The 122,943-nt window shown below is 43.1% G+C and overlaps 6 protein-coding genes, 1 long non-coding RNA gene and 1 pseudogene across 17 annotated transcripts; 4 read left to right on the top strand and 4 right to left on the bottom strand.

Annotated features, from left to right (window-relative positions):
• The first annotated feature begins 17,398 nt into the window (after positions 1–17,398).
• On the top strand, positions 17,399–21,583 carry LOC130526785 (equilibrative nucleoside transporter 1-like; annotated as a pseudogene).
• A 7,615-nt stretch (positions 21,584–29,198) lies between these two features.
• Positions 29,199–43,660, bottom strand: LOC130527522 (reticulon-3-like). Of its 3 annotated transcripts, none has more exons than XM_057036151.1 (10): positions 43,524–43,660; positions 42,251–42,354; positions 41,186–41,336; positions 40,953–41,009; positions 40,716–40,854; positions 30,358–30,427; positions 30,234–30,280; positions 29,903–29,961; positions 29,778–29,800; positions 29,199–29,334 (listed from the first exon to the last, which is right to left on the bottom strand). In XM_057036151.1, the coding sequence occupies exons 2-10, from the start codon at positions 42,321–42,323 to the stop codon at positions 29,243–29,245; spliced, it is 711 nt and encodes a 236-aa protein (XP_056892131.1). In that variant the 5' UTR covers positions 42,324–42,354; positions 43,524–43,660; the 3' UTR covers positions 29,199–29,242. The 3 variants fall into 3 exon arrangements, with proteins under 3 accessions (XP_056892131.1, XP_056892130.1, XP_056892132.1); XM_057036150.1 differs by having other exon boundaries at positions 42,641–43,552; XM_057036152.1 differs by lacking the exon at positions 29,778–29,800 and having other exon boundaries at positions 42,641–43,552.
• On the top strand, positions 42,706–44,227 carry gemin6 (gem (nuclear organelle) associated protein 6). The gene is made up of 2 exons (XM_057036167.1): positions 42,706–42,892; positions 43,548–44,227. The coding sequence occupies exons 1-2, from the start codon at positions 42,765–42,767 to the stop codon at positions 43,936–43,938; spliced, it is 519 nt and encodes a 172-aa protein (XP_056892147.1). The 5' UTR covers positions 42,706–42,764; the 3' UTR covers positions 43,939–44,227.
• A 283-nt stretch (positions 44,228–44,510) lies between these two features.
• On the bottom strand, positions 44,511–78,076 carry LOC130527393 (son of sevenless homolog 1-like). Of its 4 annotated transcripts, XR_008951023.1 has the most exons (23): positions 77,443–78,075; positions 73,037–73,162; positions 71,434–71,565; positions 71,192–71,356; positions 70,710–70,919; positions 70,477–70,620; positions 70,159–70,269; positions 66,892–66,990; positions 64,441–64,568; positions 62,431–63,092; positions 60,533–60,614; positions 60,106–60,222; positions 59,921–60,024; positions 59,625–59,847; positions 58,921–59,040; positions 58,679–58,841; positions 51,153–51,270; positions 50,902–51,074; positions 50,710–50,826; positions 50,490–50,624; positions 50,351–50,422; positions 45,390–45,511; positions 45,043–45,308 (listed from the first exon to the last, which is right to left on the bottom strand). XR_008951023.1 is itself a non-coding variant. In XM_057035828.1 (22 exons), exons 1-22 carry the CDS (start codon positions 77,527–77,529, stop codon positions 44,868–44,870), a joined length of 3,918 nt encoding a protein of 1,305 aa, XP_056891808.1. In that variant the 5' UTR covers positions 77,530–78,074; the 3' UTR covers positions 44,511–44,867. The 4 variants fall into 4 exon arrangements, 3 of the variants coding, with proteins under 3 accessions (XP_056891808.1, XP_056891809.1, XP_056891810.1); XM_057035828.1 differs by having other exon boundaries at positions 44,511–45,308; positions 50,351–50,624; positions 77,443–78,074; XM_057035830.1 differs by lacking the exons at positions 45,043–45,308; positions 45,390–45,511 and adding an exon at positions 49,689–50,102 and having other exon boundaries at positions 77,443–78,076.
• A 7,751-nt stretch (positions 78,077–85,827) lies between these two features.
• On the top strand, positions 85,828–88,725 carry LOC130527495 (uncharacterized; the record flags this gene model as incomplete). Its single annotated transcript, XM_057036090.1, has 1 exon — positions 85,828–88,725. A coding segment is annotated over exon 1 (1,119 nt), but the record flags the coding sequence as incomplete, so codon positions are not given.
• Positions 88,726–91,925: 3,200 nt separating this feature from the next.
• On the bottom strand, positions 91,926–99,074 carry LOC130527573 (uncharacterized). Its single transcript, XR_008951074.1, has 2 exons — positions 97,333–99,074; positions 91,926–96,695 (listed from the first exon to the last, which is right to left on the bottom strand). It is a non-coding gene; the product is annotated as an uncharacterized LOC130527573 (long non-coding RNA).
• An 810-nt stretch (positions 99,075–99,884) lies between these two features.
• Positions 99,885–113,330, top strand: rcor3 (REST corepressor 3). 4 transcript variants are annotated; one of them, XM_057035984.1, is made up of 13 exons: positions 99,886–100,256; positions 100,365–100,421; positions 103,083–103,160; positions 103,231–103,283; positions 103,510–103,671; positions 104,254–104,378; positions 105,918–105,996; positions 106,148–106,363; positions 106,481–106,558; positions 107,200–107,257; positions 107,476–107,720; positions 112,017–112,164; positions 112,456–113,330. In XM_057035984.1, the coding sequence occupies exons 1-12, from the start codon at positions 100,133–100,135 to the stop codon at positions 112,140–112,142; spliced, it is 1,401 nt and encodes a 466-aa protein (XP_056891964.1). In that variant the 5' UTR covers positions 99,886–100,132; the 3' UTR covers positions 112,143–112,164; positions 112,456–113,330. The 4 variants fall into 4 exon arrangements, with proteins under 4 accessions (XP_056891965.1, XP_056891963.1, XP_056891964.1 ...); XM_057035985.1 differs by lacking the exons at positions 112,017–112,164; positions 112,456–113,330 and adding an exon at positions 107,914–108,129 and having other exon boundaries at positions 99,885–100,256; XM_057035982.1 differs by lacking the exons at positions 112,017–112,164; positions 112,456–113,330 and adding an exon at positions 107,986–109,015 and having other exon boundaries at positions 99,891–100,256.
• A 524-nt stretch (positions 113,331–113,854) lies between these two features.
• pex6 (peroxisomal biogenesis factor 6) lies at positions 113,855–120,019 on the bottom strand. 3 transcript variants are annotated; one of them, XR_008951028.1, is made up of 18 exons: positions 119,490–120,019; positions 118,053–118,601; positions 117,815–117,981; positions 117,632–117,715; positions 117,312–117,423; positions 116,968–117,101; positions 116,791–116,896; positions 116,511–116,713; positions 116,257–116,443; positions 115,950–116,026; positions 115,740–115,854; positions 115,460–115,665; positions 115,321–115,372; positions 115,003–115,111; positions 114,816–114,932; positions 114,554–114,631; positions 114,333–114,469; positions 113,855–114,255 (listed from the first exon to the last, which is right to left on the bottom strand). XR_008951028.1 is itself a non-coding variant. In XM_057035879.1 (18 exons), the coding sequence occupies exons 1-18, from the start codon at positions 119,997–119,999 to the stop codon at positions 114,107–114,109; spliced, it is 3,105 nt and encodes a 1,034-aa protein (XP_056891859.1). In that variant the 5' UTR covers positions 120,000–120,018; the 3' UTR covers positions 113,855–114,106. The 3 variants fall into 3 exon arrangements, 1 of the variants encoding a protein (XP_056891859.1); XR_008951029.1 differs by having other exon boundaries at positions 116,791–116,893; XM_057035879.1 differs by having other exon boundaries at positions 114,330–114,469; positions 115,003–115,122; positions 115,322–115,372; positions 119,490–120,018.
• Between the last annotated feature and the right edge of the window lie 2,924 nt (positions 120,020–122,943).

The following is a 122,943-nucleotide window of genomic DNA, read 5'->3' as shown; positions in this document are numbered from 1 at the left end:
ATCATTTTTGGTCAGAAGACACATTTATTTCAATACAGAGGTGAATGCAACATAATCATGTGAAAACGTATGCTGCAGTCATATTATGACTTTTTTGACGTTTTCTCGTGGAGAAAACATCATTTTTGGTCAGAAGACACATTTATTTCAATACAGAGGTGAATGCAACATAATCATCTGAAAACTCATGCTGCAGTCATATTATGACTTTTTTGACGTTTTCTCGTGGAGAAAACATCATTTTTGGTCAGAGAAAACACATTTATTTCAAAACAGAGGTGAATGCAACATAATCATGTGAAAACGTATGCTGCAGTCACATTATGACTTTTTTGACGTTTTCTCGTGGAAGAAAATCATTTTTGGTCATGAGAGACATTTATTTCAAAACAGAGGTGAATGCAACATGATCATGTGAAAAGGTATGCTGCAGTCACATTATGACTTTTTTGACGTTTTCTCGTGGAGAAAACATCACTTTTGGTCAGGATACACGTTTTTAGCAAAACAGAGGTGAATGTAACATGATCATCTCAAAACTCATGCTGCGGTCACATTATGACGTTTTTGACGTCTGCTCGTGGGGAACCATCACTTTTGGTCAGGAGATACATTTATTTCAAAACAGAGGTGAATGCAACATGATCATCTTAAAACTTATGCTGCAGTCACATTATGACGTTTTTGACGTCTTCTCGTGGGGAAACCATCACTTTTGGTCAGGAGACACATTTTTCTCAAAACAGAGGTGAATGCAACATGATCATCTGAAAACTCAGGTGAATGCAACATGATCATCTGAAAACTTATGCTTCAGTCACATTATGACTTTTTTAACATTTGCTCGTGGAGGAAACATCACTTTTGTCAGGAGACACATTTATTTCAAAACAGAGGTGAATGACACATGATCATCTGAAAACTCATGCTGCGGTCACATTATGATGTTTTTGACGTTTTCTCGTGGGGAAACCAACTTTTGTCAGGAGATACAAGTTTCTCAAAACAGAGGTAAATGCAACATGATCACCTGAAAACTCATGCTGCGGTCACATTATGACGTTTCTGACGTTTTCTCGTGGGGAAACCATCACTTTTGGTCAGGAGATACATTTATTTCAAAACAGAGGTGAATGCAATATGATCATCTGAAAACTCATGCTGCGCTCACATTATGACGTTTTTGACGTGTTCTCGAGGGGAAACCATCACTTTTGGGAAGGAGATACATTTTTTTCAAAACAGAGGTGAATGCAACATGATCATCTGAAAACTCATGCTGCTCTCACATTATGACGTTTTTGACGTCTGCTCGTGGGGAAACCATCACTTTTGGTCAGGAGCTACATTTTTTTCAAAACAGAGGTGAATGCAACATGATCATCTGAAAACTCATGCTGCGCTCACATTATGACGTTTTTGACGTGTTCTCGAGGGGAAACCATCACTTTTGGTCAGGAGACACATTTTTTTCAAAACAGAGGTGAATGCAACATGATCATCTGAAAACTCATGCTGCGGTCACATTATGACGTTTCTGATATTTTCTCGTGGGGAAACCATCACTTTTGGTCAGGAGATACAAATTTCTCAAAACAGAGGTAAATGCAACATGATCATCTGAAAACTCATGCTGCGCTCACATTATGACTGTTTTGACGTCTGCTCGGGGGGAACCATCACTTTTGGTCAGGAGATACATTTATTTCAAAACAGAGGTGAATGCAACATGATCATCTGAAAACTCATGCTGCGCTCACATTATGACGTTTTTGACGTCTGCTCCGTGGGGAACCATCACTTTTGGTCAGGAGATACATTTATTTCAAAACAGAGGTGAATGCAACATGATCATCTGAAAACTCATGCTGCGCTCACATTATGACGTTTTGACGTTTCTCGTGGAGTGGGAAACCATCACTTTTGGTCAGGAGATACATTTTTTTCAAAACAGAGGTGAATGCAACATGATCATCTGAAAACTCATGCTGCGCTCACATTATGACGTTTTTGACGTCTGCTCGTGGGGAAACCATCACTTGGTCAGGAGATACATTTATTTCAAAACAGAGGTGAATGCAACATGATCATCTGAAAACTCATGCTGCGCTCACATTATGACGTTTTTGACGTTTCTCGTGGGGAAACCATCACTTTTGGTCAGGAGATACATTTATTTCAAAACAGAGGTAAAACAGAGGTGAATGCAACGTGATCATCTGAAAACTCATGCTGCGCTCACATTATGACGTTTTTGACGTTGCTCGTGGGGAAACCATCACTTTTGGTCAGGAGATACATTTATTTCAAAACAGAGGTGAATGCAACATGATCATCTGAAAACTCATGCTGCGGTCACATTATGACGTTTTTGACGTTTCTCGTGGGGAAACCATCACTTTTGGTCAGGAGATACATTTTTTTCAAAACAGAGGTGAATGCAACATGATCATCTGAAAACTCATGCTGCGCTCACATTATGACGTTTCTGACGTTTTCGTGGGGAAACCAGCACTTTTGGTCAGGAGATACAAGTTTCTCAAAACAGAGGTAAATTCAACATGATCACCTGAAAACTCATGCTGCGGTCACATTATGACGTTTTTGACGTTTTCTCGTGGGGAAACCATTACTTTTGGTCAGGAGATACATTTATTTCAAAACAGAGGTGAATGCAACATGATCATCTGAAAACTCATGCTGCGCTCACATTATGACGTTTTTGACGTTTTCTCGTGGGGAAACCATCACTTTTGGGAAGGAGATACATTTATTCAAAACAGAGGTGAATGCAACATGATCATCTGAAAACTCATGCTGCGCTCACATTATGACGTTTTGACGTTTTCTCATGGGGAAACCATCACTTTTGGGAAGGAGATACATTTATTTCAAAACAGAGGTGAATGCAACATGATCATCTGAAAACTCATGCTGCTCTCACATTATGACGTTTTTGACGTCTGCTCGTGGGGAAACCATCAATTTGGTCAGGAGCTACATTTTTTTCAAAACAGAGGTGAATGCAACATGATCATCTGAAAACTCATGCTGCGCTCACATTATGACGTTTTTGACGTGTTCTCGAGGGGAAACCATCACTTTTGGGAAGGAGACACATTTTTTTCAAAACAAGGTGAATGCAACATGATCACCTGAAAACTCATGCTGCGGTCACATTATGACGTTTCTGACAATTCTCGTCGTGGGGAAACCATCACTTTTGGTCAGGAGATACAAGTTTCTCAAAACAGAGGTAAATGCAACATGATCATCTGAAAACTCATGCTGCGCTCACATTATGACGTTTTTGACGTTTCTCGTGGGGAACCCATCACTTTTGGTCAGGAGATACATTTATTTCAAAACAGAGGTGAATGCAACATGATCATCTGAAAACTCATGCTGCGCTCACATTATGACGTTTTTGACGTTTCTCGTGGGGAACCATCACTTTTGGTCAGGAGATACATTTATTTCAAAACAGAGGTGAATGCAACATGATCATCTGAAAACTCATGCTGCGCTCACATTATGACGTTCTGACGTTTTCTCGTGGGGAAACCATCACTTTTGGTCAGGAGATACATTTTTTCAAAACAGAGGTGAATGCAACATGATCATCTGAAAACTCATGCTGCGCTCACACATTATGACGTTTTTGACGTTTCTCGTGGGGAACCCATCACTTTTGGTCAGGAGATACATTTATTTCAAAACAGAGGTGAATGCAACATGATCATCTGAAAACTCATGCTGCGCTCACATTATGACGTTTCTGACGTTTTCTCGTGGGGAAACCATCACTTTTGGTCAGGAGATACATTTATTTCAAAACAGAGGTAAATGAAACATGATCACCTGAAAACTATCTGACGTCACATTATGACGTTTTTGACGTTTTCTCGTGGGGAAACCATCACTTTTGGTCAGGAGATAATTTATTTCAAAACAGAGGTGAATGCAACATGATCACTGAAAAACTCATGCTGCGGTCACATTATGACGTTTTTGACGTTTCTCGTGGGGGGAAACCATCACTTTTGGTCAGGAGATACATTTATTTCAAAACAGAGGTGAATGCAACATGATCATCTGAAAACTCATGCTGCGCTCACATTATGACGTTTTTGACGTTTTCTCGTGGGGAAACCATCACTTTTGGTCAGGAGATACATTATTTCAAAACAGAGGTGAATGCAACATGATCATCTGAAAACTCATGCTGCGCTCACATTATGACGTTTTTGACGTTTTCTCGTGGGGAAACCATCACTTTTGGTCAGGAGATACATTTATTTCAAAACAGAGGTGAATGCAACATGATCATCTGAAAACTCATGCTGCGGTCACATTATGACGTTTTTGACGTTTTCTCGTGGGGAAACCATCACTTTTGGTCAGGAGATACATTTTTTTCAAAACAGAGGTGAATGCAACATGATCATCTGAAAACTCATGCTGCGCTCACATTATGACTTTTCTGACGTTTTCTCGTGGGGAAACCATCACTTTTGGTCAGGAGATACAAGTTTCTCAAAACAGAGGTGAATGCAACATGATCACTGAAAACTCATGCTGCGGTCACATTATGACGTTTTTGACGTTTTCTCGTGGGGAAACCATCACTTTTGGTCAGGAGATACATTTATTTCAAAACAGAGGTGAATGCAACATGATCATCTGAAAACTCATGCTGCGCTCACATTATGACGTTTTTGACGTTTTCTCGTGGGGAAACCATCACTTTTGGTCAGGAGATACATTTATTTCAAAACAGAGGTGAATGCAACATGATCATCTGAAAACTCATGCTGCGCTCACATTATGACGTTTTTGACGTTTCTCGTGGGGAAACCATCACTTTTGGTCAGGAGATACATTTTTTTCAAAACAGAGGTGAATGCAACATGATCATCTGAAAACTCATGCTGCTCTCACATTATGACGTTTTTGACGTTTTCTCGTGGGGAAACCATCACTTTTGGTCAGGAGATACATTTTTGTCAAAACAGAGGTGAATGCAACATGATCATCTGAAAACTCATGCTGCGCTCACATTATGACGTTTTTGACGTTTCTCGTGGAAACCATCACTTTTGGGAGGAGACACATTTTTTTCAAAACAGAGGTGAATGCAACATGATCATCTGAAAACTCATGCTGCGCTCACATTATGACGTTTTTGACGTTTTCTCGTGGGGAAACCATCACTTTTGGTCAGGAGATACATTTTCTCAAAACAGAGGTAAATGCAACATGATCATCTGAAAACTCATGCTGCGCTCACATTATGACGTTTTTGACGTCTGCTCGTGGGGAACCCATCACTTTTGGTCAGGAGATACATTTATTTCAAAACAGAGGTGAATGCAACATGATCATCTGAAAACTCATGCTGCGCTCACATTATGACGTTTTTGACGTCTTCTCGTGGGAAACCATCACTTTTGGTCAGGAGATACATTTATTTCAAAACAGAGGTGAATGCAACATGATCATCTGAAAACTCATGCTGCGCTCACATTATGACGTTTTTGACGTTTTCTCGTGGGGAACCCATGACTTTTGGTCAGGAGATACATTTATTTCAAAACAGAGGTGAATGCAACATGATCATCTGAAAACTCATGCTGCGCTCACATTATGACGTTTTTGACGTTTTCTCGTGGGAAACCATCACTTTTGGTCAGGAGATACATTTATTTCAAAACAGAGGTAATGCAACATGATCAACTCACTCACTGCGCTCAACATTATACATTTGCTGCCTGTTCACATGGTATGACGTTTTCTGTGACGGGTTGCTCATCGTGGGGAAACCATACATTTTGGTCAGGAGATACATTTTTTCAAAACAGAGGGGAAACCAAACATTTGGTCAGGATCATTTTTTAACAAAGAGGTGATGAACATGATCATCATAAAACATGTGCGCTCACATTATGACGTTTTTGACGTCTGCTCGTGGGGAACCCATCACTTTTGGTCAGGAGATACATTTATTTCAAAACAGAGGTGAATGCAACATGATCATCTGAAAACTCATGCTGCGCTCACATTATGACGTTTCTGACGTTTTCTCTTGGGGAAACCATCACTTTTGGTCAGGAGATACATTTTTGTCAAAACAGAGGTGAATGCAACATGATCACCTGAAAACTCATGCTGCGGTCACATTATGACGTTTTTGACGTTTTCTCGTGGGAAACCATCACTTTTGGTCAGGAGATACATTTATTTCAAAACAGAGGTGAATGCAACATGATCATCTGAAAACTCATGCTGCGCTCACATTATGACGTTTTTGACGTTTTCTCGTGGGGAAACCATCACTTTTGGTCAGGAGATACATTTATTTCAAAACAGAGGTGAATGCAACATGATCATCTGAAAACTCATGCTGCGCTCACATTATGACGTTTTTGACGTTTTCTCGTGGGGAAACCATCACTTTTGGTCAGGAGATACATTTATTTCAAAACAGAGGTGAATGCAACATGATCATCTGAAAACTCATGCTGCGCTCACATTATGACGTTTTTGACGTCTGCTCGTGGGGAAACCATCACTTTTGGTCAGGAGATACATTTATTTCAAAACAGAGGTGAATGCAACATGATCATCTGAAAACTCATGCTGCGGTCACATTATGACGTTTTTGACGTTTTCTCGTGGGGAAACCATCACTTTTGGTCAGGAGATACATTTTTTCAAAACAGAGGTGAATGCAACATGATCATCTGAAAACTCATGCTGCGCTCACATTATGACGTTTCTGACGTTTTCTCGTGGGGAAACCATCACTTTTGGTCAGGAGATACAAGTTTCTCAAAACAGAGGTAAATTCAACATGATCACCTGAAAACTCATGCTGCGGTCACATTATGACGTTTTTGACGTTTTCTCGTGGGGAAACCATCACTTTTGGTCAGGAGATACATTTATTTCAAAATAGAGGTGAATGCAACATGATCATCTGAAAACTCATGCTGCGCTCACATTATGACGTTTTTGACGTTTTCTCGTGGGGAAACCATCACTTTTGGTCAGGAGATACATTTATTTCAAAACAGAGGTGAATGCAATATGATCATCTGAAAACTCATGCTGCGCTCACATTATGACGTTTTTGACGTTTTCTCATGGGGAAACCATCACTTTTGGTCAGGAGATACATTTATTTCAAAACAGAGGTGTATGCAACATGATCATCTGAAAACTCATGCTGCGCTCACATTATGACGTTTTTGACGTGTTCTCGAGGGAAACCATCACTTTTGGGAAGGAGACACATTTTTTTCAAAACAAAGGTGAATGCAACATGATCACCTGAAAACTCATGCTGCGGTCACATGATGACGTTTCTGACGTTTTCTCGTGGGGAAACCATCACTTTTGGTCAGGAGACAGGTTTTTATCAAAACAAAGGTGAATGCAACATGATCATCTCAGAACTTATGCTGCAGTCACGTTATGACTTTTTTGACGTTTACTCTTGGAGGAAACATCACTTTTGGTCAGGAGACACATTTATTTCAAAACAGAGGTAAATGACACATGATCATCTGAAAACTCATGCTGCGGTCACATTATGACGTTTATGACGTCTTCTCGTGGGGAAACCATCACTTTTGGTCAGGAGACACATTTTTCTCAAAACAGAGGTGAATGCAACATGATCATCTAAAAACTCATGCTGCGGTCACATTATGACGTTTTTGATGTCTCTCTCGAGGAATAACCATCACTTTTGGTCAGGAGACACATTTTTCTCAAAACAGAGGTGAATGCAACATGATCATCTGAAAAGTCATGCTGCGGTCACATTATGACGTTTTTGACGTCTTCTCGTGGGGAAACCATCACTTTTGGTCAGAAGACACATTTTTCTCAAAACAGAGGTGAATGCAACATGATCATCTGAAAACTCATGCTGCGCTCACATTATGACGTTTTTGACGTTTTCTCGTGGGGAAACCATCACTTTTGATCAGGAGATACATTTATTTCAAAACAGAGGTGAATGCAACGTGATCATCTGAAAACTCATGCTGCGCTCACATTATGACGTTTTTGACGTCTGCTCGTGGGGAAACCATCACTTTTGGTCAGGAGATACATTTATTTCAAAACAGAGGTGAATGCAACATGATCATCTGAAAATTTATGCTGCGGTCACATTATGACGTTTTTGACGTTTTCTCGTGGGGAAACCATCACTTTTGGTCAGGAGATACATTTTTGTCAAAACAGAGGTGAATGCAACATGATCACCTGAAAACTCATGCTGCGCTCACATTATGACGTTTCTGACGTTTTCTCGTGGGGAAACCAGCACTTTTGGTCAGGAGATACAAGTTTCTCAAAACAGAGGTAAATGCAACATGATCATCTGAAAACTCATGCTACGCTCACATTATGACGTTTATGACGTCTTCTCGTGGGGAAACCATCACTTTTGGTCAGGAGACACGTTTTTATCAAAACAGAGGTGAATGCAATATGATCATCTCAAAACTCATGCTGTGGTCACATTATGACGTTTTTGACGTTTGTTCGTGCAGTAAACATCACTTTTGGTCAGGAGACACATTTATTTCAAAACAGAGGTGAATCCAACATGATCATCTGAAAACTCATGCTGCGGTCACATGATGACGTTTCTGACGTTTTCTCGTGGGGAAACCATCACTTTTGGTCAGGAGACAGGTTTTTATCAAAACAAAGGTGAATGCAACATGATCATCTCAGAACTTATGCTGCAGTCACGTTATGACTTTTTTGACGTTTACTCTTGGAGGAAACATCACTTTTGGTCAGGAGACACATTTATTTCAAAACAGAGGTAAATGACACATGATCATCTGAAAACTCATGCTGCGGTCACATTATGACGTTTATGACATCTTCTCGTGGGGAAACCATCACTTTTGGTCAGGACATACATTTTTTTCAAAACAGAGGTAAATGACACATGATCATCTGAAAACTCATGCTGCGGTCACATTATGACGTTTATGACGTCTTCTCGTGGGGAAACCATCACTTTTGGTCAGAAGACACGTTTTTATCAAAACAGAGGTGAATGCAACATGATCATCTCAAAACTCATGCTGTGGTCACATTATGACGTTTTTGACGTTTGCTCGTGGAGTAAACATCACTTTTGGTCAGGAGACACATTTATTTCAAAACAGAGGTGAATCCAACATGATCATCTGAAAACTCAGGTGAATGCAACATGATCATCTGAAAACTCATGCTGCGGTCACATTATGACGTTTTTGACGTATTCTCGTGGGGAAACCATCACTTTTGGACAGGAGACACATTTTTCTCAAAACAGAGGTGAATGCAACATGATCATCTCAAAACTCATGCTTCGGTCACATTATGACTTTTTTGACCTTTGCTCGTGGAGTAAACATCACTTTTGGTCAGGAGATACATTTATTTCAAAACAGAGGTGAATGCAACATGATCATCTTAAAACTTATGCTGCAGTCACATTATGACGTTTATGACGTCTTCTCGTGGGGAAACCATCACTTTTGGTCAGGAGACAAGTTTTTATCAAAACAAAGGTGATTGCAACATGATCATCTCAAAACTCATGCTGCGGTCACATTATGACGTTTTTGACGTCTTCTCGTGGGGAAACCATCACTTTTGGTCAGGAGACACATTTTTCTCAAAACAGAGGTGAATGCAACATGATCATCTGAAAACTCAGGTGAATGCAACATGATCATCTGAAAACTCATGCTGCGGTCACATTATCACGTTTTTGACGTCTTCTCGTGGGGAAACCATCACTTTTGGTCAGGAGACACATTTTTCTCAAAACAGAGGTGAATGCAACGTGATCATCTGAAAACTCATGCTGCGGTCACATTATGACGTTTTTGACGTCTTCTCGTGGGGAAACCATCACTTTTGGTCAGGAGAAACATTTTTTTCAAAACAGAGGTGAATGCAACATGATCATCTGAAAACTCATGCTGCGGTCACATTATGACGTTTTTGACGTCTTCTCGTGGGGAAACCATCACTTTTGGTCAGGAGACACATTTTTCTCAAAACAGAGGTGAATGCAACATGATCATCTGAAAACTTATGCTGCAGTCACATTTTTACTTTTTTGACGTTTGCTCGTTGAGAAAACGTCTGTTGTGAATCTTCTCCTGGAGGTTGCCGAGATGTGTTGATGAGGAAGGAATCTTCGCAGACACCGACTTGGTTATCAAAGATGTTTATTGGAGAGAACAGTCAGGTATCAATCGGACACTGCAGATTGTCCGAGGGAGGTTTCGAGGTCCCGATGGTGAATAACTCCGAGGTGTCTTCATCGTCACCTCCTTCTTATACAGTCGAGTAAACACATTCTTTTCTGATGACCTCACACTATACCGTATGGTCAACCCAATGGTCTGGTGTTCAGTTATGACCAAAAAAGGGAATAGTGAAGATGCTTCATGCTATACATCCTCCTAGTGAGAATCCCCGGGGGCCCACAGGCTCCAGTGTTGTCTTTTAGCAGCTCCTATTACCTAAAGGAAGAAGACACCGGACACACATGTGGAGCATGTCCTAATATGGTGCTTAGGCTAGGTGTTAAACACATTGCGGCCTTACAGACGTAAAGCCTGCATAGAACGGGATACTACACGTCACTTTGGGTCAGGATACACTTTTTTCTCAAAACAATGTTGAATGCAACATGAGCATATGAAAACTTATGCTGCGATCATATTTGGACTTTTTTGACGTTTGCGCTTGGAGAAAACCTCATTCTGGGTGTTGTTGGATTGCAATACCTCTCGTGTGTCACTGCCAATCCGCGTGTTCTTTAAATGAAGACTTCAAGTAAACAAATGTCAATTTCAAAATGTATTTAGCAAACAGAATCAATTCAAGATACAAATATTACAGAGCTCCGGGCCAGTTCATAACCCTAGCAACAACAAAGTCAATTGTCAGGGCATGAAGTCTGACAACCTAACTATCCCTTGGCCCAGTTTATATAGAAAGACATATGTAATTATTGATGCTAATTCAGTCCAATCCAGTCCTTCTTCTTGGGTGACTTCATCTTCTTCTTCCTGCCTCATTTGGTGTTGGTGCAGTCCTTCTCCATTGTCTTCTCAGATGGCCAGGTCAGAGGTCTTATTCCTGTCCAGGAACTTATCAATCACCAGTAAATTATGCTGTCATATTTTACGATGAGGGTCTACCATTTCCTGTCTGCCTGGCTCCAACTGTCTAAGCAGTATTCATGTCAAAGAAGGGTCAACTGACTTGCTTATGTGTATTCCTACTAAAGAGTATATAGTATTCCTAACTTCTAAACTAACTGTAACATATAGTCTAACACATGCTAATAAGATAAAAGATGCTAACAAGATAAAATAATTCTCTTCAGTGTGGATATCCAAGGTAGTTTTCTACCTTGGATAATGATGACCTGGATGATTGAGAATCTACACAGACATTTTTGGTATGCATGCACTTTTTTTCCAAAACAGAAGTGATTGCTTCAGGATCATGTGAAAACTAACGTTGCAATCACATTTGGACTTTGTTGACGTTTGCAAGTGGAGAAAATGTCATTTTGGGTATGGATGCACTTTTTTTAAAAAAAAAACAAAAGTGAATGCAACATGATCATATGAAAAGGACCGAGAGGGCTCATGAGCTTGTGTGCTACGGCCTGGATGAAATTGCCAATGTGCACAAAGTAATCCAACCAGAGAAATTGCAGGAGTTCTTCCCAGAGGTCCAGTTTGACGAATTAAGAAGGCCAGAAGAAGTTGAAAATCTCATTAGTCACAGAGAGGGAAGACTCGTTCCACAAAGGGTGAGAATTGTGGGAGATCTTGTCTTGTGGGAGGGTCCCCTGGGAAAGACGGTGGCTGGAGCTCACCCTGATTTGTGTGAAGAAGTGGATGTGGCGGCACATGAGTCCAAAACACACTTTGCTCACAGCTGCTGTCAAATATGAGGAAATTGTCTGGAATCCAACCACTGAGGCAGCTCAGGTACAACAGAAGGAGGTGAATCAAGCAAAGTTTTCAGCTGTTGGCAACCGTGAGTTCCTTGAGTGGTGGAGGTGGAACAGCATTGAGGCTGCATGTGAGCCAAGGTGTGGAGGATGCCGATGTGGGAACTGCCAACCAGGTGGGAAAGAAATGACTTTGGCAGAGGAGAGGGAGCTTGAGATAATTGAAGAAGGCCTCACTTATGTCAAGGAAGATTCTCACTCAACATCTCCACACTGGGATGCAAAATATCCATGGACTGTAGATCCTGCTTCACTCCCCAACAACAAAGCTGCAATGCAGGCAACATTTTTGAGGACAGAAAGACAGCTGAAGAGAGATCCAGAGTGGCAAGAGGCATATGCAACCCAAATCCATGAAATGGTTGAACGAGGTGCTGCCATAAAACTCACTGGAGAAGAGATGAATAACTGGAAAGGACCAGTGTGGTATGTAAGCCATCTGGTGGCACCTAATCCTCATTCAGTGACGACTCCAGTGAGGATTGTTTGGAACAGCAGCCAAAGGACTTAGCATGAATGATATTCTGCTAAAGGGACCAGATGTTCTCAATCCAATCAGAGCTGTTCTACTGAGGTTCAGAGGAGGTGTCTACGCAGCTTTAGAAGACATCAAGAAAATGTATAACTCAGTATGGTTGGAGGAGCGTGAGATGCATTTGCACAGGTTTCTCTGGAGAGACAATCCAGATGAAAGGATAAGTGAATATGCCATCACAAGAATCAACATTGGAGACAGACCAGCTGGATGCATTGCAAAGTTAGCTATGCGGTTGACAGCAAGACTGCCCATCTTTGCTCACCTGGAGGATGAACGCAGAGTCCTTGAAGAGAACAGTTACGTGGATGACCTCTTTACCTCTCACAATGACCTTAAGAAACTGGACAAAATCACAGAAGGAATTGAAGAAATCCTAAGAGCTGGAGGATTTTCTCTCAAACCATGGGTCCGGTCAGGGGAAAGTGGGAGGAAGGAAATGGAAGCAGGAGTTCTGAAGAAGGGGTAAAGACAAAGTCAGACCCTAATTCTTCCAAATCAAATGAGGGATGGAGACAACAAAGCCCTGGGCATTGGGTACCAAGTAGATGAGGACAAACTCTACATGATGACTTCAATTAATTTTTCCAAAAGGAAACAGAAAATGAGAGTTGGCAAGAATCTTCTCAAAGAGGAGGTGAGACCTGAGACACCTAATCCACTGACTAGGAGGGGACTCCTGAGCCAGATAGCTAGGCTTTATGACCCAATTGGCTTTGTCACACCCGCCAAACAGAAGGGGGCGATCCTTGTCAGAAAAGCATTCCAGGAGGGAGGTGGTGGCAAGCTGACCAGAGAAACCTGGGATAAACCACTGTCAGAAGGTCTCAGAGAAGAAGCCATTCAGTTATTTGAAGAGTATGTCCATCTTGGACAGATCAAATTCCACAGGAGCCTCACACCAGCTGACTGGAAAGGCAAGCCATGGGGGATCACATTCACAGATGGAAGTGACAAAACTTATGGAGCTGTCATTTATTTGAGGTGGGAGACAAGTCGAGGGATTGAAGTCCGGTTCGTGGAATCAAAAGCCAAGCTAAGGCCACTGGATCAAAAGGGAGAAGCCATCAAAGCAGAAATCTGTGGAGCTGTCTTTGCAGCCAGGATCAGGAAATATGTTGAGAAGCGTGGAAGATTGGATATTGAAAGATGGTTCCATCTAGTAGACAGTCAGACAGTCCTGGGGGCCATTCAAAGAGACAGCTATGGTTACCAGACCTTCTTTGCCAACAGAGTGGGTGAAATCCAGGGGTCTGGACCAGCGCAAGACTGGTGGTGGATCCCTGGGGATCTAAACATTGCTGACATCATTACAAGAGGAGGCACTCCTAAAGATTTGAGAGAGGATTCCACATGGCAGACTGGACCAGAGTTTCTGAAGCTGCCAGTGGAGGAGTGGCCTATAAAGTCAGGTGGGGAGGTTGCAGTGCATGCCAGGGAGAATGTTGATAAACTCCAGAGGAAGGCATTCTCAGCAGTGCTGACAAGAGCCAAAGGAAAAATGGGTCAGAGAGACCACCTGCAGGAAAGTCAAAGTGAAATTCAGGAGACTACATCCAATCCATCCCCTCTTCCAGAAAGGAAGCCTGCTGGCTGGGTGAAGAATCTTTTGGATGTGGAAAAATTCAGCAGCTTGTCCAGTCTCATCAAAGTTATCGCCTGGGTGTGGCGAGCTGCCAAGAAGTGGCTGTAGAAGAAGGGTCCGACTAGAGGACAGTCAAAGTGGGAGGCAAGGTCAATCAAAGAAAAGGCCAAGGAAGCTGTGCTGACTCCAGAAGAACGTGAGGATGCACTTAGAGACCTCTTCCTTGCAGCCCAAGAAGGAGCTACATTCCCACACACCACTTTAAGCAGGTTGGCAGTATAGAGAGATGTGGACTCTGGACTCCTGGTCTGTGGAGGCCGTATTCAAATGTTCAATGAAGACAAGACTGCAGTGCCAGATTTACCATATGAAGAATGGTTGTCAACTTTGTTGGCCGAAGAAGCCCACAAAGTTAACCATGAAGGTGTAGCAGGGACCCTTCTCAGGATGAGGAAAAGGGCCTGGGTGATAAAAGGTCGTCGGCTTGCAAAGAAAATGGTGGACAGCTATGTGATCTGCCGGAAAAACAAAGCAAAACAGTGTCAGCAGATCATGAGTGACCTTCCACCAGAGCGATCACGCCCAGCCCGTACCATTCGAATTTACAACCATGGACCTGTTCGGACCTTATGAGGTTAAGGATGAGTTAAAGAAAAGAGTAAAACTTAAACTTGTCTTCTGCTGCATGGCTTCAAGAGCTATACACACTGATGTCAGTGATCAGTCAACAGAGGGATTCCTGCTGGCATACCAGAGGTTCACTTCACTAAGAGGGCACCCCAGAAAACTGTGGTTTGACCCAGGAACGAACTTTGTGGGGGCAAAACCTGTTCTAGAGCAGCAGCATAAATTGCTGGACCAACTGAACAGGCCTCAGCTTGAGGATTTTGCGGAGTGGTCGGGACAGAGTGGTCTTGGAAAATCCACCCTGCAGACTCTCCCCATAGGAATGGAGCAGCAGAGGCAGCTGTCAGAATAGTGAAGCGGGCCTTAAGCAACCTTTGTGGAGTTGGAGTTTTCACATGGGGGGAATTCCAGACGTTTCTCTTCATGGCAGCCAACCTGGCAAATGAAAGACCCATTGATGCTAGAGTTCAAAGCAGGGAAGACTTCGTGGAGTATATCACCCCAAATTCCCTGTTACTAGGAAGGACCAGTCCTACGGCGGATCCAGGAGACTTCCAGTTTGATGGCTATCCATACAAGAGACTCCAAAGTATTCAGAGAGAGGTCAGCAGATTCTGGCAAAAATGGTGCCAACTGGCTGGTCCTAACCTATTTGTAAGAAACAAATGGCACACCAAGGAGCAAAATGTTGCAGTGGGAGATGTGATTTGGCTAGCTGACCAAATTGCCCTGAGAGGTCAATACAAATTGGCCAGAGTGGTCACTGTCAACACCGATGGAAAAGGCATTGTAAGAGATGTAAAAGTGAGAACCTTTCCCAGCTACCCTGTCTCGCTTGCCAAGCCAATCAGAAGAGGGGCCATGAAAACTAGCAGAGATGGAATCAAGAAGCTTTCATCAAAAATTCCTGCAACAATTCTTCATAGGGATGTCAGACGCCTTGTTATCTTACTTCCTGTTGAAGAACAGCAAAAGGCATAGAAGAATGGTGTGACCTCCCGGTTGTAAAAAAAACCAAGAGCTCAAGTGGGAGGTGTTGAGCTAAATCTCAGAAGTTTATCCTGGAGTTCTTCACACCAACTACAAATCCCAGAAGGCATTATTGAGCAGAGCAGGCGGTAATCACAAAGTGGGGACACCTGGAAGCTGCACTGGAGGCAGCACTTAAAAGGGTCTCACTCCACACTAAAAGGTACTCACTCTGGGAAAGAAGAGCACTGAGGAACGAAAGAGAAGACAATTGACAAAGAAGACGATTTCAACACAGGGTTCCTCCCAAAGACGTCACCGGTATGAAAAAAAACTTTGAATTGATGGAGATATTTATGTTTGTTTGAATTGTTTGCTAAATTGTCTCCTTTTGTGTTAAAGGTTTTCAACCTAATCCTAATCCTGCTACTAATGCATTGCCGCAAGCCAAACAATCTTGAAAATAAAATAAAGATTGAGGTGAAATGGAAGAGTTGATCTCGTGTCCTTTGGGGATTTATGGAACCAGGCCATTTTCACGTTGGGCAGGTGCTGAAATAAGGGAGATAACTTGACACTTATATTCCCAATAGACCGCTCCGTTCTCAGAATGCTGGTTTACTTGTTGTCCCCACAGTCTCTAAAGGTAGAATTGGCAGCCAAGCATTTAGCTACCAAGCCCCCCTGCTATGGAACCAGCTGCCTCTATGGGAGGCTGATGCTATCTCTACTTTTAAGATTAGACTTAAAACTCTTATGATCACTAATTCTGTAGTTCTATTTACTATCCTAGACAGACAAACTATAATACTTCAAACATAATACATGATCACCTGACAGGCCTCTGTCACCCCACAGGGTCATGGTTTCCTCTACTCTCCTCTCCAAATAGATCGGGGATGTTACTTGTGTAGTTTTTCCTGCTCCCCCTCCCCTCTGTGTTCATCTACAGGTGTCGCCGCCTTCATAGTTGTATGCTGACCCACTCAACTCGACTCTACCGGCAGTTTATTTTAATTAAAATAATGTATTTCTATGTTCTCTACCTGTCTTTCTACCCAGCCGGACATCAGCAGGAGGGTCCTCCTTTATGAGCCTGGTCCTGCTCAAGGTTTCTTCCTGTTAAAGGGGAGTTTTTCCTTGCCACTGTTGCTTGTTCGGGGTCCAGGCCCTGGGATTCTGTAAAGCGCCTAGAAACAATTTTGATTGTAACAGACACTATATAAATAAAGATTGATCGATTGGCCACCTAGTGGGGGGAGGTGATTTGACTCCACCCACAATCCGACTCCTGCAAACTACTTTGTAGACACATACATAAATTATTCATGCCAATAACTGTAATTACTATAGTATTTTTCAAATATTAGCTTTTGGGGGATTTTAAAAAAAATGAGCAGGCTTAATGGTAGCTGTTTCAGATAAACAAAAATAGAAGCTAGTATGTTTTAAGTAGAAGTGATAGAATGGGACATGTGCCAATGCAAATAAGAACCACCCTGTTGGAGTTCAGCAGTGCAGAATGTATTAGTTGTGCAGCATCCTGAGCTATCTGTTTGTCATGTCTGCAGGTCCATTCTTCACTTCATTACATTAGTTACACTGTTTTTCCTTAAAGATGACAATCAGCATACCACAGGACAAGTAAGTACATTAATCAGATCTGTGTGCCTCTTGCAGGCAAACTTAGACTTCTGATATTCTAAAAGTGGCGAAATAAGACAGAACTTTTTTGTGCTGTTATTTATATCCCTTGTCTTTTATTAGTGCTACTGTGAGTGATTCGATCAGTAAACTGAATGCTTGTTAATAAATAATAATTTTAATGCCTGTTCACTTAAGAAATTACATGTACTGGTGCCTTCATTTGAGCAAATTAGGCCTCATCTTAATGTGTCATTCACATGAAAATATTATGGTTTTAAATGTTAGAGAGTTAACTACACTAAAAAATGTAGTTGCTTGTTTAATTGCTTTGTTGTAGATGGTCAAAAATTGATAGGCAAGAGAGTTAGCAGACCTGCTAACTGGGGCCTCTGTGTTTTCTGAGAATTTGAATTGAAGAAAAATATTTTATCATAAAATTATTTCAGGTACTATGGAGTTTGGCTGATCTTTTTTTATGCTGGGTTTAGGAACACTGCTGCCCTGGAATTTCTTCATGACTGCTATCATGGTTTGATACCTTCTCCATTATTAGACAGCCTTGTCTTCTCAACATGCCTCTAATGTGGAGGACAAACAACAATTCTAAATAAAACTAGTATAAACTCATGGACTCAACTATGCTTTGTTTATAGTACTTCAATAGTCGTCTAAAGGAATCTTCTTTGGGTGATACTTTAGCCAATCAGACACAGGCAGCAGGCGAGCATCGTAGCATTCTGGAGGCAAAGTTCAATAACCTGATGACGTTTTTTGCCATGCTGCCACTACTCTGCACGTGCCTCAACTCTATCCTGCATTCACTGTAAGTACTGCAATCAAACAGTAATGAAGACCTTTTCAATGGAAGTTCAAAGTGTTTGCCTTCAAAGTCTTTGGAGGTTATATGTCCTGGGTTAAAGACTTACGATTGTTGCATCATCTGTTCTTTCCATTTAGATCAACATTTTAACCACATGTGGTCATCACATGGCAGATGTTAAACTGTCTTAAAGGTTGTCGTGTACTTGCAAATTTAAGCTTTGTTTCAACTCCACAATGTCTAAAAGAAAATATGTTTCTATCAACACTAGTACAAGTCAGTTCCCTCTGTGCAGACTTAAACTGAACAAAGCTTAAAAGAAAATAACTTTTTTTTAAGAATGTCTCCATCTGTGGTGCTACCACTGACATTCAGAATTGTGTTTAAAGTTCTGTTTGTTTAAAGAAACCTAAATGATGTGTGTCATCCAAGAGTTGTTTTTTTTTTCTTTTTTTAAAAACCCTGCTGCTCTGTTTCTTTATGGATTTTTTTTCCTTTTCTTGCCCTTCTTTAGGATATCTCAGTGTTTGCGAGTGTTGGGCAGCCTTACTGTCATCATGTTTGTTTTTCATCATCACAGCCATTATTGTCAAAGTTCCTCTAGAACCTCTAACTTTTTTCTGTCTAACCATGGTGAAGATTGTCATCATCAACTGTGCATGTTCTCAGGTTTTCCTAATAGTTTCAAACTATGAAAAAAGGCAGTATTCATTGATTGATTTGACTCCTTTGCAGGACAGCAGTGGTAATTTATTTTGTTTTGGTCTCAACAGCCTTTGGGGCTGTGTTACAGGGAAGTCTATTTGGAATGGCTGGATTGCTACCGGCTTCATATACTACTCTAATCATGAGCGGTCAGGGACTCGCTGGAAGCTTTGCAGCCTTTGCCATGATTTGCGCCATTGCAAGTGTGTCACATCATCATTTAAGTCACAGAAATCATTATCTCAGAAAGAGATGATATAGACAGAACGTTTTAGATACTTTTTATAGTAAAGGTAATTATTTCCGTTAATTTCCTCTCTTCCTATTCTTCTCTCAGGTGGTTCAGATCTTCATGATTCAGCATTTGGTTCATTTATCACAGCATGCACTGTTATTTTTATGTGCATTCTCTTGTATGTTGTTCTACCTAAGCTGGTAAAACAAAGAAACACACACATACTTCTCCCAAATAGTTTGGAATGTTGCATAACATTTCTTTTGTGCTTTGTAGGAATATTTCCAGTTTTATCAAGAGACAAACAGAAAGAAATGACAGATGAACAGAACTTATCTTATGAAGAGAAGTAAAAAAAATTGACAATTGCTGCAAACAGAAACAATATAATTTCTTGTTATTTTTTTCCTTTAAGTATGTAGTTTACTGTGTCTTCTGACATTAATGTATTCCAGACAATAAAAATGAAGCAACAGATCAGACGAAACGGCAAAAAATCTCTGTGGTGAAGATCTTTAAAAAGGTTTGCTTAGAATGCATTTTTCAAATGAATCTTTTCCCAATTTTTTGTCAATTAAAGTGTAATAACTGAGTTACAAAATGTTTATCACTTGGTTTATATTTTGGTATGACCAATAAAACTGTCAATTTTTAATTTTGAATGACTCCACCCTACCTCTCACCATCAGATCTGGCTGTTGGCTCTCTCGGCCTGTTGTACTCTCACCATAACGATTGGCATTTTTCCAGCCATTACTGCTGACACAAAAACGTCACTGACAGACAATGGTTCCTGGGGTGAGTCACACATTTTTATAGTTTTTGTTTTTTTTTACTTTGAAATACCAGTGAGAGCTGAAAGATTACTGCATCTGTAAGAATATACGTATGAAGAAATATTATGCAGATAAATGGCCTCTGACCAATTTGTCCCTGTATGACATTGTCCTCGTATGCACTGATATAGATTATTTTCAGATTCACTCAACCTTCATAACAGGACACAGACAATCTGCAGTTTTAACAAGCTCCTTAAACATAATTTAAGCTTTGAATTGCACCATTGATTTCTGTTTTCCTATTTTATATTATTTGATTTTGATCCAAACAGTCAGATTAGCATGTCTAAATGCATATTTAGCATGTTTAAATTTGTAACCTTTCTGGATTTACACAAATCCCACAGACAAAACAGTTACAAAAAATGGTCAAAAGAAGAATAATATGGATGTATACATACATTTTACAATCAGTCTATGTTCATGTTCTCACATATGATGTTGATTATACGCTTGTGTTTGTGGCTTTATTTCTGCTAATTCACTTCATGGTGACATACCCTGACTATTATCCAAGGTAATTTTGTGTGTCAACTGGACTGTTTTTCTTCTCTTGAAGATGTTTCGCCTTCTGTCCAGACCCTGACTATGTTTATTTCACAGATCAGTACTTTGTCCCAATCAGCTGTTTCCTGCTTTTGAATCTGTGTGATTGGGGAGGCCGAAGTTTAACAGCACTCTGTATGTGGGTAAGCTTAATTCATCCAACAGGAAATTGATTAGTAATTTTTTTTCTCTTTAAATAATTTTATCCAGGTTTGTTCAGGACATGGCACATTGTATGTTTCTTTCATTTTTTTTATCAAAGTGCAAACAAAATATAAAACAAAAGCAAATAAAAATACAATTTATAAGTTTTTGTCAAATGAAAATATGAACACTTTCTCATGTGTAATTACCTGATTCATGTTCCTGGTAGTTGTTAAGAAGCCTACTTAAATAAGACAAACTTATGAATGATTTTCCACAGAAGACAAACATTAAGCGTTAATGTGTCAAAAATATACCGTAGTAGACAGACATCTGTGTTATTAGACCTGTGGTTGTTCTCCTTGAATGTCTTTGTTTAAAGTTTTGTTGTTTTTTTCTTTTTCAGTCTAGAAAAGACAGTCTGTTACTTCCTGGGATGATTGAGTGTCATGTCATTTTCATCCCACTCTTCATGTTGTGTAACGTTCAGCCTCATCTCCATCTGCCTGTCTTATTTTATCATGATGCATTTTTCATCTTGTTCATGACCCTATTTGCCTTCAGTAATGGATATCTGGCCAGTCTCTGCATGTGCTTTGGGCCCAAGTGAGGAAATAAACAAAATTATGCCAACACATTTTTTCATCCTAGCAATTTTAAAATAGACATTTTATATTTGTTTAATTTATTTTGCTCTGTAGGAAAGTTCTTCCACATGAAGCAGAAACAGCTGGAACCATCATGGCTTTCTTTTTGTCATTGGGTTTGGCTTTAGGAGCAGCTCTATTATCAGAGCAATTATTTAAGTGGGAAAACTATTCTGGCTATTTTGGAAAAAACCCAAAGAAACAAAAAAACCTTCTTTGATATTGTTGTGATATATTGTCTGTGATGTAACAGAATGTCAATTCTATGAAATAAATTCTATGAAATGCGATGCTGAGCACAAGCATAATGAAATAAAGATGGAAGAAAACCTGTGTCAATTTTTTTTTTTTTTTAACGTAACGATGTCAGGTAAGCCAACAGTTGTGTTTTAAATGGATCAGATCTTCTGCTCTGTTTGTTTCCATTCTAAGAGTTAAAATAACTCGGATGAATTAGATTTCTGGCATTGTCCACCGCTTGTGGGCTTGTACAAATGAAAAAGTCTCTATGTGATTCTCATATTTAGCATGGGTAGTATTAATGTTAGGGTTAACGTTAGGCTTATTGTTAGGGTAAGGGTTAGGAAAAGGTTTTGGGTTCTGAAATAATTAGGGTTAGGAAAGGGGTGTGGTTAGGGTTAGGAAAAGGGTTACGTTAATGGGTGGGGTTAGGATTGATGCTGGGGATAGGATTGATGCTAGGGTTGATGTTAAGGTTAGGTTTATGATTAATGTTTGGGTTAGGTTTAATATCAGGGTTAATGTTATGTGAGGTTTAGGGTTAATGTTATAATATCAATCAATTAATCAGTTTTTATTTATATAGCATCTTTTACAATCAAAATTGTTTCAAGGCACTTTAAAGAATCCCAGGGCCTAACCCTAGACAAGCAACAGTGGCAAGGAAAAACTCCCCTTTAACAGGAAGAAACCTTGAGCAGGACCAGGCTCATGTAGGGGGACCCTCCTGCTGATGGCTGGCTGGGTAGAGAGAGAGGAGAAGGGGGAGGACAGGTAGAGGAATAGGGAGGAGAGCAGAGGTAGAGGAGAGAATAGGCACACATACTCCACAGAGTACATACAGAAATACATTATATTTAGTAAAGTAGTTTGCCGGTAGGGTCAGGTTGAATGGGTCAGCAGGGCATGGCTTCGGCCAAGACGTTCAACCTGGCTCCATGCACCCCTTAGCAGCCAATACAGAGAGTCAGAGCTGGTTCTTTTTTCAACTTTAAAAAGGGCCCATGCCTTAACAACACTTTGATAAAATGGCGGTAGTGTCAGGGTTTTGGGGTTGTGTCGGTCATTGTGCTGTAGGGGGTGGTGTGGGGCACAATTGGTTACAGCTGGCACTGCTGGCAGGCACACCTGTAGGCAATTTACATTGGGCTGCCTATTTAAGCAGGTTGCGCCTGCCTGTCAGTGCCAGGGTGCCTGTTTGTGTTGTGAGGGTGTTCTGCTGTTCCTGAGTTCTCTGCGGTCCTGGAGGACTGCTGTTCCCGAGTTCTCTGCGGTCCTGGAGGACTGCTGTTCCCGAGTTCTCTGCGGTCCTGGAGGACCGCTTCGGTTCCCGAGTTCTCTGCAGTCCTGGAGGACCGCTTCGGTTCCCGAGTTTCCTGTTGCCCTGGAGGGCCGCTTCGGTTCCCGAGTTTCCTGTTGCCCTGGAGGGCCGCTTCTGTTCCCGAGTTTCCTGTTGCCCTGGAGGGCCGCTTCTGTTCCCGAGTTTCTGGTTGCCCTGGAGGGCCGCTTCTGTTCCCTGTGCTCGGCTGTCCTGGAGGACTGCCCGCGTCTTCCTTGTGTTGCTCCCCTTCCCCCGTAAATAAAACCTTGTGACTATTTTACTACTGTGTCCTGGCCTGCGTTCGGGTCCTGTTCACCCCCCTCCGTGACAGAACACCCTGGCCAGTGTGGACCCGGCGGGTCAGGATGCAGTGGAGCTAAAGACACAACCCCTCCCTTCCCCTTCCCTGACAGTAACCTTCCCCGTCGCCCACTTTGATGGTCCTTGTAGGGCGCCAGGAGGCGCCCGTTGAGGGGGGGGTAATGTCAGGGTTTTGGGGTTGTGTCGGTCATTGTGCTGTAGGGGGTGGTGTGGGGCACAATTGGTTACAGCTGGCACTGCTGGCAGGCACACCTGTAGGCAATTAACATTGGGCTGCCTATTTAAGCAGGTTGCGCCTGCCTGTCAGTGCCAGGGTGTCTGTTTGTGTTGTGAGGGTGTTTGTTCGGGTTCCCTCGTCGTGTGTTGGATCTGCGGTCCTGGAGGACTGCTTCTGTTCAGAGTTCTCTCGGAACAGGTGAACAAGTTAGTGGACATGGGGATCACTGTGGGCAGACAGTTTGTCCAAGTAACCCCGCTGACACAACCGGTGGCAAGGATTACTCTGTCCAACGTGACGCCGTTTATTAGCGACGAGTTTCTTGTGAGGGAGCTGTCGCGGCATGGGAAAATTTTTTCCCCGATTAGAAAGATGCTTTTGGGCTGTAAGTCCCCGCTGCTGAGACATGTAGTGTCTCACCGGAAACAGGTTCACATGATCCTCAATAACAGGGCGGAGGAATTTAATTATCGTTTCATAGTTCGGGTGGATGATTTCGACTTCACCCTTTTTGCGACCTCCTCCACCCTGAAGTGTTTCAACTGCGGCAAGGAAGGTCATCTGGCCAGGGCTTGTCCGAGCCATGCGGTCCCAGATGCCTGGTGGCGGAGCCTACCGCTCCCGGGCCCGTGGCGCCTCCAGCCTCGTGGCCCGTTCCAGCGGCGAGGCGTCAGTGGTTTGGTGCAGAGGGAGGCCCCGCTCTCCCGGACGGAGTGGTGGCAGAGTCGCACGCGGAGGAGAAACGGGCCACAACACCACCCTCAGTGGTGGAGTGGGCCTCCTTTTTTCAAGGAGCTTCACTCCATCATCACTGGAGGTGGAGCATGTGGTGAGGGGACAGTGGGCCCGATTCACCAATATGTTCTTACGAATCTTCTTAGATTCTTTCTTAAGTTGTCCTTAAGAAGTTTTTTAAGAAAACCCTACGTCGGATTCATCAACGCGTTCGTAAGCCCCAGAATTGTTCGCAGCTGTGTTCTTAGATTGATGAATGCCATCTGTTCGTAAGTTGAAAGTGCGTGCCAGGTGTGTCTAATTAACATACGATTAGCATAAGTCACCGCCCACTAATGCCCATAAAAGGAACTGCAGCAGGACCCTGTAGACGGAGCAAAAAGCAGCAAAATGCCCAAAGCGAAATGCCCAAAGCTTGCCTCTCCACGCCTGATTTCTGACGCCGTGTTGAACAATCAAGAAAGGATGGCTAACACGCTTGATAAAATTGCCTCAACCCTGATGACTATAGCCAACACGCTTAAAGAAATCAACGAGAATGTAAAAAAAGAAGAATGTAAAAAAAAAAAACGTAAAAGCTGTGCTCGGATTGTGACAATAATGCATTTTATTCACAAACGGGCAATTAATCGCGCTCGAACGTGAACCGCGTGCCTGCAATCTGGCCCCATCATTGCGTCAGGACGCACATCCTCACGGGGTTGTGGCTCTGTGTCCAAACACATCCAGCGCCCCTTTAAAATGCCGATGGTGCGTTCAGTGGTGGAGCGACTGCGCGCATGCATCTGATTGAATAAAACTCCTGTGGAGTCTGAGGGTTGGTCAGTGGTGTCAACAACCAGGGCATATCCTCGATCCCCTAATAAAATAAATCAAGATAAAATCAAATAAAAAGACAGTTTTGGCATGGTTTCCAATTTGGTTGATTAATGTTAAGTCATTGGCACATTTACATAATTTTAAAATTCTCCGTAAATCACCAAAAATAGGAAATAAACAAATAAATAAATAAATATGACAGAATTATCATTGTAATATTGAATTTTATTGAACTGCACAAGAGAAGAAAACACAACCATGCCAACATGTCGGCATGTTCGTAGGATTTGTTCTTACCTACGAATAAATCCAGGATAAGAAGAAATTGGTGAATGCCACAATCTTCGTCAACTGTTCGTAAGTGGGACTTAAGAACAAATTTGTTCGTAAGAACGCTTCGTGAATCTGGCCCAGTGTTTGCTGGTGAAGGCATGCCTCCAGAACCACTTCTTGGTTTTTATTAATATTTATGCTCCCACCAATGGTACAGAGAGGAAGAGCTTTTTAGAAAAAGTCTGCACTGCTTTAAATGGGGATGGGGGATTCTTAACTGCACAGTCTTTTTTAGACCACGCAGAGCCTCATCCAGCCTCGTGACATTGTCTGAGACAGCTGGCCTATTCTCATGGCCTGGTGGATGCGTGGAGGAGGATGCACGCAGACAGCAGGCAATACACTTGGTCCCACCTAAGTGACGGTAGGATCTCCTCGGCCAGACTTGACCGTTTTTATTGTTTTAGGCATCACTTCAGTGTTTTTAGGCAGTGTAACATCATGCCAGTTGGTTTTACCGATCACTCGTTGGTTTTAGATGAAGTCACTTTAAAGAACATTGGGCCAGATTCACGAAACGTTCTTACGAACAAATTTGTTCTTAAGTCCCACTTACGAACATTTTACGAAGATTGTGGCATTCACCAATTTCTTCTTATCCTGGATTTATGCGTAGGTGAGAACAAATCCTACGAACACTTAGGAGTACTCTTGCGCACATTTCAGTGCCGACATGTTGGCATGGTTGTGTTTTCTTCTCTTGTGCAGTTCAATAAAATTCAATATTACAATGATAATTCTGTCATATTTATTTGTTTATTTCCTATTTTTGGTGATTTACGAAGAATTTTAAAATTACGTAAATGTGCCAATGACTTAACATTAATCAACCAAATTGGAAACCATGCCAAAACTGTCTTTTTATTTGATTTTATCTTGATTTATTTTATTAGGGGATCGAGGATATGCTCTGGTTGTTGACACCACTGACCAACCCTCAGACTCCACAGGAGTTTTATTCAATCAGATGCATGCGCGCAGTCGCTCCACCACTGAACGCACCATCGGCATGTTAAAGGGGCGCTGGATGTGTTTGGACACAGAGCCACAACCCCGTGAGGATGTGCGTCCTGACGCAATGATGGGGCCAGATTGCAGGCACGCGGTTCACGTTCGAGCGCGATTAATTGCCCGTTTGTGAATAAAATGCATTATTGTCACAATCCGAGCACAGCTTTTACACGTTTTTTTTTTTTTTTTTTTAACATTCTTTTTTTTTACATTCTCGTTGATTTCTTTAAGCGTGTTGGCTATAGTCATCAGGGTTGAGGCAATTTTATCAAGCGTGTTAGCCATCCTTTCTTGATTGTTCAACACGGCGTCAGAAATCAGGCGTGGAGAGGCAAGCTTTGGGCTTTTTGCTGCTTTTTGCTCTTTCTACAGGGTCCTGCTGCAGTTCCTTTTATGGGCATTAGTGGGCGGTGACTTATGCTAATCGTATGTTAATTAGACTCACTGGCACGCGCTTTCAACTTACGAACAGATGGCATTCATCAATCTAAGAACACAGCTGCGAACAATTCTGGGGCTTACGAACGCGTTGATGAATCCGACGTAGGGTTTTCTTAAGAAACTTCTTAAGAACAACTTAAGAAAGAATCTAAGAAGATTCTTAAGAACATATTGGTGAATCTGGCCCACTAAGCTTTTTCAAAGAGGTAGGTTTTAAGTCTGATCTTAAAAGTAGAGCTGGAGTCAGCCTCCCGTACCTGTACAGGGAGCTGGTTCCATAGCAGGGGGCCTGGTAGCTAAATGCTCGGCCCCCCATTCTACTCCTAATTTGAGTTAATTTGGCCACAGTGCTGAAAATAAACCTGGGGTTGTTCTTGTTTTCCTCAATTAAAGAAGAAAAATAAGCTGTTCTAGCCTTATGGAGGGCCTTTTTGTAAACTAATAGACAGTCTTTCCAGGCTACATGATAGCTGTCTATTTTACAAGAATTCCACTTCTTTTCTAGTCTGCGCGCTTTCTGCTTGAGGGTCCTGATATGTGAATTATACCAGGGGGCACACCTCTGATTTACTATTTTCTTTTTCAGGGGGGCAACAGAATCAAGCGTGATTCTCAGTGAGGTTGCTGCACCTTCAGCAATAGAGTCAGCCTCAGCAGGGCTAAAATTATAATGATTGATCCCTGGGGAAACACACAGTGGTCCTGAGATGAACGCAGGGATTGCTTCCTTAAACTTAGCTACAGCATTATCTGAAAGACATCTGTTGTAGTAAGACTGTGTTCTGAGGATAGAAGAATCCTTAATCATAAATGTAAAAGTGATCAATGAATGATCTGACAGGAGTGGGATCCAAGGAAACACTGACACATGTTCTACCTCAACACCATAAGTCAGAACTAGATGTAAGGTGTGTTTGAAGCTATGACTTGGTTGGTTTATCTGCTGGAGGAAACCAACTGACTCAAGTAATGAAACGAAGCCATTTCTAAAGCTGTCTACATGGATATTAAAGTCTCCAATGATAATGACTTTGTCCGTTCTAAGGACCAAGTCAGATAAGAAATCAGAGAACAACATCAAGGAACTCTGAATGTGGCCCAGCAGGGAGGCTGATATACAACTACAAACAAAAGTGGCTTTTCTGTCTTCCAGTTCAGATGGGTGATGCCAAGAGTCAGACTTTCAAATGAACTGGAGCCATGTTTTGGCCTAGGATTAATTAATAACTTGGAGTGATAGATTGCTGCCACTCCCCCTCCTCGACCAGTAACACGAGGAATATGATCATTAAGATGGTAGGAGGAGTAGATTCATTTAAGCTAACACACTCCTCCTCCTGAAGCCAGGTCTCAGTAAGACAAAATAAATCAATGTGATGATCCGCTATCAGGTCGTGCACTAACAGGGATTTACCCAAAAGAGATCTAATATTTAACAGTCCACACTTAATTGTGATATTAGTTTCTCCAACTTGTGCTTTGGTATTAATTTTAATAAGATTATGGTGATTTACCGCTCCCCTGCTCTGTGCTTGGTGAACTTTTAACCGTGGAACACAGACTACCTCTATAGTGTTAAATATGTTATTGTTGGTGGATGAGGGTTCAATGGAAGCGGCAGAGAGGTGTGTAAGACTACAACTCTGCATCCTGGTCTGGACCCTGGTTTGTCAGGTCACTTTGGGTCCAATAAAATTAGCCAAGTTACTAGAAATATGAGAGGCACCATCCCGTGTGGGATGGACACCGTCTCTCCTGATCAGACCAGGTTTCCCCCAAAAAGTGCTCCAATTGTCTACAAAGGCCACCTGGTTTTCGGGGCACCACCGTGACAGCCAGCGACAAAGCAACGACATGCGACTAAACATAATAATAACTTTACCAAATTTACGTTTACTTCTCGCTACGCTTCCTGCGAACCATCACCCAGCCGCCTTGGCTAGCCGGTGGCTCGGCTGACGCAACTCCAGCTAACTCCAAGCTGCGGAACCGAGTCTCAAGCTCACTAAGTCTCGCCTCTATAGCCGTAAATAAACTACACTTTCTGCACCTATTCCTTTCACTAAGGGAGGCAGAGGAGCAACTAAACATTTCACGCGCTGAACAGACAAAGACACCGGGTGAAACAGATGGTGAGGCCATGCTAATGCTGATAATCAGCGGGGCCCTGTGTTTGTTTAATATGGGTTATTTCTCACTGTTATCATGTGACTAGAATGTCCCAAGTGTTCAATTTTAAGTAAAGTGAATACAACACATCGTGCACAGTGCAACCAACGAACGATTGAGAAGACAGGAAGTGACAATATAGCATACCGATGAATACATTGTATCTGCTTTTGCTAGACACAACTGATATGAAAATAATAGAAAATAGTATCACCAATAAAAACACAGTTGTTCTGACTGAGAATTTTATTGAAATATTTTAAGCAGATGAATCAGTGAGAAACTGATTGATGAGAAGAAAATGCAGGCAAGTTGTCATTCAGCTTTGACTTTTTTAACGGCTCCAGGTAACCGGTCCTGCAGCCTGAAAACACACATTCCATGAGCTGCATGTAGCTCAACTCATCACCCAAAAGTTCTACAAAAGCTCACCAATGATGAGAATTAGCTGTGCCATAAAAGAAGCTTAATTTCAATATTTAGATTACATTATATAGATACATAGCTCTTTTTCCTTAAATAGCAATATAAGGAAGAGTTTGCGCCCTCAAGAGCTGCTTCCTCAACTGTCCTCTTTGCCCACTTGTGAAAGAAGCCTTTCTGGCTTATATGACAATAAGCATGTATAGCAGGCGTTAGTAACAATGAAATATCATTTACTCCATCTTTTTTGATGTACAACACATTCAAAATTGTGAGAAAATGTCACATCAGGAGTCAGTTAAGCCAACATTTATACTGAAATCCCAGTTTTAGAATTGGTCTTTTGGAACAAACCTTTGAAAACAATAGGTGTGTTCTTCTTACCTTGCTTTACTGACCACCTGTGACTAGATCATCCAAAACATGTAAAGAATGAATGAAAAAGCTCCTAATTAAGAAAAAAAATGACTCAAAACATGTAATGAAATCTTTTTCTCAGGAAAACTCACTGGTATTTTGTTTCCTCCACTCTGGACTTAATTAATGCGATGTATTGGTCAATCTGTGTCTGAAGACAAAAACACAAATGGATTAAGCTACAGTATACTTTCACTACTCATCTACGGCTACGTGGCAACTTGTTTGTGCAATCACAATTTAGACAGTGTGGCGACAAGTGTGTGCAGCTCCCAATAGGTCGGTAAAATCAATATTCTATAGGATATTGACAGAGATGTCAAAAAAGACACACATTCTGCTTACTTTCACCTCAGATATTGACACTCTGTCATAATAATAACGGAAATAACAACAACAACAATAATAATATCACATTAGTACCTTTTTCCTCTGGTAGATTAGTGGAGCAGTGAAGCATAAGATGTCAGCTACAAAAAAAGAGGGTCATTGTTTAATTATTGAAATCTATTTTATATATTATCAACACAAGTCACAAAAGACCCACCAATAATGAGAAGTGTGATACCATTGAAGATGGCTCCAACATATGTCATTACCCACATGACAGCAGTCACCTGTGGACAAAATATTCCAAAAATATACAGGAAAATATTTAACATCAGGAGCAAACCCTAAATTCTCATATTTACATGATCAGGGATCAAGATCACCTCCAGAAGTTACTTAGAAAAGACTAAAAACATAATATATGGTTTAAAATATCATATCACTTTTATAATTTGGGATTAGAGGTTTAAATACAAGACTTTTTTTGAATAAATTTTAAAGCAATTTTAACTTAATTATAACCCAATTAACCCAATTATGAATACATATACATTTTTAAAAGTCTCTTCCTTGCCCCCATGGGCAGTGCCTCCTTCAGACTCGGTTCCTCTACCAGAAGCCTGGGAGTTTGAGGTTTCTGCACAGGATCTTAGCTGTTTCTAGGACTGCACTCTTCCAGACAGAGAACTCTGATGTGGTTCCTGGTATCTGTTGGAGCCATCTACTCAGCTTGGGGGTTACTGCCCCTAGTGTCCCAATCACTACTGGGACCACATTCTCTCTATCTCCTCTTTCAGCCCTTGGTATTTTTCCATCTTCTCATGTTCTTTCTTCCTGTTGTTGCTATCACTTGGGATTGCATCTATCACCATCACTGTCTTCTAGTGTTTACCACCACTATGTCAGGCTGATTTGCCACCACCATCTTGTCTGGTTCTGGAAGTGCCACAACATCTTGGCATGTTTGTTCTATATTTTGGCATGTATACACATATATGTATGTATGTATGTATGTATGTATGTATGTATGTATGTATGTATGTATGTATGTATGTATGTATGTATGTATGTATGTATTTATTTTGTACTCAGAGGCCTAGCTCCATCCTACCTGGAGGAGCTAGTGACACCTTACCAGCCCAATAGACCGCTCCACTCTCAGAATGCTGGTCTACTTGTGGTTCCCAGAGTCTCTAGGAGTAGAATGGGGGGCCGAGCATTTAGCTACCAGGCCCCCTGCTATGGAACCAACTCCCTGTCCAGGTACAGGAGGCTGACTCCATCTCTACTTTTAATATCAGACTTAAAACCTACCTCTTTTATTGTTACCGTATTTTCATGACTATAAGGCACACCTAAAACACTGAGATTTTCTCAAAAATCGACGGTGCACCTTGTAATATGGAGCGCCTTGTGTGTGGACTGAGTTCCAAAATCTGCTGTGCGCCTTGGGTGGGTGCACTACGGTAAACGCTCCGCCAATCGATTAGCGGCACACCTACGCGTAAGGATCCCCTAAAATGGCGTCAGTCAAGCGAGACGTGTATGAATGAGGTTTACTTTAAACTGCAGGCCATCGAATATGCGGCTGAAAATGGCAATCGAGCAATCTTAGTGTTTTCACTTTATGAGGCGGTGGCATCTCTCCATATGCACAAGTACAAATGTTGCGCCGCGGCTGGCAGTGGATTACCAGGAGAGGGTGGCCATCTTCTGCGACTACTGCCGTGACAAGATAACCGCGCCCAGCCACATCACCAACATGGATGAGATCTCTTTGACTTTTAACATCCTTTTGACCCACAAAGTGGAGAAAAAGGGACCAGCACGGTGGCGATACGCACAACGGGGCACAAGAAGTCGTCGTTCACCGTGGTTCTCAGCTGCCACGGAAACGGACAGACCGCTGGATGACGGAAGGCGAACACTCCTTCACAAAGACTATGAGGCAGCGGCGGGCAAGTTATGCCACCATATGTGGGTGCATTGTAGAGGCATGGGCTATGATACTGTCTTCATGTATTGTAAGAGCTTTCACAAAAGCCGGCATCAACGCTGAACCGGAACCGGTCGGTGAGTCTGATTCAGATGATTAAGAAGAGGAATTCGGGATGTTGGACATTGAAATAGTGCAGCTGTTTAATTCAGATACAGAAGATGAAAACGTTGATGGTTTTGTGGAGGAAGAATGAATATTTTGTTCAATAAATGTGTCGAAACTCACTGTTTTACTTCCGTTGTCATTTTTTACTGTATGTTGCAGCATGCGCCTAATAACACGGTGTGCCTTATGTATGTTTTAAATACAGAAATAGCACCTATAACTAAGACTGCGCCTTTTAATACAGTGCGCCTTATGGTAGTTAAAATACGGTACTAATTCTGCAGTTCCAGTTACTATCATAGACAGACAAACTATCATACTTAGCGGGTCGTCTAATCATTAGGTTAACATCTTAGCTATGCTGTTACAGGCCAAGGCTGCCGGGATCCAGAAACATGATCACCTTACAGGCCTCTGTCACCCCACTGGGTCATGGTTTCCTCTCCTCTCCTCTCCTCTCCTCTCCTCTCTCTCCTCTCCTCTCCTCTCCTCTCCTCTCCTCTCCTCTCCTCAAACTCAATTTACCTGGGGGCCGCTGGAGGCAGAGTCTGGGTGAGGCTCGGCCACATTAGGCCCATCACAACCACCTTTTTTTTTTTTTTTACACAAAATAAGATGAAAAAATAAACAAATTAAGAATTAATAAGAAAATAAAGCAATCAGCAATAAATAATAATAATAATAATCCATCCACCCATCTATCCTCTACCACTTATCCGGGGTCGGGTCGCGGGGGCAGCAGCCTAAGAAGAGAAGCCCAGACTTCCCTCTCCCCAGCTACCTCTTCCAGCTCATCCGGAGGGATCCCCAGGCGTTCCCAGGCCAGTCGAGAGACATAGCCTCTCCAACATGTCCTGGGTCTTCCCGGGGGTCTCCTCACCAGGGAGGCGTCCAGGGGGCATCCTAACTAGATGCCCAAGCCACCTCATCTGGCTCCTCTCAACGCAGAGGAGCAGCGGCTCTACTCCGAGCTCCTCCCGGATGGCAGAGCTTCTCACCCTATCTCTAAGAGAGAGCCCAGCCACCCTATGGAGGAAGCTCATTTCGGCCGCTTGTACTCGTGATCTTGTTCTTTTGGTCATTACCCAAAGCTCATGACCATAGGTGAGGGTAGGAACGAAGATCGACCGGTAAATTTCTTCACCACTACGGACCGGTGCAGACTCTGCATTACTGCGGACGCCGCACCGATCCGCCTGTCGACCTCCTGCTCCATTCTTCCCTCACTCGTGAACAAGACCCCGAGGTACTTGAACTCCTCCACTTGGAGCACGAGCTCCTCCTTGACCTGGAGAAGGCACTCCACCTTTTTCCGGTTGAGAACCATGGCCTCGGATTTGGAGGTGCTAATTTTCATCCCAGCCGCTTCACATGCAATGGCAAACCGATCCAGTGATCGTTGGAGGTCACGGGCTGATGGCGCCAACAGGACCACATCATCTGCAAAAAGCAGACCCGATCCTGAGGTCACCAGACCGGACCCCCTCAACACCATGACTGCACCTAGAAATTCTGTCCATAAAAATTATGAACAGAATCGGTGACAAAGGGCAGCCCTGGTGGAGACCAACCCTCACCGGAAACGAGTTCGACTTACTGCCAGCAATGTGGACCAAACTCTGACACCGATCGTACAGGGAGCAGACGGCCCGTATCAGCGGGCCCGACACCCCATACTCTCGGAGGGCCCCCCACAGGACCCCCCGAGGGACACGGTCGAATGGCTTCTCCAAGTCCACAAAACACATGTGGACTGGTTGGGCAAACTCCCATGCACCCTCAAGGACCCTGCTGATGGTGTAGAGCTGGTCCACTGTTCCACGCTCAGGACGAAAACCACATTGCTCCTCCTGAATCCGGGGTTCGACTATCCGGCGGACCCTCCTCTCCAGTACCCCTGAATAGACCTTACCAGGGAGGCTGAGGAGTGTGATCCCCCTATAGTTGGAACACACCCTCCGGTCCCCCTTCTTAAAAAGAGGGACTACTACCCCGGTCTGCCAATCCAGCGGCACTGCCCCCGATGTCCACGCGATGTTGCATAGTCGAGTCAACCACGACAGCCCTACAACATCCAGAGCCTTAAGGAACTCTGGGCGGATCTCATCCACCCCCGGGCCTTGCCACCAAGGAGTTTTTTGACTACCTCTGCAATTTCAGCCCCAGAGATATAGGAGCCTATCCCCAGGTCCCCAGGCCCTGCTTCCTCACTGGAAAGCGTGTTGGTGGGATTGAGGAGGTCCTCGAAGTATTCCTTCCACCGATCCACAAAATCCCAAGTTGAGGTCAGCAGCACACCATCAGCATTATACACAGTGTTGACAGTGCACTGCTTTCCCTTCCTCAGATGCCTGATGGTGGTCCAGAACCTTTTCGAGGCCGTCTGAAAGTCGTTCTCCATGGCCTCACCAAACTCTTCCCATGCCCGGGTCTTTGCCTCGGCAACAGCCGTAGCTGCACTCCGCTTGGCCTGCCGGTACCTATCTGCAGGAGTCCCACAGGCCAGTAAGGCCCGATATGACTCCTTCTTCAGCTTGACGGCATCCCTCACCGCTGGTGTCCACCAGTGGGTTCGGGCATAATAGTAATAATAATACAACAGATATAGAAAAGTGAAGAAACCACATATAGTTCCTGCTGACCAGAGAAATTTAATTACTATTATTCACATTCAAATGTCTGTATTAACAGTTCTTTAACCTCTAACTTTCTGAACAAGAATGGAAGATTGAACATGAACTGTTCTGAACATGGCTTCTCTTGCCTACTTCTTGCTGCTAGAGACCTGACAGCGCTTCCTCTCACATAGCCGAGCCACATTTGGCTTGAGGGATGAAGCAGTTGAGACCCTCAATAGGGCTTGAAGATGCTCATTAGTCAGTCTGGACCTGTACTTGGACTTATTGAAGTTCAAGGTGGAGAAGAGCTTTTCACACAAGTATGTGCTCCCAAAAAGGCACACGGTCCGCTTGAACATCCGAGAAAGCTCAGGGAAGCTGGGGGTCAATTCTCTCAAAAATTGGCCAAGCTTGTCTGCTTTTCCACTAACCTCCCTGAACTTGGCTTTAAGTTCAGAGTTGCACTGAAGGTCAATGAGCTCCATTTGAAGCACAGGAGGGGCATCTTGCACATCAAAGGAGAAGGGGTCTGCAAAAATTTGAAATCTGGCTCTGTGCATCTTGAAGTCTGCAAATCTGTGTTCAAATTCCTCCTGCAGCTTCAAAATGACATCAACATACTTCTGATTCACTGAATGGTGTGCCTGCATCCATGGGTGCCTTGCATGCTGGGAAATGGCAAAGGTTTGCCTGAGAGACCTGGGCTTTCCATAACAACAGTTTTGTGGTGAATGATCTGACGTTATCATAGGCAGCACTGACAAGTTGCCCCTGGCCTTGTAACGTCTTGTTCAGTTGTTCAGAGACTGCTACAGAGAGGCCAAATACCGGTTTAGCAAGGAACTGAGGAGAGCTAAATCTGTGTATTCGGAGAAACTTCAGCAGCAGTTTACTGCTAACGACTCTGCTTCTGTGTGGAGAGGCCTGAGGCAGATTACCGACTACAGGCCTCAGGCTTCAAAGGGTCAGGACGACAAAGCCCTTTGTAAGAGTCTGTCCCTCCACTATGCCCGCTTTGACACCTCGTCAGCCATGCCCAACACCTCCCCTCCCCCCTGTGTCACTGCCCCCATGGACCTCACTCCATCAAAGGCAGTCCCCTCCTCCTCGCCCCCTCCACTCACCATCACTCACCATCATCCCCCCCCCCCCCCATCACTTACCACCAGCCCCCCCCCCCCATTCACCATCAGTGAACAGGATGTGCGCAGGCAGTTCGCCAGGTTGAACCCGCGCAAGGCCCCTGGCCCGGACGGCATGTCTCCTTCCACCCTGAGGCACTGCGCAGAGGAGCTGACTCCTGTCTTTACAGACATCTTCAACTCCTCCCTGGAGTCGTGCCAGGTGCCAACCTGCCTCAAAACTTCAACCATCGTCCCTGTCCCCAAGAAGCCACGGATCACTGGGCTTAACGACTACAGACCTGTGGCGCTCACCTCTGTAGTCATGAAGTCCTTAGAGCGCCTGATCCTGCCACACCTCAAGTCCATCACCACCTCCCTCCTGGATCCACTGCAGTTCGCCTACAGAGCTAACAGATCTGTGGACGACGCGGTCAACCTGGCCCTTCACTCCATCTTGCAGCATCTGGACTCCCCGGGAACCTATGCGAGGATCCTGTTTGTGGACTTCAGCTCTGCGTTCAACACCATCCGCCCCGCTCTGCTACAGGACAAGCTGTCCCAGCTTAGTGTGCCTGACTCCCTCTGCAGGTGGATCACTCACTTCCTGATGGATCGGAGGCAGTATGTGCGGCTGGGGAAGACTGTCTCGGACTCTGTCACCATCAGCACTGGATCACCCCAGGGCTGTGTACTTTCCCCCCTGCTCTTCTCCCTGTACACAAACTGCTGCACCTCAAGCCACCAGTCTGTCAAGCTGATCAAGTTTGCGGATGACACCACCCTCATCGTGCTCATCTCCAATGGCGACGAGACTGCCTACAGGAGGGAGGTGGCTCGACTGGTGTCCTGGTGTGGACACAACAACCTGCAGCTGAACGCTCAGAAAACAGTGGAGATGATTGTGGACTTCAGGAAAGTCACAGCCCCTTTGCCCCCCCTTGCCCTCATGGCAGTGATTAAGCCGTTGCTTAAAAAACCATCACTGGATCCTGATGTCTTAGCAAATTATAGGCCAATATCCAACCTTCCTTTTATCTCTAAAGTTCTAGAGAAGGTGGTGGTGACTCAGTTACTGGAGCACCTGCAGAGGAACAGCCTGTTTGAGATGTTTCAGTCAGGCTTTAGAGCTCACCACAGCACAGAAACAGCACTTCTTAAAGTCACTAATGATCTTCTCATAGCTTCCGATCATGGACTGGTCTCTATGCTGGTTCTTCTGGACCTCAGTGCTGCTTTTGATACAGTTGATCACAGCATCCTGTTACATAGACTGGAACATGTGATTGGGATTAAAGGGACAGCACTAGACTGGTTTAGATCATACTTATCTGATAGATACCAGTTTGCTTATGTCCATGGTGTTCCCTCCTCATACAGTAGGGTTAGCCATGGAGTTCCTCAAGGTTCTGTACTCGGACCAATCCTCTTCACATTGTACATGCTTCCCTTAGGGAACATTATTCAGCCGCATGGGATACATTTTCATTGTTATGCTGATGACACTCAGCTCTATTTATCCATGAAACCCGAGGAGACAGAGAAGTTAGTGAAGCTCCAGACCTGTCTTAAAGACATAAAGTCCTGGATGTCTTCAAATTTCCTCCTCCTTAACCCAGGAAAAACTGAGGTCATGGTGTTTGGTCCTGAACCTCTCTGGGATAGATTAGATCACATGATCACTCTAGATGGTATCTCATTAACATCTAGTCTCTCTGTGAGGAATCTAGGAGTAACTTTTGATCAAAATCTCTCCTTCAAGTCACACATTAAATTAGTCTCTAAAGGTGCCTTTTTTCACTTGAGGAACATCACAAAGATCAGGAAGCTGCTGACGCGGCATGATGCTGAAAAGTTAGTCCATGCATTTGTTACTTCCAGGCTGGACTACTGTAACTCTTTATTATCAGGGTGTCCAAACAACTCTTTAAGAAGCCTCCAGTTGATCCAAAATGCTGCAGCCAGAGTTCTGACAGGTATTGACAAAAGAGATCACATAACTCCTGTACTGGCGTCGCTTCATTGGCTGCCCGTTAAATTTAGAATAATTTTTAAAACCCTTCTTTTGACCTACAAGGTCCTCAGAGGCCTAGCTCCATCTTACCTGGAGGAGCTAGTGATACCTTATCAGCCCAATAGACCGCTCCGCTCTCAGAATGCTGGTCTACTTGCGGTTCCCAGAGTTTCTAGGAGTAGAATGGGGGCCCGAGCATTTAGCTACCAGGGCCCCCTGCTATGGAACCAGCTCCCTGTCAAAACCTACCTCTTTGAAAAAGCTTATTGTTACTAATTCAGTAGTTCCAGTTACTATCATAGACAGACAAACTATCATACTTAGGGGGTCTTCTAATCGTTAGGTCACATCTTAGTTATGCTGTTATTGGCCAAGGCTGCCGGGGTCCGGAAACATGATCACCTGACAGGCCTCTGTCACTCCACTGGGTCATGGTTTACTCTCCTCTCCTCTCCTTTCCTCTCCTCATCAAGCAGACTAGTTCTTGTGTAGTTTTTCTGCTTCTCCCCCCCCCCCCTCTATTTATTTACAGGTATCGCTGCCCTCGGAGCTGCATAATGACCTCCGGCCCCGTTGAAGTGATTGTATATCATATTTTTTGTGTGTGTTTCTGTGCTCTGTGCCTCTCCTCTCCTCCCCTCTCCTCCCCTCTCCTCTCCTCCCCTCTCCTCTCCTCTCCTCTCCTCTCCTCCCCTCCCCTCCCCTCTCCTCTCCTCTCCCCCTCCTTCTCCTTCTCCTTTCCTCTCCTCTCCTCTCCTCTCCCTTCCTCTCCTCTTTCCCCTCCTCCTCCTTCTCCTTCTCCTCTCCTCTACTTCCCCTCCACTCTAATTCTCCTCTCCTCTCCTCTCCTCTCTCCTCTCCTCTCCTCTCCTCTCCTCTCCTCTCCTACCTATCCTATCCTCTACCTGTCCTCCCCCTTCTCCTCTCTCTTTACCCAGCCGGCCATCAGCAGGAGGGTCCCCCTACATGAGCCTGGTCCTGCTCAAGGTTCCTTCCTGTTAAAGGGGAGTTTTTCCTTGCCACTGTTGCTTGTCTGGGGTCAGGCCCTGGGATTCTGGAAAGCGCCTTGAAACAATTTTGATTGTATAAGACGCTATATAAATAAAGATTGATTTAATTTGATTTGATGGACTCCCCCATCAGCATCGTGGACTCCTTCCGCTTCCTGGGCACCACCATCACCCAGGACCTTAAGTGGGAGCCAACCATCAGCTCCCTCATCAAGAAGGCCCAGCAAAGGATGTTCTTCCTACGGCAACTGAGGAAGCTCAAACTGCCTCCCAGGATGTTGGCGCAGTTTTATACGGCCATCATCGAGTCCATCCTCACCTCCTCCATCACCGTGTGGTATGCTGGTGCCACCGTCAGGGACAGACTGAGGCTGCAGCGCGTCGTGCGCGCTGCCGAGAAAGTGATCGGCTGCAGGCTTCCATCCATCCAGGACCTGTATATCTCCAGGACCCGGAGGTGTGCAGGTAGGATCACGGCCGACCCTTCCCACCCTGGTCACGGACTGTTTTCCCCCCTCCCCTCAGGCAGGAGACTACGGTCCATTTGGACCAAAACCTCCCGCTACATGAACAGCTTCTTCCCCTCTGCCATCAGGCTGCTGAACACCAAGTGACTTATCACTTAAGCACCATGTACAGCAGCCATGCGTGCGTGCATGTGTGTGTTCGTGTGATTTTATGTACTTTGCCTTCTACTTTTAATCCTCTATTTCCCTGCTTTTCATTTTTTCTTGCCTTTTTGTCAGATGGTCTTGCATCTTAACCCCAGTGTTCCTCTACTAAAATCTGAATTTAAGTAGTAGATTTTGTAGTAGATTTTGAGTCTATTAAAGTTAGATTTTGTTTTTCATCCAGGGACACTTTTCTATTGTATTTTTGAAGTACTTCAGAGATTTCAGTTTTCTGAAGCTGTTGTTTAGTCTTCTCCATTTGGTTCCAAGCAGAACTTTTGCAAACTATTTATCCTGGGTGATATTATGTTGAACCCATTAAAACTTGCCCGAAGATTTTCATTTCAATGAATTTAATCTCCACGCCTACAATATACAAAACATTGTGACTTTTGTTGGAGCCAATGAAAGCCCCCCCGATTTTCACAGGCTTTAGTTCGGCAAAGCTCCTGCATTAAAATGACCTTTGCACTATTGGGAAAGTGACTGAGCAGGATATATAACATGTGCATTTACTCGTCAGTAACACACTGACCAGGTTTGTTAACATGTAGTACCTTAGAAAGCACTGAATGAAATTATATGTACTATTAAATCTGACAGTGAAAAAATATATAAATAATATAAATAGGAATTTTAGAATCTACTGTATTTTGGTGACCATAAGGCGCACTTAAAAGTCTTAAATTTTCTCCAAAATGGATAGGGCGCCTTATAATGTGGTGTGCCTTAGGTGTGCACCGAGTCCCAAAATCTGTAAATGCTTTTCGGCTTTCGCAAAAGCCATTTCGGATTCATTTGTTCATTTCGGATGCAGAAGATGAGGACTTTGATAGATTTGTGGATGAGGATTGATCAAAAAAAAAATACACATGCATGTTTTAAGCTAGCATATCAGTATGTTTTACCATGCCCGCGCGATATAATCCGGTGCGCCTTATGTATGTGTTAAATACAGAAATAGAACCCGTAACTGAGACTGCGCCTTTTCATACGGTGCACCTTATGGTCGCGAAAATACAGTAGATTAACCTGACCTTCATAGAGTCTACCAGGTCTTCAACCAGCATCAATCTCCTGGTCTGACTGATGAAACAGTTTACATGGACCAAAGACTGACCAGCCAATGACCTTATCCACTCTGAGGACACAGATATGTCTCGGTCCAGGAGAGACCTGTAGGAGGGCCCAAATCGGCATAGAGGAAGAGTTTAAGGGCCAAAGTAGGCATTTAGAAACACTCCTTTTGGTGTGTGTGTGTGTGTGTGTCTTACCTAAATGGATGTCCCTCATCTGATTTCTGCACTGCTTGGATTACTGATTTATAAACTCTAAAAATAGACAAAAGACAACGGTCAGGATGGCATCATACCCATGATGTCACAGCCTGAGATTTAAAGGAGAAAATCACAAATGTGATGCTTAAAAGCTATTTTGTATATTAGGGAACCAATAAATTTATCTGTGTATGTGCTTAAATTCCAAACTTCAAAGTCCATCCCCTCACCTAAAGGTGATAGTGACACAGAGGCATGTCAGTAGCGAGTATGACACCACACTGATGATGGACAGAGTTGCCACAGAAACAAGGACCAGTAGGGACCCACTGAATGCTGCTGCTGTCTTCTTTGGCTCTTTCCAATGAACAAGCTGTAAGACTGTTTGGGGAGTTAGGGTTAGATTTAATCTGGCAAACAGGGACGAGGAATCATGGAAATACACTGAATGCAGGATTTCACTCAAAATTAGTTTAAGAAAAAATGAGTAAATATTTGTGGCTCATCCTGGCTTCACATGGTCAGGAAGAGAAGACTTTAGTGGTGGGCTTTGTTTGGGTAAGGGTGGTCTTTGGATTTCATCAAAAGCAGTAAACTAATAGCAATCACATTTAGTCTGCAAGAAGGAAGGAAGGAAGGAAGGAAGGAAAATGATCTTTGATATGGTTATTGCTGTTCCTGCTTCACCCCCAAATGGAGTTGAGAGGAATCATGTAGGTCAGGTCCATACCAGGAGTTACTATGTGCATGCATTCACTGCATTATCACAAAATTGTCCCAAGTGTGAGTGAAAATAGATCAAAGTATTGGTAATTATCAGATTTAATGGGAGAAACGCATGTGACACGATAATTATAGAGGGTTAAATTGATCCGAACCTTTGTGTAAATTTAATCCTTCAGTAAGATTAAGCTCCCCTAGCCATGAGCTGCTCAGATTAGCAAACAATAGATCTTTGTAGAATCACAACTGTGAGATCTAAATTCAGTCTGACAGGATGCACCTGGTTTTATTGATTAGCAGGATAGCTAATGAACAACAAATACATCAACCATTCAAAAGAGGTTACCATGATAACCATATGTTACAGTTGCCATAATTACTATTACTGAGAAAATGACTATAATTAATCAGTTACTATGACGGGAATTTAGTGTTGACCAGTTGCTCTCTGTGTTTATATTCATTCTGGTGAAGTTCACAACAAACGATGCATCTCGTAAACCAGAGATAGTCATGTCCTTGACAGTAGTCAGCTGTAGAGTGTAGCATCACATGAATAGTCAGGGACTTACCAGCATGTGTAATTTCTCCAAGTGAGGAAGAATAGTTGTTGACTAATGAAGAGCTGCTGGTGGGGTCAGCCATTTCTTCTTGCCCGTTTAGAGTCGACGTCTCTCTGTTAAGACAAACTAAGCTTGAGCCACTAAAGACTGACTGTATGGTGTCGAATTGGGGTGTGGTTTGTCTAAATGAGTGTTACATCATATGAAAGTTTTTGTTTTGAAAACAATTATATATGATTAATTATAATTATTATATATAATTAATTATATAATTAATTATAATTGTATATATATATATATATATATATAATTGTGTGTGTGTGTGTGTGTGTGTGTGTGTGTGTTGTGTGTGTGTGTGTGTGTGTGTGTGTGTGTGTGTGTGTTTAGGGTTTAACTAACATCCTGATATTTGCCAGCAGGGGTGAGCAGCGACCCACAAGTGCTTGTTTAGAAGCGGAACCAAGGTCCACCTCATGTTTCCTACGGAAGACTTGGGAGGCTCCATTGAATCGACACGGTGGTGATGCAGTCTGAATGGCCTCTCCTAGGTCCGTCAATGTGGAGTCGTTATGTTTCTAAACAGGTCATGGTGACAGTTGAAAACAAAGAGCTCCGCGGATGGCTGCAGACCGTAGACCCGGTGTCCGCGAGGTGAAGCGCAACTGTTTTTTGTTTGTTTAATTTTAATGATTAAAAAAGAACTACCTCCTGATTTTGGAGGTAGAGTAGCTCGTTCGGAGGGGGAAGTATGAAAACGAAATTTTGTTTAAGACGAACAGTGGTGGGCTTTGGGGTTACTATACTTTTATTCATTTTAATCAATTCCACAACTGCTACGCCAGACTATTAAAGCTATGTTGCCTAAAATATATGATTTACTCTATAGCTACCTCACAAAATCCAGGTCGCCTTATGTGGTTTTACCGGAAGCTGTTATGTTGGCGGAAGTTTTCACATGCGTTCAACGTATAATGAAGAAATCTGACTGATGCATATGCAACATACATATAAAGCACCTTTTTTAAGTTTTACAGGCATTTTATTAATAAGCGGGATTATATTTTTGATTATTTAGTCAATTTAGTTCCGCCAGTACAATTAGTTCCGCAACTGGTAGGGAGACATTAACGTTAAACCTGTAAAGCGGAGTGATGTCCTCTATATAAGCACTCGTATAATGTTTCTTGTCCAACCAAATGGTTGGACACGTGGTGGGAACCAACTTTTGTGTAAAATATCACTATTGGTTGCTACACTTATGCAGCAATTGTGATTTCCGTACCTGTTTTTGTGCCGCCCCCTTTAGTTTGGTCTTGGTGAACTTCAAGAAGGAAGGTGGTGCAGTGGTGCAAGTTGTGATGGGCCATGCTGTGCGACAGGTGCAGGCACTGAAGGTGGCTGACCAGGAGACTGCAGAACGTATTCAGGCCTGCTTCCTTCCCCCAATGATCCAAAACATGAGCCCAGAAAAGCTGAGGAGGAGCAAAATTCGAATTTGGCTGCTAAAGAACCAGGTTCCTGTGGAAGAGGAGGGAGATAAGCTGAGGGTGGCAGGCGTCCTAACCATTTCATCCCCTTACAAACTTGAAGACTGCTGTAGTTCCAACCAGATAGTCCTGGACCGCATTCAGAAGCTGATCCAGAAACTAGTTTTGGAAGAAACTCATCTGGACTGTGACCCAGGTTTAACCTTGTAAAATGACTTCTATCAAAATCTTCCAGGAGCATTCATTATATCAAAGAGCAATTTCTCTGCTGGCATGTCAGAGGCTAGCATCTACTGATGGAGGTGGATTCAATCGGCCTAGTTATTGTACCCATTTTCTGTTTGAATTCTTGTTTACAATGCAAAATAACCTCAATATTTTTTTCAAATCGTCTCCCCAAGGGTCTGTATTTCAAAGCTATGTTGCGTGAGGCATAACCAATCAGAGTAATAACATCATTATAGTCTACAACCATATCAAATTAAAACTAGAAAAATCACTTTCTGCAGACTTTGAGTGACTTTGTATTGATAAGTAATCAAGTTTGACAATTTCTATGGTAAATCTCTCGAAAGTGCCATCAGACCATGTGGGGTTTTGGGATTGTGAGCTGTGATTTTTAAGTATAGTAAGTCACACGTGAGTTAAACATGTCACTCACCTGAGACCTTAAAGGAAAATGAAATGATCTTATTCATTATCAACACACGCTCTGTCATCTCCAGTAAGGGTTAGTGCCCTCTGTCAACTTACGTAAACAGTGTGGATGTGCATCATTGAGCTCATTGGTACAAATTCGTTTATTCCCTTGTTTACAATCATATATTGTTTACACTACTGGGTACACTCGAACCAGTACAGTACCACTTTGGTTCTAAAGCAGAACCAGCTGGGGCTGATATACCAATACCTCAGATCCAGTTTAGTTTGTGAGGCACTGCAATATTCACAATACTGTTATATCTGAGAAAGAGCTAGCTCACAAATGAATGTGTGCTAAAAAGTTCCACAGTCACTTTGTTTGGTCTCTGATAATCTTTAGTGAACCATTCTTTTTCAGATCAGTTGTAGCATTAGCTTAAATACCTGTGCCACTTCAATATTCAACTTTGAGTTTTAGAAAGAAGTCTTCTGCCCAATCACATTGCAGGGGGTGTGTCCAGTAGAGGGGTGTGGTTTAAAGACTCCCTCTTGTAGGTCTTGGGGGGTAGTTTGGGGACAATGTGCCGAGGGGGAACAGGGGGGCCATCCAAAGGTAGAAGTGGCAAGGGTGGAGAGGGGGGAGGCATTTTCTTTGAATCACAAGGAGTACCCGGGGTGAGGGGAGGTGAAGAGGACACTGTGGAGGAGGTGGTGATGGCAAGGGAGGAGGTGCCAGAGGGGAAAAAGGCTTGAGATAACAGATCACAGTGGGATCGGCCTTGAGGAGGAGGCAGAAGATGCAGAGGAGAGGAGAGAGGCTCACGAGGAGGTAGGGAAGGGGGGCTCTCAGGTGTGGATGATGAATGGTGTGGGAGAAAGAGCTTACAGGTGGGCTGACGAGGAGGGACAGCAGGTGGACTGTCCAAATGTGACATCATCTGAGGGACAGAAACAAGACAACCACAGAAAAAGTCACTCATGCTGAAAATGATTAACCACTGTAAACACATGTCTGTTACCCTTGAGGGAGATGATTCTGATGGAGCAGACTCTGGACGTCTGCGAGGAGGAACAGGAGGGGGAACTGTAATATCATCACAACCACGGCTGAAAGTTACCATGGAGGAGACGGAGGATGACCCTGTTTGAACCACAGACACACAGACTGACATCAATGTCTGCATTAAAACTGAGGTGACTTGCAGGGCTGAATGATCTGCTTTAAAGTGCGCTTCATAAAATTTTTTTTTTGGCATTATTAAGCTTTAATTAGTTTTATTATTTACTGTCTTTCTGTATCTTTAGCATCAGCCTGGCCTCCTAACAATCCCTTGGCTTTACCTTCCTACTGTTCAAAGAGGTGGTATTATGAGAGCGACAGCGAAGGGTTAGTGTTAGGGTAAACACCGTTTCCAGTCAAATTATGTCCAGCAGATGGTGCTAATTGTACTATTGACATCTTTAAAAACACCACCTTAGAGGACCATTTAAAATGTAAATTACCGTATTTTGGCGACCATAAGGCACACTTAAAAGTCTTAAATTTTCTCCAAAATGGACGTTGCGCCTTATAATGCGATGCGCCTTATGTGTGCACTGAGTTCCAAACTCTAAATGGTTTCGGCTTTTGCAAAAGCCATTTTGGATTCATTCGTTCATTTTGGATACAGACGATGAGGACTTTGATGGATTGGTGGATGAGGATTGATCAAAAAATAACGTGAGTACATTGCTAAATACACGTTAGCATACATGTTTTAAGCTAGCGTACCGGTATGTTTTACCATGCCCATGCCGTATAATTCGGTGCGTCACATGTGTGTGTTAAATACAGAAATAACACCTGTAACTGAGACTGCACCTTTTAATACGGTGCACCTTATGGTTGCGAAAATACGGTATGCACATTTTTTTGTGACAATTTACATCTTGCTGCCTATTTAAGCAGGTTGTGCCTGCCTGTCAGTGCCAGGGTGTTTGTTAGTCTTCCGTTGTCGTGTGAAGGGTGTTTGTTCGGGTTCCCTTGTTGTTGGTGGTGAGTTTTGGCTTCCCTCGTCGTGTGTTGGTGTTCTGCGGCTTTGGCGGGCTGCTCCTGTTCCCGAGTTTCCTGTTCCCTGGAGGGTGTGCAATTTACATCTTGCCGCCTATTTAAGCAGGTTGTGCCTGCCTGTCAGTGCCAGGGTGTTTGTTCATCTTCCTTCGTCGTGTAGAGGGTGTTTGTTCGGATTCCCTCATCGCGTGTTGGTGAGTTTTGGCTTCCCTCGTCATGTGTTGGTGTTCTGCGGTTTTGGAGGGCCGCTCCTGTTCCCTGGAGGGCCGCTTCTGTTCCCGAGTTCCTGTTGCCCTGGAGGGCCGCTCCTGTTCCCGAGTTTCCTGTTGCCCTGGAGGGCCGCTCCTGTTCCCGAGTTTCCGGTTTCCTGGAGGGCCGCTTCTGTTCCCGAGTTTCCTGTGCCCTGGAGGGCCGCTTCTGTTCCCGAGTTTCCTGTTGCCCTGGAGGGCTGCGTCTGTTCCCGAGTTTCCTGTGGCCCTGGAGGGCCGCTTCTGTTCCCTGGTGCTTGTCAGTCCTGGAGGGCTGCCCTCGTGTTGTTCCCACCTCCCCCTGTAAATAGAACCTTTAGACCATTTTACCACTGTGTCCTGGCCTGCGTTCTGGATTGTGTCTGTCTTTGTCCAGCAGGGGTTGGTGTGGAACACAATTGGTGGCAGCTGGCACTGCAGGCAGGCACACCTGTAGGCAATTTACATTTTGCCGCCTATTTAAGCAGGTTGTGCCTGTCTGTCAGTGCCAGGGTGTTTGTTAGTCTTCCTTCGTCATGTGGCGGGTGTTTGTTCGGGTTCCCTTGTCGCATGTTGGTGAGTTTTGGCTTCCCTTGTCGTGTGTTGGTGTTCCGCGGTTTTGGAGGGCCGTGCCTGTTCCCGAGTTTCCTGTTCCCTGGAGGGCGTGCAATTTACATCTTGCCGCCTATTTAAGCAGGTTGTGCCTCCCTGTCAGTGCCAGGGTGTTTGTTAGTCTTCCTTCGTCATGTGGCGGGTGTTTGTTCGGGTTCCCTTGTCACATGTTGGTGAGTTTTGGCTTCCCTCGTCGTGTGTTGGTGTTCTGCAGTTTTGGAGGGCCGCGCCTGTTCCCGAGTTTCCTGTTCCCTGCCACTTCTGTTCCCTGGGGCTCGGCAGTCCTGGAGGGCTGCCCTCGTGTTGTCTCCCCCCCCCTGTAAATAAAACCTTTAGACCATTTTCCCACTGTGTCCTGGCCTGCGTTTGGGTTCTGTTATAAACCCCCATTCCATAACAACAGGATGACAAAAAAGCACAAAAAGAACAACAGAGCAGCCACTGAAATGACTGCAGGAATTCAAGACTAGACTTTAAATTCAGATCAGGAAAAAAACCATCATATTCTTGTTTATTCGGAGGGCCTCGGCGAAGCGTAATTTTTGAGCAGAGACAGTTTTGAAACAAAATGAAAAGGCCACACATGTTGACGCAGAGTAATGATTCATTTTGCCAATTTTAACCACTTTAGCTTCGGTCTCTGTATTAATGATTTTGAATTACATTCTCATGTTTTATTAATTTTAAGTGAATGGAGGCATCGACGGCTGTGTTTTTCGAAGTTAAAAAGGGACTGATTTGATTAAATAGGTAAAGGGAAGCTGTCAGGCTGAGAGAGTGAAAGCCCTTTTGACTTATTTCCCTTTACAAATCTGGGATAAAGGATGACATTACATTTTTTGTCTGCTTGGTTTTTTTAATTCCTACTTTTTTTTTAAATCTCTATCTCTTTCGGGGTCACAGGGAGGGTGCTGGAGCCTAACCCAGCTACATATAGGTGACGGCTGGGTACAAGGGGTTTGGTAAATTGCTCAAAGGCTACCTTGAGGGTGTACTGAAGGTGTCCTTGCAGCTCTACCTGCTAGCAGAACACTAATTTATATTTTTAATAAATTCATTTCCAATGTATTTTCTAGACTATGAATTACCTTGTGAACCACATGTATAGCCAAGTTTAGATAAGACAATAGGATATTTGACCAATTCACTATTCTATAAATAATATAATCAGAAAAATCACAGTGTTACTATCTCATTATATTGACTTTATGTACACAGTGTAGCTCTGATTAGGGTTAGAGTTCTCTTTGTAGATGTTTGTCATATTTCTACTTATTCTGAGTTATTTGGAGAGTTTTGTTTTTTTAAATATCAAGACTCCTTTCATATTTGCAAGCAGCATCATGAGTGTGATTAATAATTTTATGTTCAAAAGGGGGTGCTTCAAACCAGTAATAAATGTCCCTAAATGACAACGAAAAGTTTAAACACATGTGGGCTGAGACTCCAGACTGTATTTTCTGGAGCTTTGCCAGTTGGCCCAGACTGCAGACAGTATAGGTACTGTAGGAGTAGAGCTGGATTAGGACACTTACTGTTCATCCTACCTGGTTCCACTCCAACATGCCTGCATGGACCAGGATGCAGAACCGCATTCATGAAGACTTCTCTGCTATGTCTGTGCAGCCACCAACAATTCTATTTCCATTTCAAATTTTCTTTTCTCAACACACGTCGCAAAACCAAGAGCCACAACCCTCTCAAGTAAGAACGAAGACAGCAGGGGTACAGGGCTACTTACTTTAACAGTCCAAACCAGTGTCTCCCAGAACTTTTTTTAAAGTTCAAATATAAAATCATTAAAGGCCTAGCTGCTACTTATCATAGCTCTACTCTCTACTGCTCAACTTCTGTTAAGATGTCCAAAGATGAAACTTCAAGCAGTGTCTGTGTAGATTCTCAATCATCCAGGTCATCATTATCCAGGTTTTCTCTGTCAACTGGACTGTGTTTCTTCTCTTTGAAGACATCTTGCTGGGGACCGAGCTTGAAAATATAGCCCCAAAATGAGAAAACAGCCAAGAAGTGGGGCTATATTTTCAAGCTCGGACCCCAGCGAGTTCAGAACTGAAGAAGAAACACATTCCAGTTGACAGAGAAAACTACCTTGGATAACTTCAAGCAGTCATTTGGTGGTATCTATGCTGTAGCAGCTCCCAAACTGGGATTTTGCTGTAATTTTTCTACTACATTAAAATTCACAACTCAAATCTAACTAGTAGTGTAGTTTACTATTGCCGATTGGGAACTCACATTTCATATCTGATCTTGTTTCTGTCACCATGATTTGTTCCCAATTTAATTTATTTTTCTTTTAAGCTTTACCACTTTATTTTAATCTTTTATTTCCTTTTTAAGCACTTTAGTCACCGAACACAATCGCCTGATCGATCAATCCCATCTCAACATTCAGGTCAGGCTTAGTCGCATTGTGGTGCAGAATATTTTTATTTCATCAGGCATGCACATCACCTACTACACATCTAAGATGGAGCCGGACCATTTCACATCCTTCCTGTCTGAATCAGCATTTAAAACCACTTCCAGGTCTGATAGTTTAACTGTATAAACTTCACAAAAACAATGTGATTTTAATATCAAAAATCAGATTCACTCTGAACAGGGCCATCGAGCAACCAGTGGACCGAGCCAAGTAACATGACCAAGGCACCATAACAACATTCAGAATGATTCCACACAAGTCAGTGTCAAACATTCTTTGAGAGATAACAGGTGAGTGTGATGTCAGCTGTAAAAATGACACTGGTGATGAAGATGCACAGAGAGTTAGGAGAGTCACTCCTAACGTGGACCATGAGGTAAAGAGAAGATAATGGTGCTTGCTGCAGAGTAAAGAGAACACATTTTGAGGAGCAGTAACTGGAGGATGAATAATTGCAGTCATGTTTGTGATAGAGGAGACATGGCATGTCTCCAGGATAACTGCTATGCTAACATACATGATCCTCTCTATGTGCTGCTGTTACATCACAGAGCAACTGAGGAAAAACCACAGGAAACAAAAATTGTCTGGCATTCACTATTCAACTGCACTTCCTGTTGAGTCAGTGTAAAGGTGGACTACACTTACTGGAGTGGAAGGGGCTACTGGGGCCCAGTGGTGAGTCAAACACACTGCACAGGTCTGTGGTGCTGGAGGTGGCTGAAGCAGGGGGTGGAGTCAAAGGGGTGCGGGGTGAGTTGGGAGTTGAGACTGTTGTGCCCTCTACCTCAGTGTCGGGGACACGGCTGTAACTGATCTTCCTTGGCTCATTTTGCAGTGGCGTGGGATGACGCATTGTGCTGGAGCGCACAGAGGTCGGCCGAATCCCTGGAGATTTCAGTGGACAGGAGTATTTCTTTCCCTAGAACATGTGCAGAGAGAGGACTATTTGGGGTGCCATGGGCATTGCCATGAAACTGTCTTTTTGTTACTATGGCAACACTTACAAAACGTGGCAGCGTACGTGCATTCCGAGGTTCAATCTCAAGAGATTTGTTGAACAAATGATCGCTAAAGTCCTTTTCACTCACATCCTCCGTGGGATTGAGGTTCTCGAAGAACTTCTGTTCAAAAACATGAAACATGGTGTCACAGCGACAGCCTGAGTCAGATGGTGTAAAGGAGACGTCATCGCTGACCCTGATGTCAATGTCCACTCTCAGGCAGTAGGGCTGGTTCTGGTACTGCTGGATCTCACCGGTGATCTCAGCCACCTTCCTTCTCTTGCTGAAGTTGATAAGTTGTTTCCCGTGGCGCAGCAAGAAGTCAGGGTTGCCTTCTTCTGTCTTCAAGATGTTGGTCAGGTATATTCCTAATGACACATAAAGTTCAGCTGAGCTCTGAGCAAAATAATAACACATAGTCAGACAAAAAGAGGTAAGCATCACACCAAAGAAAGGGACGCAGGGAGGGTTAATGGAGCGCAGTTTTGCAAGGTACTTCTTGTAGTGGTCTTCACTTAGCTCATGAGCTTCTTCCAGGATCTTCCTCTGACGACTTGTTAGTTGCTACAAATGAATGAAATAAAAGTAAAATTTTAAGATTATTTCTGCAGATTTAGCTTTACTGATAAATTAAGCAATACACAAAGTATCAGACTAGTTACTGACAAATAACTGGGATGACAAAGAGCAGCTGTTATATAAGCAAAGATCTCTTAGTTGTAGTCTTTTACCCCCACATCTCCAGCTCAGGTTCTGTCAGGCCCTGACAGCACAATCAGTAAGCAGCACACCAACAAGATCATAAAGCTGCGTTCTACTTCTGCTACATCATGCACAAATGTTTACCTTTGATAATCAGAGTTACTTCAGATAACTGAAGTCATCATTTTAGGATGCCATGACACTTCCACAAGTGCCAAAAACAATACTGCGATCGCCCAGATAATGAATAAATTATGATTTTGATACACACATCTTCCAACAATGAATTTTCAGATGCGAGTGGCATAGCGGTGCACTGGTTAATACTGCAGCCTTACAGCAAGAAGGTTCCAGGTTCTGGGTGAAGTGTCTGCACTGGTTCTCTCTGGGTTCTCTGGTCTCCCATATACTGTAGTCCCCACATGCATTTGGGATCGAGGTGAATTACGAACTAAAGTTGTCCTCAGGTTTAAGTGTGAATGGTTGTTGGTCTTTTCATGTTGGCCCTGCAATGAGCTGGTGACTACGTGCTTCTCGCTTGTCGGCAGTTTGGATAGGCTCCAGCAAACCCCTGCATCCCCGCAAGGGAAAAGCAGCTTGAAGATGGATGGATTCATTTTAGATGGCTTAGAGCATGTGTTAAACTCAAGGTCCGCGGGCCATATCCAGCCCATAATACAATTATATCCGGGCCACAAGATAATTTTTCATTGATCTATTATTATTGTTATTAATGGCCCAGCGATATGGACCAGTGATAACACACAAACTACATATCCCACAATGCAGCGCAACAGCCGCCTTGCCTAATGAAAGGTTGCGTACCTGGGAACATTCTTGCGTCATTCAAGTCAAGTGTATGTTAATGTTTGCAAACCTATTGTAACGTCAAACCTTGCCCTTAACAATGGCGAAAAGAAAAGTTGATTCTGAAAACGGAGCCTTTCAAAACCGATGGATGGCTGATCATATGTTTATTGACATTGCCGTTAAACCTGTATGTCTTATTTGTGGAGCTAATCCTCTCCTCTCCTACCTATCCTATCTTCTACCTGTCCTCCCCCTTCTCCTCTCTCTTTACCCAGCCGGCCATCAGCAGGAGGGTCCCCCTACATGAGTCTGGTCCTGCTCAAGGTTTCTTCCTGTTAAAGGGGAGTTTTTCCTTGCCACTGTTGCTTGTCTGGGGTCAGGCCCTGGGATTCTGGAAAGCGCCTTGAAACAATTTTGATTATATAAGACGCTATATAAATAAAGATTGATTTGATTTGATTTGAATGTGGCTTAGGAGCTTAACCTAAAAAGGCATTTTGAGAAAAAATATCAAGACAAGCTGAAAAACATGAATGCAGACCAGAAGCTACAGAAAGTAGAAGAGTTAAAGAAGAATCTGTCATCTCAGCAGATGTTTTTCACCAGAGGAAAAACACAAAGTGAAGAGTAGTGGTAGAAGAGTTGGCCAAATCAGGCCGGCCAATTGCCAAGGGAGAGTTTCTCAAGAACTGTATACTAAAGGTGTGTGACGTTTTGTGTCCGGGCCAAAAGCCGGTGTTGGTAAATGTAAGCTTGAGTAGAAATACCATTGCTGATCAAGTTTGTAGATTTTTGTTGGAAGGCAAATGTACTAGGTTTTTGGACCATACTCATATTTTGAATTTGTATGAATTTGACAGGCTAATTTTTGTGGCGAGCAGAAACATTTAAAGATATTTAAAGTTTAAAAAATTGCAAAATGGCGCTGTCCCAGGCGACAGCCAGTAGTAGCAGCTCCCTACACTTAATTGTTCTTTTTTAAATTTTTGTAGTGTTTGCTATATTTGTTTACATTCTTTGCTATTTGGATTTACTTTCTTTCTTTCAATTTACAACTGGAGTATTCAGACACCATGTTCTGGAGGCTCGAATACTTTTTTCTCTGTTTTGCGGTGCTTGGGTTTTTGCGGCCCCCATCAGCTGTGCCGGGAAGCGGACTGGTATTGTTTACATGCGAGACCAGGTGATGGCTCAAAGACCACCATCCTTTGTGGTCGGAGAGAAGCCCCAAATCCCGAAGGAGCTAAGGAGGAAACGACGAGGGAGCAAGGCTGGAGTTAAACAGAGAATAAAGAGCCGACGTTTTATACCCTGCGTCCCCGCGGTCATAACAGGGAATGTCAGGTCCCTGGCAAATAAGATGGATGAGCTGGAGGCGCTCACACGGACACAGCAGGAGTATAGAGAGGCCAGTATCATGCGTTTCACGGAGACATGGCTCCATGGACTGATACCGGACTCTAATGTGACGATCACTGGCTTCAGCAGTGTGTGAGCGGACCGTGACACCACCGCGGCCGGTAAGAAGAAAGGAGGGGGACTTGCCGTGTTCATTAGCAACAGGTGGTGCAACCCGGAGCATATTCACGTCAAGGAGCGCATGTGCAGTCCCGACGTGGAACTTATTGCTATCGGACTCCGTTTATACTATTTGCCACGGGAGTTTTCTAATGTCATCGCCATCACTGTTTATATTCCTCTGACCGGTAAAGCAAACACGGCCTGTGACGTTATTCACTCTGTCACAGCTGACCTGCAGACTAAACATCCCGGAGCCTTTATCCTCATCACAGGTGACTTCAATCATGCCTCACTCTCCTCCACTATCCCTACATTCCATCAATATGTCCAGTGCAGCACGAGAGACAGTAAGACTTTTGATTTACTGTATGCTAATGTCACCAGTGCATACACCTCCACTGCACTCCCTCCACTAGACAAGTCTGACCATAATCTCGTGCTGCTCTCCCCATCATACACACTTGTGGCTAGCAGCAATTGGTCACTGTGAGGACTGTTATGAAATGGTCAGATGGTGCCATGGACTGTCTGCGGGATGCCCTGGAGACCACCAACTGGTCTGCTCTCTGTGAACCACATGGTGAGGACCTAGATCAGGGGTGGGGAACCTTTTTCATATCGAGGGCCATTTCAATTTTTATAAAGTCCTCCGAGGGCCATACTATTATGAACACATACCTAGGGATGCAAAAAAAAGACAAAAAAGTCTATAACCACTGTGTTACTAAGTCTCATGATTGCTGTATTTGAGTTTGAATTATTTATTTAGCACACATGCATATAAAATCACCAAAAAAATAGAATAAAATGACAAACAAGTAAAATATGTTTTCATGATCATACAAAACAATTTTAAAAAAAAATAGGTGCAGAGTTGAGGCAAGAGACCCGTAAGGGCCTGTTCGAGGCCTCTACTCACAAAAACTGCAATACAACAAGATAATCAAGAAAATAAATGAAAAGAAAGAACGATAAAGACAATAATAATAACAACTAGAAAGCACTCGGAGAGCGCAGACCTCCGCCAAGCGCAACAATTCCTGGCATATTGTGATTTCCACCATAAATATTAGTCCCACATATACTTTGACTACATATTTAGATTCCTTGACCATAAAAACATACCGTTAGCCACTGGAATCATAACAATATATGTCTTAGTTCAATAGTTATTCACGAAAAAAAAATCACGCTTTGAAACAATTTTACTTTGTACGGCGCGAGCGCCTCAGCGGCGGCTACGAGGCGCGTTCACGAACTCTCCTTCGGCGTGAGGTTTCAGCTTCGTGGCTATTAATTCACTCACCACAAAACTTGCACGCGTAATATTCTCTCTGTCGGTACATGGTCGTGTGAAAGCTGCTTGTTGAGCCTCCAAACTCCGGCGAAGAGCGTTAATTTCATCCAAACGCATCTGTCCTTTCAACTCGTCGAGTTTAGCGTGTTTCGCTAAGCATTTTTCGTCCGTGTCAATCAGTCCAGCCCACTACGTACATCACATGCTGTGTTCACTGACCCTGACCTTGACTCGGACATAACATAACCGTCTGTTTTATCTCAGAAAACGGGAAAATATTTCCTCTTGTTACGAAAGAAATTTCAGGATACGAAGGGCAAAAATACGCTACTGCTGCTACTCGCAGCTCGCGGAGTTCAGCGAACGGTCCCACTGTATAAGTGCACATATGAAATATAAAAATCTTATTGCGTTGCGGGCCGGTAGAAATGGTCTCGGAGGCCGTATACGGCCCGGAGGCCGGGGGTTCCCCACCCCTGACCTAGATGGACTGACAGACTGTGTTTCTGACTACATCAAGTTCTGCACTGAGAACTCTGTCCCCACCAAGAAGGTACGCTGTTACCCAAACAACAAACCATGGGTGACAAGTGACCTGAAGGCCCTTTTGAACAAGAAGAGGGCCTTCACTGCTGGGGACCAGGCTGAGCTCAGGAGAGTACAGAAGGAACTGAAACACAGTCTGAAGGAGAGCAAGGACACCTATAGGAAGAAGCTGGAGGAGAGACTGGAGAGGAACCAGACCAGGGATGTTTGGAGTGGGTTGAGAACAATCACTGGCTTCCAGAAGAAAGGAATATGCTCAGCTGATGGGAACGTGGACCAAGCTAATGAGTTGAACCAGTTTTTCAACAGGTTTGATTCTAGCTCCCCCTCCCCCAGCTGTCCCAATATTCCTCTGGATAACAATGGGTCCCCTTCACACCTCCCAGAGCCCCTAACACCTCTGCCAACTTCTTCCCCCTCCCCCCTGCTGACACCCTACATAGATACCAACATGTCACCCATCCCCCCGACAGGACTATCCTTCACGTCTAGCCAGGTGAGGAGAGAGCTAGAGAGGCTCAACCAGAGAAAGGCTGCCAAACCGGACAGCATCAGCCGACCCCCTGATGAGCAACACAGGGGCTCCCCAAGGAACTGTGCTCCCCCCCCTTTCTGTTCACCACCTACACAGCTGACTTCCAGTACCACTCTGAGACATGTCACCTCCAGAAGTACTCGGATGACACAGTCATAGTCGGATATGTGGAGAATGGACAAGAGGATGAATACAGGGACCTTGTGGAGAGTTTTGTTAGGTGGAGCATGGAGAACCTTCTGCAGCTCAATGTGACCAAGACGAAGGAGATGGTGGTGGATTTCAGTAAAAGCAAGTCCCCACCCTCCCCAGTCTGCATTAGTGGGAAAGAAGTGGAAATAGTCCCATTTTACAGGTTCCTGGGTGTTCAGCTGGACAATAAACTGGAGTGGTCCACAAACACCGATGCTGTCTACAAGAAGGCCATGAGCAGACTCTATTTCCTCAGGAGACTCAGGTCCTTCAGTGTTTGCAGCAGGATGCTCCACAGGTTCTACCAGTCTGTCATGGCTAGCACCATCTTCTTTGCTGTAGTGTGCTGGGGTGCAGGCATTAAAGCAAAGGATGCCAACAGACTTAACAAACGCATTAAAAAGGCAGGGTCTGTTGTTGGCTGTAAACTTGCAAACTTGGACGAGGTGGTGAGGGACAGGATGGTGCTGAAATTGCGGACAATCATGGACAGTCCCTCCCACCCCCTCCATAACACAGTGGACAAACTGAGAAGCAGCTTCAGCAACAGACTCCTGCAGCCTTGCTGCTCTAAGGAACGGTACCGGAAGTCATTCCTGCCGTCTGCCATCAGACTACTCTATAATTCATCCAAACCTACTCAACAACAATAATTGTCTAATGTTTATGTTGTAATTTTATTTCTATTTTATTCTATATTTATGTATATATGCTTATAATGCTTATAATATGTATATATTATATATATATATATTATAATATATGCTGTATATATGCTTATAACGTTCTAATCTTATTTGTATTTATTTATTCTGATTATATACTTTGTAAATACAAAACCTAGCCTACAGTTATATTAATCCACGTTAGGCTGCTACTACAATTCAATTTCCCTACAGGGATGAATAAAGTACATCTTGAATCTTGTTTAAATGTATTTTTATAAAATTGTCCAAGAGCAAAGAAAACTGAACATTTTTATGTCATTTTTACTTTTGTGGAAAAGCATCTTTTTTTGCAGCATGTTCATAGTTGTAACTTTTATAACTTTGACAAGAAATATATTTATATAGAGCAAAGTGTTATATAAAATGTAAGTTTATTTATTGTGGAAAAATATTCCTGTCTGTTTTTATTCCTATTCATGTTTTTTTTTTTAAATTACTTTTAGTGTGTTCAATAAATGTTTATCCTATTCGGCCCACAACCTAAAGTGTGTTTTGAGTTTGAGCTCCTTTTGCAGTTGGCTTTCTTCAATTCTGACTAGCTTGGTGGGAGTTGAAACCATCATGTTCTCAGCACAACTCATCTGAAATGGAGGACAGAAGACTTCCAAAATGCTGACAGCCAGAGAGGTCTGTGCTGGTTTCTTTTCATTGTCTCACCATAAAAATCCTGAATATACTTCAAAATTCTCTTCCAGACCTACAACGTTCTCAGAGGCCAAACTCCATCATATCTGAAGAAGCTGACAGCACCAGATAATCCCAGTAGACCGTTCTGCTCTCAGAGTGTTATCTTACTGCTGGTTACAGAATTGTTACCAGTAGAATGGGGCTACAGGCCTTTAGCTATCAGGATCCATACTGTAGAACCAGCTCCCTGATCAGGTATAGGATGACGACACCTTCCCTACTTGAAGATGAAAACCTTCCTCGGTGAAAAAGTTTACAGTCGTTAGTTCTGTATTCTGCAGTCGTAATGCTGGCTGAGTCAACGCTCATAGTCTAAAGCTCATAGTCTGAACAGCTAACTTTTAGCATCATCTTAGCTATGCTGTTAAAGGCCAAGACTGCTAGAGATACAGAGATATGATCAGCTGGCAGCTTTCTGTCTCCTCTCCTCATTATTTAACTCCATACCTGCACACTGACCTCTGGACTCCTCAGTTTTATATCAACATCTTTAGGTCAACTTACAACAATAGCATATGTCTAGTATATTTGTGTTTATGCTGTATTACTCTGTTCTTTTTTTGTCATTCTCGCCAAATCTACTAGAATATGTACATAAAATGTAATTTGTTTTATGTACCGGTACATATTTTCTTGTTTGGTATTTTATTAATTATTTTTATCAGAATTTTACTTTTAAACTTCTTTTCCTTACTCTACTGTTCAGCCTCTTGTATCACACTTTGGTCAGTTCAGGTTGGTTCAAAGGGCTTTATAAATAAAGTCTAGGTTAAAATGGTCAGCGTCATTTCAACAGAATCAAATAAACCGTCTGTTCTGTAAACCCAAACCAACAACATCTAAATGATAAAATAACAATAACTTGGACTTGTATTGCACCTTTTCAGAAAAGAAACCCAACTTCACCATCTTTAAAGAGCTACTCAACAGGAGGTTATATTAGTTCGACTTTACCTCAAAGGTATGGTCCAGTCTGTACACTGGGGATGAATTCATGGCGCTGACCACCTCAAGAACGCCATTGAAGTTGTTAAGTTCCTGAAAAAGCTGCAAGATCTCTATGATCCGTGAGACAACGGCTACTCTTTCCTCAAGATTCGCCGTTTCTACAATACACCTAAAGAGAACAGACACACAGAGCACAGGTTAAACGGGTACATGCTCACTGCCTCGCTGCCTCACAGTCTGTTTATTACTTTTCAAACCACAGTGTAAGGTTGGTCGTGTGACGAATCATTCTCAGGAGGTTTGGGGAGTGGAGCTCTTTGTCCTCTTTGGTCCAAACACTGCCAACTAACTCAGATGGCTGCACTGCCCTGCACATAGGTGGGACAGGTAAGACAAAGTTGAGTCATGTCACATAATTTTTCTACATAATTAAAAACTGTTTTGCTGAGGTTCCGGACAACCGGATCAGGCTGCATTTAATGATTCCAGGAGTGACATGAAACAAAACAAGACTCTTTTTGAGGATCCCAAAAATAAAACGCTTGTGATCTGGAATCACCTTTATTCCTCTGTGAAAGAATACCGGTAGATTAGCAACTGGACCTGCAGGTGCTGGATTCAAATACTAACTGAAGTCAGCAACAAACTCAACTCTTATCAGTGTTCTCATTTCTTTGAGATTCCAGAGTTTATGAATGATTAAAAATAAATGTATGACTTGCAATCCTTTCCGCTGGGCTGGATGTAACTACTTCTGTTGCTAAAGAGAGGAGTTCTGTGCCTCAGGTCTTGGAATCTTGGAGCAATCATTGGGATACTGAATGATTCTGTTTTACTCCTTGCAAGCAGAAGGTTATAATTTCATTTAGATCTAAGTCTGTCTGAGGTTCTGCTTTCAAACATTTTTCAGATATACAGCAGATATGTCCTGGGTATAACTGGTAGATCTTACCTGAAGAAATCAGACTCGAGCAGTGTGAGCTGCCGTGCAATCTCAATAGGGTGAAGCGTCATCAGGTCAAACTGTTCTATATTTCCTGGTTTGCAGATGTGCCATTCAGTTGGAGGGGGAGAGTTCTGGAAGGTAATGCTATGACTGGGCACATTCACCTGAACCTGCTTCTTTCTCTGTATAATCTTTGTGATAGACTCCACCCACTTCCTCATTGTCTTCCCTGTAACACAAACACATTATGTATGTGTGCATTGCAGTCTCTGTATGTGTCAGTGTTTGACAGTGTGTGTTACCTCTGATTGATGAAATAAACTCCTCCAATGTCCTCAGCAGTTGAGGGTCTCTCTCAAAGTCATAGAAATGATGCTCAACCCAGTGCCGGCACACATTCAGCACTCTGTCAAAATACCATATCAGAATATCAGTTGTGTGTTGATGATTTCCCTGTGCACATGCAAGAAATAATGGGAGCCTGTACCTCAGTTGGACGGGTTGAACAAACTCTTTACGGAAGCGCTTGACTTCAGGACTGAGTGGCTGTTCCCCACCCTCTAATTGGTCCAGCTCACTGGGTCTTGGCTCCGGAATTTCGAACCTTGACAACGCAACAACCGCTATAAGAATCACTGCTGTTTTTCACAGCAGTATGATGACTACAATTTTTTTTTAAAAAGGCAATAAATGTGGCAGAGTGACACAATGTTCTAAACCTGTTTGCCTGCTGTGGTGCATGTGAGACCATTGTTTTAAAAATGATAATGATAATATGATAATAATATGACATGATCAATTATTCCTTCCAAAAACAGTCAGCAAGCTGTCTGACCAGGCTCTTCACTTTGGGTTGTACTCTATACACTTTAGCAGTTTGGATATTGAAGTGTAATCCATCCAACAAGACTCACCTCTCCATCAGCAGGTCCAGAAGTTCCTGAGGCTTACAGAAAGATCTGTAGGTGGTCAGAAATGTTCGGACAAAGTTTGGGTCTGATGGTGGAAAGACAGTTACAATTAATCAATTTTATATTTTATTTTATAATTACTGAATCAAAGAGGGGTTTTCTGTGTCTGCACTTCTGGCTTTTCATAAACTGAGTAGTCAGAAACAAAATATTGGAGAAGCTTTTAGGACATTAGCCTCATAGCATGATTATGGGTTCAACATGACATCCAGTTGATGCGAGTGTGTGTGGGACTACTAACTGGTCCCAGTTGGTCCCTGCAGGGTCACACTCAACCCCCTGTTTTCCAAACATTTTAAATGAGAATAACAGTGAAAAAACTTGGTCAAAATAATTCTCCTCTTTTGTGTGCTTTTAAATAGTTGGCTATCACCATTGGTGTACAGGTGAGTGGGATAGGGATGCGTTAACACCCACACCTTTTACAGGCCTTGTCACAGGCGCTGAGATCCTCCTCTTGATTTTCCAACACGTCCTCTCTGGCAGTGTTGGTGTAATGTTCAGCTTTTGCTAAGGAGCATGGAAACTAGCTCAGCTGATTGTTCAGATACAAGGATATTTCCATCCAAAACTGTCTTATTTGAAGCTTAAATATTGTTTTTGTAGATGTGCTCCCACAAGCAAAAATGATGCCCTTTTCATTCTACATGATTTTAGCCCAATCAACCAGTCACCAAGTGGTTTTGGGTCTCACTCCCTGGATCAGGGTGTGAAAGTTGTCTGCTCAGCATCCATGTTTGCAGTGAAAGACATCAAACCCCCTCATTTCTGCCACTACAAATGTTGTTAGAGACAAAGTACAGCAGTCGGCTACGCCTGTTGATGGAGAGTCGAAGTGTAGAGCAAACACTCCCATCGTCGACCAGTCGTGGGAACTCAAGACTCCCTAAAAGATGACAGGGAGTCACGTAGTCTGAACAGGATGAAGACCCGACAACCCCGAAAGTGGTGTAGTGTGAACAAGGCTTTAGCTGTCTCACAGTGGCACTGTTGCAATGCAGAATGAAAGGGAGGAGAACTCCTGTTGAACTCCAGCAGAATGTTGGCATTAAAGAACAACAATAGACTATTTTAATTAAATATTTATGATATTTATATTCACCAAGGTGAATATCAAGCCACAGCTTGAAAAATGCAGCATGTGGTATGTTAGCTGCAATTTTGAGCCCATTCTTTATTTAAAATAACTACAAACTGTTGCTGCCATTCGTAAAAGAGGTCTTCTAAAAGAAGAGAGGCCATGAGTGTGTGATCATGTTAAGAATCATTGTTGAATCACATGATCAGTAATATGAGCTATGCATTTATGACATAGACATCTATGTCAGCTAATGAAGTATGGATAGGTAAAAAATGAGAAAGAACAGCCTCATGAAGTGTGTGTTTTTTGATTACACAGGAAACACCTTTTAACATTCAGATTTATTAGTGGCTATGTGCAAAGACCCTCACTGACATCACACTAAACCAAACTTTGCCTTCTCGTTACATGACAAGTGTAAAAAAATAACTTTTGCTGTTAATCGGTGACAGTGAAACCAGAATAAATATAATCATATGAAGGTGATAAAGGAGAGATCAGTGCATTCAAAAACTGAAGCCAAACAGAAGTAACGAGTCTATAGCAGCTGTCACTTTTTCTCTTTCGCATAAACCTCATTAAAGATCAACCGAGATGATTAATTCAATTTGAATTGCTCACTTTTGTAGATTGCAAGTATCGCACTTTGTTTCAGTAGGTGCATCTGCATCCATCACAATTTCCCAGAAATATAAATATTACTCTTTAAAAACTGATCAAAATGGAGAAGGGCAGAGAGAAGGGAAAGTAATGTCTTTACCTGCGTACATGTGGAAGGTGAGCCTCTCAATCAGCTTCAGGACTGTCCCTGCTTTGATGATAGGGATTCCTGACTTTGATTGAACATTGTCTTCAAACACCACATTCTCCTCAGAATCTGGTTCGGCAAATCGGTACACCTCAGCCACCGGCAGCTTCATTTGCTCTTCCTTCTCCTCTCTCAGCAAGGCCGAGTCCAGCATACGTTCCAGTGTGCTGTGGTACTGCAGCGATATAAGCGCTGCCATCCAGCTGTTTTTTTCCTCTGCAGATTTGGCGGCAAACACCACACTGTTTCCATCCTTCAAGATGATCTCAAAAGCATGTCGGTATTCACCCTCCTTATCATCTTTGTCATTAATCTGAACTTTGCGCATGAAAAACTTCTCTTTCAGGCGGTACTCAGCGGTGGAACTGGCACCTGGAAGTCTGGGAGGGCCATGGTTCAACTTGCAACAGATCATCAGTCCATCAAATAGGAAAATGTGGCGCTCATGTTTGGCTCCAACACGAGTCAGTGTACCCTCCATGATAAACTCATTGCAGCACTGGCCAATGTCCTTTCCCTCCCAGCCATCAATGTTTTTCTGAATCTCATTCATCTTCTTTATGGCAAGATGCTTCCCCTTCATCTGATGGCTGTAGAAGCGACACGCCGATTCACTGAATACCACAGAGGAGAGAGGCAAAGCTATTAGTTTTGGAGATCTGGCCCCATTTTAAGTGTTCTCCAGGGGTTCTTTCTTGTGGTTTTCAAGTGTTCCAGTGGGATCAAGCGATCAACATTATGTCAGCACTGTGTCTATTAACAGATGACAAAATGAAAACTATTAATATAATGGGATAATGACATTAAAAAGAAATCAGTAGAAATAATCAGAAAAGATTTGTTCAGAAGTGATATTCTGATCAAATCAGAAAGCCACTAATTCCACTGAGAACCTTCACAGACAAACTAAATCTGTTTCAGTAAAACTGTTCCTTTGGACTATATAAATTATGCTTAAAAAATCTTTCAATGTGCTACATATCAATCAGTATAACAATCCAATTAAGATTTAAAAAATTTAAAGAAAAAACACGGAACATGATGAACACTTTTCAAAAGCAGGGAAGAGGTTGCTTCATCCCTATCAAAGCCGCAAAGTGGAAGCAGGCAGATTTCTTCTGTGTAAGCACACATGTATCAGCAGGTAACAGCTGAGTCCAACCACAATGGCAGGACTCAAATTTGATCAAAGTTTCCCTCAACTGTCCACGCAGCAGCTAATCAGTTTACAGCCTAATCCCCTGAAGTATGTTAACCTTCGTTTCACAACATTTTTCACCAGACTACCTTCAAACAGTTCAACATATGTTTACCATTTTCTACCTTCTTCTGTCACAAATATCTTCACCTTCAACAGCCTTGATGATGCAGGGTGGGCTCCATTTACCCACCGCCATCTACCCACCCTGTCATGTCTGCCTTATCCAAACATCAAAACCAATAACTACTAAATTCCAGTTCAAAGACCAACCTGCAGAAAAAAAAACTCAAAGAAATGAGTTAAAATCACCTCTCTCTTAATAGCCACCTTCCAACCTCCCCTTTCTTTTCTTCTCCTTTCTGCTTCTTCCTCAGATGATTAAATCATACAAACCTGACATGAAACAGCAATTTAGGTTTTCTTCTCACTGGGCTTTCTTTTCCAACAGAGAACAATAACCATTAGTTCAGCACTGCCCACATACTAACATCACTTCCTTCCGACACCACACTCTGACCCTTTTTACTACCCCCCCAGAGCTCAATAGCCCCGCCTCCTGATCTATTTAAATCCAGAGAAGGAAATGTGTATGGGAGGAGCTAAATAAGCTGGACGGTGTGTTGGAGTATAGGAAGCAGATATTGTTACATAACCTCCTCATCCATAAAGATGGGTGGAGCTTTCCTCACACACACACCCTCACCCCCTACTCACCCCCCCAACTCCCCCATGAATGTGCACAGGCAATGCAGGTAACACACCTGAGTCTCCTCTTGGCCAGGCTCCGTGAGCAGATTCTCTCCATGCTGCTCTGTAGGTTGAGAAGGGCTGTGATTGCCTGTTTCAGACATTCTTTATCTTCCTCCTCCTGACTCTTCTCCTCTAGTTGCTATAGAGACAGAGCAGGTATTTTATTCAGATTGCGCTCATGACTTCTGAGGCTGTCTACCACAATGATCAATTTTTATTTATTATTATCAGATATTATCTTACAAGTTTCACGCTGGAGATAATCTAAACAATTGCAGGACAATTTGAATAATTTAAAGCTTGAATAGAAAAATATTTTACAATGAAGTGATTAGAAAAAGAATTCTAAAATCAGACCCTGGAAGATTCAGAATACCCTCTTGATCAAAGTTTAAGACCATTTGAAAATTTGCAAGAATTCATATTTTGCATTGTTGGATCTTAAGTTCAAACCAAAAAAATAATAATTAAAGTCAGCAGTTTATTGCAAACAACCATTAAACTGAAATAGGCTGTTCATCAGCTGATCAAAAGGAGGGTATGTTCATCACTGCTCCCTTTCCTTCAAAATAAAGCCTGAGAACCAAGGGCATACATCTTCTCCAGGTCCTCTTCATCACCAAAATCAAAACTAAATTGCATGCATGCACTCAGTATTCTTGTCTATATTTATGCACCATATCTTTGAATTTCTTAGATTGTGTCCTCACTACTAATCCTCCTCCATCTCTCCTCAGTATGCCCCCCCTCACACCTCTCCTCCCATCAATTTCCCTTTCCTCTATACTCCCCTTCCTTCCTCTCTTCTCCTTAGTTCTGATCAAGGTTTCTGCCTGTTAAAATGGAGAGCGTACAGTGTTGCAGCGCACAGGAATACTAAGGAAACAAAAGACTATATAAAAACGAACATGCAGAGCAGCAAGCGTGTCTGTAAAAAAAGTAACAAGTAGCAAGTTTGCACCAGAAAAAGGTGTATGTGTATGCACACACACACACACACACACACACACAAAATAAAAAAATTAAAATTAAAATGTTTAAAATATAATTCAAAATAAGATTTTCAACTAATTGGAATCATTTTTTTCCCATTCAAAATTTGGCAATTTTAAACAAGGGTCCTAACCAGAATATCCTCCACAAGACCCTCCAAACCCTGAAATCATCTTGTAATAGTGTGCAGAAACATTTTAAGAATTTTTCCAAGACTTTGAATGCCTCAAACTCCAGAAAAGCAGGTCTACAGAATCCTGGGGTAACAGAGCAGTTGACACAAGTTGACACTTGGTACGGTTAGGGTTAGGCTTTACCCAACACAATTACATGCCATCCTCACACACACACACACACACACACACACACACACACACACACACACACACACACACACACACACACACACACACACACACACACACACACACACACAAGGGACTGCCCATGTAAATGTATGGAAGCATGTTTTGGTGCTTTTCACAAGATAAAGGCTGTATCAGTGGTGTAACGCCACTTTTGACGACATATCCACAAACATTACAGAGCCATCTGGTTCTGTCCCTTCAGCACCACTCCTGCCATTTGATTGGCTGGAACTGTTGGTGTGGTTAGGGGAGAAGGTGGCTTCATGCCAGGTTGCATGTATTTTTTTGCAGTTTTTATGGACAGTAGGGTGGGACAGTGACAGCAGTGAAGGTTTTTACGCATGGGAAAAGCTGTTGAGAGTTTGAGAAAGATCTTCTGTGTCTCAATTGTGGTTTTGCTTAGAATTTCTGATACAAGCTTTAAGTCTTTGACCAGAAAACTGTTGGTCAAGTTAAAGGTGCTGGATTGATATATAATATTTATTCATGTCACATAAATGCTTATATTACTACTGGAGCCTGTTGCGTTTTTCTTTTTCTAGTCTTGCTGATCCTGGATATGTGAAGGATGGGTAGGCCAGATGTCTGTATGAGGACACCTGAAGATACAGCTCCTCCCCTGGACTTATTTCTATACACTGAATACAACACTGATGTTAATGTTGATGTTTTCTGTACATGTGGCATCTAATGCACGTCAGTCCATCCCAGGGAGATGCATCCCTCATCGGTGGATCTCCTTCAAACTTTCTCTTTTCCCTAAAAGGGTTTTAAATTTTTCCTGACCCGGTTTGAGGGTCTAAGGAGAGAGGCTGTCACACTAGTGCAGATTGTAAAGAGCCCCAAGGCAACAATGTTTTTGATTTTGGGCTCTAAATACAATAAACTTAACTTTAACTTATTTAGCTTGCAATCAACACAACACAAGTCTACAGATGGTTTTTTTTCCAGGAGTTGAACTAATAAATGCACATCAAATTATTCTAACCCCAACACTAATTATTTTTATGAATAACATGATCACAATAAGTCCTGTACATGTTTCTGTTCCTGGTGTTGTGACCGTGTGTGAAAGTTGTGCTGCACATGCGTAGGTCTCACCTTGAGTGTCTCAAACATGTGCAGACAGTGGTAAACTGGTGTGAGAAGCAGTCTGGGCAGCACATACTGAACAGCTTCTTTAAAACCTTCACAGATGGACTGCAAAGACAAAGACACAGATGTCATCGATGGCTCTGTTAATTGATGCAAATAGATGCCAAATCCTGCTTTCTGTTTTTAAATCATCCTATGCATTGCACCTTTGACAGATTTAGTGTTTTATATGTATGGTAATTATTTTGATCATTTTCATTACTAATAGTCAGTCAAGCTGATGCATTAAAGGGAATATTACTGACTGGTGTGATGATTGGAAACATGCGTTCATTACATGTTCACGTTCACAGTAGGAGGCACTGACAATGATCAATGACAACCATTTGGAATAGTTGGAATAGACCCTAACCCTGATTGCAATAGGCAGCATGTTAAATGCAGTCATGGTGTTAGAGGCTACTCCTCTAACATCTGAGGGGGAAAAATGAAGTAAAGCAACACAGAGAAAAAAGTGATAGTGTGCACGAACATGAACTTCTCTTACCAATTTGAGGTTGTAGCTCATTAAGAAAATGAAACAGTTGAATTTAACTTGACAGTCATCTTTTTTGAGCGCTAAACAGGCTATCATTCATTGACAGCTTAATTTAAAGTTTAAGATAATTGATGAATAAATTACATAACATGAATTAACAATTATTTAATTACCATCGTTTATAGATGTTTGTAAATCTTTACATTAACCTGTCCAAGTCATTAGTGAATCATTAATAAGTAATTCATTGGTGTACTATGAATTATTTATACCACGCTGCGACATTGCGAAGTAACTGAACTAACTTATAAACCTTAAGTTTATGGTTGCATTATGGCCATGTTAGTATATCCCATTAAAATGTACTTTTCAAAAGACAGTGAACATTCATTAGCATAAAACTTTGCATTTATTTACTTTTTTTACCTTCCACACAGTAATGGACTATATGCACGGTTACTTCCAGGTTTTCGACAGGCAAACTGGATAATTCAATTAAGATATGACTTTATTTACACATTGATGATCATCCGAGGGAAAAACGTGTAAATAAAAAAAAATTGCTGAAGAGATGCAATAACAGTCGGAGAGACAACAGTACATCCCTTTAACATACTGTATATTTAATCCATTTGAAAATATTGTAAGAATCTATATTCCTGAAAATTCACAAAATTGAAGAGGCCATCTATAAACAAGCCAAGGTTCACTGAAAGTTCAAAATGGTGCTTATATTTTTGCATTCTTTACCGACACTCCCTACATGTAGTGTAGTCAGTGTGTCAGTCAGTTTTCTAAGGTAGAAATTCTGTGGCTCCACCATTCCATGAGGGTAGTTTGGAGCAATCTGGCGTACTTACAGTGCAAACATTGACTATTATTAGCTTCTTTTTGCCACGGTCATTTAAAGTAAAACTACTTCAGTCAAGCAAAAACTTCTTCCAGCAGTGTATGCAAGCTATAATTGTACAAATTAGCTTGTAATGTGTTGGTTATACTGACAAATAGTGTCAGAGCAGGTTTACATGTTCATGGTTAGAGAGTTGCACAGGACAGCAGCAGAGAAATCTCTGGGTCCCTGGGTTCACTACTTGGTTCTGAGGGGAAGGGTGCGGTTAGGGTTAGGGTTGGAACAGGGCTATAACTGGGTTAGTGCAGCAGGGGTGTGGGTTAGGAGTTGGACGACAGAATTCCAAATGTCCTGAACTATCCTAAGGAGTTTTGATGGGAGACGACAGAGGAGGTTGGGTGTTAATAGCCAATGATTTTAGGTGGAAGATGGTGGTTTTGGTGATGTGGGAGGAAGTTCACTCATGAGTCAAGCTGATCTAATAAACAATAGGATTAGCACAGGGCTTGTTCAAACAAAATAAAAACAAATCTAGAAACACAACCATCACAACCAGTCTTGTTTTAAACCTATTTGCAATAGCAAATCTTACATTGTAATTGTTTTAAATCATTCGTTTTTTAACAAAGCACTCAACAGTTCGAATCAGCCTTCCTCTTTGAGCTGAACAGCACACTCCATCAGACACAGTCACTGAGGTCAAATAAAAAAGCTCTGTGGTCCCGAAATGGAGGCGAACCTCGAGTTTCCATCTAGTGTCTATATTGCAGATACTCTCCCATTCCAGTAAATAGTGGCCTTTCCACAGGAAGCGACATGCAGAAATGTGCAACTTCAATTATACAAAACAACTCAATCTAGGACATGGACTTCAACTTTTTTTTAATCATAATACACCATTTCATATTACAAAAGCTGCAAAAGTGAGGTTCCGAGGACTGATGGATGAAATTAAATTGATGAAGTGGAAATATTTCACGACACTACACATCCTTTCTACAAAGATACAAAGTGTTGAGTGTTTGAATTGCATGATATTGTGGGAGTAGTAGTAGTTCTTGTGTGGTTTTGTGAATGAGCTCAATGGTAGGGGGGCTTTACAATTATATCCACTGCACCTGTGGTCACTACAGACTAACGGCACTGCATGGGTTTATGTGCAAATTGGAGGTTACTCGGCTAAATTGGAGAAGCATCAACTGTTTACCAAGGGTTTAAAAGAGTTGTTAGTTGGAGCCCTATACAACGCTGATTGTGACTTATCATTTACTGGGATACAAATGATTCACAACACACCACTTTTTAATGATTTACTAATGACTTGTTGAGGATGTTTTCATGACTTACTAAAGATCACATAACCATGTATAGGAGAGCTGTCTACTTGTTTTATAAATGATTACTTTATCAGTCACTAAAGGCTTACATATGCGTCGTAAATGAAGAATAAGAGAAAGTTATTCTTTCCGTGGTTTTGTCATGCTTTTTAAATCAGAATCAGTCAGCAATATCATTAAATTATGATGAATGCTATTCAAAAAGGAACTCTGTAAATCACCAAAAAGTTTTTAATAAAATAGTCAAGATGAGACTGATGTGCAGATTTTCAACTTAAGTCTAACAGCTTTTTTAAAAAAATCTGTTTAACATATTACCAAATTGGGGTATTTTGTGTACAATTATTATTGTAACTAAACCTACCAGTAAAATAAGCAGAACTGGAACGGAAAGCAAAACTAAAAATTTTACGCATGACCACGTCCATTGTCATTAAAATGAAAAACTAAAGGCTAGAAAATATCAGCTCAAGTGAAAATGAAACAGAATATTGGGGTAATGGGAACTACCCACCATGAAAAGATAATGACAATGGTCAGGGGTTTACCTGGAGATGGACAGCAGAACTTGGTTTGGACACCTGACTCAGGAAGTGTTCATGAAAGTCAGAATGCAGGATGTCCTGTGCATAAGTCTCATAAGGGTCAAAGGCCAGCTCCTGTTAATCAATCAGATTATAACATCTAGTCCTGGATCTAATCACTCACTCACGCACACACTCTCACACACACTCTCACACTCACTCTCACACACACTCTCACACACACTCTCACACACACTCACACACACACTCACACACACACTCACACACACACTCACACACACTCACACACACACACACACACACACACACACACACACACACCTCAGCCAGATCCTCAAAGCAGCTTCCAACCAGAGGATGAGGACTGTCTTCATCTGTCATCTCCACAGAGTCCTCAATCAGACCCAACAGCTTAACAGTCACCTCGTGGATATCAGCAATCCGGCTGAAGATACTGTCCACGTCCTGATGCAAATATCAGTGGGTGATTAAAAAACCCATTCACACAGGTGATGAACTGAAGAGATGGGGCAGATGATCAAGCTGAAACATACGTGATGGGAGAAGAGCATTGGTCTGGAGGTGAACTGTTCTCTGAACACCAGAATAAGAAGATTTAGCTGCCTCAAGTAGATTTGTCCATCTGACATGAAGCTCCTCACAAGCTCATAGTAACTTTGCTCCTCATTGACTAATGGCTCTTCGTCAATCAGAGGGAAACCATTAATGACATCTTCATCTTGGTGGAACATGTCCATCAGAACCTAATAAAACAGCAAAGACAAATGAGGAAAGGCATCTTCCTTCAGCAGGCTGTTATGTATGGCTCTTGAACAAGCCTAGAATAGAAAATACTAACGATGAAACATTATTTGTGTTCCAACTCATCTAATCTGTCTTGTACACTAAGGTCATGTCAATATTTGTAAAAATGTTATTTGAATTCTCTGACAGCAAGATGATTTCTTTCCTTAATATTTACGTGTGTGCAAAATGCTTTGCAGAATAAAGGCTGTATCTTCATGTTAGTGTGTACCTTGTCAGCACACATGGCCACAGTGATGTCTTGCTGGGAAATCTCACAGTGCCTGATGTTCTTCACGTAGTTTCCTGCCAGCTTCAGGATGTCGGCTGAGATGTACTCCAAGACAGCAACCATGTAGAGTGACACCTGATGGTCAATCTTATAGCCCAGAATCTCCTGGCAGCAAACGGCATAATTGTTTTGAATGGAATAGACGAGTGTGAGCATGATAATAATGAACAAAATGTAATGACCTTCAGTAAAGGGTGGATCTTCTCTACAGGTAAAGCCAGTGGATTTCTCCTCTTCCTTTTCTCAATGGCAGCCTGAGCATCAGCAATTGCCCACTTATCTATTGGGTGAGGAAAATTCTTCTGCACTCGGTCCTGACAGGAAAACCAAAATCAAATGGGCTGACAATAGCAATGTCCCTAATCCCATCATGTAAATAATGGAAGTAGGGGTCGATTACATCATTTTCAAAGGAATGCAAAAGGGTGTAAAAAATCTGGTTCATCGATGTACTGTTACATGTTGCAAATACTGGATATTTACAGAAAGCGGAAAGTGAGCACATAGAAATATACAGTTGACTACTGCTAGTACAATCATTAAGGCATATTCAATGTCAATGATTAGGCACCGAGACTTCTAGAAGTGTAGAGTGGACATATCGTTCAGGCAACCTGAGTGGTAGTGAGCTGGTTGCCGCTGGCAGGCTAGGAACGCACATTGATAAGTTGGCAAGAGGGAATCAAATGGCCACCGTTGGAAAATATCTTAAAGTGGAGCACAAAGGCAGCTCTACAGCAACATGCAATGTCTGCAAGATGGGGATTTCTCACGGTAGGAAAAATGTGGCGATGGCTCAGTCTGTTAGGAACTAGGTTGAGAAGCAGAGGGTTGTTGGTTTGAGCCCCAGTTCAGATAAAACATGGATTATTGTTTATTTTAGAATTTCTATGAATGTGCATGTATTATATTATTTTTATTAGAGGTTTTTTTTTTTTATTATTATTTATGTGCTGCCTTTATAACATCACACTATTCAGGGGTGGATGGGTCTCGGTTTGAGCCCCAGTGCAGATAAAGCAAAAAAGGTGTTCTGGTAGTTGCCAGAACACCTTCAGAGTATTGCCGAGCTACCCTTGAGCAAGGTACAGAACCCACAAAATGCTTATATAAGGCCCTGCGATGAACTGGCGCCCCTTCCAGGGGTGGACCCTTTGTGTTCACCCTTTGTGTTCCCTCCCCGTGGCCCCAAAAGGGATAAAGCAGAAGAAGACAAGGTGAGAGAAAAAAACGCAGCTTCATCTCGACGAACATGGTCCGCCCCCTGAGAAACAAGCACAAATCCACTGCTGCAACTCAGGAAAAGAAGCCACGTTCGGTGATCACAGCCAAAGTAGCTGATTTGAGAGGTAAGAGGTACCTCGCGAGGGAGCTGCTGCCTCTTGGAATAGCAGCATGCAGACATTGTAGGTTGCTTACAATGTTTCCAGCGTTTCCAACTTTTCCACACAGCAGACATGTTGTGTGGAAAAGTTTGCTAGCCTGAGTGTTGCTCAATACCAGCCTGCTGGCTACCCAGCTCCAAATTTTGGGACCGTGTGTCCATTCTCTCCTGTCTAAAGACACACATTTATTCAGGAAATACATTCTGCAGTTTGCAGCCAGCTAGCAGACTAGCCAGCAGGAACCACTTGTAGAGTCATTTCAGCAGATAAGATTAAAACACAGACATAGCGCATGAATTGCAAATTTTCACTTTCAAATTGGATTTCAAAGTTCCGATCAGTGAATTACATCGTATCGGAACCTGATACAGGAATGGATCAGCCCATCCCTACGTGTTACCTCTACATCTTGTACAGTGCGAGGTTGTGCCTGGCACAACATGCTGAGCAACAACAGGATCAGCTCTTCAATGTACTGCAACGCCTCCTGCTGGGACACCAGCTTCGGATGCACCTGGTTCAGGACCTGCAAAACACACACACGCACACGCGCGCACACACACACACACACACACACACACACACACCACACACACACACACACACACAACACACACACACACACACACACACACACACACACACACACTCTTTCACTGATACGTGTATGAAGTGACTGATGGTATTCCATCCTCAAGCCACCCCCACATACAAATGTGCTCTTGAATCAACTTTATTTTATAATCATTTTCAACACTTGAACACATTTACTGATCATAGGGTTTTATGTAAATCAATGCAATGAAAAAAAAACTTACTGAATCCAGAGTGACCTAAAACTGACATAAATATTGAACTAGGAAAAAAGCACTGGAAGAGCGCAGACCTCCGACAATCGTATTTCCCCACATACACTTAGATGTGTAGTATAGTATAGCACAGTATGCTCAGTCTGCTTTCATTCTGATTTAACAGGGAAATTTTTTTTCACATAATGAATGCTGAGTTAAACAGGCTCATCATTGTTTTTCATGCTGCCTCAGCAGAGGAAACATAATTTTAACCTTTTAAATGCACAGGCTCCTTCACTTCTGCATCCACCAGAAAGGCAGTTGTGTGTAGAAGTGCAGAAGTGTGCAGCATGAAAGCTTCATAGTTGCATCTCAAACATATGGCTTTCATGTGCACATACAGGTGGGGCACCAGCTGCTCTTTGCCTTGAAGGCTTTTTCTCAGTGTATGCAGATGAGGAGTAAGATCAACTGAAAACACCAGATTGGCCAGCCATAAAGGGTCACTCAGCTTACGAAGAAGTAGTCCTTTTGTTTTCAAAAACTGTTCAATTTTCGATCTCAGTGAATAAAATTGCTGCAGCACAGTACATCCCCGTAATCAGCATCCACTTCAGATCAAAAAAACATTAAAATCTCCATGGTACAGCTGTCTAGCTCCAATTATGTTTAAAGTATTTAAAGTGTTCATCACTTTGCCCAGTTCAACAGTCTTCACACACAGTGTTTCTTGGTGAATTAAACAGGGCCTTTGATCAGCCTCACCTCCATTCTCTTTTACCTCTGCACACACCATCAATGCATTACTTTCTGCTCGCCTGCCAGAGCTGGAGCTCCATCACTTGTTACTCCCAAGAGCTTGTCCCATTTAAGCACCATCTTTTCAACTGTATTCAACACTTCAACTTCAAAAATACGTTTGTCCGTCGTGCTCATCATATCAAGCAGCTCGTATAGCTGCGTATAGCAAATATTATCAACTGCCTGCAAAAAAATTACCAGCTGCACAGTGCCTGCTATGTCTAACCCAGTGGTGGCCTAAAAATATCTGAATCACAGACTGAGACAGTCAAAATATCATTTTGTCCATGAATATGTATTAAATAATTCCAAATGGTCTGTCTGCTTCCTTTCATTGCTAGCCCCCTGGTTGCGCTGCTTCCAGACGTGTATTTTCATATTTAAGCATTTAACCAATCACATTTCAGCCACTATTTGTTGCCATGGTCAAAGAAATCTGCCTGGAGGCCTTCACAATCAGTTCTGCGGGCCCTGTAACATAAAAAAAAATGTCGATCAAACTGTTGCTTCAACCAATCAGATTTTGAGTTGGCGACACCAAGGCCTTCTAGCAGCCGTACGGAAACGTCAGCGTATTCACACGCTTTGATTGGATAGTCAGAGAGTGTACTAGCCAGAGCTAGCAAACTGCATCTGTAGTGAGCTGCACAAGCAAAGATATTGTTGTGTTGATTTAATAGCTGTTTTGTCAACCCACAATGGCTGAAGTAGGAGAAGAAATGGATTTGGTCGCAGATTTACTGTCAAAGCTGTTTTCAAGACGGACTTTTCAAGAAAAGCTGGACATTGTTAGGCAAGGTCGGGCAACTCCGAAGCTAGCAAGCCTGTCACAACCAGGAAAAGGATTTGTCTGCCACTTTCAGTCCACTAACTACAAGCGGTACTCCTGGCTCACAGGCTCCGAGGAACGCTGCAAATTGTATTGCTGGAAGTGCTTGTTATTTGCCACTGATCGACATGGTGTTTGGAGCCACACTGGATTTGTAAACTTGGCTTGCCTAACCAAGGCAGCAACGAGGCATCAAAGCACTGCCGGACACTTACAAGCAACGGTGCTTTCCAAAACTTTTGGGGAAACCAGAGTGGATCTACAGCTGAGCGAGCAAGTGCACAGGGAAACGGAGCTCCGCAATGAAAAGGTGAAGAATAATAGGGATATCTTAAAAAGACTGATAGACTGTGTTTACTGCTTCTGTTGAACGGACATTCTGAGCCCTAAAGCGAATTAAAACGTATGCCAGAAATACGACAGGGCAGGCTCGACTTTCAGCATTAGCTTCGATGGCGATAGAAAAGGACTTCTTGATGAAACTGAAACGCATGGATAATCTGCACAACAGAGTAATTGAAATCTTCTTGAGGAAAGAAAGGAGGATGGATTTCGTGTACAAATAATCAGGATTTTTGGTGAGTAAAATCAAAAATCCTGATTATTATACTAAAATGTTGCTATATTCCTAAATAATGTAGCGTGTTGGGGAGGGTCAGTGTGGGAATTTCCCAGCATGCTTTGTGGCAGTGTGTCTGTGGGTTCAGGTTGGTGTTAACCCTGTTTTTGTTCGTTGTAAATGTTATCTTTGGCAACTTTCAATGTTAGTGTTCTATTTATTGAGTTCTGGTTGTTGATGTATTTAATTACTGTTTTAATTACTGTTTGCACTTGCACACCATAAGCCAGGTTATGTGTGTGATTGAAGACCTCCCTCTGTTCATGTATCTTCAGTTCAGTGTTTAATAAAATGATGCTTTTCTGCAGTCAAACTGCATAATAAGCTGGCAGAAGACTGCGTCTCTCTAGCTTGCCACAATAATATTGCAATTTTATCAGGTTATTTATTATGCTTTTTTGTGTGTGTTGCAGCTGTACCTGCAGTGGAAGTTTTATAGCCATAAAATAGTTATTGGGAGTTGGATTGATTCAGACGGAGCACTACTGAAGGCCTAGGTGTGAGATGCACGGCCCGCCACTGCTCTAACCCTAACATCGCTTGTTTCAAGTTAGCCAATAAGTCTTCAATTCGCCACACAAATCCTTTACTTTTTCCGTGCACATTACGTATGTGGCTTTGATGAGGCAATGCTTTATGATTTCACCAAGCAAGAACAGTTTGCTGTGTTGGGCAAGCCGTTTGGTGACTTAGCTTGCCGTTTTGGCATTTTGCTGTATTGTTAGCACGAAGGAAAAACTTGTTGAGCTTGCAGGCTAGCTGCCATTTTCCTGACGTTCTGCATTCATTCAGGCTGGGTATACAACGTGTGGCTCTGATATTTAGTTCCATAGTGCCGACAAATATTGTACTCTTTCGTCACAGTGATAGCTTCATTGCAAATTAAACACACTATATGTTAAATTCTTTGAAGAAATACTAATTTTCCCATCGTATCTGAAATCCTCTGCAGTCATTTACTATTTTGCATTTTGTTCAGTTCTGCCATTTCTAGTGACCATTTAAGTTGTCTTTTTCTGAAATTTGTGTGACGAGTACAACTTAATTGAGGTCAAACTTCATGTGAGGTCTTTATTTATTTATTTATTTATTAGGTCTTAATGTGAGGTCTTTATTATAGCTTCAGAATGTGAAGATGACCTGCAGGCTGTAGTTTGGACACCTCTGGGATAGTATATACACATTCACACATATATTCTAAAACACACAGTATATACTACACTCATCCCTAGCGTCTGTACTAATATACTGTATATACTGTGTATGGTATAATGTATTGTGTAATGTTTAATAAACTGTGTAGCATATAATCCCATTATATATAGTATGCAGTTTATAATATACTATATACAGTATATGCTGTACATACTGTGTAGCATATAATACACTGCATATAATATGCTGTGTATCATATAATGCACTATAAATAATGTGCAGTGTATAAAATACCATATATACTTTGTTCTATATTATATATACATTGTCGTAATGTGCTGTATATATTGTGGAATCTATAACATACTGTATAGCATATGATATACTAGTTATATTCTGTGTAGTGTATAATATACTGTGTCGTATATACTGTTGTGTATAAAATACTGTGATCTATATTATACACTGTATATGTTGTGTATAAAATGTTGTCTACATTGTGTGCTTTATAATATACTGTGTTGTATATAATACACTGTATAATCGTGTAGTGTATAATATTCTGTGTATACGTATACTGTGCAGTACCCGTATATACCGTGTGCATGTACCTTTTCCAGTGATGGAACCAGCAGGCCTCTCCATTTCGGTGCGTTCTCCTCATTGAAGAAGTCGTACTGCAGCTGAGCCGCCTGCATGGCTGCTGCTGTCCGCTCAGACAGCACCAGTCTCCGGCTTACATATACACGGAGAGCCTCAGCCGTGCATTGTTAGTGGGTTCCTCCAGAACGGGTGCTCTCATGCTGATCATCTTCGGCTGCTACACCGGAGAGCTGTGTGCGGAAAGACGCTTCCCCTGCCGCCAGGTAGCTTTGGGGCTAGCTCCTGTTTCGTTCACCGGGATGACGACGCACTGACTTGTAACAGTCCATATTAAAGTATTAGAATGTTCATGGAAGTGATAGTCATTCTGGCTTGTCCACGAGCAGCCCGAATAATTGACGGTGTATGGGTTGATTTGATCAGTGGAATCGACCACAAGCTGCTAGTTACCGGCTGTTTCCGTATATGGATCCACAACAGGCTTCCCCAGATTATTGACGTGAAGCTCGAGTTCTTAACGAAGACAATCATTCGTCGGTGGGAGGCTGAAGTCAATTTCCCGGAGTCTGTATTAGGATCAGGGCCCGTTTGTTGTGACTACGGTCCGTACGATCGGCAAGGAGCATGCGCAAAGTTGATCAATTTTGACGTGAGGGGCCGGGCTCACATGTGCCTCAGACGTCATGAGCCTCTTGCTCCTCGATGTAAGCGGTCCTGCTACCTACTGGTCATGAGTGTAAAAGTCATCCATACGAATTATTGTGTCAAAAAGTATGTTGAAAATATAGAAATTTGGAATAAAATATGAGTAAGGTCTTGTCATACATCATTTATTCTTGATGAATCAAGTTTAGATCATCTGTAAGTTTTACCGTCAGTCTGGTCAAAGGAGATTGTTGTGAATAAATAGGGAAAAAAGTAGCAATACACTTAAACCAACTTTATGAACAATAGTCACATCTCATCTCTACCACTTTTCCCCTTTTATGGTCACAGGGAGGGTACACAAAGGGCGAAGGCAGAGCAATACATTTAATTTTAAAAACAAAAACAAGACTCATATGATTCACGATGACACGCCCCGCTTGGCAATCATTTGCTGCAGCTCATGCTACATTGCTTGGCCTATTTGTGCTGCAGGGAATTTGGTGCACTCAGTCGTCAACTTGTGACCGTTGTGATTGCAGGTCGTGTAATATCTTTCTTAATATTTTGATCCCTTCATTCCATCTATGTCGAGAAAAAAAAAAGAAAGTGGTTGAAAGAATAAGCACAATATGGATTCACATGTATACCGGAATGTGATGGGAGTCTAACTGCATCACTTGCAATGCCGTTGAGCAATTCTAGTCTAGCAAAACAAAAGAAACACTTCCTTAAGCTGCATCGAGATGGGGTATACAAGAACAGAACACTTGCTGAATTCAAGGTGAAGAGAGCCAGATTCGATGTAAATGCTACTCTGCCTGTTCTTGACAGTATATCCAGCAAACTGATACAGCATCGTACAAAGTTGCCTACCTGATCGCATGTTTTTGTGTGAAAATCATGTTTTGCTGGTTTAGTTCTTCGAACACAGTGATGGTTCATTTTGAGCACCAGTAAAACATACCTATGTCTTGAATTTGAAAAAAAAAAGTTTCATTTTTCAATAAAAAAGAGTTCAGTGAATGCGCATTTGAAACTGGTGGGGTTCAGTAGCTCCAACAAGGTGAAGAACCATTGCTTTAGAACCAGCCATAGTCAGACAACAACCCCAAAACACATGAGGAATGTCTGCAAATGCACTACAAGAGAACCAAAGAATCATTCTACAATTTCCTGAAAACAATGGATTGTAAAACAATCAGTTGAAAGAAAAAATTTGAATGAAGAGTAGAAGGAACAATTCAGCTTCATCTGAATCTGTGTAGATTCTCAATCATCCAGGTCATAGTTATCCAAGGTAATTTTCTGTGTCAACTGGACTGTTGGGCGATCGACAAACATCTGGAACCCATCTCCAGCCAATCACCCACAACTGCCGTCCATTTTATAAGCCTGGTCCATGTCTCATTCTTTGCCAATTTGTTGTTAACTCCCCAGTGGTACAGCCTGGTGCCTAAAAGTTTAATTCTAGTTCTTTTCATGGTTCCTGTTTCTTCCGCTAATCTGATTGGGCCGGATTCACGAAACGTTTTTACGAACAAATTTGTTCTTAAATCCCATTTACGAACATTTTAAAAAGATTGTGGCATTCACCAATTTCTTCTTATCCTGGATTTATGCGTAGGTAAGAACAAATCCTAAGAACACTCAGGAGTACTCTTGCGCACATTTCAGTGCCGACATGTTGGCATGGTTGTGTTTTCTTCTCTTGTGCAGTTCAATAAAATTCAATATTACAATGATAATTCTGTCATATTTATTTATTTATTTCCTATTTTTGGTGATTTACGGAGAATTTTAAAATTACGTAAATGTGCCAGTGACTTAACATTAATCAACCAAATTGGAAACCATGCCAAAACTGTCTTTTTATTTGATTTTATCTTGATTTATTTTATTAGGGGATCGAGGATATGCCCTGGCTCCCTGGTTGTTGACACCACTGACCAACCTTCAGACTCCACAGGAAATTTTATTCAATCAGATGCATGCACACAGTCGCTCCACCATTGAACGCACCATCGGCCTTTTAAAGGGGCGCTGGATGTGTTTGGACACAGAGCCACAACCCCATGAGGATTCAGATTCAGATCCTTTATTGTCCCACACGGGGAAATTTACAGTGCAACAACAGCAGCAAGAGCATTCAGAGAAAAATAAGATCAGAATCAGAAGCAGATTTATTGCCATTGTTCATGTAATACACAGTATTACACAAACTAGGAATTTGTCTTGGTGAAGAACAACTATTTGATAAAATCAAATAGTTGATGTTGATCTGCGTCCTGACGCAATGATGGGGCCAGACTGCAGGCACGCGGTTCACGTTCGAGCGCGATTAATTGCCCATTTGTTAATGAAATGCATTGTTGTCACAATTTCAGTCTAACAGTCTTGATTCACTTCAAAAAGAAAAAATAAGAGAGACCGGTTTCAGAGCACAGCTTTTACACGTTTATTTTTTTTACATTCTCGTTGATTTCTTTCAGCGTTTTGGCTATAGTCATCAGGGTTGAGGCAATTTTATCAAGCGTGTTAGCCATCCTTTCTTGATTGTTCAACACGGCGTCAGAAATCAGGCATGGAGAGGCAAGCTTTGGGCATTTTGCTGCTTTTTGCTCTGTCTACAGGTTCCTGCTGCAGTTCCTTTTATGGGCATTAGTGGGCGGTGACTTATGCTAATCGTATGTTAATTAGACTCACCTGGCACGCGCTCTCAATTTACGAACAGATGGCATTCGTCAATCTAAGAACACAGCTGCGAACAATTCTGAGGTTTACGAACGCGTTCTCTGAAAGTGGAGAAAAAGGGACCAGCACGGTGGCGATACGCGCAACGGGGCACGAGAAGTTGTTGTTCACTGTGGTTCTCGGCTGCCATGGAAAGGAACAGAGCGCTGGATGACGGAAGGCGAACACTCCTTGACAAAGACTATGAGGCAGCGGCGAGCAAGTAGCTGATGTTGGATCACAATACCTCACATGTGTCACTGCTAATCCGCATGTTCTTTGAATGAAGACTACAAGAAGAAAAATGCCAATTTCAAAATGTATTTAGCAAATAGAACCAATTCAAGATAAAAAAAATATTACAGAGCTCCGGGCCAGTTCATAACCCTACAATAACACAGTCAATTGCCAGGGCATGAAGTCAAGTCAATTGCCACGTGTTCATTAGCAACAGGTGGTACAATCCAGCATATTCACGTCAAGGAGTGCGTGTGCAGTCCCGACGTGGAACTTATTCTATCGGACTCCGTACATACTATTTGCCACAGGAGTTTACTAATGTCATCACCATCACTGTTTATATTCCTCTGACCCGTAAAGCGAACACGGCCTGTGACGTTATTCACTCTGTCACAGCTGACCTGCAGACTAAACATCCTGGAGCCTTTATCCTCATCACAGGTGACTTCAGTCATGCCTCACTCTCCTCCACTCTCCCTACATTCCATCAGTATGTCCAGTGCAGCACGAGAGACAGTAAGACTTTGGATTTACTGTATGCTAATGTCACCAGTGCATACACCTCCACTGCACTCCCTCCACTAGACAAGTCTGACCATAATCTCGTGCTGCTCTCCCCATCATACACACCTGTGGTTCAGCAGCAATCGGTCACTGTGAGGACTGTTATGAAATGGTCAGATGGTGCCATGGACTGTCTGCGGGATGCCCTGGAGACCACCAACTGGTCTGCTCTCTGTGAACCACATGGAGAGGACCTAGATGGACTGACAGACTGTGTTTCTGACTACATCAAGTTCTGCACTGAGAACTCTGTCCCCACCAAGAAGGTACGCTGTTACCCAAACAAACCATGGGTGACAAGTGACCTGAAGGCCCTTTTGAACAAGAAGAAGAGGGCCTTCACTGCTGGAGACCTGGCTGAGCTCAGGAGAGTACAGAAGGAACTGAAACGCAGTCTGAAGGAGAGCAAGGACGCCTATAGGAAGAAGCTGGAGGAGAGACTGGAGAGGAACCAGACCAGGGATGTTTGGAGTGGGATGAGGAGAATCACTGGCTTCCAGAAGAAAGGAATATGCTCAGCTGATGGGAATGTGGACCAAGCTAATGAGCTGAACCAGTTTTTCAACAGGTTTGATTCTAGCTCCCCCTCCCCAGTGGTCCCAATATTCCTCTGGATAACAATGGGTCCTCTTCACACCTCCCAGAGCCCCTAACGCCTCTGCCAACTTTTTCCCCCTCCCCCCTGCTGACACCTTACATAGATTCCAACATGCCCCCCTCCCCCCCACAGGACTATCCTTCACGTCTAGCCAGGTGAGGAGAGAGCTAGAGAGGCTCAACCAGAGAAAGGCTGCCGGACCGGACGGCATCAGCCCACGAGTGCTGAAGAACTTCTTCCCGCAGATGAACTTATCAAGACCACCATGCTGTCCCGTTTTACGATGTATGTTTAACACCTTCAGTCTGACTGGCTCCCGCGATTACGTCTAACCAACAACCATGTCAAGGAAGGGTCACTGATCTTTTTTACACTTGCTAATGATTCTACCATTCCTAACTTCTAAAGTACTTCTAACAGAAGTCAGAAACATATGGTACAACACATGGTAACAACATGAACACAATTCTCTTCAAGTATCTGGCAGAACTTGGCTTTCTTGTCAAAAAATCAAAACTCTATCTTGTCCGCACCAGAGTTCAATTCCTCGGGGCCATTCTTTCAGAACGAGGCTGTGAGATGACCACCTCTCAAAGACACAGCATCCTCACTCACGAACAGCCTCAAACAGTCAAACAAATGCAGTCCTTCTTGGGCCTTATAAACTTCAGCAGACATTTCATCCCAGATTACGCCATGCATACTGCCTCCCTCAGGGGCATTATGAAAATGGCAGGCCTCTCCAACTCCAGAGCGCCCCTGGAATGGACTGAACAAGCATTTTATGACTTTGAACACATTAATTTTATTCAGGCCAATGCGGCCACTCTGGCCAAACCACACTACTCAACCCCCTTCAGATTAGATGTTTCCATTGCTGATGACAGCCAAATGGCTAATGCCTGTCTCTATCAGCAACGACAGGGGGAGAGACATGTATTGGGCTACTACAGCATTATTTTGGATCCCATTGAACAGAAAGCCCCACCATGCACAAGATTTATAGCAGCCCTAGCAAAGCTAGTCCAGAAAACTGAGATGGTTGTTCAAAAACACCAGCTCTTTATTAACACTGACCATGCAGTCTCCTCATTCATAGAATCATTGGCATTCTCCATCACACCCGGACGACAAAACCCAGTCATCAAAGTCCTAACACATGGCAACAAACATGAAAATGAAGCCCACACATGACTGCTGTCAGGAAACAGTCGGAGTGTCAAAAGCAAGACCAGACGTCCAAGCTAGCCCCCTCCCTGAGTCATGCGACCCAGTTAACCTGTACATAGATGGAAGCTGCCACAGGACAGACACAGGCCTGAAGGCCGGATTTGCAGTGGTGAGCTGCCAAAATGGAGAATTTGTGATAGAGGGCAATGGCCCAGTAGAGCCACTGTCTGCCCAAAGAGCAGAGCTGAAAGCTCTACATCAGTGGCCTCAAATTCAATTTTCCTGGGGGCTGCTGGAGGCAGAGTCTGGGAGAGGCTGGGCCGCATCAGGGTTTCCAAAAGAAAAGCTCTGATAAAAACATTCCAATGTTCGCAAATATCTTTATTTTATTTTTTTTAAAACACAAAATAAGATGATGAATAAATAATAATAATAATAATAATAGAAAAAATAGAAATTGTTTGTGCTCATCACCCACCTTTCTCTTCACTGCAGGCTTTGAAAAAGACATGTTTGGGACTGTGTAATCTATATAATTTCACTTGGTGCCACTGAAGTTTCTGTTTCAGTGTTTAGCCGACACACCCCCACACACACACTCACACACACACCACGGGTGTAGGTTTATATAGGGATGGTCGTAGGGACATATCACAATCAATGTTTAGGGAATACAAAATACTCCCTACCAATATTTACCATTTTCTTTTAATATAGTGAAAATCTACATTTAGTAATATAAATATTTCAATATACTACGCATGTGGTAGCATTAATAAAAACAATTTTAAATTACTTCACGTTTTGTTTATGAGAGGTTCCGACTCCGAGATGTATTCGGAGCTATGATAACCCGCCATTGCGTCGCTATTTCATTGGCTGTGAAAGAGTGATGGACATTTAGTGCTGCTGCCAGTCAAGTAGCCTCACCCACGCGAAAGCGATCCAACATAGTCCCTACCAACACACACATGCATCAACACTAAAATGTGACAGTTGGAGAAGTAGCTGATTTGTAAAAATTGCTGTGAAGCAACTTCTATACAAGATAAAGTTCCGTGTTTAGAAAAAGGGGCAGAGCTCTGCACCTCCTCTCTACATGCAAAGCATCTTCTCTCCACCTCTCTTCGGCCAACTCAAAGACAATTGCGCGGGTGAGCATCAGATGTGGCATATATCAAGGAGATGCTTTGTCCCCCCTGCTGTTCTGCATAGGCCTAAACCCCCTCAGCCAGATCATCACCAAGAGTGGCTATGGGTACCAGTTCCGAAGTGGAACAACCGTCAGCCACCTCCTCTACATGGATGACATCAAGCTGTATGCCGAGAACGAGCGTGACATCGAGTCTCTGATTCACCTCACTAGGATCTACAGGATATCGGGATGTCATTCGGGCTAGACAAATGTGGGTGGATGGTATCTAGAAGAGGAAAGGTGATCACAACTGATGGGGTTGACCCACCTGAAGGGAACATCACAGATGTGCAGGACAGTTACAAATACCTGGGGATCCCTCAGGCAAATGCTAACCATGAGGAGGCAGCTAGGAGTTCAGCCACAGCTAAATACCTACAGAGGTTAAGGCAGGTCCTGAAAAGTCAGCTGAATGGTAAGCATAAGATCCAGGCCATAGACACCTACGCCCTGCCAGTAATCAGGTATCCTGCTGGTATAGTACCCTGGCCACTGGAAGGAAGGACAAGGAATCTCCTTACCAGTGCCTGACAAAGGCTGGACTGAAAGACAGCACAGAGGCACTACTCATGGCTGCACAAGAACAGGCCCTGAGCACCAGAGCAATAGAGGCCAGGGTCTACCATACCAGACAAGACCCCAGGTGCAGACTGTGTGGAGATGCCCCTGAGACAGCAGGGTACATCACAGCAGGGTGCAAGATGCTAGCAGGCAAGGCACACATGGAGCAGCATAACCAGGTGGCTGGCATAGTGTATAGGAACATCTGCACTGAGTATGGACTGGAGGTCCCAGGGTCCAGGTGGGAAACACCCCCGAAAGAAGGAGAACAAGCTGGAGGTGCTGGAGAACAAGCAGGCCAGGATCCTGTGGGACTTCCAGATCCAGACTGACAAGATGGTGGTGGCCAACCAGCCTGACATAGTGGTGGTGGATAAACACCAGAAGACAGTGGTGGTGATAGATGTAGCAATCCCAAGTGATAGCAACATCAGGAAGAAGGAACACAAGAAGCTGGAGAAGTACCAAGGGCTGAAGGAGGAAATGGAGAGAATGTGGGGCATGAAGGCAACAATGGTCCCAGTAGTGACTGGGACACTAGGGGCAGTAACACCCAAGCTGAGTAGTTGGCTCCAACAGATACCAGGAACCACATCAGAGATCTCTGTACAGAAGAGCGCAGTCCTAGGAACAGCTAAGATCCTCACCAGCTCCATTATTTCAGCTTCACTTCTTTGTGAGTATTGCGTCACTTCCTGTCTCTTCTATCGTTCGTTGGTTGCATTGTGCACGGGGTGCCGTATTCACTTAATATTGAACACTTGGTGTGTTGTATTCACTTAATATTGAACACTTGGTGTGTTGTATTCACTTTAATTAAAATTTTGAACACTTGAGACATTCTAGTCACCTGATATCAACAGTAAGAAACAACCCATATTAAACAAATACAGGGCTTCGCCGATCACTAGCGTTAGCATGGCCTCACCGTCTGTTTCACCCGGTGTCTTTGTCTGTTCAGAGTGTGAAATGTTTAGTTACTCCTCTGCCTCCCTTAGTGAAGGGAATAGGTGCAAGAAGTGTAGTTTATTTATGGCTATGGAGGCGAGACTTAGCGAGCTTGAGACGCGGTTCCGCAGCTTGGAGTTAGCTGGAGTTGCGTCATGTAGCCAGGGTAAGCTAGCTGCTGCGGAGCCGCCTAGCGTAGCTTCAGCTAGCGGTCCCCCGGCAGCAGCCGAGCAGCCGGCTAGCCAGGGCGGCTGGGTGACGGTTCGCAGGAAGCGTAGCCCAAAACAAAGGCCCACGGTGCACCACCAACCGCTTCCCGTGGCTAACCGCTTTTCCCCACTCGGCGACACACCCGCCGAGAAACCGACCCTGGTAATTGGCGACTCTGTTTTGCGCTACGTGAAGCCGACTCCAGCGACCATAGTTAAGTGCATTCCGGGGGCCAGAGCGGGCGACATAGAAGCAAATTTCTGGCTGCTGGCGAGACGTAATCGTAAATTTGGTAAAGTTATTATTCACGTCGGAGCCAACGACACCCGGCTTCGTCAGTCGGAGGTCACTAAAATTAACTTGAAGTCGGTGTGTAACTACGCAAAAACGATGTCGGACTCCGTAGCATTCTCTGGTCCCCTCCCCAATCTGGCCAGCGATGAGATGTTTAGCCGCATGTCATCGCTTCGTCGCTGGCTGTCACGGTGGTGCCCCGATAACCAGGTGGCCTTTATAGACAATTGGAGCGCCTTCTGGGGAAAACCTGGTCTGATTAGGAGAGACGGTGTCCATCCCACTCGAGATGGCGCTTCTCTCATTTCTAGTAATCTGGCTAATTTTATTAGACCCAAAGTGACCTGACAATCCAGGGTCCAGACCAGGACGCAGAGTTGTGGTCTTACACACCTCTCTGCTGCTTCCTTAGAACCCTCATCCACCAACAATAACATATTTAACACTATAGAGGTAGTCTCTGTTCCACGGTTAAAAGTTCACCAAGCACAGAGCAGAGCGGTCAATCACCAAAATCTTATTAAAATTAATACTGAAGCACAAGTTGGAGAAACTAATATCACAATTAAGTGTGGACTGTTAAATATTAGATCTCTTTTGTGTAAATCCCTGTTAGTGCACGACCTGATAGCGGATCATCACATTGATTTATTTTGTCTTACTGAGACCTGGCTTCAGGAGGAGGAGTATGTTAGCTTAAATGAATCTACTCCTCCTACCCATCTTAATTATCATATTCCACGTGTTACTGGTCGAGGAGGGGGAGTGGCAGCAATCTATCACTCCAAGTTATTAATTAATCCCAGACCAAAACACAGCTTCAGTTCATTTGAAAGCCTGACTCTTGGCATCACTCATCTGAACTGGAGGACAGAAAAGCCACTTCTGTTTGTAGTAGTATATCGGCCCCCTGCTGGGCCACATTCAGAGTTCCTGTCTGAGTTCTCTGATTTCTTATCTGACTTGGTCCTTAGAACGGAAAAAGTCATTATCATTGGAGACTTTAACATCCATATGGACGTTATAAACGACAGCTTTAGAAATGGCTTCATTTCATTACTTGAGTCAGTTGGTTTCCTCCAGCAGATAAACCAACCAACTCACAGCTTTAACCACACCCTAGATCTAGTCCTGACTTATGGTGTTGAGGTAGAACATGTGTCAGTGTTCCCTCGGAACCCAGTCCTGTCAGACCACTCTTTGATCACTTTTACATTTATGATTAAGGATTCTTCTATGCTCAGAACAAAGTCTTACTATAGCAGATGTCTTTCAGATAATGCTGTAGCTAAGTTTAAGGAAGTGATCCCTGTGCTGATCCCAGGACCACCGTGTGTTTCCCCAGGGATCAATCATTATAATCTGAGCCCTGCTGAGGTTGACTCTATTGCTGAAGGTGCAGCAACCTCACTGAGAATCACGCTTGATTCTGTTGCCCCCCTGAAAAAGAAAATAGTAAATCAGAGGAGGTGTGCCCCCTGGTATAATTCACATATCAGGACCCTCAAGCAGAAAGTGCGAAGACTGGAAAGGAAGTGGCATTCTTGTAAGATAGACAGCTACCATGTAGCCTGGAAAGACTGTCTATTAGTTTACAAAAAGGCCCTTCGCAAGGCTAGAACAGCTTATTTTTCTTCTTTGATTGAGGAAAATAAGAACAACCCCAGGTTTCTCTTCAGCACTGTGGCCAAATTAACCAAGAGTCACAGTGTTTTAGATCCACGTATCCCTTCTTCCCTTAGTGGTGAAGACTTCATGAGCTTCTTCACTGATAAAGTTCTAGCTATCAGAGAGAAAGCTAACCAGGCCATCCCTACAACTGGACCATCACCAGATGTGCCGACTGTGGGAACATGCAGGGTCTCCAACGAGCCCTTAAGCTCCTTCAGCCCTATATATTTTTCTGAGGCGTCATCGCTAATTCAGAAATCCAAGACCACTACGTGTCTTTTAGATCCCATCCCAACACACCTGTTGAAGGATGTTCTACCACTGATAGGCAGTTCTATCCTGGACCAGATCAATGGTTCTTTAGTGTCAGGTTATGTACCCCGGTCCTACAAGGTGGCAGTGATTAAGCCGTTGCTTAAAAAACCATCACTGGATCCTGATGTCTTGGGAATTATAGGCCAATATCCAACCTTCCTTTTATCTCTAAAGTTCTAGAGAAGGTGGTGGTGACTCAGTTACTGGAGCACCTGCAGAGGAACAGCCTGTTTGAGATGTTTCAGTCAGGCTTTAGAGCTCACCACAGCACAGAAACAGCACTTCTTAAAGTCACTAATGATCTTCTCATAGCTTCCGATCATGGACTGGTCTCTATGCTGGTTCTGCTGGACCTCAGTGCTGCTTTTGATACAGTTGATCACAGCATCCTGTTACAGAGACTGGAACATGTGATTGGGATTAAAGGGACAGCACTAGACTGGTTTAGATCATACTTATCTGATAGATACCAGTTTGCCCATGTCCACGGCGTTCCCTCCTCATACAGTAGGGTTAGCCATGGAGTTCCTCAAGGTTCCGTACTCGGACCAATCCTCTTCACATTGTACATGTGAAGGGAACATTAGGGAACATTATTCGGCAGCATGGGATAAATTTTCATTGTTATGCTGATGACACTCAGCTCTATTTATCCATGAAACCCGAGGAGACAGAGAAGTTAGTGAAGCTCCAGACCTGTCTTAAAGACATAAAGTCCTGGATGTCTTCAAATTTCCTCCTCCTTAACCCAGGAAAAACTGAGGTCATGGTGTTTGGTCCTGAACCTCTCAGGGATAGATTAGATCACATGATCACTCTAGATGGTATCTCATTAACATCTAGTCTCTCTGTGAGGAATCTAGGAGTACCTTTTGATCAAAATCTCTCCTTCAACTCACACATTAAATTAGTCTCTAGAAGTGCCTTTTTTCACTTGAGGAACATCTCAAAGATCAGGAAGCTACTGATGCAGCCTGATGCTGAAAAGTTAGTCCATGCATTTGTTACTTCCAGGCTGGACTACTGTAACTCCTTATTATCAGGGTGTCCAAACAACTCTTTAAGAAGCCTCCAGTTGATCCAAAATGCTGCAGCCAGAGTTCTGACAGGTATTGACAAAAGAGATCACATAAGTCCTGTAATGGCGTCGCTTCATTGGCTGCCCGTTAAATTTAGAATAACTTTTAAAACCCTTCTTCTGACCTACAAGGTCCTCAGAGGCCTAGCTCCATCCTACCTGGAGGAGCTAGTGATACCCTATCAGCCCAATAGACCGCTCCGCTCTCAGAATGCTGGTCTACTTGTGGTTCCCAGAGTTTCTAGGAGTAGAATGGGGGGCCGAGCATTTAGCTACCAGGCCCCCCTGCTTTGGAACCAGCTCCCTGTCCAGGTACGGGAGGCTGACTCCATCGCTACTTTTAAGATCAGACTCAAAACCTACCTCTTTGAAAAAGCTTACTGTTACTAATTCAGTAGTTCCAGTTACTATCATAGACAGACAAATTATCATACTTAGGGGGTCGTCTAATCATTAGGTCACATTCTAGCTATGCTGTTATAGGCCAAGGCTGCCGGGGTCCGGAAACATGATCACCTGACAGGCCTCTGTCACTCCACTGGGTCATGGTTTCCTCTCCTTTCCTCTCCTTTCCTCTCCTCATCAAGCAGACTAGTTATGCTGATTCTTGTGTAGTTTTTCTGCTTCTCCCCCCCCCCCCCCCCCCCCCCCCCCCCTATCTATTTGCAGGTATCACTGCCATCGGAGCTGCATAATGACCGCCGGCCCCGTTGAAGTGATTGTGCATATTTTTTGTGTGTGTTTCTGTGCTCTGTGCCTCTCCTCTCCTCTCTCTCCTCTCCTCTCCTCCTCTCCTCTCCTCTCCTCTCCTCTCCTCTCTCTCCTCCTTCTCCTTTCCTCTCCTCTCCTCTCTTTCCTCTCCTCTTTCCCCTCCTCCTCCTTCTCCTCTCCTCTACCTCCCCTTCACTCTACCTCTCCTCTCCTCTACCCCTCTCCTCTCCTACCTATCCTATCCTCTACCTGTCCTCCCTCCTCTCCTCTCTCTTTACCCAGCCGGCCATCAGCAGGAGGGTCCCCCTACATGAGCCTGGTCCTGCTCAAGGTTTCTTCCTGTTAAAGGGGAGTTTTTCCTTGCCACTGTTGCTTGTCTGGGGTCAGGCCCTGGGATTCTGGAAAGCGCCTTGAAACAATTTTGATTGTATAAGACGCTATATAAATAAAGATTGATTTGATTTGATTTGATTTGATTTGATTTGATTTGATTGATTGATTTGATTGATTTGATTTGATTTGATTTGATTGATTTGATTTGATCCTGCGCAGAACCCTCAGACTCCCAGGCCTCTGGTAGAGGACCCGAGTCTGAAAGCAGGTGGCACCACCCAGGAGGGCAAGTGTAACGACGAGTGTAACGACGCTGACCTCGATAGAATTGGAGGGTGTTAAGCAGTCCAAATCAACTTTGAATACGGGCAATAGGCAGACATGAGGGGGCAACAGGCGAACGGGGGGCAGGGACTGGCCAGAGGGTGAGGGACACCCTCACAATTTCTGCAGAATTGTCTAGTTTTTTATTGGTGTTGATGTTTTAAAGAATATTTGTTTAACAGATAGATAGTAGCATTATATCAGCATCTGAGAAACAGCAGCCCTGAATCAGAATTTATGTTTCAGATTTCTTGAGCCTAGGACAAAAATCCAACAACATTTAATAGTTGAGTCGTTTAGGTGTTTACAGTGTAAAGGACTTGTTCACGGACGGTGTCAGTAGAATCAGATCAGTTTTTTTCATGAGTTCATGAATTTATATGCAGTGGCAATGTTGTTCTTTCATCCAGCCTCAAAAGTTCAAACTGGGTCTGAAGCTGGTGAGGCTCACTGACAGCAGGATGATGTGTTCCCAGCTGCAGTGTGGTGTCCACCATAAATGTCCAGAATCCCTGGAAGAATTAAGCTACTTCACAAGTTGCGTGCTTCATTGCCCAATACAAATGTAGGGAGATTGTGGATTCTTTGGAGTGATGGAGGAATGACTACAGATCTGCACTCACCCTAATCATCACTAAAAGAGTGTTTCTGGTCAAAATGTCCCAAGTGCCCTGGACCCTCTGCAATGTTGATGTTCCTTTACAGGGCCATGTTACTTTATCCCCACTTCAAAAACTGCTTCACTCTGCTAGCAGCACAAGTTGTTTAATTTCAAGTCTTTACTGAGTCTACTCTATTTTGAACACATGCTTAATGGCTTGCAACTCTCGTGAAACACCAAAAGATATTTGTTACGAAACGGGGGTTGAACAGGACCCGAACGCAGGCCAGGACACAATGGTGGAGTGGTCAAACAGCTTTATTTACAGGGAGGGGGGCACACAAAGAACACGAAGGCAGACCTCCAGGACTGCATGGCACCCAGGGAACGGGCGCGGCCCTCCAGGGCGCAGGGAACAAACGCGGCCCACCCGGGCAAAGGGAGCAGGAGCGGCCCTCCAGGGAACACAGAGTAAGAGCAGCCCTCCAGGGAACACGGACCAGGAGCGGCCCTCCATGAAACACAGAGCAGGAGCAGCCCTCCAGGAAACCACAGAACACCAACACACAACGAGGGAGATAAACAGACACGCTCACACGACAGACGCCCCAAACACACTTTATTTACAAATTCACAGGGTCACAAAACACATTTTATAAACAAACGAACAAATAAAGTAAGCAAGCAAGCAGCAATACAGTCAATCCTGGAGAAAATGTGCAAAATTGCAATTGGTCTCTAATGATAATACAGAGAATTTTTTTGTTCAGAGAATTGTTTCAAGTTGTCGATCATTTTGTAAAAACTAAATTCCACTTCAAGTCTGCACTGGACATTGCAGCAGCACACTGAGGAATCTTCTTGAACAACTTTGATATTCTATTTTGTTCTTCCTCCACATAGAGATCGCCATGGCTTCTCCAGAAATAAAATGTAGGATTTGCCACTTATTTTGGGTGATTTCTGTTGTACCTAGTCCCATAAATAAACTTTTTAATCGAAAAAGTTTCATTAAAACAATTAAAAACACTTGTTAAAACACCATCTCTCACACTCACTGTAAACATGTAAAACTGTCTCGTGAAGGCAATCGAATGGCCACTGGATCAACACAGCAGGATTCATCACAAAGATAAAAGCATTTGAGGCGAGGTGAGGTGAGGCGACTGGAGGTCGGCAGTCCTTTTTTGTGCAGTAACCTCCAGTAAAGACGGGGTCATATTAAAGCACCCTAAAAGCATTTGAGGCGATGGCTCCATGTAGGAGTCTCCACTGGAGGTTTGCAGCCCTTTTTTATGAAGTAATCTCCAGTAAAGACAGTAAAGCACCTTTCAAACTGCATGAAAATATCGTTTAGCACTGTGAAAGGGTTGTGACAGCATTTTGTCACAGGCCGAATAACCATGGAATCGACCCGGGAAATTAGTGGGATGATGCAGATCTTTAATGAAAGCTCACATGCTCGGAGACTCCTACCAATGGGTAACTGTTTATATACAGCTTGTGTAGTGATATGATATAACTTTTTTATTGATCCTGCCATGATCAGCATGAGATCCATGAGCTGTTCGGTTTCTGCAGAGAAGAAGACATCCGGCAGCAGATTTCAGGCTCTTTGTTCTATTGTGAACTTTGGAAATTAACATACGGCTACTGGATAAACCTGAGTGTGTCAAGCTCTAAGTGCACCATTGGTGTCCTCCGTGTCCTACTCTGTTGTCAGGAGTTTAAGACACACAGACACATTATTTGCAAAAGGGCCAAATTGCAAAGTACAAAACAACAATGCTGACCATCGACTTGCTGACACCCATGCTGTTCATTGTTTACCACGCAGTGTTCCAGCACATGTAAAGGTGTAACAATGTCATTGTCGAGGTAATGACCTATAGCAGGGTGAAAAATAAACAGCCATGCCCCTCCCAGCGGGAGGTTGGAATGTTGGCATTTTCATCTTGCCCAAATCCCGAGCAAAGGCAGGTCAACCTGAATTAGAAAATCTTGCATTGTTGAGCTAATTTCAGTGTGAAAGCAGTATAACTTAGCACAGAAGGGCCTATTGTAACTGTGGATTAAACTCATAAACGTATTGCTGTGAGGCAATAGTGCCAACCAATATGTCATAATACCAAACCTCTACACATTAGACTTCACATCCAAAACCAGCATTTGTCAACTCGAGGAGTTTTCTGTTGACTAAGCCACCTTTGGCTGTGTGTCTCAGGGGAACAAGCTAGAGTATAGGTCAGTCATTGTGGACTTTGTAGACTCATGTGAGTGCAACCACTGGTGTTTAAGCACCATATAGACAAAGAAGATGGTGATTGACTTCAAGAGAAGTACACTACCTCACACTCCAGTGAATTTTCAGGGCCTGGACATTGTCATGGTGGATGTTTTTAAGTGCCTGGGTGTTCATATTAACAATAAACTGAACTGACACTCAACATTGAAGTTTGCATACTTCTGCTAAAGATATTCTATAATTCTGTGGTAGCCTCAGCCATCCACTATGCTTTCATCTACTAGTAAGCAGGCAGCTTCGACTAGGAGGCAGGAGAAGAGGCAGAATAAACTGGTCATGAGGGTCAGGTCTCCTCTGGCCCTCACAAACTCTTTAGAGGATGTGTGTGAGAGGAAGATGTTGGCCAAGTTAACCGCCATCATGGATGCTACCTCTTTGACTGCTTAACTCAACAGTTTTAGTTTGTTCTTTCTTTTACCAGTGCAATGAGGAACAATCATGTGCAACAAATCCCATTTGGACTATTTAACCATATATAGCTGCTCTTGCTATATAATATTTATTTTCCATTTGTACATAAGTAGTACATAGATTGTCATTTGAGAAAGCCTGTTTTATATTTTGTTTTTTGTATTTTATTAAGCTAGAAACTTTTTTATTCTTATTTTCTAAATTATTACTTTCTATCTGAACGTATATTGTATGTTTGCACTCGTCTGTTTGGGTGAGCTTCTTTAACATTAGATTTACCCCCGTGGGATAATAAGGTTAATCATATCCAATATCATGAAGCCACGTGTGGCCTGTTGAGTGTGACTGCATCAAAATGACCTGCAATTAAATGAACTCACAGCTGATCATCATCATGGCCACAGCAAAGATCTTCTCTCCATCCGTCTTTAGTGCAATGTTACCAAAGCCGATGCTGGTCAGGCTAGTCATGGTGAAATACATTGATGTGATGTAGACTGAGTCCTTGTTGGGTCCACCCTCCCAGCGACCTGACCCTGAAGTGTTGAACTGGTATGGCATCCTGACAGATTCACCAAGTAAGAACAACCAGCCGTCTGTCCTTGCACTGTTGGTGTTCTTGTCAATCACCTCATAGTCTCCAGTGCTGTACCAGATGCAGGCCAGCCAGTGCTCTGCGAGACCAAAGATGCAGACTAAAAGAACCAGCATGGCAGCACCATGCTCAATATAGTGGTCCAGTTTTCTGGCCACACGGCCCAAGCGAAGACGGACAACTTTGAGGGAACTGAAGAGACTGCTGATTCCCTACAGATGAAGAGGTGGACAGTGGAGATGAAAAACAAAAAGAGAAAATGGAGAGACTGTTATGGAGAGGTTTCATAACAGAAGACCAGAATCTGACATGAGCATCTAATTATTAATGTTAATAGTATACAAAAATACAAATATAGAACCCTCTTCCATTTATTTGCCCCTGTGTTTGTTTGACTCTAGTCTTTAGAGATGCCCACAATGCTTTGCCGATCATTCCACAAGAAGCCAAACTTTCATTATTTCAAGGCCTTGATGATTTCACTTTTGTTTCACGTTACCAGAAGAAACGATTCACTCCACTAACCTCTTCACTTTTACTTTTCCACATCCATGTAGGTTCATATTGATCCAGGGACATCTTTTCCAGTTTCTTTTAACACTCCATTAGACTTTCATGGATCTTTTTCCTCATTTTTAGGATAACAAACTGTTGGGGCCAGGATTCCGTGTTGTTTGTTTTTTCCTGCAGGGGGCGTGGTGGAGCCATGCTCCTGCCACAGGCTGACGCACCTGCAGTCATTCAGCAATCTAGCCGTCTATTTAAGGACCAAACTCCTGCCTACCAGTGTCGGAGTATTTTGGTGTTTTTGGTGACTTTGTTGGATTTGGAATATTTTAGTGATTTTGGTCTTTTGTCTTTGGTGCATTCTCCTGCCTGTTTGATGTCTTCATGCTGTCTGGCTGGACTCCCGCAACGAGCAGAACCTGACTCCTGTGTTGGCTCCGCGCTGGAGCTCTCTGTGCACACCAGAGGTTTGAACTTGTGCTTCCCTGCAGTCCAGGAGGACTGCCGTTTTTGTGTTGGTTAAATAAAACCTATTTTTGGACTATTCATTACTGCGTTCTTGCCTGCTTTCGGGTCCAGTTAAAACCCAGACCCTAACAACAAACTACCACAATTACATTTGTTTGAGGTATGATACATGTATTATGTGCATGTCTATGCTTCTACTCAGTCTCCTGCTGTCTCCCCTTTCTACTTTGCTTTTACCTGGCCAGCCTGGTTCCTCTCCCTCAACAGTAGAACCATTAATGACAACAGTCACAGCTGTTGTGGAGGCTTCCTCTCCTGTCTTTCACTGTTAAGTCGTCAAGATCAGTTGCTGCTGTTCCAACTCTTTTTTTTTTTTTTGACCACGTAAACATTTTTGCAGTGGTGACAATCAAATTCTCATATCAGTTAATGCATAAAAAGCCAGAAGCATGTTAAGGGATTTGTTTCCAGTTTTCACAGAATTTTCATTGTGTTTATATTTTGAACTCATAATGCAATTGGACACCATTTGATTTTAAGGTTTGTGTGATATTAATTTTAAACACGTAAGTCAATTACATGTTTATGTCATCTACTTTTTTTAATTTTAAAAAAAATAGATAAAATAGATTGGTATTCATTGATATCACTCTTGCCTGTATATCTTTTTAAGCTCCATTAATTCAAATATTTGACAGAAACCTTAAGCATTTGTCCAGTAAAATAAAAACCTGCAGAGGCTTTGGTGCTTGTCTCTCCATCTGTCAGCTAACCTTGCATGAAGCTGAAAGACAATAAAACATCAGCATGATGATGCCACCTGAAGGTCAACAATTTCCAGAGTATGATGTGTGAGTCTTATGCAGCATGTGAGGGTGAAGTTTTGATCACCCGCGCTGTTCGTTCACTAGACTCGGATCAACCACGCAAACAACAGGAGTTCCTTGCAAGGGAGAGTCGAGCAGCAGTTCAAGCTTCCTCTGTCAACTCTGTTCGTCTGCTGCTCGCTCACCTCTTTTATTGGTGCAAACAGAATGTATGTCCAAACAAAATCTCATACCTCATTGCCTTCTGACCTCTCCACCCATCTTAACGAACTTCTCTAATCTTGACCAACAGGATACATCTGGATGCTGGGCTTGGTTGTAAGCAGCATCAGTACTTTTGCATTCTCATGTTCTTCTTTTCCTGTCAACATTCCTCAAACACTCAAAATCTACATACAATAGCATTTAAAGATAATACTAATAACAACAATAACAATAATTCTTCTCACAAGCACCACTGCCGAAGACAGTTCTATTTTCTAATATTTGGTTCTAGTGTAATGCAACATGCACAGGAAATTGATAGATTAAATATGTAACTTTTGTTAAAAACCATAAATCAAAGGGTAAAGGTGCCCTGCTATACGAGCGTACCTGCAAGTGCGGCTCTTTTGCATCAGCTCTGTGATATTCTCAGTTTACAGAATCCATCATTGCTGTAGACCAGGGGTGGGGAACCTCCGGCCTCCGGGCCGTATACGGCCTACGAGACCATTTCTACCGGCCCGCAACGCAATACGATTTTTATATTTTATATGTGCACTTATACAGTGGGACCGTTCGCTAAACTCCGCGAGCTGCGAGTAGCAGCGGTAGCGTATTTTTGCCTTTCGTATCCTGAAATTTCTTTCGTAACGAGGAAATATTTTCCCGTTTTCTGAGATAAAACAGACGGTTTTGTTATGTCCGAGTCAAGGTCAGGGTCAGTGAACACAGCATGTGATGTACGTAGTGGGCTGGACTGATTGACACGGACGAAAAATGCTTAGCAAAACACGCTAAACTCGACGAGTTGAAAGGACAGATGAGTTTGGATAAAATTAACGCTCTTCGCCGGAGTTTGGAGGCTCAACAAGCAGCTTTCACACGACCATGTACCGACAGAGAGAGTATTACGCGTGCAAGTTTTGTGGTGAGTGAATTAATAGCCACAAAGCTGAAACCTCACGCCGAAGGAGAGTTCGTGAACGCGCCTCGTAGCCGCCGCTGAGGCGCTCGCGCCGGACAAAGTAAAATTGTTTCAAAGCGTGAATTTTTTTTCGTGAATAACTATTGAACTAAGACATATATTGTTATGATTCCAGTGGCTATGTTTGTATGTTTTTATGGTCAAGGAATCTAAATATGTAGTCAAAGTATATGTGGGACTAATATTTATGGTGGAAATCACAATATGCCAGGAATTGTTGCGCTTGGCGGAGGTCTGCGCTCTCCGAGTGCTTTCTAGTTGTTGTTATTATTGTCTTTATCTTTCTTTCTTTTTCATTTATTTTCTTGATTATCTTGTTGTATTGCAGTTTTTGTGAGTAGAGGCCTCGAACAGGCCCTTACGGGTCTCTTGCCTCAACTCTGCACCTCTTTTTATTGTTTTGTATGATCATGAAAACATATTTTACTTGTCATTTTATTCTGTTTTTTTGGTGATTTTATATGCATGTGTGCTAAATAAATAATTCAAACTCAAATGCAGCAATCATGAGACTTAGTAACACAGTGGTTATAGACTTTTTTTTTTGTCTTTTTTTGCATCCCTAGGTATGTGTTCATAATAGTATGGCCCTCGGAGGACTTTATAAAAATTGAAATGGCCCTCGATATGAAAAGGGTTCCCCACCCCTGCTGTAGACAATGGGCCAGTCAACGATCTGAGCATTCCCTAGGACAAAGTTTGTGTCAGACAGAACCTCAGAACATGACAAATATAACTGATGTCACAATCTGCTCAAACAAAATTCCAAAATGTGTTTTATCCCCCACAAAGAAGTATCTGAAATGATTTCTTCATCTTATTAAATGTTTTTTGTTCTATTCAATTTGTTAAATTTATTTTATAGTTTAAAATACCTATATGGCTTCAACTTGAATAGTTCAGCATTCTACAGACTGCAGCCAATCACCGTGAAGCTGTGTGATGACGGAAGAAAAATCCAACCAAAAGTCCACGTGTCCGTAATCAGCCATCACCAGATCAGCCGCATAGCACGGACCTACCGTTGGACCTCCGCACAATGTTCTCCAAAAACTTCTGCGGAGCCACAAGTCCTCTCAAACCTCCCACCATCCTGCTGCGAGACACCACACGCAAGACCCGGACGATAGCTGCAGCAGAAAGAATGATCGAGTGGGCTTCGAATGCTTCGAGGGGGAGGGCAGTGTAAATACATTAGACATATGTAATTAATATTGTAGAAAGATGTAGATCTTCAGGTTAGGGGGTCAGAGCCAGGGAGAGAGGGAAGCACAGAGGGGAAAGAAGAGAAAAGGACAGAGAAGACAAAATGATAGTGGGATTATCTGCATGGTGTTGTCAGCTACTCAACATATAATTGAGCTTGGCCACAGACGACTACATAGGTCAAGCAAAGGATCTTAAAATGTATACTGGATTTTATAGACAGTGAAAGTAAGAGAAGCCAACACAGTCATGTCACATCTGTAGCTAACAAATGCTGGAGCAGCTTTTAGCATCATTGTGGGCCAACCTGATCCTGATTGTTGTAATTTTATGCTCATGGAAAGGAGCTCCTTAGGGTTCTTCTTAATATGTGAGTTATAGGTCAGATCCAGTTCAAATGTTACTCCAGGATTCCTCAATCATTAAGTAACGCCAGAGTAATGATGGTCAGGTAGCTGATAACGCCAATAATGGTAATCACAAATGTATCAACAGACCGGGGTTTGTCTAATAACCTTAAAATGCTGTGTCGTGTTTAAAAAACATGTAGCATCACATATTTAAATGACTTTAACGTTAATTTCCCTTAATGTACCTTGTTCTTTTATTTTCTCTTTTGACCCTTTGATTTCTCGCTGTCGGTGGAAGGATTTGGAACAACGTTGGAAGCGCACAGCCGCTCGTGATGTGCAAAAATATCCCTCCGCCGCAGTACTTAGGGCGCGCTTAGTGAACGCTGCAAAAATATTAACAATTTGTCACGAAGAGAACTTTTCTTGCATTTTCTCCTATTTGGAGCATCGAATAAGTCCGCGTGGGGCGAGTGTGATTTCTTTCTCCCAAAATAACATTTTGGGATCTCCGAACGGGAGCACAGGAGCGCGGCAGCGACATGGCCGGTGCAGCGGACAGCGAGTGAATAGCAGCGGAAAGCTCCAGCGCCTGCTGACAATTTTTTAAATCAGACAGCGAAGAAAATCGACCAGACCGAAGTCAAAAATGCCCGGGATGATGGACAAAGGCTCTGAGTATTTAGGTAAGGGTCGGTCAAACGGCACCAAGAGTCCAATGAACGCATCAAACGGACATTTGTCGGAAGAAAGCGGCAGCGATGACGAACACGGTGAGTGGTAGCCTCGAACAACCTCTCAGTGTTTTCAGTGTGCGCGTTAATTAACCAGAGAAATACTTGAGAAAACCTGCTCATCTATGACGTGTTGGTGTTTCACAGATGTGGGAATGCGGGTCGGAGACGACTTCCAGGCAATTATCCCAGATCTGGATCCCGGTGAGGTTCTGCTGGTCTGGATGGTGGTAGCCTCGGTTCACGTCCACGAACCTTTCTGTCACGTCGCGTCTATAAACATGTGAATGTCAGGTTAAAAACGTGGATTAATGTACAACGGGGCTACTTTAACTCCACATTAATCATAATTATTATCCACAAGCATTATATGAAGCTTCCATTCATGAAAGTTCATGAAGTTTTGCACATGAAAACGTGTTTGAAATTCAACCCCATAAAAATGCATTTAAATAAAAGTTAAACCCCCTATCAAATCTTTTTGGCCCGAACCAAAGAGGAGGAGAAGATCTTTAAGGGGAGTTCGAAATCCAACCAGGACTGTAAAGCTGTTTAACAAGTTTGATGAGATGAGGTCAAGATTAACTAACAGAAGATTGGTATTTTAATATATCCCAGTTCTGCTTGATAGGCATTTATGGCTGAGGTGGGGGTTTGCAACCCACCCAATAATCCAAATCGGCCCCAACAACCAGCCAATATCAGATCTTATTGATTAATCCTAAATGTAACATTTTATAAATGTGAAAATGTAGTAGATTCTTTCAATTTAGCAGAAATCAAATAGATATTTCTTTCTTTGCCGCCTCTGAGATTTGGTTTTACCTCAGACCTGTGCACCTCCTCCTACAACAGCAAACTGGACGGTGATACGGATTAGGCTTAGATCTCAAACCCCAATGCAATTGATTTAAAAGATGAATGAAAACTTTCTGAAATCATTAATTTTCAATGGAGATGAACATTAACAAGAATTAAATAATATTCACAAAATTCTGAATTAAAATTGTATCAGTTTGGTAACACATTGTTAGCAAACATATATTTACCATAAACTAAGTGTTAGCAGCATATTGATGAATCAATAAGCACTTTTTAAACAAATGAAATGTAGCAAAAAGACCTTTATGACATAAAAGTCAACAAAACAGCTAAAAGTAAAATGTAAAGTAATGCTCCACCCCCCACCCCACCCCAGACACTCTCTCTCTCACACACACACTCACACACACATAGAGTGCACATTCTGTTCCTCAGGCAGCTGAAATTTGGAGTAATTGCAATGTTGTAAAACTGCTTTTAAGCAAACCAGAAAGAAGTGCAGTGCAAAATCATCCAACTGAAGTGAATCATTTAAAATAGTTAATAAATCCTCATCTTAAGAGGATTTTAAAAAGTAGTTGGGAGTGGGATCCAAACAGCAGGTTGAGGGTTTTAGATGTAAGGGATCATGGTCCAAGGACATCAAATTTTCTTGAATTTCCCCACAGAGACATATAGAGACAAGCTCCAAGTTCAAGTTTTGGGCTGTATTTGCTGACCACTGTTGAACTAGAGCCAAGCTAATATTGTCAATTTTGTTTAAATTCTGCACACCACTCACTTGATAAGTTGTTTAAATTGTCAAAAATGGGGTTAATCAGATGTTAAATGTTGGAGATAGTACCTTGAGGTTGCTTTTGTTATCATATTGATTTTAATCATGTTATAGTGTTTGATGAACTGTTATTGGAAATTTGGGAATGAACAGTTTTCTCCATTTCTGTTCTGCTGTGCAGCATTTTCTCTCTCTAGCTATTAGATAGTTTCATTTTTCCAGGGTTAGCGTTTGTGTTTGATCTGATCTTTTTTTATTTTTGTGGGGCCAATTTGAAGTGTCGACTTCAGTTTGTTTAGTTTTAGGTGCCAAATGTCAACAATCAAATCACAGGAAGACAGTAAAAGGTTGAAAGGAATGTTATGTAGATTATTAATAGCATTTGCAGTCACTACATGTTGGACCTTCCTTCTGAAATACTTTCCTAGTTCAAACCAGTGACATTAAAAACCACACTAAGGATCAGAAATGCATAGATCTACACCAGAGGAATATCAGTTTATAATTAAATCTAGAGTGGCCTCTGTTGTGTGTAGAGTTACAGTATATGTTGGTTAAAATTCCTACCATTTAATGCATTTAAAAATGTAATTATTATCTCATCTTCTTAACCCCTTTTACCATTTTGGGGTCACAGGAGGGTACACAAAATGAGACGAGAAGAAGAAAAGATTGATTATCTAAATGATACTTAAAATGACCTAAAAGGATTTCTCAGTTAAACTGTTGAAAATAAGGTATTGATATTCCAAACGTGCATAAGCCTGACAAAATGGTCCAATTGATGCTTTATTATTCATTACAAAGCATGTCTTCCCTGATGCTCCTGGAAGTTCCTGGTGAAAATTTGTTTTCCCTGATTTGAGCCCTAAGCAAGTGTTGCCCTAAATTCACTCTTCATGTGGTAAATAGATTCTTCCTCTCAGAAGGACAAAACTGCTAAAATCTTCAGCTGAATCTCTTCTTCACAGAAGCTGAGCAGATCGCGGTCAGTGTGCTAACATCATTCTATTTTCTTGCAGTGTGAAAGGGACATTAGCTAGCAATTAGTTCCACCTGAAATTTTTAGGGGCTTTATAGCAATGGTGTGATAATCCAGATCCATTAATAAAATTCATATATACAAAGAATAGAGTTCTGATTAAAGAAATATTTGAATTGCAGGTTGTTGGGGCAAGTGTCTAGGGTCACCTGAAGTGTGACATTAGTGTCTCACACTTGAGCTAGTGTTCAAACCTTAGCGTGTGGTTTGTCTGATCTTAATCAAGGTTCCAGTAAGTACTCTGACAAAGACAGTGGCGGAATGCTGGTTTGGTCTCCATATCACACCATCATCGACTCGAAATGTAAGTCCACTTCCTGTCCTGTAGTGTTGTGCTTCTGACTCGTGTGAAACACCTGTCATCTTCTCTGTAGTGGATGAGTACATCGCCATCGCCAAAGAGAAACATGGATACAATGTAGAGCAGGTGAGTCATGGACAGAACATTAGCACCAAGCAGAATGTTCTGAACCAGTAGATCAGGATTGAATTAAAAACCTTCTCTCACTGTACCTCATCAGAAAGACTAGAAGCGTTGAGACATTTGTTACTGAACAACTCGATCATTGTGTGTGTGTGTGTGTGTGTGGTGTGTGTGTGTGTGTGTGTGTGTGTGTGTGTGTGTGTGTGTGTGTGTGTGTGTGTGTGTGTAGGCTTTGGGCATGCTCTTCTGGCACAAGCACAACATTGAGAAGTCTCTGGCTGACCTGCCCAACTTCACTCCGTTTCCAGATGAGTGGACAGTGGAGGACAAAGTTCTGTTTGAACAGGCCTTCAGTTTTCATGGGAAGAGCTTCCACCGCATCCAACAGATGGTAATAAACTAAAACTACCACCACCTCAAGCCTAACACCTAACCCCAACTAGTGGAATAGCAATATTGGTGTTACTCTCATGAACATCAAGTAAGTAGGTCATCTGCTAATCATATTGGGATGGAGGCTGGATGGATGCAGGTCCTGGTCTCCTGAGGGATCATGGTGCAAGGTGAAGAGCTAGAAAAACCTTAAACCTTAAACTATTGCACAGTGATAGGGTCAGTGCTGCTTCCTGCTCATCTACCTAAGGAGATGATACAGGGAAAATAGAAAATAAAAGCTTCTATCCTCATAGAGCCACTATAGGAAGTGCCTTAGGGATGAACAGGTTGCCTCTGAAAACTGAACTAATTGTTATTTGTAGTGTATTCACACAGACTGCTGACATGCAAACACCTAAACCACCAAACTGAGAAGTTAGCACAATCAGTGGTCACAGCCAGGGTCAGGTCAATCCAAACAATCAGAGCAACAAAACACTTACTGCTCCATTACCTTCCTCACATCTTCATATCAACTTCAAACTTGTCAAAGTGTAAATCTTTAGCTAATGCTTGTTAATGTTTGTTACATTTGTAGTTGCCAGACAAGTCCATCTCCAGTCTAGTAAAATACTACTACTCATGGAAAAAGACTCGCTCCAGAACCAGTCTAATGGATCGTCAGGCTCGCAAACTGGCCACCAGGAGCAACCAGGACGACAGGTAGAGTGACAGAGTGACAGGCAGTGAGCGAGGCTTGCTGATCCAGTCATATCAATCAATCAGTCTTTATTTATATAGCATTTGTTACAATCAAAATTGTCTATAGTTGTCTGACCCCCAACAAGCAACAGTGGCAAGGAAAAACTCCCCTTTAACAGGAAAAAACCTTGAGCAGGACCAGGCATCTGACATCCAAGACTTTATGTCTTTAAGACAGGTCTGAAGCTTCAATTACTACGCTGTCTCCTCTGGTTTCATGGATAGATATAGCTGAGTGTCATCAGCAATGAAAATTTATTCCATGCTGCCGAATAATGTTACAAGGGAAGCATGTACAAGGTGAAAAGGATTGGTCCAAGTACAGAACCTTGTGGAACTCCATGGCTAACCCTAATGTTTGAAGAGGGAATGCCGTGGACATGAGCAAACTAGTATTTACCGGATAAATATGATCTAAACCAGTCCCTTTAATGCCAATCATATGTTCCAGTCTCTGTAACAGGATGATGTTATCAACTGTATTAAAAGCAGCACTGAGGTCCAGCACAACCAGCATAGAAACCAGTCAATGATCTGAAGCTATAAGAAGATCATTAGTAACTTTAATGAGTGCTGTTTCTTTACTGTGGTGAGCTCTAAAGCCTGACTGAAACATCTCAAACAGGTTGTTTCTCTGCAGGTGCTCCAGTAACTGAGTCATCACCACCTTCTCAAGGATTTTAGAGATAAAGGGAAGGTTAGATATCAGCCTATAATTTGCTAGCACATCAGGATCCAGTGACTTTTTTTTCAAGCAACGGTTTAATTACTGCCACCTTGTAGGACCGGGGTGCATAACCTGTCACTAAAGAACCATTGATCTGGTCCAGGGTAGAACTGCCTATCAATGGTAAAACATCCTTCAACAGGTGTGTTGGGATGGGATCTAAAAGACATGTGGTGGACCTAGATTTCTCCATTAGCAACGATGCCTCAGAAAAATATATAGGGGTGAAGGACTTTTTGGAGACCCTGTTTTTCCTACAGTCAGCACATCTGGTGATGGTCTAGAAGCTGCTGGAATGGGCTGATTAGCTTTTTCTGTAATTGTTAGAACTTTATCAGTGAAGAAGCTCATGAAGTCTTCACCACTGAGGGATGAAGGGATCCATGAATCTAAAACACTGTGATTCATTTGGCCACACTGCTGAAAAGAAATTTGGGGTTTTCCTGGTTTTCTTCAAATAAAGAAGAAAAATAAGCTATTCTAGCCTTACAGAGGACCTTTTTTTATAAACTACCAAACAGTCTTTCCAGGCTAAATATTAGTTGTCTATTTTACAAGAATACCACTTCCCTTCTGTCATACCGACACTTCATTGATAAGGCATATCCCTGATAAAGTAACCTCTTACAGAACAGATTTTCCTTTCTTCAGTCGATTTGCTGTGATTCGCATTAGATTCATAAACTGAAGCTAAAATAATCATATAGAAGTGTCTAAATTAAAGATATGAAATAATTTAGTGTTGTGTAAAGGTTGAATGTTACTGCCAACAGTGACGAGGAGATGGAGGAGGCCAATCCAATCGAAGCCAACGACAGTGACTACGATCCAAACAAGGAAACCAAGAAAGAGGCAAGTTCCCACATGTGAGGAGATGTTGCTACAAAGATTAGACAGCATAGTCAATGCTGCAGCCACCCTTTCCATTTTTAAATGTATGGTAGAACAATTTACCAAAATTTACTGTTGAAATTCAAGATCATAATTTCTTTTCCCTTAACAGAACCAGACAGATCCAGTAACACCAGGTGCTAAGCTGGCTTTAGGTCGACGGGAGAATCAGACTTTGCAGCACCGACATCACCAACGTTCCCGCTGCCGGCCCCCAAAAGGCATGTATCTGACCCAAGAGGACGTGGTGGCAATGTCCTGCAGTGCCTCTGCTGCTAACACACTTCTCCGTCAGCTGGACATGGAGCTGGTATCTCTCAAGAGACAGGTAAGGCTGCTAGAAAATCATTCAGACCTGGTGTGTACTAGAAAACAAGGGAATTTCACATGAATTTCCTGGCTTTATTGGTGCTGTGGTTAATGGTTTCACATGGTTGTTCTTCAGGTGCAGAATGCTAAACAGATGAACAGTGGACTGAAACACGCTTTGGAGGCCAGCCTGGAAGACTTCAGGCTGCCAGAGGTACGAAATACTGGAAGAACTAGTGATATTAGGAGGGTGGTCTTTCCTGCTCTGCTTTAGGACCCAACCCCATCACTGAATGACATGCTGTGAAGTTTTATTTAACTTCTGTAATATTTTTAGAGAAAATATGATGCCGTTTGAACGTGATAGACGCTGCAGTAAACACAAAAATCCTGTTTGATATTCCCAAACGACCAGCAGGTGGTGCTGCCGCAGTGGGGAAATGATCCCTTTCACACTTCACTTGCTACTTAGTTTAGTTCAGATTTTAACATAACTATAGCTGTGGATTTCAATTGTTCAGCCCTATCTTAATAACACTTAGCATCATTAGGGTCAGGGAAAAAGAAAATTCATATCTCCGTGTCACATTTTGCTCACATTTGCTTACGCACATTTTCGCAAACAAGGCAGGTGCCAGTTTGAGTCACCACCTACTGTTAGGGTGTGTAAGTAGATGTCATATAAAAAAAATCTCAAAATAAAAGCACAGGATTCGGTTTTCACCTAGGACAGAAGATACATGATGGAAATCAAGTTGATAATACAGAAAGATTCTTACTCTGCAATGTTCACTACAGTCTTTGATTCTCATGTCAATGTGAAGTTTAGCGCTCCGATTCTTCCTGCTGTTGCAGTGTAACCAGAAAGTGAACGCGCGCTGGACCACAGATGAGCAGCTCCTTGCAGTTCAGGGTGGGTTTTATATGTAGCAATATTTCACCATATATTCGTGTGGATTGTGTTCGGAATTCTTCAGCATCTTAAATCAAGATTTTTCTTCTCTTTTTTCTTAAATCTGTCACATTCTCCCAAATGTAGTCCAAAATGTTTGAGGGTCGCATGACTCCTATTTCCAACTGAAGGTGACTAATCATAGTTTGCTACTTCTGACTGCTTCTGTGTTAAACCAGGTGTTAGGAAGTATGGGAGAGACTTCCAGGCCATCGCTGACGTTATCGGGAACAAAACAGTAGGACAGGTGAAGAACTTCTTTGTGAACTATCGGCGGCGTTTCAATCTGGACGAGGTGCTGCAGGAATGGGAGGCTGAACAGGGAACAAAAGCTCCAAATGGAGACAGCACCACCTCAGGAGAGGAGGGGAAGAACAGTGGACCCACACTTTCAGGGAAGAGTACTGATGAGGAGGATGAAGAGGTAATGGGTCTTCATTTGTCCAGATTAAGATCTGTTTTTTGGATTTGTGACATTTTTACAGAAGTCAGTTTGATTAATGAAGAAGCTGTCATCGGTCATTAGCCTGTTGCTGCTACATGTCAAATATGCTGTTTTTGATGCTACTGTATGTTTTTGACACTAATTCAGATCTTCGCTGATTTCCTCCCTTCAGACAGGAATTAAATGTGAATGACGCAGGCTTGTAGTGAGGTAATTATGGCCCCACCCACTCTCCTTTCTGCAGGGTCAGGTGACCTCCTCAAGTGCATCCCCTGCTGCTTCCTCTTCCGCTTCAGCTCAAATTCCAGTCACTTCAGGCTCTACTTCCTCCACCGTCCATCAGCCCCCTCCCCTCCTGCGGCCCACACTCCCAGCCACGCCTTCCTTACACCGCCAACCCCCACCCCTCCAGCAGCAGGCCAGGTTCCTTCAGCCCCGTTCCATGCTGCAGCAGCCCCCACCTCTCATCCGCCCAACCAACCCTCTGCCTCCCCGCCTCAACCCTCGACCAGCTGGTCCCATGAGCCTCTGTGGCAACCCTGGGGGTTCGGGACCAGGCTCTGCTCAGCTGCCCTCTGGCCTGGCTGCCAACCAATCTGAGACAGCCTCATCATCTTCCCTCCATTTGTAAATGACAGGGAGGAAATGCTCGGATTATATGTAAATATAATATTTCTCACAGCACGTGAACAGAGCGCAGGTGCTTGGGGTGAACTCCAAGCATTGTGGGGAGCTTTTCTCAACTGAAAACATTGAAATTATTTTTACTTTGCTATGTTTTTTTCACCTCATGTCTGACTGACTGACTGCTGAATTTTGTCTGAAAACAGACTTTGTTTTTTGGCTGTTAAACAACTGAAGTCACATGATATCATGACATTGCAATGTAATCTTAATTTAACCCCATAGAATATTTCCTAAAACAAAATACATTACAGTCAATATTTTTACCAAGAATAAATTTAGTGTTTAAGGTCATAAAACTGAAATGTTCTTAAAAGGATTACTGGCAGATGAATACATAAATATTTCTGACTGATGACAGCTGATATGAGTGGGTTGGCTTATGTCATTTCCTGAAAATTTACCTGCAGTGGTGATCGCTGATGGACTGACAATCATCGTCCTCATATTGATGTTGACTGTTTTTGTCAGGGAAGTATGGAATATTAGCCTCTTCTGTCAGCAAATTCAGAAATGCTGATGTTTTAACAAGAAAAAGATGCCTGGTTCTCAGAGGGTGAGCCCTTCATATTAAAAAGATTCTTCTGTCACGCTTTTGTTATCATCTCTTCTGTCTGTTTGACAGTTTGAAAGAAAACTAGAATGTTAACATGTTCCCTCCCGTGTACCTGAGAAGATTTTAACTTTTTATTTTAGGTATATCATGTAGTGGAGGATGTTCCGCTTTCAGGACTGCCTACAGTGTCAGTGTCTTTGGGGATTTGTTTCTGCTGGTGTTGGAAAAATACAGTATTTATCATCTGCGTGAAGATTTCATCTGCTTGAACTACGATGCTCAATAATTCGCAAATTTCTACTTAAAAGTCTTCAGTTTGTTCAATGTAAAGAGATAGATTCACCATGCGAATGATGAATGATGCATTTTTGACTCGAGCCATATGTTGCTGGTGACGGCAAAGGTCAAAGGTGATGTAGAGGTAGCAAAGGTGTGGAGAAATACAAAACATAGTGTTCTTTTAGCTTGCTGGCTCTTAGGGCCCCTCTTCAAGTCCAGATCTCTGGGTATGTTAAAGGTCACAGGGTCATGTACCCGCTGGTGAGGGCTGTGTGTTTTACAAAAATCAGCAGGTCTGGATGGAGTCCACCTGTGGTCATTCAACATTAGACAAATGTGTCATTCAGAAGCTTTGGGTTCAGGTGAACCAGCTTTGACCTGTGTTAACGCAGCAACAGCACTGGAGTGTGTCTGCTGGAAGCAACTTCATCATCATCATGCTGCAACCATATCTGATTCTGAGTCTTACAGGGGACAGAGATGTAATCTGCTGTATTCTGTCTGAGAGTCACATTTCAATCACATCCAACGCTGAATTAATAGATCCATGACCTTCTGGAGACACTTTTACACGTTGGCCTCTACCAAAGACGCAGAACTGCGAACCTGCAGCAGCGCCTGAATCGGCAGCGCCTAATCCTTTCATTTTCACCGTCTGAAGCTAACACTTTATGTTTCACGCCAGCATGGTATCGTCACAAGGCTTTCTGCTGCTGCAGAATTCAGCAGTCATCAGAAAAAAGTCATCAGTTCTGCTCATATTTGACTTGTTAAAAAGTTCCTTTTCCCAGTATCCTAGCAACAGCTACGTGTTACTCTGTGATTGGCTGTTTCTCGGGGGGCCTGTCAGAAGTGCTGAGTTGAATTGCCCCCTCTGGCTGGCTCTTGGCCCCCTATTATTGAGCACATTTGTTGTTTTTTTTATGTGCCGACTGAAGCTTCTAGTGTGAGAGCAAAAACCTGCAGCGGATCAGATACGAGCCTCTGCAGGGCCGTCAGGCCACAAGCTAACAAATGTGCGGGGTCAACTGGTAAGAGTGCTTTTTTATTCTTGTAGCAGGTTAATTAGTCGAGCACTGAAGTTGTGACAACATGCATGCTTCATCAATTTATGTTGAACTTCTTCTGCGGGAAGTCAGCTTTTCAGCTGTTGTTTACTGGTGAGGTTTTAGCCTCTGGTATCATGCTGAAGGAACATCTGCTTGTGTGCCAGTCTGAGGTGAGAAGTCAATTACTGGATACAACCTGGAGGTGGCGTTGTGTTTCTATGCCAAGATGGGAGCTCAGGGTTTTTGCCACAGTATCAAGACAATCCTGCTGGATCGCAAACCTTATGCCAAATTAATCTGCAGGCAAAGTTTGGGGGACCCACAGAGTGAGAGTGTGTTGGCCTGGTGACATTTAACAGCAAGCCTCACTGGAAGCACAATGATGGCGTCATCGGCATCATTTTACATCTACATGTTGCTAGATTTCTCTCTGGCTGCTTTCAGCCCGCTCCCACAAACAATTGAGACGTTTGTTTTAGGCTTACCCCAAAGGTGGCTACTGTTAAAGGCTGCTTAAAGATGTCTGCCTGAATGGCCATTCATCTGAATGATGGGATATCTGGATTACCAATAATGACATAACAGAGTTTTAATCAGTTGTCACTTTTAGATAGATGAATATTATCTGTTCTGTTTCAAACTTCTTTTCTAACTCATTTTTCAACATCCATCATGAAAACTGGCTCCTCTGCTAAACTGGTCCAGGCTTCATTAGGCAGGTTCAGAATGATTACTCCAAATCTACCTCCTCCAGCCTTTGTGGTGGGACATACATCCTTAGAGAACCAGTTCTGCTCTCATTTTTCACTGGCCGCAATATGAATCCAGAATAGACTTTGAAATCCTTCTCCTGTCCTATGAGGTCCACGAAGGACCAGAACATCCCAGTAGACCATTTTGCTCTCAGTGTTGGTTTACTGCTGGTTACAGAACTGTTACGAGTAGAATGGGGCTCCAAACCTTTAGCTATCAGGCCCCCTGCTGTGGAACCAGCTCCCTGGACAGGTATAGGATGACAACGCCTTCTCTACTTGAAGATGAAAACCTTCTTCTTATAGTCAGCATAGGGGCAACTAACCTTTAGCATAATCTTAGCTATGCTGCTAAAGGCCAAGATTGCTGGGGTGCAGAGATATGATCAATTGACGTTTTCTGTCTCCCGATTGGTTCATGGCTGCCGTAAAAGAAGATGTTCCTCTCTTTTTCACTCTCTATTCCCCTGTGTCGAAGGTCAGTGTTTGATGTTATTGACAACTTTTTTCTTCTGCAGTTCTCTGCTTCTCTCTTTGAAACTATCTACAAGTCTGATAGATTCCTCCACATCATCAAGATCTAGATGAATTTAATTTACAAGGCCATTTGTTTGGTCACTCCCCCTAACTTATGTCCACAGGGTTAAGTTTTGCTGGATTAAGACTGATACAAATTCCAATTCCAATTCATCTGCCTGGTCCTCCATCCACCAGCAGCAACACTGAACCAGGATGTTCCCTTGTGTTCATCTCTGTTACTAATCAGAGGCAAAGTGGTGCCTGAATAGTCTCATTAATTCCTGAGTCCACTGGGAAAAACAGGTGCTGGATCTAACCAGATTTGACAGTTTGGATTGATATGCTGTGATTTGTACCTGGTTCTGCAGCTTCAGTTGGGAAATGAAAGGTCCAAAGAGTGACAAATGTCAAGCTTAATGGTCTGGTGTTCCTGAAGGTTTCCCAAAGGGACGCTACTGAGAAGCTGGCTCACCAAGTCACGGCCCAGGCTGCTGCTTCTGATTGCTGGGTTGAAGAGACCTCAGGTGACCCTCATGAGGAGGAAAAGGATGAAACGCACTAAAGTAGCAAAGGCCACATAAGCGGTAAATATGGCTTCTGCTGTACCAACTAATACTGAACCTGAACTGCTAACCACGAGAGCATTACTTCTGCTTGCCAATGTAGTGTAATTTGTCCCATCCACCCCTGAAGGCACCATTTAGAATTGCTTATGGTTTGGTTGATATAGTTGAGCAAGACACCAGTTAGATCATGTCACGTGGTCGTGAGCCAGGTCAGAGCAGAGGAGCCAATGATTCTTCCTATTGATCAGAAACACAGCAGGTGTTTCATTTCCTCCATGCTTCTCAACTGTTTCCCTGTTTTTGTTGAAGGAATCCACCTCCCGACTTATTGCAGAACCTGCTGGACGGCAGCTTCACCCGAAGCTTTATCACCACTGAAGCTGCGGGATGGATTTTCAGTGTAACCAACAAAACTTCCAGACCGATCCGGATTCTGGCCAGGAAATGGGCCCTCAGCTCCAGCCAGATCATTCAAACACAAGGTCAGCCTGGAGCCTGCACTTCCATGAACCAAAACCAGGCGAATAAACTGGAACAGGCAGTAAAAGCCAGACTCACATTCTTCTTCACTCTCTACCACAACAGAAAACATGAGGCAAAGCTTCCTCGGAAGCAGAACCTGAGCTGCAGATATTAGCATGTGTCTATGATTGGACCCTCAAATTTGGCTTCAAACCACCGTTTTACTGGTTTGAAAGTTTATCAATAACGAGAAGCCAGTTCAAGATGGTTCCACTCTTTAAACCATCCCATCTTTTTTATTTTCTAACATTCTTTGTTATCCACTAACAACAATCAGAATGACCAGTGGGAGTCTCTTATTGCCGTGTGAATTTCTACAGGTTTATGCTGCACTTTTCTATATTAATATTAATTAAAAAAAAGATTTAGTAACATCTCCAGGTTTATACATCTGTATTCCTTTTCTGCTTTGCAGGTTTTTGAAATTGTTTACTTCTGGTTTGTAGACCATTTCTGCTAGCCTTCACAACACAGGATAAGACATACAGACACACTCTCTCTACTGATACTGAAAGATGCGTCCGTGAAGCTAAATGAAACTAAAATGTGCCACTGCTCTTCCCAAATGAGCATTTGTCAGGTCTTCAGTTCAACAATTTTTAAAAATCTAAGGCGAACCAAACATGCTCAGCTCTGTCAAAATAAACTTGTGACTTCATCAACTTAAGTCCTATTTGTTTTGATTTCTAAACTGGCTGGTTTCAGAATTTTGCCATCATCACCTTATTTAAGGTCCTGCAGTAGGAAAATAACTTTTAAAATAATGTCCAATAATTAGGTTTTATTTTCCATTTCCTCATTATCTATTCCCATTAAAATAATTTGTGTTCTCCAACTGCTAGCAGAACTCTTCCTTTTGTCACACTCATATTCATATTTAAATGGCATCAGCTAGCCGAAGAGCCCATAATGAATCTACACCTGCCAAAGAGGTGACTTGTTGCTTCCCTCTGCTGTACTGGAGCAGATGCTACATGCTACCTGTTAAACTATGTGTCTTTATAGGGGTTTTCCCCTTTGAAAAAAAGTTAAGGCAGGTGTCAGAAATTTACAACACAAATAAAATGGCAACATGCTATATTTTACATCTGTTCATTTGGAAAGAAAAACAAAAAAATAATTTTAGTGCTTGTGGTAACACCTAGCAATCATAAAAACAGTAATATAATACAATGAAAAACTTGAGTCGCCATTTTAGAGTTTACCGAGTTTTGACTTCAAACATTTTAAGTCATCTCTGTATCAACATGGATGCTAATGCTTTAGCCTCCTGGATGTTAGCATCATCATATGTTCAGACGTGTGTGTTGTGGCTTCTATGCGAAAAAGAAAGATCAAATGCTGCTGATTGTGGCTGCTCTGACAGTGGGACTAGCGGCTTCCAACTGATCCTGCTCGCTTCCTAATCCAGCAGGTCCAGGACACATGAATTCCTGCTCTAATTTCTGTTGTTACAGCCTTCCAATTTCTGCTGAATGTTTCGGTATCTCAAAAGTTCCTCGTCAGAGACAGATGGCTGGAAGGACTCCAAAGCTGTCGTGAAATCTTCAGGACACAGAAGGAGCGGCGAGTCTTCACCATCCTCACCTGAATTTGATTGACAAACACTACTGAGCACGTCTGACACCAGCTAACACCAAAGGTTTCTGCTGTGTTCTCACCACCCTCCATGAAGACCATCTTCCTCTTGATGGCCACCATCATGGCATCTGAGCACAGAGCGTACAGGTCGGCGCCACTCATGTGGGCGGGGCAGCGTTCCACTACCTGCTGCAGGTTTACGGTAGGATCCAGTTGGAACCTGGACAGCAGATTCACAACAGTTTCACCTGATCAGGTATGTGTGTGAAACAGGCTCTGGGCCAGCAGAGGGAGCCCTACTCACTTTCTCAGGATGGCCTGTAAAACATGCAGCTGAGTCTCAGGCTCCTCGCTGAGCCCAACGAAGACCAACTTATCCAACCTGAAGAACACACAGTTTAACGTGAGTGAGAGTGTGAGAGAGAGAGTGTGTGAAAGAGAGAGAGAGAGAGTGAGAGTGAGAGTGAGAGTGAGAGTGAGAGAGAGAGAGAGAGAGAGAGAGAGAGAGGAGAGAGAGAGAGAGATGAGAGAGAGAGAGAGAGAGAGAGAGAGAGAGAGAGACTCACCTGCCAGGTCTCAGCAGTGATTGGTCAAGCAGGTCTGGACGATTTGTGGCTCCAATGACAAAAACACCAACAGCTGAGCTCAGAGTGTCAAGTTCAGCCAGCAGCTGAGATACAACCCTGCAAACAGCCCAGCACAGCCTTTACTGGGGCCCACGAACACATCCTCACCTGTTCAACAGACCCTCACCTGTCCATCACACCTCCAGAGTCTCCAGTGCGCCCCCTGTTGGGAGCCAGAGAATCCAGTTCATCAAAGAAGATGATACAGGGAGCTGCTGCACGTGCTCTGGAGAACACTGTACGTGTGCACACACACACAGGTTGGGTGAGGTTAGGTTATATAGATATAGACATATATAGATTATATCTGATATTTGATGGAATCAAATAATCTGTTTTTGATTCATGTCATTATGAACTAACAAACTTTCCTAAATGTTAACAAATGCTAAGTGCAACACTGGCAGATGTGAACTCAGGCATAAAAATAAAGGTTAAGTGAAACCTTCTCTGATGTTCTCTTCACGTACATATTGACGAGTTCAGGACCTTTAACACTGGAACACAGACATGCGCACACACACATAACCTATCAGCATACTCCTCTTCCACTGACTGACTGCTGATGAATCAGCTCTTTCTACCTGAGGAAGGTCATTGAACACTCTGTAGCAACAGCTTTGGCCAGTAGAGTTTTTCCTGTTCCTGGTGGTCCATACAGCAGGATTCCAGTGCGGTTCAGACCCAGAACCAGCAACTCAGGGTGCTGCAGTGGCAGCTGCACTGTGTCTAAGATTTCCTTTTTTACCTGCTGTAGACCACCAACATCTTCCCAACGTACATCAGGGATCTGTTCACAGAGATATTACAGCCATATCTACTTGGACACCTCCCCCAGGGACAACAAGAATCAACTTATATCACTTTGGGTGCCCCGACTGCTGTGGCCTGGACATCCTGCAGTGTCTCCAATGCTACAGTGAAGTCCTGGTTTAAGAGGGTCACTCCACTGTTGCACAGCTCCTTCTGCTGTCCACCACTGGACAAACAAATTCAAAATCAACAGCAACAAAGTCCTTTCGATGATCACATCAATGCTAAGGTTATCAGAGTAAACAGCAAGCAAACACTCACCAGCTTTGCCTGAGTCTCCGACAGGCAGATCTCCCTGCTGCCACCACAAGAGCTGCCAGATCCCCCAAAACAAACCCCTGATGAGAAACAACCACAAAACCAATCATCACAGGTTCTGATCCAGTGGTTTACAGCAGCTGTTGTGGAATCTCTGCAAAAGACCTCAATGTTGCTCTGCTGCCATCCACCTTCTGGCAGGGGTCCATTCTGTGATCTTACTCGTAATTAAAGGAAGCTGTCTGCTTGCTCCACAGAGTTGTTGGTAAACTCTGTGTTGATCAGGATCTACTGCAGGATAGTCATTTACCATGGTGAGTTTGGAAAGTTTCTCCAGGTTGACATCCATCCCCATGGACAATTTCTGGCTCAGACTGCCAAGCATGATGTGCCTCTGTTCCTCACTTGGACTTTCCATGCCCACCTGGTGGACAAATGCTGCTGTGACGACTGCAGATAGATCTCTGGCCCTGCTGGTGGTTGCCACCACCGCCACCCTGGAACCCACACAGGCATCAGTCACAGAACACAAGCAGCTCTTCGCTAAACAACTGAGAGCCAAACCTGCTGGAGATGCCACCAAGCAGCCGACAAAGAGCGCCTGTTATCCTGCCGTCCTCCTCGATGCCACCTCGTGGTCTGAGCAAGAAGTGCAGGTTCCTGAGCAGCAGTACACAGGGCTGCACTGTGCCGACCCGCTGAAACACAGCCATGAGCTTTGCTTCAGATGCTGCTGCAGTGGCCGCCAGCAACGACACACAATTCACCTACAACAAAGACCAAATTTGCTCTCTTACTGATGAATAACACATTTATATGTATAAGGTGTAACAGGCCCAGGTACCTTCAGCAGGTGGAGGTTCAGTCTGCGACTGGCCACATTCAAGGCTGTTACTTTACCACTTCCTGCAGGTCCAGAGAGGATGATGGTGCAACCAGGAAGGACACTGCTTTAACCACAAACACCACCAGTTATTCAGAACAGCCATCACTGCTTCCTGTGGGTTTGTAGGTGAATTACCTGTGCTGCAGGTGTGGTGCTATGATGCTGCTGAGTAGGTTGATAGTTGGCTCAAGACCTGGAAAAGACAAACTGTTCCACAGAGACCCTCCATCTACGGAGCTGTGGGGGACAGTGCTGTTGTTGGATGCCCCCTGCAGACAGACATCACTGTTTCAGTCACTCAGTCTGTCCTGGTGCAGAAATCAAATGCTCCTCAACAAGTACAGATTCTGAATGTTCTTGTGTCCCAGTCTAATGTGGACCAAATCCAGACATGAGCATTTCATTTATGTAGGAACATGTGATCAGAGTTGAGCAGGAACATCTCAGACTTAGCATCCAACCAAAACCAGATCACTCACAATGTACAAACAGGTGTGCTGTCTGTCCGCAAGATAAGTTCCGTCCCCTTCGACTTCCTCTTCTTGCACACGTGAATACACGCCATGCACTTTGAAGAACACTGCTGGAAATCTGATACAGAAACACCATCCTAACAATCTTCCATCTTCTCAGATTTCTTTTAACTGTGGAACAAACTCAAAACTGAAAATTTGATTTCTCTCCATCTTCACAAAAAAATTACATACTAACATTTAACAGAGCTGATTAATTTAAAGTTAACTGGTGCTCCAGGAAGGAGTTTCAGTCCAACTGGAGGTTTAAAATACTGCAGACGTACATTTGGACTCCCTCTGAACTGTGTTCCAGCAGGTCTGGATGGTTTTCAGCTGGAACCGTCAGGATATCTCCCTGTGAAACCACCCTGAACACACACACAACCACACCATCTAAATAACAGAACAAATAATGAACAATAACATTTTTTCACGGTCTAACAACTTTCCCTTTGGTTAGCATGTACCTCGGTGTGCTGAAGTGTTCAGACAGTAGGTTCTCATAGGAACTCAGACCTTCATACTGTGGTGACACAACCAGCTGAACGTGAAGCTCGCTGGCAAACGGTGGGGCAAAGGAACGGCTGAGACTCTGAGAGCAGAGGCTGCCAACCACAACAGTAGGGCCCAATCTCTGAAAGTGGAAAGTTAAGTTAACCAAAAGTGCAAACATGTTAACTGTGTGTCAGTTGGTTTCCAGTCCACCTTCATCTTTAGTGTGAAGCTCTTCCTTGGGACCTGTTCTCCTTCAGTCATGTTGAACCAGAGTGTTGATGATATGAAGCCATCTTCCTGATGTTTCTGTGTTTCTGGACTCTGGATCTGGTCTACAACTACAACAGAGACCAGCCTCTGAATCAACCCCCCTGATCTCCATAGTTTGACCCATTCATGGTTAAACAGCCCCAGTTGCAGCAGCAGCTGTTTGCTCACAAAGACACTGTTGTCCTCATCAATGCCAGTGGCTCCAAAGTGGTGCTGAGCATCCACTACCTTTACCTCCAGCCAACACTGCAGTGCCTGCAGCACACCACAGAACCTTGAGCTGAGAAGCCTCTGGCTGTCCAGCAGACACCGACCTTCCCCAAGACCATCAGCATAATGAGCAAAGTCTGACATGCAGAGGCGGAGGGGTCTAGAGGGCAGAGGGTCCTGAGGGTCCATCAAATCAAAGCCGTCGGTTAGAACCACAGTGGTGTCAGCCGTGATCTGACCTTGCATCACAGGAGAACAGTCCAGGACAAGCAGCTCCACCTGAAAACAAGTTAGGCCAACAAAGCAACGCTTCAGTTCTTCCTTCTGTTTATCTTAAGATGTTAAAACTCACAATTGGAACCATTGTCATTCATCCATGTTGAAAGACTGTGGGTTAGGGTACCAAAAAACATTCATGCATTAATTTTGTATTTCTAGTCAATGTCATCCAAGGTAACCAATATAGAATTAGAGGTAGTGTGTGTTTCTGAAGATTTGTGTGTTCACACACACGTTAATCAATCAATCAATCAATCTTTATTTATATAGCGTCTTTTACAATCAAAATAGTTTCAAGGCACTTTCCAGAATCCCAGGGCCTAACCCCAGACAAGCAACAGTGGCAAGGAAAAACTCCCCTTTAACAGGAAGAAACCTTGTGCAGGACCAGGCTCATGTAGGGGGACCCTCCTGCTGATGGCCGGCTGGGTAGAGAGGGGAGAGGGGGGAGGACAGGTAGATGATAGAATGGAGAGAAGAGGAGAGGCACAGAGCACAGAAACACATACAAAAATACACTATTTATGCAAGCCGCCAGCCGAGTGGGTCAGCGGGGCCTGAGGTCATCACGCAAGTTAGTGAAAGTGAATTTGACCCCTTCCTTGGCATACACAAGGATGGAATTGGGAGTGGGTGTCTCAGCCCATCTCCCTTTCCGGAATTGGTCTAGTAACCGGAGGGTTGCTAGACCAATTCCTGCCCTATGAGCTGCGCCACATAAATAAAGACATGAGGGAGGAAGGTCCAGTCCATCCTGGGCTCTCCAGAGGGAATTCCCTCCGATGTCACCTGTAACAAATTTCTTTCTACAGTAACCTACTGAATACCAAAATCACGTTTGGTGTCAGCCTTTTGGCAGAACGTCTACGGGGTCCCGGTCAGTCCCACCTGTTCCGACTCCTCTCCAGGCAGAGGGTTTAGCGTCAGCAGCAGCGGCTCTCCCCGCCGGGCGAGCAGCAACTGTTGGCGGCGACAGAGTTCGTGCAGCCTGCAGGTGAACTGTCCGGCAGTCGCCCAGCGATGACTCTGTCTGCTCCGAGCTCCGAGCACCACTCTATCAAGTTTGACTGGCTCCGTAGCCCGTACGGTTCCGGTGCAGTCGAGGCCATAGAGTCCATGGTATCGCATGAAAAGGCGGCTCGTGTGAAGACGTATTCGGCTTTGGGATTTCGCTGTGGTTCCCTCCTCGTTGGTGGGGTGAACACGCAGTAAAATTGTCTGGATAGTGGAGCCATAAGGCCGCTGCAGGCTAAAAAGGACGGTCTGAGAGTCGTTGTTATTTTGGAAGAGTAAATGGAACCAAGAGGTCGACAGTAAAACATCTAAAGGACTCAGATGAGGCGGAAAACTATCTGTACAACACAACTCTGCCGGGGTCGCCATTTCCTCCCGCGTCATCACTGAAACAGGAAATGCCCCCGAGTTTGAAGAGGAAACCCTGTTGGGCAAACAACGGTACTGCAAAGATGGCCTCGGTCACCTGCTTCCAATGGGCCCCCAAAAACTCTTTTTCTTAGGCTAACATTGTGAAAGAGATGTCAAGAACTCAATAAATGGTTTGTGGCCATATAAACCTACTGGTAGGGACTTTTTAATCACCCTTATTTAAATCATTATGTTCCCTATTCCGAGTTGTAGTGTATTATTCTCAACGTTATGAACGCGCTTCAGAACAACAGGATCGAGCCTGACTGCACGTGAATGTGTGACCAATCCAATTAGATTCACTGCATGTTAGTATAGTGCAGTTAGAAGCTTAATTCGTAACATCTAATTATCTCAGATGAATGAATATCAGTAATATGTCTGTCATAAAGTTAGTATACTCACTGTTCAGACTTGAGTCAAGTTAGAAAGAGATTCACAGATTGGGCGTTCATGGTTCAATAACTCAACACAGGAACATTTGTAGTCAAAGAACACCTCATCTACAATGTAAACTATCAACTACAACCTGATATTGATATCATTAGGGCTATTACACAGATTAACACCTCTAACAGAAACACATCACTGTTTGATATTAGTTCCTGTGTTCTTGGGATTTTTCTCAAATTATTATATTATATTACTATTTATAATATAATATTATTTATAATTAGAATTTATTTAACCGCTGCCTCCTCTTCAGAGTCAGTGCTTGCAGCTACAACTACGAAAACTGTCGAGTGCGTCCGAGCGGTCGTGGGCGCGCTTTCCGAAAAGGCTACTTGGCCCCGTGGAGGTACGGCGCGTGCGCAGTGGCATTTTTCTCAGACCCGGAAGTCGATCGTTGTTTACTTCATGCGGCAGTGTACTGACCACAACATTGTATAGGTTAAAATTTGATGGTCAAGTCTGTTAAAAACATAAAGATGTCCAATATATTAAAAAAAAGAAAAAGTAAAGTTTAAAGTAAAAAAAATTACTCAATGGATAAAAGAAAGAAACAACACAGTTGAGCCTTGTTGTGGTTCTTTCGAACTCCATACTGTTAGCTGACTGCCTAGCCTCGCCCGAGAGAGAGAACGCGTCGTGAGGGCAGTACAGCCAGTGTCTTTTGTTGTTGGAAGGAGTGGAGGACTGCATTGTACGTGGGTGATAGGAAGTGCCTTAGCCCACCACCTCTGTTTAAGGATGGTTGTTCCAATTTGACATGGATAGCTTCATCCCTCTCAAACCAGCAGTCTTCTCTGGCCAGTATCTGTATTTGGCTGTCCTCAAAGGAGTGCCCGCTCTCCTTTAGGTGTAAGTGGACTGCTGAGTCCTGACCTGAAGAGGTGGCCTGTCTGTGTTGTGCCATTCTTCTGTGGAGAGATTGTTTAGTTTCACTAATGTACAGTTCCTTGCTTTCCTCCTGGCACTGCACAGCATAAACAACATTCCATTGTGTCTTGGTGTCTTGTCTTTCGGGTGTACCAGCCTCTGTCTGAGAGTGTTGCTTGGTCTGAGCTGAACCGGTATGTCGTGTTTCTGGAGGATCCTCCTAAACTTCTCAGAGACCCCGGACAGAAAGGAGATAGAAACGCTGTGGCGTTTGTTTCTCTCCTCCTCTTCTTTGCTGGGGTCTCGTTTTCTTGAGGTCTTGGTGAAGGCCCAGTCTGGGTAGCCACGTTTTGAGAGCTGTCTTAATGTGGGGTTCAGAAACATGATCACCTGACAGGCCTCTGTCACCCCACTTGGAAATGGTCTTTCTCCTCTCCTCCCCTCCCCTCCCTATTCTATCCTCTACCGTCTTCTCTCCTCTCCTCTCCTCTCTCCTCCTCTCCTCTCCTCTCCTCTCCTCTCCTCCTTCTCCTCTCCTTCCTCTCCTCTCCTCTTCCTCTCTCTTCCTCTCCCTCCTCTCCTACTATTCTATCCTCTACCTGTCCTCTCCCCTTCTCTCTCTCTCTACCCAGTCGGCCATCAGCAGGAGGGTCCCCCTACATGAGCCTGGTCCTGCTCAAGGTTTCTTCCTGCTAAAGGGGAGTTTTTCCTTGCCACTGTTGCTTGTTTGGGGTTAGGCCCTGGGATTCTGTGCCTAGAAACAATTTTGATTGTAAAAGATGCTATATAAATAAAATAGATAGATTGATTGATTGGTTGATTGATTGATTGATGGATTGATTGATTGGTTGATTGATTGTTTCCCCAGCGGGAACCCCTCACGGAGTGGTGGCGCCACCAAATACAGTCGGCACAGATTACCTCGCTTACTGGACCCACTTCTGTTTTGGCTCAGTCCTTTAGTTCGGGACTCTCTCCTGTTCGCTCTCGCTCTCTCTCTCGCTCTCTCCCCTCGCTCCCCTTCGCTCGGAGAAACGGCGCTGAGACATAGTGGTGCCGCCGAGGCGACCACGGAGCTATTGCCTTTATTTTAGACTTTTAACAGTGTTTGTAAATTGTATTATCAACTTTATATTTACTCTTCTTAGGTTTTGTTTCTTTTCGTTTCTTGTTTGATGTTGTGTTTTTTTTAGACGATCTGGTCACAATTTATTTGCCTGTCTGTGTGAGGTGTGTGTGTGCGTGTGTGCTCGTCGCGTCTAATTGTTTACCACTGGAAATTTAATTGTTCCTTTTCTTTGTGGACAGGTGCTGCGGGCCACGGCGGGGACCAACCCCTGGTGGAGGGCGTTTTCATCACACCCCTCGTGTGTGGTTTTGTTTGCAGTGGCACGGGTGTTTTTAGTTTGTTTATCTCTCCTAATTGAGTTTTACCTGCCGGTGGGGCCCCAGCCCTGTCCACCCCTTTTGTTAATTTTACTTTTGTACAGCCGAGTTAACTTTTTGTTGAGTATTGGATTTAATAATAAAATTGTAGCACATAACCCTCAATCCCATCTCTGCCGCTGTAGTAGAACCGAGTGATTGTTCACTGGTT

This window comes from Takifugu flavidus, chromosome 6 (genome assembly GCF_003711565.1).
Source record: "Takifugu flavidus isolate HTHZ2018 chromosome 6, ASM371156v2, whole genome shotgun sequence".
In the NCBI taxonomy this organism is placed as follows: Eukaryota; Metazoa; Chordata; class Actinopteri; order Tetraodontiformes; family Tetraodontidae; genus Takifugu; species Takifugu flavidus.
The sequence above is the reverse complement of the archived record's forward strand: the minus strand, read 5'-3'. Positions and strand labels throughout refer to the sequence as shown.

Bases quoted from the DNA above. Each gene is read 5' to 3' on its own strand.
- LOC130527522 (XM_057036151.1), bottom strand. From the start codon at position 42,323: ATGGCTGACCCCACCAGCAGCTCTTCATTAGTCAACAACTATTCTTCC. The intron at 41,337-42,250 runs GTAAGTCCCTGA...CTCCCCAAACAG, and splicing joins TGGAGAAATTACACATGCTG to TCTTACAGCTTGTTCATTGG. The intron at 29,962-30,233 runs GTACTAATGTGA...TTTTGTCTTCAG, and splicing joins TAATCTACCAGAGGAAAAAG to ACACAGATTGACCAATACAT.
- gemin6 (XM_057036167.1), top strand. From the start codon at position 42,765: ATGCAGTCTGAATGGCCTCTCCTAGGTCCGTCAATGTGGAGTCGTTAT. The intron at 42,893-43,547 runs GTGAAGCGCAAC...CGCCCCCTTTAG, and splicing joins GTAGACCCGGTGTCCGCGAG to TTTGGTCTTGGTGAACTTCA.
- LOC130527393 (XM_057035828.1), bottom strand. From the start codon at position 77,529: ATGCAGGCGGCTCAGCTGCAGTACGACTTCTTCAATGAGGAGAACGCA. The intron at 51,271-58,678 runs GTAAAGTCGAAC...ATTCATTTGTAG, and splicing joins GACTGGACCATACCTTTGAG to CAACTAACAAGTCGTCAGAG. The intron at 51,075-51,152 runs GTGTGATGCTTA...ATGTGTCATTAG, and splicing joins TCCCTGCGTCCCTTTCTTTG to GAATATACCTGACCAACATC.
- rcor3 (XM_057035982.1), top strand. From the start codon at position 100,133: ATGCCCGGGATGATGGACAAAGGCTCTGAGTATTTAGGTAAGGGTCGG. The intron at 104,379-105,917 runs GTAGAGTGACAG...TACTGCCAACAG, and splicing joins AGGAGCAACCAGGACGACAG to TGACGAGGAGATGGAGGAGG. The intron at 105,997-106,147 runs GCAAGTTCCCAC...TTCCCTTAACAG, and splicing joins ACAAGGAAACCAAGAAAGAG to AACCAGACAGATCCAGTAAC.
- pex6 (XM_057035879.1), bottom strand. From the start codon at position 119,999: ATGACGCGGGAGGAAATGGCGACCCCGGCAGAGTTGTGTTGTACAGAT. The intron at 118,602-119,489 runs GTGGGACTGACC...ACTTGTTTTCAG, and splicing joins CTGGAGAGGAGTCGGAACAG to GTGGAGCTGCTTGTCCTGGA. The intron at 117,424-117,631 runs GTACGTCTGCAG...TTTCTGTATCAG, and splicing joins AGTTCAGAGGGAGTCCAAAT to ATTTCCAGCAGTGTTCTTCA.